The sequence below is a fragment of the Petromyzon marinus genome, chromosome 35 (assembly GCF_048934315.1).
Source record: "Petromyzon marinus isolate PM22_M1 ecotype Great Lakes invasive population chromosome 35, UKy_Petmar_22M1.pri1.0, whole genome shotgun sequence".
NCBI lineage: Eukaryota > Metazoa > Chordata > Hyperoartia > Petromyzontiformes > Petromyzontidae > Petromyzon > Petromyzon marinus.
Window position 1 is genome coordinate 10,962,876 of NC_133701.1, and position 136,987 is coordinate 11,099,862.

Sequence of the window (136,987 nt, forward strand, 5' to 3'; positions counted from 1 at the left end):
ATGAGCTGTACGGCTCTGTTTCAGGAGGGACCTGGCGATCATGAAAAAAAATAGCTCTACGAAGTGGCTTTATAGCAGCCACAAATGTGGAGGGGGGAAAAACCCGGAGGACCCGGAGAAAAATCCACGCGACCACGGAGAGAGAGAGACACGCAAACTCGAAATATACAGCAGCAGCATTCGCCAGGGTCGGGATGGAACCCACGACCTCCTGCATACTAGGCGAGGGAGTTAACATCTCCTAGCCATCGTGATGATGATGATAAGGAGAAACACGCAAACTCGAAATATACAGCAGCAGCAGTCGCCAGGGTCGGGATGGAACCCACGACCTCCTGCATACTAGGCGAGGGAGTTAACATCGCCTAGCCACCGTGGCACCGTTATTTACTTATCATCCCGAGTGTAGGCACCTTCGGCTTCTTAATTAGTGAGGTGCTGATGAAGAAAGACAAACTAGACAAGATGTCAAAGTGTTGTCAATGTTTCTTTCTTGATAATCCCGTAGTTTGCGGTCATTACACTCAGGATGGTCCTCCCAATGATACGGACGTCAATAACAGTGACTGTATTTAACAACTTCGGAAGCAACAACAATGCCTGTCAGTAACCATAACCATCTCTGTCTCTCTTGCTCCTGCATGTCAGACAATGTCTCCTTCACGTATCAGTCTCGCCAGATAAAAAAAAATATGTAAAAAATTGTTACACAACCCATCAGCTGCACGGCCTTCTGGGAGTGCATGCTTTGAGCAACATCGATTCAACCAGTCCCAGAGTACCAACCAGTCCCACTGTACCAACCAGTCCCAGAGTACCAACCAGTCCCACTGTACCAACCAGTCCCACTGTACCAACCAGTCCCACAGTACCAACCAGTCCCACAGTACCAACCAGTCCCACTGTACCAACCAGTCCCACTGTACCAACCAGTCCCAGAGTACCAACCAGTCCCACTGTACCAACCAGCCCCACTGTACCAACCAGTCCCACAGAACCAACCAGTCCCACTGTACCAACCAGTCCCACTGTACCAACCAGTCCCAGAGTACCAACCAGTCCCAGAGTACCAACCAGTCCCACTGTACCAACCAGTCCCAGAGTACCAACCAGCCCCATTGAACCAACCAGTCCCACTGTACCAACCAGTCCCACTGTACCAACCAGTCCCACTGTACCAACCAGTCCCAGAGTACCAACCAGTCCCACTGTACCAACCAGCCCCACTGTACCAACCAGTCCCACAGAACCAACCAGTCCCACTGTACCAACCAGTCCCACTGTACCAACCAGTCCCAGAGTACCAACCAGTCCCAGAGTACCAACCAGTCCCACTGTACCAACCAGTCCCAGAGTACCAACCAGCCCCATTGAACCAACCAGTCCCACTGTACCAACCAGTCCCACTGTACCAACCAGTCCCACTGTACCAACCAGTCCCACTGTACCAACCAGTCCCACTGTACCAACCAGTCCCACAGTACCAACCAGTCCCACTGTACCAACCAGTCCCACTGTACCAACCAGCCCCACTGTACCAACCAGTCCCACTGTACCAACCAGCCCCACTGTACCAACCAGTCCCACTGTACCAACCAGTCCCACAGAACCAACCAGTCCCACTGTACCAACCAGTCCCACTGTACCAACCAGTCCCACTGTACCAACCAGTCCCACTGTACCAACCAGTCCCAGAGTACCAACCAGTCCTACTGTACCAACCAGTCCCACTGTACCAACCAGTCCCAGAGTACCAACCAGTCCCACTGTACCAACCAGTCCCACTGTACCAACCAGTCCCAGAGTACCAACCAGTCCCACTGTACCAACCAGTCCCACTGTACCAACCAGTCCCAGAGTACCAACCAGTCCCACTGTACCAACCAGTCCCAGAGTACCAACCAGTCCCACTGTACCAACCAGTCCCACTGTACCAACCAGTCCCAGAGTACCAACCAGTCCCACTGTACCAACCAGTCCCACTGTACCAACCAGTCCCAGAGTACCAACCAGCCCCACTGAACCAACCAGTCCCACTGTACCAACCAGTCCCACTGTACCAACCAGTCCCACTGTACCAACCAGTCCCACTGTACCAACCAGTCCCAGAGTACCAACCAGTCCCACTGTACCAACCAGCCCCACTGTACCAACCAGTCCCACTGTACCAACCAGTCCCACAGTACCAACCAGTCCCAGAGTACCAACTAGTCCCACTGTACCAACCAGCCCCACAGAACCAACCAGATGGTGGTGGTGTTGATGATGGTGGTGTTGATGATGGTGGTGTTGATGATGGTGGTGGTGTTGATGATGGTGGTGTTGATGATCGTGGTGGTGTTGATGGTGGTGGTGATGGTGTTGATGATGGTGGTGTTGATGATGGTGGTGGTGTTCATGATGGTGGTGTTGATGATGGTGGTGTTGATCATGGTGGTGATGATGGTGTTGATGATGGTGGTGTTGATGATGGTGGTGTTGATGATGGTGGTGTTGATGATGGTGGTGTTGATGATGGTGGTGGTGATGATGATGGTGGTGTTGATGATGGTGGTGTTGATGATGGTGGTGTTGATGATGGTGGTGTTGATGATGGTGGTGGTGTTCATGATGGTGGTGTTGATGATGGTGGTGTTGATCATGGTGATGATGATGATGGTGGTGGTGTTGATGATGGTGGTGTTGATGATGGTGGTGATGATGGTGGTGGTGTTGATGATGGTGGTGTTGATGGTGGTGTTGATGATGGTGGTGTTGATGATGGTGGTGTTGATGATGGTGGTGTTGATGATGGTGGTGGTGTTGATGATTGTGGTGTTGATAATCGTGGTGATGATGGTGGTGGTGTTGATGATGGTGGTGTTGATGATGGTGGTGTTGATGATGGTGGTGTTGATGATGATGGTGTTGATGATGGTAGTGTTGATGATGGTGGTGATGATGATGGTGGTGTTGATGATGGTGGTGATGATGATGGTGGTGTTGATGATGGTGGTGTTGATGATGGTGGTGTTGATGATGGTGGTGGTGTTCATGATGGTGGTGTTGATGATGGTGGTGTTGATCATGGTGCTGCTGATGATGATGGTGGTGTTGATGATGGTGGTGGTGATGGTGATGTTGATGGTGGTGTTGATGATGGTGGTCTTGATGATGATGATGGTGGTGGTGATAATCGTGGTGTTGATGGTGTAGCCGTGTTTGTTTCCACTTTCCACCGTCTTGTGCCAATTTTCTCAAGTAGTGCGACCTCTTTCTGGCAACGAACTTCTGATGTCATCAAGCCATTCTCTCTTAGCTCTTCCTCTCTCTCCAGCTCCCTCCATTTTCCGAACAACACACTTTTAATTTCCCTGTTGTTGCCCATCCTACATATGTGCCACTTCCTTTCTCATCGCTGCCTGCACCACCAGCTGTTCTTCTATGTGCAGCCTTTTTGATTACTCGTGCATTGGGCGTCACTCTTTGGGGCCAGCTTAGGCGGGATGAAAGTGTACGCACGGCGTGAAATAGGAACGCTGAATAGGGCGGAGCGGCGCTCAGCGAGGGCAGAAGAGCCGAGGTTGGTGCATTCGAGATTTCGAGCGGGCGACCGATTCCACCCCCAACCCCAAACACGTTTAAACAGATCGGCCGCGGCTCCACCGGTCCAGAAGGCACCGTTCTGTCGTCGCGTGCCCTCTGGTCTCGGTGCGGTGCAAACAAACACAGCTTAAAGCCCCGACTCGTTAAGAAAAGTGCCGCAGAAAAATAGTTGGGGTCAGCGGCGGGTCATTCGCATCGACGCGCGCACCACACCACACACTCACTCACTCACACCACACTCACTCACACCACACTCACACCACACACACCACACACACACTCTCACTCACACCACTCACTCACTCACACCACACTCACTCACTCACACCACACACACACCACACACACCACACTCACTCACTCACTCACACCACACCACACACACCACACTCACTCACTCACACCACACTCACTCACACCACACTCACTCACACCACACCACACACTCACTCACACCACACTCACACCACACTCACTCACTCACTCACACCACACTCACTCACACCACACTCACACCACACTCACCACACTCACTCACTCACACCACACTCACTCACACCACACTCACTCACACCACACTCACACCACACACACCACACTCACTCACTCACTCACACCACACTCACACCACTCACACCACTCACACCACACTCACACCACACTCACTCACACCACACTCACTCACTCACACCACACTCACTCACACCACACTCACTCACACCACACTCACTCACACCACACTCACTCACACCACACTCACTCACACCACACTCACCACACTCACTCACTCACTCACACCACACTCACTCACACCACACTCACTCACACCACACTCACTCACACCACACTCACTCACACCACTCACACCACACTCACACCACACTCACTCACACCACACTCACTCACTCACACCACACTCACTCACACCACACTCACTCACACCACACTCACACCACACTCACCACACTCACTCACACCACACTCACTCACACCACACTCACTCACTCACTCACACCACACTCACTCACACCACACTCACTCACTCACTCACTCACACCACACTCACTCACACCACACTCACTCACACCACACTCACTCACTCACACCACACTCACTCACACCACACTCACACCACACTCACTCACACCACACTCACTCACACCACACTCACCACACTCACTCACTCACTCACACCACACTCACTCACACCACACTCACTCACACCACACTCACTCACACCACACTCACTCACACCACACTCACTCACACCACTCACCCCACACTCACACCACACTCACTCACACCACACTCACTCACTCACACCACACTCACTCACACCACACTCACTCACACCACACTCACACCACACTCACCACACTCACTCACACCACACTCACTCACACCACACTCACTCACTCACTCACACCACACTCACTCACACCACACTCACTCACACCACACTCACACCACACACACCACACTCACTCACTCACTCACACCACACTCACTCACACCACACTCACACCACACACACCACACACACACTCTCACTCACACCACTCACTCACTCACACCACACTCACTCACTCACACCACACTCACACCACACTCACACCACACTCACCACACTCACTCACTCACTCACACCACACTCACTCACACCACACTCACTCACACCACACTCACTCACACCACACTCACTCACACCACTCACCCCACACTCACACCACACTCACTCACACCACACTCACTCACTCACACCACACTCACTCACACCACACTCACTCACACCACACTCACACCACACTCACCACACTCACTCACACCACACTCACTCACACCACACTCACTCACTCACTCACACCACACTCACTCACACCACACTCACTCACACCACACTCACACCACACACACCACACTCACTCACTCACTCACACCACACTCACTCACACCACACTCACACCACACACACCACACACACACTCTCACTCACACCACTCACTCACTCACACCACACTCACTCACTCACACCACACTCACACCACACTCACACCACACTCACCACACTCACTCACTCACTCACACCACACTCACTCACACCACACACACTCACACCACACTCACTCACACCACACTCACACCACACACACCACACTCACTCACTCACTCACACCACACTCACTCACACCACACTCACTCACACCACACTCACACCACACACACCACACTCACTCACACCACACTCACACCACACTCACACCACACACACCACACTCACTCACTCACACCACACTCACTCACACCACACTCACACCACACACACCACACACACACTCTCACTCACACCACTCACTCACTCACACCACACTCACTCACTCACACCACACACACACCACACACACCACACTCACTCACTCACACCACACCACACACACCACACTCACTCACTCACACCACACTCACTCACACCACACTCACTCACACCACACCACACACTCACTCACACCACACTCACACCACACTCACTCACTCACTCACACCACACTCACTCACACCACACTCACACCACACTCACACCACACTCACACCACACACACCACACTCACACCACACTCACTCACACCACACTCACTCACACCACACTCACACCACACTCACACCACACACACCACACTCACTCACTCACTCACACCACACTCACTCACACCACACTCACTCACACCACACTCACACCACACACACCACACTCACACCACACACACCACACTCACTCACTCACTCACACCACACTCACTCACACCACACTCACTCACACCACACTCACACCACACTCACTCACACCACACACACACCACACACACCACACACACCACACACACCACACCACACACTCACTCACTCACACCACACTCACTCACCCCACACTCACTCACTCACTCACACCACACTCACTCACACCACACTCACTCACACCACACTCACACCACACTCACTCACACCACACTCACTCACTCACACCACACTCACTCACACCACACACCACACTCACTCACTCACACCACACTCACTCACACCACACTCACACCACACACACCACACACACTCACACCACACTCACTCACTCACACCACTCACTCACTCACACCACTCACTCACACCACACTCACTCACACCACACTCACTCCCTCATACCACACTCACTCACTCACACCACACTCACTCACACCACACTCACACCACACACACTCACTCACACCACACTCACACTCACTCACGACACGCACTCACTCACGGCGCCTGTGTATTGTCCCAGTGCCGAGGACAGAGTTTTTGGATCATCCCCTGCGAGATGAAGGCCTCATCAAAGGCCAAGTTGCTCGCTGCAGGGTGCAGGGTTGGCCGTGCCTCGCCGCCGTTGTTGATCGGCACCGGCGTTGAGCAAGCGTAACGCAGAGAGCGAGAGAGTGAGCTGCACGACCTGTTGAGATTGTCACTTCAGGCTGATGTCACAGCAGCCGTGGCTGGGAATCGAACTCGGGGCGGGAGGAGGCAGGGTTCAGAGTGCAGCGATCTTACGCCGATGTCACGCAGGATGGGTGACCAACTCATCCACTCGCTGCTTGACAGGGGGTAAGAGGGCGGGCGAGTGGAATGTGCACTGTTGTTGATAGCACTGTGTAACACATTTTTATTTATTTTTGTTCCTGGATCGTAAGTGTTATTTCCTAATTGCATATGCCTCAAAAGTACAAAGAATGGCTATTACTCCCTACAAGCTTTGCTTTTGCGACCAGGAGAGTGATATTTGTAAAATTTCCAGAACATTCCAGATAAATTCAGTACTGAGTAAACTTGGAGTAACTTCTAGAACATTCCAGTAATATAAATAGTAGTATAAATACAGGAGCCTTAAGCCCACCAGTCCAGTGTAGTCCCAGCTGCCTAAGTGGATACATATCTGCATTTTTCTGAGATGGCATCAAGAGGCTGCAAGCATCGGGTATACGCGTTTGGCTATGTCTGTGGCCAATTTATAAAGACAAGAGCAAATAAGTACTCTGTGGAAGCATCTGCTAAGCTGTGTGAGGCCTACAAGGCATATTCTGGCATACCTGTCAGGGATCAAGACAAACCCTGGGCACCTCATTTCACCTGGGGGCAATGCAAAAAAACTCTGGAAGGTAAGATAGACAATTGTTGCTCGGAATTTTATGTTATAAAATTTGTTCCAATTAAAAAAAACTGTAAAAAGTTTTTTTTATTAAAAAATGTTTTGCAATTTTAATGAAGTTCGCTATCCCAAGAATTTGGCGGTAACCCATTAACCCCTCAAGGTGGACCCTTCCAAACGTCGGACTGGCCAGAATGCACCTATCACGTATCCGGACCTTCCTTCATCCATCGCCCCGGTGCCACACTGCCATGAGCTCCCCGTACCCACTCCTCCGGAGAGAGAGCGGCCGTCTCTAGAAGAGAGAGCAAGTCAGAGAGCGAGGAAGACGTTGTAGATCCAGATGACAATTTCAGAGGTGGAGCTGAGGAGAGAAACCCATACTACCCCAACCAAAAACGACCTCAACGACTGATCAGAGATCTTGGTCTCACCAAGTCAAATGCCGAGTTTTTGACGTCTCGGCTCAAGCAGTGGAACTTGTTGGATGAAAGCGTGCAAGTCGCAAATCAGAGGAAGCGTCACCAACCGTTTTGCAGCTTCTTCACCCGTCAAGACGGGCTCTGATTCTGCCACAATGTGACCAGTCTGTTTGAATCGCCTGCAACCAGAATGCGTGGCGCCTCTTCATTGACAGCTCATCCAGGAGTCTCAAAGCCGTGCTGCTCCATAATGATAACAAGTACCCGTCTCTTCCCCTGGCTCACTCGGTGCACCTCAAAAAGGATTAAAACAGCATCAAGACCTTGCTGGACGCCTTGAAGTATGATGAATATGGCTGGGAGGTAATCGGAGACTTAAAAATGGTGGCATTCCTGATGGGTCTCCAAGGCGGTTTTGCCAAGTTTCCCTGCTATCTTTGCCTTTGGGACAGCAGGGACACCAAGACGCACTACCACAGGCGGGACTGGCCACAGCGGACCGAGTTCTCTGTGGGGAGGAACAACGTCAAGTGGGAGCCACTGGTGGACCCCCGGAAGGCGATGCCATCACTGCACATCAAATTGGGCCTCATGAAACAATGTCAGAGCTGTAGATAAGGAGTCGGCAGCCTTCAAGTACCTTGAAGACTTCTTCTCTAAGCTGTCTGAGGCAAAGGTCAACGCCGGTGTCTTCGTCGGACCACAGATAAAGAAGATCCTGAAGTGCAATGAATTCCCCAAGAAGCTCACTAATAAGGAGAAAGCGGCTTGGAACAGCTTTGTCGCAGTGGTTCGTAGCTTCCTGGGCAATCACAAGGTCGAAAACGATGTGGAGCTGGTTGAGACTCTGGTGAAGGACTACAGCAGAATGGGCTGTAGGATGTCCCTCAAAGTCCATATCCTTGATGCTCATCTTGATAAATTCAAGGAGAACATGGGAGCGTACTCGGAGGAGGAAGGCGAGCGCTTCCACCAGGATATACTGGACGTTGAACGCCGCTACCAAGGACAGTATAACGAGAACATGATGGGAGACTACATTTGGGGGCTGTTTCGTGAAAGTGATTTACAGTATCATTGTAAATCTCGAAAAACTACTCACTTCTAAATCTTTTGCAGTAATTTTTGTATTACTTTAGTATAAATATACGTTAATTTTGATTCATGTTTTTTTTTCTGACTTTATGTGAACTAAAAGACACAAATTCGCCCGTTTTCTCATTGAAAAAATGTACATTTCAAAATATCACTGTCCTGGTCACAAAAGCAAAGTTTGTGGAGAATAATTGCCATTTTCTATATTTTTTAGGCATACGCAATTGCGAAATAACACTTACGACCCAGGAACAAAAATTGCGTTACATAGTGTAATGCCTCGCGTGCAAATATATATGTAGAGGCTGGCCCAAATGCCATGACACGTAGGGCCAGTTCACCGATTTTAACAAATGTTAAAACCGACTTCCATTCACGTTAACGCACGATGCACACATACTCTCTTGAAACGAATCTTGGACTTTTATGTTTAATATTACAGGTTTAGTCTTTGAATATTCGTCAATTATGCTTTGCCTCAACTCATTCAGTGTTCTTGGTCGAGTTTCGTAAATAATGGATCCGAGGCGATCCCCCACGGGAAGAAGGGAAATAGACATTAATACAGCGATGATAATAGATTAAATATTAACTTAGATAATAAACAAAAAATGCTTTAATGCCAGTGTTGAAATAAGGGAAATAACCCTATGTGTTCTGACTTTTGGGCCAACATGCATATACACACACACACAAACCTGAAATGACTTTAAATCACAGTTCCAAACATTCACTGGAGCAATTACCCCACCAGCATCGACTTTTATTCCACAAATCAACGGACGACAGAGTTACACCAGTGCCAGATCGATACCCGGACCCGACAAAACAATTGGATTGCACGTGAACAGAACACGCACGCCAGAAAAAAAGCATTCGCAAAACACAGCCCCGCACCGAAGAGTTCACAGGATATTCAAGGGGGTGGTAAAACTGCAAAGTGATCCGAAATTTGATTTTTTTTTCATCAACAGATGTGCGACATGAACCCCAAAATTAAAGGAATGCAAGTTTAGGAATTGCAGGTCCAACCATTATCTTTAAAAGGGGGGAAAAAAACCACACGCCTGCCCCTACACGTCTTCATTACGCCGTGACAAAATTGAATAGTCGGCGATCTGGGTGGACTGCACGCAGGCCGATTACAACTTCACTAAATGAACAACAAAAATAGTTTTTATTCGCCGACGGGGGACGATCGGACGTTTGGGCCATCTGATCGCTGTCGATTTTCAACGAGCTCTGGGCAAAAGCGTAGCGGCAAGTTCGTGGTCTTGAGCCAGTGGTGGAAATTCCATATTCCAATGACGAGATCCTCCGTAAGCCATCCAATTTGTATTTATCCCAACAAGTGGTAGAGGATCACAAAAGTGGTGCTAACATTACTGACATCGGAAGAAGATGCTGATGAAGATAGGATGGATGGATCTAAGATGCTGATGGGATGCGAAGGGTGGAAGATAATGGTGATAATGCTGACGAGGTAAAAATTAAATGGAAAATGATCCTGATGGTAAATGTGTAAACTCTCACCATGATTTGAAGCCGTAAGTCATTCATGCACTTTAAGAGGCTTTTGAAATATTTGGCCAATGGAAAGGCGCCGTGGGGGTTCCAGAATTCAACCAAGAATCCTAAGGTCACAAGTTCAAATCCTCATCGAGCATTGATAACAACCCATCATCCATCCAGGGATCCATAAAACAAAGTACTGCTCTGTGGAAAGCCAATAGTGGGCATCCCATGGTTGAGACTGAACCCCAACATTGTGATGTGGGATTTCCACCAGTGGCTGGAGGCTACCGATGAAGATGAGCATCAGCACCACCCCCCCCCCCCCTGCTCCCGCCAAGTACTTGCTGGAGAGAACAGAGGCGCAAAATGTTTTGACTTAGTACCGTAAAAAAAAGATTCCACCATCTTAGGCAATGCTAAGGCATCTTCATGAACATTTATTACTCAACACCGCTGCAATCCACATTGTTTGTGTTGTGTGCATATCCGTGGCCTCCCCCGCCAAAGCATGCGGGCAACCAATGGCTTACGGTGGTAGTCTGTGACTCGGTGAAAGTCAAAACCACTGTCATTCTGGTCTCAATTACTTACACAAGTGCGCCAGGCGAATTGACGAAAACACAATTTATTTTCGTTTCAGCGATTGACTTTTTTCTTGTCTTACTTCACAATTAAGTCAGCAAAAGCGGTATAGACATATTTTGACCAAATAAACATGGCCTGTGTGCTAAAAAAACAAACAAAAAACACTTGGAAAATGGTAACTTGGGTCGGCTGACTTGTCGTGTGGAGCATAGCAGCTCGATTCAGTGCAATGGACTTGACGTTGTGGTGACCAGTCGCTCGAGATGTAGAATTGTATCATGAGAGAACATGAATCACAGTGGAACGAGGGACAATTCAGTTGCCTTGGAAAAGAAAAACGACCGACACCTTCCCCACGTGCGGACCCTTCCAGCGACCTACAAACACACGGAAGAGAAGTATAAAGTTAAATTGACTGAATATGATGAATGTCCAATGCATTTGTATGTTTTTAATGTTTTTCTTAAAACATCTGACTGTTGAAATGAGCTGGCAGACAGGCGTGGGGGGGTGGGGGGTGGGGGGCAAGTGCACCCGCTGCCAGTCTCTGGAAATTCACCATTCCTCTGGCGGGGGGCCAGAGCAAGGAGGGAACGCTGAGAGGAACGCCCGCTGTCGAGAAGGAGCCGAGCGACCAGCTCGTGCATAGGTGCTGACTGAATTACCAACAACAAATAACCACGAGAGGCAGCTTGTGGGGGCCTTCATCCAGCAGTGAATCCATCACAGTCGATGATATAACGATGATGTTTGCAAGGGGGGGGGGGGATGCCATTCTTTTCAATACGACAAAACCTCAGTTCAGATCCTCACAAGTTGGTACCTATTTTACGAACCGCAGAGGGATGATGTTGAAATTCTTTCACACCGTGCGCAGCCAACCCTGCGGATCGGACGTGCGGTGGGGGGGGGGGGGGTGCGGGTGCGTCAACCCCCCCTCCCCCCCCCCTCACACCACCCCCCTCCCACCAAGAGGTGGAGTTTGAACGCGCGACTCTTTCCAACTGCGAGTGGAACGCTCTGACCGCCACGCCGCCCCCCCCCCCCAAGCAGGAACGTGAGCGCAGCACAACGGAGACGCGGCATAAATAGCACCAAGCCTTGGCAGCAATTGCCTCAGTCACTGGGTGAGGTGGCATGACCCTCACGCCCTACCCCCAACCCCGGCAGCCCAGGTTGCCTCGGCAGGGCACTGGGAAATTCGCGAGTATTTTCGCCAACTCGGAATCATTAGCGTAATTGTTTCTGCGTTCCATTCCGTCGCCGCGGGAGACGCGACCCGTTGTTGTTGCTGTTGTTGTTGTTGCCGTTCCGTCATAAAACTTGCACGCGGACCAGAAGGTCACGGAAGCCTCCCGCACCTCGGCGGCCGAGGGGCGGAGGGAACGAGGGCGAAACGACGTTTCGACGCGTTCGTTGGTAAACGTCAAGACCCTCGGTGCCGCCATCTCAGCACGAACTCCCTTCTAATGGGAGCCGCCGCAGAAATTCTCTCTCGCTAAGGGGACGACATCCAGCGTTTACGATCGGGGGGGGGGGGGGAAGCGCAGGAGCAATGGAGGTCTCTCTCGCCGGCAGTAGTTGTTGTCGTTGCTGTCGTTACGGTGGTTGGAGGAGATTGAGTAATTTTCTCAACGTGAAGGTCGTGGGTTCTAAAACTAAACGAATTCAACAGATTTTTTAATTTTTTACCAGGTAAGGCCCACTTGAGCTACGTAGCTCTTTTTTTCAGAAGCGACCTGGCTATCACAAATCATAGCTCAACGAAGTGGAGTGCAGTAACACGTGGAATTTTTTAGTGGCCAAATACTCTAAACGCATGTTGATTCTAAACGTGGAGGGAAAAACCGGATGACCCGGATGAAGATTCCACAGGACCAGGGGGAGAGAGACACGCAAACTCCAAATAGACAGGCGTTGGGATCGAACCAACGGCCTTCCTCCCCGCCCCCGTGCGGTGGGGTTCAACATACATGACGTACACGCATAACGCCAGCGGTGAAGATGTGAACCTCTCCTGGGCTCAAACCGCAAAAGTTGGACTCGGCTAAACACGGGTGGCTGATGCAGCGAGTGATCGCCGCCTGCGGTCTGTGACTCATAACTGGTTTTTTTGTTTCGGGTCGGATCGCCCGCTCGAGTAAAACGTGTGTCGTAAAAAAACCCTCCTGCTCCCCTCTCGTAGCCAATGAATTCAGATGTCACGCAAAACAAACGTGACAATTTGTTTACCGCCTTGGCGGTACCGCCCGGTTTTGTTGGGGGGGGCGGGGGGGGGCGATCCGCACACATTTAACGATTGCTCACGGACGTTTTTGCTGGTCGTTACACAAACCGGCATCGTCAGGCAGTTGCCAAAAATCTGAAAATATCCTCCGGTCTTGGGCCTGAAGTTGGCGGTGCGATGACCCCAATCTACACTGGCGGCAATCTCGCCCAAAACATTGTAATCTTGGCCATGAAAAACCTGTGAGCGGCACTGCACAACTCTCGTGAAGATGATCCAACAAAAAACTAAACCTTGGTGCTCGGTCGTGTTTCTTTTCAGCACCTACCCAATGAAAACAAAAAAGAACTGGCCAAATTGACCGTGGGGATTTGAGCGAACTTGAACAACACAAGCCAGACCGAGAAGCACCATTTACAACTATGATGGTTACCACGGGGGAGGGGAGGGGGAAGGAGGGGCGAGGGGAGGGGGGCTCTTGAACACCTCAAGAGAAGCATCACAGCTCCGTGTGCTTGTCGGCCCACTTGTCTCCCGTCATCTCCTGGCACAGGGCTGGCGTCTGCACCTCCATCAGGTACTCGCAGCGCGACGGCTCCGACGTGGACACCACCACCGTGTCCTTTCCACAAGACAGCTTCACCTGGGAGGCACAGGAATGAACGATGGGGCAAGCGGTTAGCACGCCACGCAACAAGACCGGTGACCACCTCTCCTCCACCACCCCTCCACCACCACCCCCCCCCCCCCCAGCACGATTCGCCTGCTCACGGCCAACATCGGCGCCGGTCCTCGGCCTCCCGTAGGCCGACACGGCACCTGGTGCGGGTGTGTAAACATCAGTGTCGGGGAGACAAAGGCGGCTTTGAGTGACGACGCTCGGGGCCTTTGTAGGGTGCTCGCTTGCAGCACTTGACCCCGCCGCGGGGGGGGGGGGGGGGTGAGCAGTAGATGTTACATCGTGGCCACTAGTCCCCACACACCGTCACCATCATCATCATCATCGCAGCGAGACGCGTGCAGCTGTTTGTTAATCCGCTACTGGACGGAGGCTTCCCGATGCTGCGTCGGCGATGGAATGTAACGGGATACTTCACCACGCTGGCTGGCGTAGGCTGACAAAGGTGAGACGGCACAGACGAGCGACGCACACGGGAGTAGAGTACAGCAGCGGCATTTTCAGCATATCACTTTTTGAGAAGTGACCTGGCCACAAATGATAACTCAATTATGTGGCTTACCACTTGGAAATGTATAGCAGCTAAATACTCTAATTGCGTGTTTTTAAATGTGGAGTAAAAAAATTGGAAGACTCCGAGACAAATCCACGCGACCACGGGGAGAGAGGCATGCAAACTCCAAATATACAACAGCCGTCGGGGTGAAATCGAACCCATGACCTCTTGCATACCAGGCGAGGGCGTTAACATCTCACCAAACATACAACCAATGACACCTGTCATGCATGGTCGTTCGTGCATCCAAACAATATCCAGGCTCAACGCGGCTCGGCTTTCGGGATCGGTGCGCATTTTGGTCATGCGATTCGGTCACATTAAACGTTAGCACCCAATTATTGTCAATGATCATTGTCAAAAAGTTTTTACAATGAACACAATTATCGTCGGACTTCGCTATCATTGACATCATCAATAATCTTCAACATCATCATCGTCGTTGTCTCAATCAACCTCGTCACCATTCATCATTATCAATGTGCATAATCATGTCATCGTCATCATGAATTAACATGAATAGTCAGCATATTCATCTTTGTTATCATCATCATAAATTGTGTCGTCCTGATCACGTTAGGTCATCGTCATTATAAACTTCATTATCATAACTTATTCAATCGGCATTTTAATTACATTGCAGTTATCAAAATATTGACGTTCATAATCAACTTCGTCAATGTTATTTTCCGAATCATTACACTGCTCATCACTATCAACATCATCGCCAATGAAACATGTGACTCGCAACACAAACAAACGTCACGTTAACGAGTCGCGTCTGCCGCCGGAGAGCTGGGCGGCGCTCAAAAAACGTCGTGACATCACAACTCGCGCGACAACTATTCCTTAAGCTGTGTTCCTAAAAACCCTCGTCACACGTGGCACCACATCGCGGGAAAGGGGGGGGGGTAGAGTCAGTTGCGCAAAAAGGGGCAGAGAGGGCAAGATGAGCGGGAGAGGACAGAAGGAGGAGTGCCCGGCAGAAACGGGAGGGGAAGAAGTGACAGAGGGCCAGATAATAGTGGCGAGTACTTGAACCGGTCCTTTACGATAGTGGGCAGGCCTGGGTAAATCTGTGTGGCCAGGAATCCGAGCAATTCCCAGTCTGATATTCCATCTGGATTTCAACACAATGCAACGTCTTTTTTTTTTTGGCCACGTAGTTCGAGAAGCTTTGCATCGCTGTGCCAGAGCAATGTAATGTTGAACTTCAGTCACACCGTACATAGCCAATCGTGCTATTCGGAGGTGCGGGGGAAGGACAACTAAACAAAAAAACACCTTTAAAGAAATGCATTTTAACTCATGTTGGGGATGAGAGGGTGATGATGGTGAGAGGAGAGGGAAGAGAGGGAGAAGAGAGACCGAAAGAGCGAGCAGAAGTTAGCTGCATGCAGGAGCAGCGTCTTGTTTTCACAGGGGGCAGGGGAGAGGAGAGGGATTTAGAGTGGAGGTGACAACACGTGAATCCCAGGAGGCTTGATCTGGATTATATACTTAATTGTATCGTTTCATATTTAGATTTCATACGTACACGAGTATATGGACATGAGCAGTCACCATGCTGTACAGTTGCTTCAAAGTGCAAGTATAACATATCGTGCGTTGTATTGTGTGCGTGTGGTGACATCGAATGGGTTACTATGGCGCGTAGTGCTGGTTACTGGTAGTGAGCGGGATCATGGGTGTAATAGCCTGGTCTACCAGCAGGGAAAGTGGAGTGTGCCCTGGAGGGCATTTGAGGATAGGCGGCCGATCTGCCAGTAGGGCACGTGATAGGCACGAATGTAGGGGAAAGGTGACAGAGGGGACACGTGGGGCAGAGCCCAGAACCTTCTGCTAGGTTCCAGAAGGGGGCGTGGCCGAGGGCGGAGCCAGGCCACGCTGGGGAGGATAAAAGGGGGGCCCCGACACTGGGTTGGGGCTGCTGTGGTTTGGGAATGGAGCCGTCATCTACGAGGTCTTCACCTCCTCGTCGGTGTTGGGTCAGGCAGTGTGCCGGTTGTCCTGACCCGTATATAGTTATCCCCTATACTGTGGAAAGTGTAGAATAAACGTGTACGCCTCCTACTATTAGTGTCTCTGAAGTCACTCACTACACATGTATGCATGCGTGACGCTTTGTCATGGAATATTCGAGCGATTTGAACATCTTAAGCAGCCCCACGCGGCAACGCACCGCACGCGTCCGCACGTAATGAGTCGGCTGGCCGGGTCACTCTTGGAAATAAGAGCGACAGAGCTCAATGGTCTCGGTGGGGTGGCGGGGAGGGGGGGGGAGGAAAAACTTCCGACTTATTCTGATGAAGGCCCCTTGCGGATTCTTCAGGAGCTCGAGGCTCACAGTGACAGATTAGAGCAACTTTAGGGCTCTTTAGGTACAAATGCAAACTCCCAAAACTCATGTACGAGTAAGAGTGTTATAGCTGCGGGGAAAAAAACATTTTTATATCCGCTCAATACCAATGGCATATTATCTACCGAACGTCCTCAGACTTGTGAGGCTTTCATTGGCAAATAACTGTTTGACATCATTAAATATCAGAAGGAGGCAACACACATCATAAAAGTCACAGATATATGTACAGTAGTCCCTCGTTTAACGTTTTTAATCCGTTCCACGAAAACGACCATCGGCCGAAATAAATGTAAATCGAAGAGAGAGCCGTTTCCACCGCCTAAACAGAAAACAAAACGTTAACAAAGCCAGTCGAGGTCAAAACGCTCATAAATGGGCCATGCTGATTGGCTCAGGGCATGGTTGAGCTCCAATTACGAGCGCTCGGATTGGTCGAAATTGGCGCCCCGCGTGCATAATGTACCAAAATGTACCGTTGATCAAATTTTTTACGTTAGTCGAAAACATGGGGTCCCCCCCTATGGGAGGTGAAACGTTAACCGAAAAACCCGTTAACCGATGTCACCATTAACCGAGGGACTACTGTAAACGCAGACACCACACTCACTTTCCACACATGCACACACACAAAAGTGTTGCTTGAACTTGTGCATGTATGTGAACTTGTAGATGCTAGAATGTCCGGCGGCACGTTCTACTCGCTGACAGTTGAGACAAGCGTCACGCTTCATGGCCTGCCAAGACAACCGTTAGACGTTTGGCGAAATTGGGTTTTGAAGGGAAAGAAAATAAGCAAGCCGAAAGAATAAATAAAAAAATAAAGCCCAGCGCAGCCACACACACGCGGACGGACGTGAGCAAGCACCTGGGGACTGCCAATATTATAATCCTCAGTAGGTTGGCTTTAAGTTTGGCTCTTCCAGTCCTGGGCAATTCCACTGAACCTTCAAGAACCTTGGGCATTATCCACAAAATGTTTTCCTACTCAGACCGCCTCAGTGGACTGTGCCACTAAGGATAGGTCAAAACGACGGCGCTTAATGATTCTGCCAGATTTCACCCTCGTTAGTTATTATGATGATGACGACGACGATGGTGAGGATAACACTTCACGCTCAACGGGACTCGGTGATGATGAAAGATATCTTCCCTTTCAGGTCAGATAGCAGCCCAGCAGGATAAATTGAACACTCTGCTGATGAGGCACATGGTCTATCCACTGCTGGATGAAGGCCTCCCCAAGCCATCACCATCTCTCAGGGTCTTGCGATGCAGGAACCCATTTAACTTGTGAACTGCTTTAACACCTGCTGATAGAAAACAATGGTTTGGGAGAATTTTGGGACTGAAAATCCTTTTAGAGGCGATTGTGTTTAATATCTTGAAATTATAACAGATTCTGGTCAATATATTTTATTTATTCGTTTTTATTAACATGAGTCCATCTGGACAGTGAAATAAGTCGCGCATGCGTTTTGATTCGTATTGTTTGTATGTGCGGTCTCAGCATAGCCGATTCACCTTCGTAAATGGTTGTAACAATTTGTGTTCAAGACTTTGCTTTGCGAGAGCCACGATTGGTCCATCAGTCAAAACGGCACTGACAAAACAAAACTTGATATCCATTTGTCTCCCCTACAATCTGATTGACTGATGGCATGTACGTGGTGGTCGACAGTAGAAATCCAGCTCGTGAGGTTAGTCGGCTCTCCAAATGGACCATTATTCAGTTCCCCGTGATATTCACCAACGGTTTATCGAGCTGAGATAAGGGGCTAATGGGGCTAATCCTTCACACCAATTCTCTCTCCCTTCTGGAACGGAGGAGTGAATGAAGCCGCCAGCCTGCGATAGCGCCATTTCAATTTCGAGTGTAAACATTTAGGAGACGCTCTCCGAGTGTTGATCCACCGGTTGGTCCCGCTTCCCCGATGATGTTCCAACCCTGCTGTGCATGCACGTGTGTTGAACTTCTTTCGGACCTCACGCCGCCGACCGGGCTCATCGGAGGCGGCCCGTGACAGGTTTGCTCGTTTTCACACTGCGAATTGGAGCGGTTATACCTCTCTTTAGGTCTGACGTCCGAATGATCACCCCCTATCCGCGTGAGAAAATGAACTGCTTCAAACAAATTGAGTATGTTAATTTATTTCAGCTATCTGCACAGATTTCCTCCAACTCGCCTTTATCAATAAACGGCAATAAATAAGACTAATACAATAGTCGCGTAGGGTGACGTCTTTCACCATCATGATCGTCCTCGCCATCATCACCATCTTCAGAAATCCATTACCATTAGCCCTTTCCCATTCCGATGATGTATGTGCACGTCATCCGTTTGTCTTCCGATTCCGTTCCGATGATGTATAAGTGTATGTCATCGGAACGGAATCGATTCTGCATGAAATCGGAACTAAAAGGCTAAGAGCGTATGGCACCGTATGGCGCCAGCTATCGTAGCGTGTCCTTGTGCCACGACGGTTCTCTGCGGTGAGCGCAATGTCTTCGAAAACAGCGGCGCTACGCCCCTCTAAATAAAACTACCGCCGAGCCGCTTGCTCGTTCCGAGATTCACCGGTCAACGGGACACCCCGCCCTGCAACTTGCAGAAGTCTCGGAATGGGAAACGGCTAAATGCACCAATCGACTGACGTGACAGCGTCGTGGGGATCTTTGAGAGTCAGGTTTCAGAGATGACTCTGAAGTCGGTGGTAGGAGTAGAAATATCATCTCTAAGCAAGTCAACTCTAGATCTCAAGACTTCTTACAGTTAAATGCAATATGCCGAGCCATGTGCCATCCGTAAACTGGCAGAAATGGTCGCACTTTAATGTGTTTTTTTGTGTTATTGTTGTCTATTCCATTCGCGAGTAGGAGCAAGATTAGATTTGGGGTACGACAGGTCCCGATTGGTTGAACAAAATTGCTGTGTTCAAATCCGAGAGACTTGCTAAAGGATCAATATTGCATTAGAGGTGGCTCATAAAGAAATAGTTGCATCTCGACTGATATAAGCCAAAGGGATTCATATTTAACGTATTTATATTGGGGAGGAGTGGTCTCCAGATGAATTCAGACAAACACAATGAGTAAGCATGGCCGAATGCCAAATACTTTTTTTTTACTTTTGCATAAAAAGCATGTTTATATATAGTCACGGAAACAAAACTCGCAACGTAAATAGCGTAAAACAAATGGGTTTAAACAATTAAGTAAACCGATCAAATTAAAAAAAGTAGAAACACATCAGTGCTCAGACTTTGAATGGAGGAAAGCTGAGTAGTTGGTTGTAGGGAAAAGGGGCGACAGGTAATATCAGTGCTAGAGCTCATTGCTAGAGCTCATTTCTAGAGCTCATTGCTGGAGCTCCGTAGTGGAGCTCGTTGTAGAGCCCAGTGTCGGAGGGGTCCATGCAGGAGCTCAGTGGTAGAGCTCATTGGTAGAGCTCATTGCTAGAGCTCATTGCTGGAGCTCCGTAGTGGAGCTCGTCGTATTACCCAGTGCCGGAGGGGTCCATGCAGGAGCTCAGTGCTAGAGCTCATTGCTGGAGCTCATTGCTAGAGCTCATTGCTAGAGCTCATTGCTAGAGCTCATTGCTGGAGCTCCGTAGTGGAGCTCGTTGTAGAGCCCAGTGCCGGAGCGGTCCATGCAGGAGCTCAGTGGTAGAGCTCATTGCTAGAGCTCAGTGGTGGAGCAGCCCATGCGGGAGCTCAGTACTGGAGGGGTCCATGCTGGAGCTCATTGCTCGGACTCAGTGGTGCAACTGAGTACTGGAGGGGTTCATGCTGGAGCTAAACGTTGGAGCTAATTGCTACCAGGGTCCATGCTGGGGCCCAGTGCGAGCGCTCAGGGCTGGAGCTCAGTGTTGGAGCTCTGTGCTAGATCTCGGGCCTGACATGCGATTGTTATTTATCAGAGTCTTTATTCAGACTATTGGAATGCGATGAGATATGCAGTTCTTAGTCACAGATGTCCAAGCAGGGCCAGGTCAGCAAATCCAGCAGGGCCAGGTCAGCAAAGTCTCAGTGTGAGACTGCGTCTCTGCGTCAATTATGTGTGCCTCTACGCGAGTCCATGTGTCCCTGTTTGACGCTTTGTGTCCCTGCGCTATTCCATGGGTTTTGAAGCCTACTCGCCATCAGGCGTCATTCTTTCCAGACTGCGCCTACCACAGAGGGAGGTTGGACAGCGGGCACATGGGCAGGGCAAGATCGGGGGGTAACCACGCTCGAGTGTGGGCAGCAAGGGAACTAGGAGGTAGGCCCCAAAGCGTGCATGTAGATTGAACTTCTGTCGCGCCATACATAGCCAACCGTGCTAAATCGGCGCTTGCATGGCGCCCTACAGCTCTGAGTCTCCGCAAAGACGGCCCCGCACAGCGAATTGAAGCCTCCCTCCGAAGGCCGCCTCTCGTTCCCTGACGGGACGCTAGGTTCCTGGCCTCGGGAACGTGTGACGTACGCCACGCACGCGAGCCCGCCCGCCCGCCCGCCCGCCCGCCCGCACACCCGCGGGCAGACTGCGCCCAGACCCGGGCAGGCCGGCCAAGGCCAGCGGAGTGTCGGACCTCCGGCCGACCCTGGCAACCGCTGGATTAACCGGAGCGCCTGCGGATCTCCGCCGCCGAAGTGTCACGCACGGGCTTCCACCGACCGGACCGGTGGTGTGGCTACACGGAAAAGCGGAGAGCTGGGGCAGCTACCACAGTGAGGGACAGAGATGCCACGGGAAGCCCCCTACACTTTTCAATCCGGCCTTCCTATCGATACAAAAACCTCTTGGGAGGGGGGGGGGGGGGGGCATGCAGACTGGGGTCGCCCTCCTTGGCGAGAGTTTTCCGCGATCGTCCCCGCAGCGTGCCACGCCGGAGGGCACGAAGGCACTGAGTGGCGGTGCAAGGGGCTTTAGGGGTGGGGGGGTTAGGGAGTCTGAAGGGGGTTGTGCGAGCCTACGAAAGCCACAGCTCCTCCCGCCACGCGCACCATCAAATAAGTAAACTTAAAGACACGACTAAAAATGAGAAATCACGCCGTCTCCACGGGAACACCTCGTTCGGGTTTGCGGGGGGTCACGCCGCCTGGCGGCAGGGTTCATCCCCAAACCGCCGAGCAATGGGGACGGCGGCTATTGAGAGAAAACGAGGGCATTTTTGGTTATTCACCGCGCGTTATTGTTCGGCATATTCAGGTCATTCTATTTCTACGGACCCGCCCGCCACCGGGGGTCACGTTCGCCGAGACACGCGTCAAAACGAAGCACGCCGACTCGTCTCGCCGAGCGCAGGAAGGCAGGAAAGGCCTCTCTAGCTGCCACTCTCCCGCTAAATGCAAGGGCAGCTCCCTGCAGGGCTGCCTCTGTCGTTCCCCATCTCCCTCCGTCTGTCTGTTTTATGTCCTTGCATCTCCCGCTCTCCCTCCCGGCTCCCTCCCTTCCCACTCCCTCCTCTCCATCTCTTCAACCGTTCACCTTCGTTCACTTTTCTGTCGTCCATCTCAACGATTGCCTCTCTCGCCTTCGAGCGTCTCCGTTAATTAATTGGGTCCCTTAATTTTTATTTGAATTACCCGTCCATAACTCGCGCTATCAATCACTGGGTTTTCAATTACAAGTGGGAGATAGTACGCCACTTTATGTGAATGCAAAAAATGTATTCTTGCTCTCTCATGTGCTCTGTCCTAACCGCATTTGCTCAAAATAAGAGGATTAAAAATGTCTTCGTTTTAAGTGGCTAAAAAAAAAAAAAAATCGCATTTATTTTATTTGTTCAATTTATTTAGCAAAACGTATTATCTTAAGTTAATGGCGCTTATTTCAGCAATCGTGTGCACACACGTAACATGTTACATGTGTATAAATATTCGGCAGTGGTGTCGCAGTGCTGAGAGTTCGGCGCCATGAACCCAGTGATCTGGGTTTGAGTCCCGGCCATGGATTAGCTTCATTGGTGGTGCTGGGACCGCCATCTCACCAACCGATAGTCACCAGGGTGGTGAAGTATGATTAAGCAAACACCAACCAGCGGACATGGTGTATGGGGGAGGGACCCTCATTCTGCAATGGATTAAAACAATGGCTAGAAAAGATACTCTTGTATAACAGTATTTCTCACTTTTCCTATGTGTAATCAATGTGAGTAATCAGGTAAGTTCTGCACTTTGTCTACTGCTGCTGTTAATGTTTTGCTGCTGCTCGTTATTGTTTTGCACTCTTTCATAGTTTGTTATTTTATCGTCTATTTAATCCCAATTAAATTATAATCATGTCACAGTCAAGAAAGGGGGGGGGGGCGGGGGGGAAACACACCATTTTCGGAACTGTCGCATGGAGCGGCGTTACAAAGGCAATATAGTCTTCTCAACCGTATTGGTAAAAGGCAAATGAACTGAACTGAACCCTTCCTCTCTGCGCTATCGTTCTGTAGCCGTGAAAAGTGTGTCTCATCCATCACGAACATTATCTGTGCACCCGCATCAACAGCAGATATTTGTGGAAAAGGGAATGATGGATAAAAGCTCATCCCACCGCGCCACCATTATTTAGGGACCCTCTGGAACGTGTCGTTAGCGGAGGCACATCCTTTGTCTTTTCCGCGCTGCAATTGATAGTACGTGGGCAATAGTAGAGAAACCTTTCCAAAACTCATGGCTACGCCACCCAACTTGGAAAAACGAACAAATTACTTGGTGGGGCTGCTACTACACATTGGCAGTGGTGCACAAGCAAAAAAAAATTACGACAGAATCTCAACACATTTGTCAATAACACTGCGTGTGGTCTTGAAAGGAAAAATAAATAGGTGACGTTTGCAAAATATACAGAGGCCAATAGAGAGACAGAGTGGATAAGAGTTGGAGCCTGCACTTATTTATATTATGGGGCCTGATGAAAATGACATTTTTACAAATATTTTCTGATCACCGGTTCTTAAATTGATGAGTAGTTGCCTATTAGAAAGCTCTTGGGTCACAAACAACCCCTTCAAAAAACCAAAAATATTATTAAACAAACGAATCGATACTACCAAGTACAATTATAAAATGTTACTGGCACATTGCATTGTGGGAAGGATTGTTGTTGTTGAGCACAAGATACAATCCTTTTAGCAATGCAAACTCTGAAGGCCACTCATTCAATTTCCCAGTTGGCCATCATTTGAGTATTTATATTTGTGACAGGGATGATGATCCCAGTTAGCCAGTTGCCCGGTGATTGTACACGGGAGATCCGCGGTCCCGTGAGAGCAGAGAAACAACATGAACAAAAAACAAACACATTGAAGAGGACGAGTATAGGGTCCTTAAGGAATCCTGTACAATTAACAAAGGCAGTTTCATTTCTGTATAACTGCATTTTGTGTTTAGTGTTGTTGTCCTTCCCCCCGCACCTCCGATAAGCATGGTTGGCTACGTACGGTGCATAAAAGTTGAACATATATACAAACATTGAATGTATGGTGCCACCGAGGCGACATGTTAACTACTTCGCCTGATATACAGGAGCTCGTGGGTTCGATCTCGACCATGACGCCTGTATTTTGAAGTTTGCATGTTCTTCCCTCGCCTGATATACAGGAGTTCATGGATTCGATCTCGACCATGACGCCTGTATATTTGGAGTTTGCATGTTCTTCCCTCGTCTGATATACAGGAGCTCGTGGGTTCGATCTCGACCATGACGCCTGTATTTTGAAGTTTGCATGTTCTTCCCTCGCCTGATATACAGGAGTTCATGGATTCGATCTCGACCATGACGCCTGTATATTTGGAGTTTGCATGTTCTTCCCTCGTCTGATATACAGGCGTTCGTGGATTTGATCTCGACCATGACGCCTGTATTTTGGAGTGTTCTCTCTTCCCGTGCTCGTGTGGATTTGTCTCTGGGTCCTCCGTTTTTTCCCCTCCACATTTAGAAACACGCGTTCAAGAGTATTTGGCTGCTATAAATTTCCACGTGACAAGCCACTACGCCGAGCTATTATCATTTGTGGCCAGGTCGCCTCTGAGAGCAAAACAGCTCGGTGGGCCTTACCTCGTAAACTTAAAACAAAAAAATGTAAAGTTCGTAGCAGTTGCCATTGAGGGCGGGGGGGGGGGCGAGGGGTGTGGGGGGGACAGCACGGGAACACTCCGCCACTAACCTTGGTGGAGCGGTTGGGCCCCTGCCAGCACGACATGCCATGCTCATACTTCATTGAGCCGTACTTATTCCCGTCGCTCTCCACCCACGAGCCCCACGTCCTGCGAACGGCGAGGAAGAGTCGGGGGGAGGGGGTCGGGTGGTGGGCGGGGAGTGGGGAAAGAGGAGGAACAACAAACCTCGTCAAAACAGAGCCGCAAGGCGCGGATGTACAATCTACAGGCAGGGTGTATCGATGAATATTTCCTGGTTTGCTGGTAGACTCAGGATGAGGCGCACGCTGTTGGTGCACACGACAGTGGCCAGAGGTGAATACTGGTTGCGGCGTGCCGGTTGTGGAAATTAACTTCTCGGGCTGCCGATCCAGCCACACTCGGCTGGAATTGAACCCCATCGGGAGCACAAATCGCTGTGTTAGTTCTTAAAATGTGTCCATGGTCAAACGAATAGCAGGGAGATTGTAAACTTTGTTCAGTGGCCAGGGAGCCACAGAAATTCCACATTCCAGTCCGGTGGGATGATGAATTTGAGTCGATCCACCGTTCTTGGATAATCGCCGGCTGAATTAAGGCCTTCCGCATGCCGTTGTCAGTCATGGTGGTTGTTTGACCATACTTCACCACACTGGTCAGTACACATTGGTGAAGGTGGTGGGGGAGTGTGTTCGGGACCGGTTCAGACATTACTTGACATTGCTATTAGCCAATGGCCGGAAATCAAACTCAGGTCGCTGGGTTCATAGCGAAGCGCGCTAACCACTGCACCACTGCTCTCGCTCACAATGTAAACAGTGAAATCAAATTTCATGGTTTGAATCGTACCCACACCAACGCTATTCCATTAGCGTAACTATTAACATTACTCAATGCCTCTATCTGGCTTGGATTGGCCAGAGGCAATGTAAAATTCCACAGATGCACGTCACACATTTATATATACATACATGTAAAAGCCCTGCCAAGTATTTCCGCAGTTCTTACTCCATTGTTTTAATTGCATGGGTACTGCCATTGACAATGTAGTGACAGCAGCCAATCATCTGCCGACCTCATTTTGACCTCTCACCGAACACATGGACGGATTGCATGGACGGATGGACAAACCCATCAGCAACTTATAAATCAGAGGAAGAATTCTCGAAAACGCCGCTGACAGCATTTCAAGATGTTTCAAAAGCATAAATAAAACATAACCCAAAGAAATCTGCCAGTAAACAACTATGTGCACAGCCACGCAAATATACAAGACACATTGTGACACTTAAAGCCAATATAAACATTGAGCAATAAACACGTTTTGGGTTGGCCGTGTCTATTTTAGGGAATTCAATATTGGGGGGGGGGGGTAAAATATTTATATGTTTTATCTTTTAAAATGACACCCTCACTGTAGCATAAAAAATAAATCCAGAAACGTCATCGGTTGCACAATAATACAATGCTTCAGATGGTACGGTTTATTTTGCACGTTCGTTATACGGAGAGACCGGCTCCCACCATCGTTCCGTGGCACTTCAACCGCAGCTTTAGGTAGCCAATGGACAAGAGAGCTGCTCCATTGGATATAGTACAGAGAGACACTTTCAACTGTGATTTGTTTTGTGTGTGCGCCTGTGTTAGGGGTGCATATAGTATGTCGTGAAATGAAATTATGTTGCACAAGCTCAACCATCCATTGCAAACAATGAATCTCAAGAGACACTCGCCCTGTTAAATAAAGGGAATCTCATTATAACCGTTAAACGAAGTGCAAACATGGCAATCAAAACACACATCTCACTTTAGCTTCAGAGACAAATGACATTAAGTGGTGATAACCTATTTGGGGTGAGGAGCCCACATGCGCCCGGCCACCATTGTCTTCCCAATGTTGTTGACCAATGACATCACAGTACACCAGGATGTTCATTTCAGGCCGAGTCGACATCGAGGGAACATTCGGGCCCAGGCTCTGATGCCAATTGCCACTGGTGAAGAGTCCTATGACCAGCAATGTAACAAAGATATGTTGGGACATGTTGGTCAGTGTTATGCTAACCACGGTGCCACTGCTGCCCAACACTCCCCTTAACAAACAGGCACATTTGCCCGCCTGTGAAAAGGGAATTATCTCAGGTGCTCAGCAGAAATTTTTGAGACGTAGGTTTGACTCCAGGAAGCTACCCGTCATGAAACCGCGTTCTTAAGAAGAGCGAATCCAGAACAGCAGGGGGACTGCACAAAGAGCCAACACATCAAGTTTGGCGTTTTAATTTTACTTGGCTAAATTTGACCGCCATGCAATGACCATGCTTGCGTAGCGGGGGTGGTTGGGAATGCGCTGCCCCCTAGTGCGGACAAGAGCACGATTTCAAAAGCTGCCCTGACACCCGTCCTTGTCGACCGTGGGGTGATGCACGGGCTCTGCGAGAGACCCCGGGTGCATGCTTCGTGTCGTGCACGATGCGGATGGCCGCAGTCTCGATAAAATAACAATGCATAATCGTGTGCGTGCGGCACACACAGACAAAAGAAAAAAAAACACACAAAAGATCCCTGTTTAGCCGCACAAGACGGTGCTGTTAGCGAGCAACTATAAAGGCTGACAGGGCCCCAAGCACCACGGTCCTTGGCTGCCTTCGTCTCCCCAGTGCCAACGCTTACCCACCGCGCCGGACACTCATCGAAGGCTGGGTCAGCCTACCTATATATATACATTCAATGCTAACTGATGTCATCCCATCGAAATTGAACCCGGTTTATCAGAACTAGAACAAATATGGATAAGGATTGTAACACATTGCTCGCACCACTGCTTCCTGACTAGTGGATTACCAACCTGTCTCGGGCCATCTTTAGGTGAGCTCAGCCTTACCGAGGACCTAGGGCAGTGTGCAAACATCAGCACTGGAGGGACAGAGACGGCCAGGGATGGTGCCGGTCACACTTAGCCCGCTAAATGCTGTGCTGGCCTTAATAGGCGCTCACAAACAGCACTTGCTTGTACGGTACATGTCTAGGGTTCATTAGGAGACATTAGTGCGCACACACAAGCACAAGTGCACAGGCACAAAACAAGAAAACAAAGATCCCTGTGTAGCTTTCAACAGACTTCTCGGGCAAGTGCTGTTCGCGAGCACCTATGAAGGCCGGCATGACGCACGAGGGAGTGGGCGGCCGGCACCACGCCCGGCCGTCTTCGTCTACCCCTAGTGGCGATGTTTAGACGTGGCACCAGGTACTCATTTGAGGCCGAGTCGACCTGGGGAAGCCCCATGACCCGTTAAGATAACTGTCACTTGGCGTTGGCCCTGAGTGGGAATCGAACTCCAGCTGTCGGATTGGTAGCGCAGCGCTAAAACCACTGCACCACGACTCCGCACGAGCACGCACGCTCGCTCTCAAACACACACAGGTAAAAGCATTCTACCTTGGCCACCGGCGAAACGCGGCAAAATTAAACCTTGATGCGGGTATGTCACGCAATCGCACGAGCATTCTGCCCCACAACACTCTTGACGCACGCACACAAACACACGCGCGCACACACACACACACACGAGCAACACACACACACACGTGCCTAAACAAGAACGCATTTTAATCAGTGCATATTATCTGTTATAAACAAGAACGCATTTTAATCAGTGCATATTATCTGTTATGATACATGGATGAGTAAGCATGGACGCTTGACGAAACAAAATTAAACAAATGCTGAAAATTGTGAAAACAAACACAGAGTGGCAGCAATTTTGGACTTCCATTGAGAGATGGAGAGAGGAAATACGTGGATCAAGAAACGCATGCAAGTTAGAGTCCCTCGTGTTGTCTTCCATGGCTTTTTACAATTATGCTATTGCCGTCACGCCACGAGATTAAAAAAAAAGTCAATTTTGGAAAACCTCACCGTGAGAAGTGCATGTCCCAATGTTGGAGATTGGGCCATGAAAGTAAATATAAAAGAAACGCATCTGAGAATCCTTCAAGTCATCGTTTTATGTAAAGACTACGGAGTGGAATTTGCACATGCGCCGCTAATTGGTTAAGCAACAGGGCCTGTATTTTCAAATCGTAGCCCTGGCCTTTAACCAAATTAAGTGCAAAACAAAAAAGGAGTATTACGTGTTCTTTGTGCTATCATTGGTGATCCCGCTGAGACCACCAACTCGTCACACTTGAAGAAGCCCTTTTAATCACAATTCAGTCAGTATACACAAGTCTGAAAGGCTGAGTCTCTATGCGAGTCTGTGGTCTTATGCGTGAGTCTGTGGGTTTCTATGTAAGTCTGGATATGTATGAGAGTCTATGCATCATAATGTGAGTCTGTGGTTCTCTATGTGAGTCTGTGGGTCTCTATGGGAGTCTGTGGGTCTCTATGCGAGTCTGTGGGTCTCTATGTGAGTCTGTGGGTCTCTATGTGAGTCTGTGGGTCTCTATGCGAGTCTGTGGGTCTCTATGCGAGTCTGTGGGTCTCTATGCGAGTCTGTGGGTCTATATGCGAGTCTGTGGGTCTCTATGTGAGTCTGTGGGTCACTATGTGAGTCTGTGGGTCTCTATGTGAGTCTGTGTGTCTCTATGGGAGTCTGTGGGTCTCTATGGGAGTATGTGGGTCTCTGTGTGAGTCTGTGGGTCTCTATGCGAGTCTGTGGGTCTCTATGCGAGTGTGTGGGTCTCTATGGGAGTCTGTGGGTCTCTATGTGAGTCTGTGGGTCTCTATGTGAGTCTGTGGGTCTCTATGTGAGTCTGTGGGTCTCTATGTGAGTCTGTGGGTCTCTATGTGAGTCTGTGGATCTCTATGTGAGTCTGTGGGTCTCTATGTGAGTCTGTGGGTCTCTATGGGAGTCTGTGGTTCTCTATGTGAGTCTGTGGGTCTCTGTGTGAGTCTGTGGGTCTCTATGCGAGTCTGTGGGTCTCTATGCAAGTGTGTGGGTCTCTATGGGAGTCTGTGGGTCTCTATGGGAGTCTGTGGGTCTCTATGTGAGTCTGTGGATCTCTATGTGAGTCTGTGGGTCTCTATGTGAGCCTGTGGGTCTCTATGTGAGTCTGTGGGTCTCTATGGGAGTCTGTGGTTCTCTATGTGAGTTTGTGGTTCTACAAATGAACTTTATGGCGGGACCCCAGGGTCCCATAGGCCCCCGGCTATTGCATAAACTGCGTTGCGACGTCATTTTGTGTCTGTTGAAGGCGAATGATATGGCAATCTATTCCTCTCGACGAGCTGTACACGATGCGCTAATCAAAGTTTCATAGTTTTGTTTATGACTACGGCATTCGTCCTCGCTGTGCGTGGACGACACGACAACAGAACGATCCGCGCCAGGTGGGTCGCGGTTTTTATGTGCGCGGTGGGACGGAGTCGCCAAAAATAAATAAATAAATCGCGATATATATTTTTTTTTTACTCCCGTTTATTCGCGGACCGCAGGGTCCTGAATAAAGTTCATTTATCTGTGGTTCTATATGTGAGTATTTGGGTCTCTGGGGGAGTGTTTGGGTCTCTGGGGGAGTATTTGGGTCTCTGGGGAAGTATTTGGGTCTCTGGGGGAGTATTTGGGTCTCTGGGGGAGTATTTGGGTCTCTAGGGGAGTATTTGGGTCTCTAGGGGAGTGTTTGGGTCTCTAGGAGAGTATTTGGGTCTCTAGGGGAGTGTTTGGGTCTCTAGGGGAGTATTTGGGTCTCTAGGGGAGTATTTGGGTCACTAGGGGAGTGTTTGGGTCTCTAGGGGAGTGTTTGGGTCTCTAGGGGAGTGTTTGGGTCTTTAGGGGAGTGTTTGGGTCTCTAGGAGAGTATTTGGGTCTCTAGGGGAGTATTTGGGTCTCTAGGGGAGTGGTTGGGTCTCTAGGGGAGTGGTTGGGTCTCTAGGGGAGTGGTTGGGTCTCTAGGGGAGTGTTTGGGTTTCTAGGGGAGTATTTGGGTCTCTAGGGGAGTATTTGGGTCTCTAGGGGAGTATTTGGGTCTCTAGGGGAGTGGTTGGGTCTCTAGGGGAGTGGTTGGGTCTCTAGGGGAGTGTTTGGGTTTCTAGGGGAGTATTTGGGTCTCTAGGGGAGTGTTTGGGTCTCTAGGGGAGTGTTTGGGTCTCTAGGGGAGTGGTTGGGTCTCTAGGGGAGTGGTTGGGTCTCTAGGGGAGTGTTTGGGTTTCTAGGGGAGTATTTGGGTCTCTAGGGGAGTGTTTGGGTCTCTAGGTGAGTATTTGTGTTTCTAGGGGAGTGTTTGGGTCTCTAGGGGAGTGTTTGGGTCTCTAGGGGAGTATTTGGGTCTCTAGGGGAGTATTTGGGTCTCTAGGGGAGTGTTTGGGTCTCTAGGGGAGTGTTTGGGTCTCTAGGGGAGTATTTGGGTCTCTAGGGGAGTATTTGGGTCTCTAGGGGAGTGTTTGGGTCTCTAGGGGAGTGTTTGGGTTTCTATGGGAGTATTTGGGTCTCTAGGGGAGTGTTTGGGTTTCTAGGGGAGTATTTGGGTCTCTAGGGGAATGTTTGGGTCTCTAGGGGAGTGTTTGGGTCTCTAGGGGAGTATTTGGGTCTCTAGGGGAGTATTTGGGTCTCTAGGGGAGTGTTTGGGTCTCTAGGGGAGTGTTTGGGTCTCTAGGGGAGTATTTTAGTCTCTAGGGGAGTGTTTGGGTCTCTAGGGGAGTGTTTGGGTCTCTAGGGAAGTGTTTAGATCTCTAGGGGAGTGTTTGGGTCTCTAGGGGAGTGTTTGGGTCTCTAGGGGAGTGTTTGGGTCTCTAGGGGAGTGTTTGGGTCTCTAGGAGAGTGTTTGGGTCTCTAGGGGAGTGTTTGGGTCTCTAGGGGAGTGTTTGGGTCTCTAGGGGAGTGTTTGGGTCTCTAGGGGAGTATTTGGGTTTCTAGGGGAGTGTTTGGGTTTCTAGGGGAGTATTTGGGTTTCTAGGGGAGTGTTTGGGTCTCTAGGGGAGTATTTGGGTCTCTAGGGGTGTGTTTGGGTCTCTAGGGGAGTGTTTGGGTCTCTAGGGGAGTATTTGGGTCTCTAGGGGAGTGTTTGGGTCTCTAGGGGAGTGGTTGGGTCTCTAGGGGAGTGGTTGGGTCTCTAGGGGAGTGTTTGGGTTTCTAAGGGAGTATTTGGGTCTCTAGGGGAGTGTTTGGGTCTCTAGGTGAGTATTTGGGTTTCTAGGGGAGTGTTTGGGTCTCTAGGGGAGTGTTTGGGTCTCTAGGGGAGTATTTGGGTCTCTAGGGGAGTATTTGGGTCTCTACGGGAGTATTTGGGTCTCTAGGGAAGTGTTTGGGTTTCTAGGAGAGTATTTGGGTCTATAGGGGAGTGTTTGGGTCTCTAGTGGAGTGTTTGGGTCTCTAGGGGAGTGTTTGGGTCTCTAGGGGAGTGTTTGGGTCTCTAGGGGAGTGTTTGGGTCTTTAGGGGAGTGTTTGGGTTTCTATGGGAGTATTTTGGTCTCTAGGGGAGTGTTTGGGTTTCTAGGGGAGTATTTGGGTCTCTAGGGGAGTGTTTGGGTCTCTAGGGGAGTATTTGGGTCTCTAGGGGAGTATTTGGGTCTCTAGGGGGGTGTTTGGGTCTCTAGGGGAGTGTTTGGGTCTCTAGGGGAGTATTTTGGTCTCTAGGGGAGTGTTTGGGTCTCTAGGGGAGTGTTTGGGTCTCTAGGGAAGTGTTTGGGTCTCTAGGGGAGTGTTTGGGTCTCTAGGGGAGTGTTTGGGTCTCTAGGGGAGTATTTGGGTCTCTAGGGGAGTGTTTGGGTCTCTAGGAGAGTGTTTGGGTCTCTAGGGGAGTGTGTTGGGTCTCTAGGGGAGTGTTTGGGTCTCTAGGGGAGTATTTGGGTTTCTAGGGGAGTGTTTGGGTTTCTAGGGGAGTATTTGGGTTTCTAGGGGAGTATTTGGGTCTCTAGGGGTGTGTTTGGGTCTCTAGGGGAGTGTTTGGGTCTCTAGGGGAGTATTTGGGTCTCTAGGGGAGTGTTTGGGTCTCTAGGGGAGTGTTTGGGTCTCTAGGGGAGTGTTTGGGTCTCTAGGGGAGTGTTTGGGTCTCTAGGGGAGTGTTTGGGTCTCTAGGGGAGTGTTTGGGTCTCTAGGGGAGTGTTTGGGTCTCTAGGGGAGTGTTTGGGTCTCTAGGGGAGTATTTGGGTCTAGGGGAGTGTTTGGGTCTCTAGGGGAGTTTTTGGGTCTCTAGGGGAGTGTTTGGGTCTCTAGGGGAGTGTTTGGGTCTCTAGGGGAGTGTTTGGGTCTCTAGGGGAGTATTTGGGTCTCTAGGGGAGTATTTGGGTCTAGGGGAGTGTGTGGGTCTCTAGGGGAGTGTTTGGATGTCTAGGGGAGTATTTTGGTCTCTAGGGGAGTGTTTGGGTCTCTAGGGGAGTGTTTGGGTGTCTAGGGGAGTGGTTGGGTCTCAAGGGGAGTATTTGGGTCTCTAGGGGAGTATTTGGGTCTCTAGGGGAGTGTTTGGGTCTCTAGGGGAGTGGTTGGGTCTCTAGGGGAGTATTTGGGTCTCTAGGGGAGTGTTTGGGTCTCTAGGGGAGTATTTGGGTCTCTAGGGGAGTGTTTGGGTCTCTAGGGGAGTGGTTGGGTCTCTAGGGGAGTGGTTGGGTCTCTAGGGGAGTGTTTGGGTTTCTAAGGGAGTATTTGGGTCTCTAGGGGAGTGTTTGGGTCTCTAGGTGAGTATTTGGGTTTCTAGGGGAGTGTTTGGGTCTCTAGGGGAGTGTTTGGGTCTCTAGGGGAGTATTTGGGTCTCTAGGGGAGTATTTGGGTCTCTAGGGAAGTGTTTGGGTTTCTAGGAGAGTATTTGGGTCTATAGGGGAGTGTTTGGGTCTCTAGTGGAGTGTTTGGGTCTCTAGGGGAGTGTTTGGGTCTCTAGGGGAGTGTTTGGGTCTCTAGGGGAGTGTTTGGGTTTCTATGGGAGTATTTGGGTCTCTAGGGGAGTGTTTGGGTTTCTAGGGGAGTATTTGGGTCTCTAGTGGAGTGTTTGGGTCTCTAGGGGAGTATTTGGGTCTCTAGGGGAGTATTTGGGTCTCTAGGGGGGTGTTTGGGTCTCTAGGGGAGTGTTTGGGTCTCTAGGGGAGTATTTTGGTCTCTAGGGGAGTGTTTGGGTCTCTAGGGGAGTGTTTGGGTCTCTAGGGAAGTGTTTGGGTCTCTAGGGGAGTGTTTGGGTCTCTAGGGGAGTATTTGGGTCTCTAGGGGAGTGTTTGGGTCTCTAGGAGAGTGTTTGGGTCTCTAGGGGAGTGTGTTGGGTCTCTAGGGGAGTGTTTGGGTCTCTAGGGGAGTATTTGGGTTTCTAGGGGAGTGTTTGGGTTTCTAGGGGAGTATTTGGGTTTCTAGGGGAGTATTTTGGTCTCTAGGGGTGTGTTTGGGTCTCTAGGGGAGTGTTTGGGTCTCTAGGGGAGTATTTGGGTCTCTAGGGGAGTGTTTGGGTCTCTAGGGGAGTGTTTGGGTCTCTAGGGGAGTGTTTGGGTCTCTGGGGGAGTGTTTGGGTTTCTAGGGGAGTGTTTGGGTCTCTAGGGGAGTGTTTGGGTCTCTAGGGGAGTGTTTGGGTCTCTAGGGGAGTGTTTGGGTCTCTAGGGGAGTATTTGGGTCTAGGGGAGTGTTTGGGTCTCTAGGGGAGTTTTTGGGTCTCTAGGGGAGTGTTTGGGTCTCTAGGGGAGTGTTTGGGTCTCTAGGGGAGTGTTTGGGTCTCTAGGGGAGTATTTGGGTCTCTAGGGGAGTATTTGGGTCTAGGGGAGTGTGTGGGTCTCTAGGGGAGTGTTTGGATCTCTAGGGGAGTATTTTGGTCTCTAGGGGAGTGTTTGGGTCTCTAGGGGAGTGTTTGGGTGTCTAGGGGAGTGGTTGGGTCTCAAGGGGAGTATTTGGGTCTCTAGGGGAGTATTTGGGTCTCTAGGGGAGTGTTTGGGTCTCTAGGGGAGTGGTTGGGTCTCTAGGGGAGTATTTGGGTGTAGGGGAGTGTTTGGGTCTCTAGGGGAGTGTTTCGGTCTCTAGGGGAGTGTTTGGGTCTCTAGGGGAGTGTTTGGGTCTCTAGGGGAGTGATTGGGTCTCTAGGGGAGTATTTGGGTCTCTAGGGGAGTATTTGGGTCTCTAGGGGAGTGTTTGGGTCTCTAGGGGAGTGTTTGGGTCTCTAGGGGAGTATTTGGGTCTAGGGGAGTGTTTGGGTCTCTAGGGGAGTGTTTGGGTCTCTAGGGGAGTGTTTGGGTCTCTAGTGGAGTGTTTGAGTCTCTAGGGGAGTGTTTGGGTCTCTAGGGGAGTGTTTGGGTCTCTAGGGGAGTATTTGGGTATCTAGGGGAGTGTTTGGGTCTCTAGGGGAGTGTTTGGGTCTCTAGGGGAGTGTTTGGGTCTCTAGGGGAGTGTTTGGGTCTCTAGGGGAGTATCTGGGTCTCTAGGGGAGTATCTGGGTCTCTAGGGGAGTGTTTGGGTCTCTAGCGGAGTGTTTGGGTCTCTAGGGGAGTGTTTGGGTCTCTAGGGGAGTGTTTGGGTCTCTAGGGTCGTATTTGGGTCTCTAGGGGAGTGTTTGGGTCTCTAGGGGAGTATTTGGGTCTCTAGGGGAGTGTTTGGGTCTCTAGGGGAGTGTTTGGGTCTCTAGGGGAGTGTTTGGGTCCCTAGGGGAGTGTTTGGGTCTCTAGGGGAGTATTTGGGTCTCTAGGGGAGTATTTGGGTCGCTAGGGTAGTGTTTGGGTCTCTAGGGGAGTATTTGGGTCTAGGGGAGTGTTTGGGTCTCTAGGGGAGTGTTTGGGTCTCTAGGGGAGTGTTTGGGTCTCTAGTGGAGTGTTTGAGTCTCTAGGGGAATGTTTGGGTCTCTAGGGGAGTGTTTGGGTCTCTAGGGGAGTGTTTGGGTCTCTAGGGGAGTATCTGGGTCTCTAGGGGAGTATCTGGGTCTCTAGGGGAGTGTTTGGGTCTCTAGGGGAGTGTTTGGGTCTCTAGGGGAGTGTTTGGGTCTCTAGGGGAGTGTTTGGGTCTCTAGGGGAGTATCTGGGTCTCTAGGGGAGTGTTTGGGTCTCTAGCGGAGTGTTTGGGTCTCTAGGGGAGTGTTTGGGTCTCTAGGGGAGTGTTTGGGTCTCTAGGGGAGTGTTTGGGTCTCTAGGGTCGTATTTGGGTCTCTAGGGGAGTGTTTGGGTCTCTAGGGGAGTATTTGGGTCTCTAGGGGAGTGTTTGGGTCTCTAGGGGAGTGTTTGGGTCTCTAGGGGAGTATCTGGGTCTCTAGGGGAGTGTTTGGGTCTCTAGGGGAGTGTTTGGGTCTCTAGGGGAGTATTTGGGTCTCTAGGAGAGTGTTTGGGTCTCTAGGGGAGTGTTTGGGTCTCTAGGGGAGTATTTGGGTCTCTAGGGGAGTGTTTGGCTCTCTAGGGGAGTATTTGGCTCTCTAGGGGAGTGTTTGGGTCTCTAGGGGAGTGTTTGGGTCTCTAGGGGAGTATTTGGGTCTCTAGGGGGGTATTTGGGTTTCTAGGGGAGTGTTTGGGTCTCTAGGGGAGTGTTTGGGTCTCTAGGGGAGTGTTTGGGTCTCTAGGGGAGTGTTTGGGTCTCTAGGGGAGTGTTTGGGTCTCTAGGGGAGTGTTTGGGTCTCTAGGGGAGTGTTTGGCTCTCTAGGGGAGTATTTGGGTCTCTAGGGGAGTGTTTGGGTCTCTAGGGGAGTATTTGGGTCTCTAGGGGAGTATTTGGGTCTCTAGGGGAGTATTTGGGTCTCTAGGGGAGTATTTGGGTCTCTAGGGGAGTGTTTGGGTCTCTAGGGGAGTATTTGGGTCTCTAGGGAAGTATTTGGGTCTCTAGGGGAGTCTGTGATTCTATATATAAATCGTTGGTGACCAGGTTGAGAGGACACCTGGTTTCATCACAGATACAAGCAACCAAAGTTTCAACATTTTAAATCTTGATTTGAAGCTTTTGTGACTGCAGGAATCCATCCCTCTTTGGTCCTTTCAGCAGTTTTTTTCTTGCTGTGGTTGTCCCACCTGATGACGATTGCTTGTGTTGCGATAGAAACGTCGTGATCTATTATTTTTCTACCTACGTGACTTTACCGAAAGGACCAAAGAGTATTTCAACCTTTTCTCTAACTGCGCTGACGTAGCACTCTGACACAGCCATTAATGATCTTCTAGAGTCACCAAACAACCTCAAGCCATTTTTTAAATGTATTTTACGCAGCTCACCTGTTTCATTCTAAATCACAAATTCCACTAAAAAAATTCGTACTTACACTTTAATATTCATGATTATTCAGATGGCAATAAAAATGTTGGCTACACCATGCAACTTCACCAGCAATTAAGAGCCCATGATTCATTCCATTATGCAACTTACTGGCATACAGAAAAACAAAACACAGTCTTTCTGACTGATAGGGGGGTTGGGAGGGGAGGGAGTCCAATGTAATTTTCAGATTCTCCCACACAGAGGCACAGCTATGGAGTAGCGAGTGCGCGCAAGCAGTGCAACTGCACCAGGGCTAACGGGGCTGGAGCAGCCCAGGCGCCGGACGACGCCAGAGGGTGTGGATTTTGAATAGAGGGGGCCCCCCCCCATTTTAGTCCTTGCACCGGAGCTCATGCCGATCAAGCTGCGCCACTGCTCCAGGTACCACGAGGTTCGGTTGTATCATCTGTAACATCGTGAGGCTTCGCTTCCAGATGGCTTACAGCTATGATCTTTATCTCAAGTAAAACCTAAGCACATCTTCTGAGACCTACTGAAATTACAAATCTAGTACTTTTGTATTGAAAAAAAAAAACACGAATTGCAAGTGAGCCAATCATGTCCCAGGGGTTCAACAAACGAGGGTCTCAGGCAGAGTTGTGAGAATAGCGAAATGTCGTGCAACCGGCCTCGCAGAACGGCACAGTGGCAGAACGACGTGACGCGTGGAACGAGCGTCAATAATGACGATGCGACGTCACTGGACACAATCTACGTCTCTGAATCAGCTCAAGCATCACGTAAATCACGTGACTTCTGCGAGGCCACCCCCACTCTCGAATCCCTCCCCTCCCTTAGCCCCCTGTGAAAACAGACTCCACTTCCGTGTCGAGTCTCTTCCTCCGTCTCCTCAACTTTCCTAAGCATTTGGACCAATTTTTACATTTCTTTTCCATGCCTTTCCCCTTACTTCCCATACGTCCTCTTCTCTCATCTGTTTTCTGTTCCTTTTATTCCATGCATCACATCCTTCCCGTGGTGGTGTGCCATGGATGAAACGCTGATGGTGTTTTACGTACATTCACGCTATTGCATAACACGTTTTTTTTATTACTTAGGAATCCTAGTTTTCATCGGCAGCCCCCTAGAATTCGACAAGCAAAAAATAAGAGAACTGTTCTCTGCAGCCCTACTCAGCTGCCTTGTTTTATTTAATGCCCATCATTGACCAGGAGGGAGACCATTAACATTCGCCGAGTAAAATAAACGACAAAAGGCCTATCTATGTACTCTTATCTGTACGCTTACCTTCAGTAAGGAGATTGCTGAGTGTCTTTCGATGACAAACTGACAAGAGTGGTTTCCTTCGCCGCTTTGCACAACACACCGACTCACTGGCCTCTGATGGCAGACTGGTATCTGATACAGTCTTAGATAAAAGATCCTTAGACCAGGCTCCGAAAGAGACTTTAGAACAAAGATTGAAATAGCATCCTCTGATGGGGGTTTGCGGAAAATCAGTGCAGAGCAGTTTCGAATGCAAGTTCAGACAGACTGGTCTCTGACGTAGCTTTTAAACAACTGACAAGAATGCGCTTTATTTAACCCTTTGGGCAAAAGACTGCCTTGACCAGCCTCTGATGGGATCTTTAGGATGCAAACACAGGCCAGTCTGATGGGGTCTTTAGGCAGCAGTGACAGACCGAGCCCCTAATGTGCTTCATAGACCCATATCCTCTGAGCAACATTACCTTTAAATGCTATTGTAAAATACATTCCGATGTGCCTAATGAAGGGAGTGTCACTCACCCAAGGCTGGTGTCGCTGCCTCCATTCTTGGGCTTCTGTGTGACTCGGTCAAACGGGCACAGCTTGTAGACATATCTGGAAACACAAGGAGGAATTGCAGCACAAACAAAACACGCAGAGGGCACTTTCCCCGCGTGCACAAATATATATGTAAAAATATCTTGTTATGTATGAAAAATCCTGCATAGAGCACTTTGCACATGCAGCTGTTTTGGGATTAACACCCCAAGGTCTTGCTCTATGGCGGGCTGTTAAACTGAAAAATGTTTAAAAAACAAACAGCGTAAAATATACACATATATAGTGCATTTTTTTGTGGCAATGCCAAAGCTTTTCGCTCAGTCAACAAAACCAATGATATACGGGGGAACAAGAGGAACGTACGAACCAGGGAACAAAAACAAAACATTTGTTAAAAATACAAATGGTCTTCGGTAGGACACATTGTCACGTACGGGAACGCGACGACAGCTAAAATGAAGAGCGTGCCCTGCGGGACGACAACCGTGGAGACGGAGCGATGGGATCGATTCGAGTGCGGCAATGAGATGGACCGCAGCATCGCAGGACCACGATGGGATGGATGACGATGGCACAAAGGGGGGGGGGGGGGGGCCCTTCACAACTAGCGGTGGATAGATTATGGCCATTGCTCAGCCCTCCACGACGGGCGGCAATGAACGGTGGTTGGGGACAGCTGCTCCCAAGGACGACGGCAACGGTCGACTTCCCCCACGTGCGGTACACGTAGGCATTGGCGAGCACCGCGTCCAGGGGGTGACGAAGGGCCGAGTGAGAATCGCTTCCGACCCCCCGCCAGCTGCCGACGCCACTGTCGCCGCCCCGTCTTCAACTCGAACCCGCGACCTTTGGACCCGCGGGAGGTCAAGCGCTCGAAGCAGATTTCCGAGAGGCCGGATATTGAAATGAATAGCCATAACGCAACCGTTGGATCGGTATCGCTATTCATTAAAGTGGGACAATAAATGGTCTCGCAGCCTTCGGCCAAGATATTCACCAACAGAGTGTGATACAGCCAATTTCAACACATCACCGCCCACGAATCGCCAGCCAATACTAACGCAAAGATACAGATCTTTATTTAACCAGGTAAGAGCCTATTAAGATGAAAATCTCCTTTGCAAGAGAGACCTGATATTTGTATTGATGTTGCACTGCTGTCATCAGGTGCTTTGGAGGATGGCTCCGTGGATCACATGCAGAGATAGCTGAATGCACGTGGGATTCTAAACTGGGAAGGCAGCACAACAAGTGGGTTGCTTAATTGACCACACAGATGTGGAGCCCTATACTCCCTCCTATGTGTGAATTTCCCCAGGCACTACAGTTTATTTCCACGTGCCAAACACTTGTTCGAGAACTGGTCGAGTATTCTAATACGATTATAAACGTACAGCCATATTATGTTCATATCCACTGCTGGATGAGTGCCTCCCCAAACCGTGGTGGGTTGTTGCTACCCATTTGACCAGACTGCAGCACGTTGGTCAGCGCAGGCTGATGAAGGTGGGGAGGATACAAGTGGAGGAACAGTACAACAATATAATGTTCTGCACTGCCCACAACAGCGACATTGCCTATAACACATTGCAATGCAGGTGGCCACGCACCCAAGCACCACACAGGCTCAACTCCACGCTGCTTATGAGATCCGATGAAATCGGGTGCATTCCGGGTGATATGATCATAGGCTCCTAATGCACGACCCTGCCAAGAATGAGTCTCGACACTCTGTAAGGATTTCATGGTTGAATAAATGAAATTATTATTATTATATTAGATGGGTAGAGATTGACTTCTTTTAAAAATAACAGCACTCATTGGGACTGCAAATTCAGACTTCAAGGTCAAGTCGAAATGTGTCCGTGCACAAAACAAGCGGCGGCAGGCAAGCCCCGAGCCGGTGCTGGAAATTCCACATTCTCGCGGCAGGAGCCAAGCCGCGCATGACAAACAAAAAAGCACCAACGCCACCCCGTTGTGGCACGGCACCCACAGCGGCGAATGCTCCGTGGGCGATGTTCAATGGACTCCGCACGTCTCGCGAGCGGATCCGCCCACCGCCCTCGCAGAAAGCGCAAATTCACGGGAAAAAATCACCCGACGTGCGGCAGCAGGGCCGCCGGGCCATCGACCGCGCAACCAAGTCGAAGCAATCCATCGCACGTGGAAGGAAAAAAAAAAACGGGAGCCGTTTCCCGGCTACAAAAATAAATATATATTGGCATTCACTTACTGGTCGCCAATTCATCCAGCCGTACGCAAAGAGGCCCGCCACAAGTCAACAGTCCTCGCATCCTCAACGATACAATAATATCAACAGCTGCAGGCACCGATTACGGCCCTGACGTTTGCTCACATCTCACTTATTCAGAGCGCGCGGCGGCGTTCAATTCCGCCACTGGCGGCAATTCGTTAAGCGCATCATTAACACAGGCCCCGGCCGCTCGTCGCTGCAAAGTGGTCTCTTATCGTGGGGCTCCTCCTCCCGGTCTCTCCTTCGCCAAGGGCAAATAAGAATTAAACATTTAGCAGGGGATGGATGGTATGCTGGGGATGGGATGAAGGAGGGGGGTGGTGAAGGTGGTGAGTGGGTTGGGTGGGTTGGGTGCACGGCGGGCGTGAGAAATGGGGAGGAGACACCCTGACATGATGGATATTACGCAGGCATCGCTCCGTCGCCCCCATTAGTCAGCAAGCGCGGCGCTCGCCTTGCCGGCCGCGCGCCGATCCGTCTCCCGCGAGTCCCGCCGATTAAACTGTTTCGAGTCGTCCAATCGTTCCATTCCGGTGCGGGGGGGGGGGGGACAAGGGGGTGAGGGCGTGGCAGGGGGGCGGCAGGGGGGCGGCAGGATTTCCACCTCACCCCCGCAACCGCTGGAATCGAGAATCCAGCGACAGCGGCTGACAGTGCTGCGCCGACGCAAATTAGCGCTCGCTCGCCGCGTCCACCATGAAATGAGCCCCGACGAGGGTGGCCGGTGGCAATGTGAAGGTGGGTGGAGGGCACTGCGTGTTTGGTTAGTGATGTGCTCAGGAGGATAGAGAGACGCACTGCTTTGGCGAGGGAGGGTTTTTTTTGGCACGATAGACATCGGGTCGGCCCTTTTTTGTGATCGCCAAAACTATTCCCGTCGTCAATTCGTAAGCGAGTTAAGCCCTCTGCCGGAGCGCGGGTTGATTGTCGCGTGAGGAACATGAAGAAGGGTTACACACTGCTCTTCGAGCGGCCCGAAAGGGATCGCTCGTCTCATGACACGACACCGAAAGCACGATTTAGGGAAAATATTGCGCAAGCAAAAAAAATTGTGACGAAATCTACGTACGCAATTTTCTTTTCATGGCGAGTTTGTAACCCCCAAAAACCTGTGAAAGGAAAACCGCTCACGCGTCGACCGCGTGTGTGCCGCGTGTGTGCCGCGTGTGTGCCGCGTGTGTGCCGCGTGTGTGCCGCGTGTGTGCCGCGTGTGTGCCGCGTGTGACGAATACTCAACAAGGGAAGGCAAAGGAGGAAGAAGTTCAGTTCAACATGGAAAGTGTTTTCCAGCTCAAGTGCAGATCGGCCGGCCCGGTGGACGTTCCACATTTCTACGCTCGGGACAAAAGCACATCCGTAAAAGGGCCACTGGGAACTTGTCACAAACCGCCACTTTTATCAAGCGCATGGTGAGGGGGGGGGGGGGAAGCGGGACCTGAGTTTGACTCGTCAGTCACATTTCAGACTCGTGTCCTTGTGATTGCTCGTCGAGGGCTCCACACACCGTGCTGCCAGCGGACCGGACAAAAGCCGAACGTCGCGCTTGTTCATTCCGCCGGGTTCACAGCACAGTGTGCGCAAAGTACATTTTTTAAATGTACCCATTTTTTTTCTCTCTCCATTCTGTATTCAACGACCACCACCTTTGCAGTTGACAGCATGTCTCTTTCCGCTTCATTCCCTTGCACTGCTCCGCTTAAAAAAATGTCCTTCCCCATTGTCTCGTTTTCCAAGATCTAGTAACTAAAACAATTTGAACTATTTTTATTTTATTTTACCAGCTATGTAGCTCTTTTTCAAAAGTGACCTGGCCACGAATTATGGCCGAACCGAGTGGCTTATCACGTGGAAATGTATCGCAGCCAAACACTCTAAACGCGTGACGTTGATTCTAAATGTGGAGGGAAAAACCGGAGGACCCGGAAAAAAATCCATGCGATCACGGGGAGAGAGAAACGCAAACTCCAAATATAGAGCAGGCGTTAGGGTCGGGATCGAACCCACGGCCTCCTGCATCAGGCGAGGTAGTTAACATCTTGCCACAGTGGCGCCCCAACAACCTTCCTCAAATGAAGAAACGTGTTATATCTTTTCTACTACAACTCTACTGGTGCTGTTTGTCGCTGGCCGATGGCGTTTTAGGGGCCATTGCGGCACCTGCTCAGCTGCCGTGATTTAGAGGAAGAGGCTCTCTGTTTCCCGCAAACCTGCAGCACATGGGGAGGTGTGGAAAATCCCAACGCGATGCCAACGTCCTGCCCACCCTCCGTAGTGCCCCACCCCCTCCAACCCCCCCCCAGCCATGCTCCTGCTGGCTGAGCAGATGCGACGATTGCTCGCCAGCCAGCACCACTCGGCTCTGGCGTCACGGGAAGGCGCGGTCGTGTTTCAGACGGGAGACGTTGCGTGCTAAGAATCCGAGTTCTAGCCCCCCACCCCCACCGCCCCCTCCTCCCCCCTAAACGGTGATTAAACTGGGAACGTAGACATGCCAAATTTGACGGTCCCAGGCTGGTCCCCATGGATTACGTAATAATATATTTTTTTTAACGTAATTTGCCATGGACTGTCTGTGAAGGATCACATGTCTACAAATCCCTTGTCCAACATCCACTGGCTGACGAAGAGAGCTCCTCAAGCTGTCACCATCTCGACGACGCACTTGGGACACGAGCCGATTTAAAACGCTCCGTGGCTTCAGCTGACGTCCTATCGGGCACATTGCCTCCAAACGGTCGTCACTCCATCATGAATCTTAACCAGAGGCTATCACAACACCGAGGACCGCCATCGCACAGGGTACCCATCGGTGTCCGACACGCTCACAGCCAGAATAATTTACGAGGCGTCAACTACCTCGCCCCACATACAGGAGGTCGTGGGTTCGATCCCGACCCTGACACCTGTATATTTGGAGTTGGCGTGTCTCTCTCTCTCCCCGTGGTCGCGTGGAGTCCTCCGGTTTTTCCCTCAACTTCTAGAATCAACAGGCGTTTAGAGTATTTGGCTGCTATACATTGCCACGTGAGCCACTTCGTTGAGCTGTCATTTGTGGTCAGGTCGCATTTGAAAAAGAGCTACGTAGCTCAGTGGGCCTTACCTGGTAAAAATTTAAATAGTTTACTTTTAGTTTAGACTTCAGCACTTGGGACACAATGCCCAGCCGGACGCCTCGGTACATCGTGCCGGGGCCCTGCCGCGCGTGATCACCGACGGGCAGTTTCGCTACGGGATTCCAAACGACCCCGGAGCCAGGCAAGGGCCAACGTGCACCATGTGCACGATGGAGGCCGATCTTCACCACCACCGCCTCGGCCTGCGCTCAGCATGCCGGCGAGCGCAGCGTAGGGGCGTCTCGTGGGGACCGCTACGCAGAGAGGGGCTCGCGCGCCGTGACAATTGATGATGATGATGATAGGCTATTATCCCTTCAATTGATGTATCCTGCCCAAGCCCACTTGCTTTGCTTAACAGGTAGAATTATATTTTGATTTAAAGCTTTCGTGACTGCAGGGATTCATATTCTTGGTTCTTTCGGTAAAGTCACGTAGAAGGGAAACAATGAAATAATAAAAATATAAAATAAAATTTGAAAAATGTATTGCTGTGGCTTTCACACCTGATGATGATCGCTTGTGTTGCAGTCGAAACGTCGTGAGAATTTTATTGTTTTATATTTTTATTTTATTGTTTCCCTTCTACGTGACTTAACCGAAAGAACCAAGAATAGGTAGAATTAACAAGGCCAAGGGCTAACACTGTTTTTAACATTTGATCTACATAACGACACGTTGCTGATATTAACTATGTTTCCCTATTTGTATTTTTAAATTATATCTTAAAGCTATTTTATATTCGATATTCATTTAATTTTATATACTTCAGCCCCTTAGTGTTAGACTTTTAACCCTTATTATAGTAAGACTTGTTTAAAACTTATTTAAGATTTTAGATTCCTATATGTTGAATGTATGCACCATCCTGCCAAAGTAAATTCCGTGTCGGTGTGAACTTACATGGCGAATAAAACCCTTTCTGATTCTGATTCTGATTAACCTGCATGGTCTGCCATCCCATGTGCTCCTTTTTCTGTCTCTCAAAAGTATTCCCAAGCATGCAAACCTTTCAGGTGTTTTTATTCCCATTTTCATTGTTAATGTCCATGCATCTGATCCAAATGTCATAGCAGGTAGCACACTATCGACTGCCTGCTATGACCAGAACTTGATGTCTCACTCGATATCTTCCGGAACAACCATCGGCTAGATGGCTTGGCATAGGCACTACCACTACAAGCTATGCCTATAAATACCATACCCGAAATACCTATAATTCTAACAACATATTTAATTACATTTGGATGCAATGAGGACGAAATAAGGCGAGACGGATGCGTGTATGCTGAACTTCTTTTGTACTGTACGTAACCAACCGTGCTAATCGGAGGCGAGGGGGAAGGACAACAAACTAAACACAAAAAAGCAGTTCGAGATACATGAGTTTTCACTTGAGATTAAAAAATGCCTAGCTCCAGTGGCTATCATAATATCGGAAGGAAGAGCATTCCAGACGGCCGAAGAAGCGTATCTGAAAGCGCGCGATGCGGTGACCGTCAGGATGCGGCATGCCTAAATATCATTCCCGCAACAGCGTTTCCGGACTGTTCCGGCTGACTATCATCCAAGACGAGAGGAAGAAGACTGCGGCTACGTCGTTCAGTGTCGCGGAAGGATGCTGGCAAGCAACGGCGCGAAAAGGCGTGGAGAAACGCGAATATACTCACTCGGTGGTGGTCATGTCGAAGCACTTGCCGTACATGTACGCAAACTCGCCATTCGGCCCGAGGTCCAAACCCAGTTCCTTCTCCAGGCTCCTGCAAAGAGACGGGCAGCAACGCGCATCAGGCCACGGGCCGAAGCGTCAAAGCGCCACACACAACACCGCGGGAACGTGTCCCCCAGAACCTCCAAGCAGCACGATTGGCTACGTACGGTGCGAAAGAGATTCAACATACATAACAAATAGGTGGATGACCGCAGACCAACAGAGTAATTATGTTTTATGTACAGCCCAATGGACAATCTCCTGCTAGATTAAGGCCACCCCCCCTAACTCAGCGGTCCACAACCTTTTTGGCACCAGCGACCGGTTTCGTGGAAGACAATTTTTTCACGGACAGGGGGGGGGGGGAGTGGGGTTCATCATTGGGTCTTTCCCCCTTTTCAAAGAAGCTTTGTTTTTAACTCATTGTGGCTACTAGGGTTGTCAGCTTGTGGGCTTACCAACACCACGTGACTGAGACTGAGTGTGCAGTGCGGGAAAGAGGCGCGGACGGAAGTGGTAAATAATAAAATAATGGGGGCGGGCCACGCGCTGACTCACCGCTCTCACCTCCTGCTGCTGTGCGGCCCGGTTCCTAACAGGTCACGGACCGGTACCGGTCCGCGGCCCGGGGGTCGGGGACCCCTGGCCTAACTAACCCCTTCCGCCCACACATCGAGTCGGTCACAAAGGTTAGTTTTGACCATACTTTACCACGTCAGCCAGTGCACGTTGATGAAGTGAACGCCCATGTCTGGTTCAGTCATCACGTTGTCCGTAAGCCGGGAATCACACTCAGGTTAATTTTGCAGTGCGCTCGCCGCTACAACGCCGCTCCACCCCAACTCACTTTACATTTACAGCCAAACAGGCCATCTCAGTGCGTGATTTTGAGTTAAGATTAGTGACAATTCAACATCCACGAGGAGAGGGCCTATTCTTTCGATAGGACCACCGCCATTTGCTTCGATAGGACCACCCAGCAGAATGATGGGCTGAGTTGATTTCCAACCAAGCTTTAAGCCCGTACACTTCTGAAGGCAAGTCCGGGTGGTATAGCCACAGCGCTCCTGTACCTCAGGCAGCCACTGCACATCTTCTCGCCACTCACTTGACCAAATCCAGCCAGGCGGTGCTACAGTCAACAGTGTTCAACTTCACAGACCATAGGTTTCGAGTTCAAACTTTGTTTGGGGATTGACTGAGCCCATTCTAGTCTCTGAGAAGTGAACATGGCCCATCGTTTGAGGAGGATGGCCAGTGCCACCACTGGAATGTGGGATTTCCACTGCTGGCTAAAGGCTGCGAAACGAGAATGAGCTCAACCCGCACATTCACTCGAGCAGAGGCACACTTCGACTTGAGTGCATTTGTCCATACAAAACTCACGCAGACACATTCCCGGGCCGTCAGCCCGATTTAAAATGTAAGCCAGTTAACACGGCCTCTACACGTGGCACAATCTAAATGTTCATCTTTTGTTTATTTTTCCACTTCACAGCGGCACATTGGCCGGCGAGCGTCCCCCTATCATCTGCCTGCCTGCCCGCTCGCCCACCCGCCCACCGGGCATGCCAGCTCCGACAGCAACACCTCAACTTTGACGCACTGCGATATGGGAATCACTGCTAGGGCATCCAGAAGGCACGGGCACATAATGGCAATTGCACGGAAACCCCCACGCCATTCAGGGGGCAGACGTTCGTCTCACTCCCGGCTGATGTGGCTGCAGCCGTTGCCGCTGCTAAAAGTGGACAGGACGAACGCGGACTTACCACCGGGGGAGAGAAATCGCCCGGGCGATGCCAAACACACTCCGCGGTGTCAGCGGAGTACTGGTGGGGGATGTGGCTGCTGTGTGCGGTTCAGGAGCGTTGGGGTGTATTCGATAAAGACATTGCGTTTTATATTAATGTTTTGGATGGGTGCTGTTCATTACTGTGTCAGATTGCGTGCCCCGTTTTTATTCGAATTGAGAAACTCTTAAGGGCATGCACAACACGTTTGCCAAGCAAAATCACATTTGTTGGAGGGACACAACTGAAAGGCAGGGCAGAAAATGTCTACCGACGGAATTCCGAAAGTTGAATGGAGATGAAAATCATGAACTAAATAGATGAACAGAAGCAGAATGAACTCTTATTAAGAAAAGCAGCAGACAAATGTGCCTGCAGAAGAAAGTTTCCAATCAGAGCAGATTACTAAATATGCACACTGACAAAGAAAATGGAAAAAAAGTCTGCACAGTGAGCAGAGGAACATGGGCCTGATGCACGCTTTGTGTTTCACTGTTAGAGAGGAAAGAGGAGCACATGGATCAGAAACATCACATTGCTAGTTGAGGTAAGCAAGTGGGCTTGTGCCGGACACCGGCAGAAGGGACTGGTGATGGAACGGCAGCCAAAGGAGAGAACGCAAAGATAGAGCGATGCGATCAGCTGACATGCAGGAGCGAGATGGATTCTAAACGCAGGATCTTGAGGGATGGCAAAGGCACACGGATGCCTTCAATCCAGAAGTGGACAGATGATGGCCGATGATGACAATGAGGAAGAGTGCAATAATATGAGGGCTGCCGTGGCATACGACGGGACAGCGGTGGACAGCAACACTCACGGCGACCTGCCTCCGTCTCACCAGTGCCGAGGTTCACATACCACACCAGCTACCCCTTTTTTGACCGAGTTCACTGAAGCAGAGGCCCAGGACAGGGTCAAATACCCTGGATCACGATACCGAGTGTTAGGAATTGAAATTGTCGGGCAATGAAACGGCTAATGTGTTGGTTGAACGGTGCACACTTTGCCCATAAATTGGAGTAATGTGCCTGAAAGGTCAAAGCAAATGCTTCCACAATTGGTAAACTCATAAAAGCAAGCCCCAATTACTCACACAAAGACATCCCAAATGCTGCCTTGCAGACCATACAGGCGGTGCTGTTAGCGAGCACCTTCCAAGGTCAGCACTGCCCATGAAGAGGCGGTGTGGATAGCTCCACGCCCTGGCCGCCTTTGTCTTCCTAGTGATAATATGCAGACAGCGTACCAGGTGCGGCTGAGTCAACATAGGCGAGACCGAGGAAGGGCGAGTTCAGACACCACGTGTCAATAACGTGGCGCATGGCTGGGAATCGAACCCAGGTGGGCGGGACTGTTGCACCGCGCGGCAAACGCCGCACCGACACTCGCAGGCTAATCCAGTCACAAACGCACACGTGGAAAAACGATCCCCCTCGAGCCAAAGACTGCTGGGACAAGTGGCGTGAGTGAGGAACCAATTAAGGCTGCCACAGTGCTCGTGTTTACACAACGCACCAGGTACTCATTTAAGGATAAGCCAACCTAAGGGAGGGGGGCCTGGGGCCAGTTCAGATGATCTCTACTAATGTTGGCCGTGACCAGGAATTGAACTAAGGTTTGCCGGGTTCATAACACATCGGGCTAACCACTACGCAACCACTCCACAAATGAGAGCACGCACACACAAACACACAGAGGACACTCCCTGGAGAGTCACAGCGATTGTACCTTTGTGACCTCTACCCTCCACTGACACCCCCGTGTTTTGGGACACTCCAATTCTGTTTTCCCCCCGAATCGATATACACGTGTGCACACATGCATGTGACATTTTTACTGCAAGGTTCTGAGACGCCAACACAAATGCCGACACACGGGATTTTTGGGAGGTCGCTTTGACAATACTGGGTTTGTACCCTGACAAAGCCGTGGGCCACATGACCCTGAAACAGCTCTTTTTCAGAAGCGACCTGGCGACAAATGACAGCTCAACGAAGTGGCTCATCACGTGGTAATGTATAGCAACCAAATACTGTAAAACGCACGTTTCTAAATGTGGAGGGAAAACCCCGGAGGCCCCGGAGATAACTCCACGAGACCACGGGGAGACAGAGACGCAAGCAAACTCCAAATATGCAGGTGTCAGGGTCGGGATCGAACCCATGACCTCTTGTATACCAGGCGGGGGAGTTGACATCTTCTCTCTAAATAGAGGAACACAGGCGTGGAGCTATCAGAAGGCCAGGAGGGGATATCGGTGCCAGGTGATGCCTCCTCGCACGTGTGGGTTTTCTCTGGGCACTCTGGTGGCAGCCTACAAGCCAAACATTCATCAAGAGTGCTGGCCAAACATCTCAGGGTAGGATCCTCCTCCAGTGAGTTTTGAGACTCAATGAGGCCCTTCCTATTGACACATTGCTGGCATTATAAAGTATCTCAAGGAATTAGAGTGGCACAACGAGGAACGTCCAGATTAAACACCTCGGTCGAGACCCAAACATCATCGCACCTCCTGGCTTTGGCATTCCTCCTTCTCCTCCTTCTCCCAGACCAACAGCAATCTGACAAGCACATCTCTCCTTTATCAACAGACAATTAAAGACACAAGCCACAGAAGTGTGACTATGTGGCCATGCAACCCAACCCATGGACCATGTAGGAAACCCACTGTATTTCGATTTAAAGCTTTCGTGACTGCAAGGATTCATTTTCTTTGGTTCTTTCGGTAAAGTCACGTAGAATGAGAAAAAAATAATAAATTGATAAAATTAAATAACACAATAATATTCTCACGACGTTTCGGCCACAACATAAGCGGCCTTCATCAGGTGAAGGGGACGAGACTGTCTGGAGGACAGCGCTGGAGTGAGAAAGCCACGCTGAGATCACGACCTTTAAGCTGTGTGAGAAGAAACAAAGCGCCTTGACAAAGGAATTAGCATATAATTTAGCATTGAAATGGCTGAGTGATTAGCTTGTGACTAGCATATAATTTAGCATTGAAATGGCTGAGTGATTAGCTTGTGACTGTTCAAGGGGTGCCTTTGCGGATGTGTATGCTTTAACTTTAACATAGCCTTTTCTGTGACCAGTCACAAGCCAATCACTCAGCCATTTCAATGCTAAATTATATGCTAATTCCTTTGTCAAGGCGCTTTGTTTCTTCTCACACAGCTTAAAGGTCGTGATCTCAGTGTGGCTTTCTCACTCCAGCGCTGTCCTCCAGACAGTCTCGTCCCCTTCACCTGATGAAGGCCGCTTGTGTTGTGGCCGAAACGTCGTGAGAATATTATTGTGTTATTTAATTTTATCAATTTATTATTTTATTCTCATTCTACGTGACTTTACCGAAAGAACCAAAGAAGGAGAAAACTGCAAAACTACACCAACTCTCTCTCTCTCTCATGAAGCCCTCTCGTCGTGGCCACCAGCAGACCTCGACATTGGCATCGAGCCCCTGATCACATTGCCACTGCCTCCACCACGCGCAAGAGTAGGTTGAGCAGAATGAGTAAGAATGGCAAACAGAGTGCTGCCGCTCCCCCCTCTAACTCACCTGATGTCGTCTTCCACTTCTCGGAGTGACTTCTCTGCTATCCGTAGGTCTTCCCGTGCCCTGTCCGCAGCTGTAAATACATGGAAGAATGTGCACGCACAGACACAGACACAAAGCCTATGTAAGAACATGCATGCATGTATAATACAGAGATAGCGGGATACAAAGGACATCAATACCAATAGATCATCACAGCCAATGCAGCCACCTGTCAGCCCCCAGCACTGGTATATACACAAATTTAAGGCTCTGCTGACCTAAGAGAGGCCCAGAAACCATGCAGATATCACTCGCCACCAATGTTAGCCATGGTGGGGGACTCAAAGTGCACTCTTTACTCCACCACCACTCAACCTACAAAGACAAAGACCCCGTATAGCAATTAACAAACTGTTGGGGCAAGTGCTGTTACTGAGCACCGATGAAGGCCGGTAAGGCTCATGAGGGAGTGGGTGGTCAGCACCACGCTCCGCCACCCTTGCCTCCCTAATGGTGTTCTTTACACGTTGCACCAGGGACTCATTTAAGGCCAGGCCGACTTAGGGGAGGCCCCACGACCGGTTCAGATATTCGTCACCGATATTGACCGCAAGCGTGAATCCAACTCGGGTCGCTGGGTTCTTACCGCAGTCTCTCTCTAGTGGATGGCAAGTCTGTGCAAATCGCACGTCCAAGCTTAAGTCTGTAAGCCATGCGATAGCTTCACGAGTAGCGCGACTAATACTGCTCAGTCCGCCGGACAGCGGGCGTAGGATGCAGTTGTTCGCAATGTGGTCCATTGTCTGGTCCGGGTGGCCGCAGTCACACTGCGGGTTTGCCTTTAATCCTCCACTTGCGGAGGTGGTGTGCGCAGCGACCTACCGCTGTTCTGAAACGGTTGATGGAGCACCGTAGTTTCCTTGGCAGATCAACGCCGTGCATAGCAATCGTGGGATCGTCGATGAGGCTTTCATTTGGAACGTTCACAGAACTCCGCAAATGCTCGCCAGCGGTCTTCAATTGACGCGATACCCGGATTGGTTTTCCGGGCTTTAAAACGAGTTCTTGCAGGGTCAAGCAGGTCTTGTTGTAACGGTAAATGTACACTGCCTGCGATTTTGTCCAATAGGCTTGCTGTCGCTGCATCCCGGCAGATGTTTACTGGCGTAATGTTGGCCTTACCGCAGTGCACTACCCACAATGCAACCGCTGCCCAAAAACCACACACACGCAAACACTAAAAACCTGATTTCTGGCTCTCTGCCCGCTACAGCATCCGAGTTATCGCCGTAGCCTGCATCTGTTGTTTTTTTCGCGCCCTACTCCCTGCTGCAATAATGAGCTGCTGCAAGTGTGTGGTCACTTTTGTAATGGTGGCTTCAAGGGTACGTGGATTTGAATTCGCAAACGCACCGGGTGGACGATCTACAGCACGGACCAAAAGGCCAGTAGCTGGTATGGAAGCAAATGCATTTTTTTATTCCTTCACCAAGTTTTAAAGAAGAATTGAGTTTGGCTCGCGGCTTTGCGAACACAAGGGCAGAACCTGGAGGCTGGGAATCAACTGTGTAAGAGAGCTGCAAGCTGTAGCGGAAGGAAGCGATGGTGTGGTGTTGGGGTATTAACTGCACCAGCTGTGACGATCTCTGGATCACGATCAGTAAAATTCAGCTCGGCCAAATGTACATTTTAGAACATCAATTTCATCATCATCACCACCACAACTAACGATCAAGAATATTAATTTTAATTACGGTGGTATTGCATACTGCTCATCTACTAATGGCTAAGTAATGCTGCGGTTAAGAACATGACCCGCAAAAATTGGAAAGTTTCAGCCCATCATCCCTTCCGCGTCAATAAAAAAAGAGAGCACCACTTTCTCGCAAGTCAAAAGTGGTCCGTCCTCCTATCTTGAAGAGACCGGCTACAGCCTCTGGGGACCGTGGAATTTCCACCACTGACTCAACATCTACAACGGAGATGAGTGCCTCATCACCGTTCGTCCGAGCTGCGACTCAACGATCGTGGTTGTTATTTACACCATATGGTAATACTGACACTGCACCAGGTACTCATTTAAGGCACCGGGGCTGCACGACGAGCGAGGGGGCAAGCGACAAGTTCAGAAGCCACGTGCTGCCAACGTCTGACACGCTCGCTGATCGCAACCCCGTAATCAGCAGATGCGCGGCGCAGTGTCAGCATTAACTACTATGCCACCACGCGCACAATACCCACGCGGGATGCGGACACATGAATAATGCATGCGTAATCCTGGAAAGAAAAAAAGCAAGCAGGCCCGACACACACACACACACATGCAGGGAGAGAGAGCACCTGTCACAAAATGGCTCCGTGCGGTGCGGAAAATACAAAATGGTGGGCGTGCGTCTGCCATTCCCAAGGGGAAGCGAATGTGAGCGAGCGTGTACGAGCGAGCGAGCGTGTACGAGCGAGCGAGCGTGCGTGCGAGCGAGCGCACAAGCCCCGCAGCCCGGCTGAACGGCGTCAGAGCATGGAGGTGGCGGCGGCAGCGTTAGAGGCGGTGGCGGGCAGGCGGCTGCCCCTGCCATCGCGTGGCCTCAATAATTAATAGCGTGGCTTTCTTGCTGGCACGATCGAGATGGGCGTCTATATTCGTAAAGACACAGATACATACGTAGAATGAGATTTGTTTATCATAGAATTAAAGTACACTTTTCACGCTAACACGGGATCATATTACATTTTTTAAAATTATTTGATAGGAGCTAAGAGATTCAGTGAGATTTTTCTGGGTAAAGGACTAGTGGCATTTGTGTATTTCCACACAATTGGAGCGCGTGTGCTCATGGCAAAAGGTGGGGAGCGGTAGTTCAGCGGTTAGCACGCGAGTTCTTGCGGCTGGGGTTCAATTTCTGCCCACGGTCAACACCGGTGACGATTACGTGAACTGGTCCTGGGCTCCCCCTGAGTCGACTCAGCCTCAAATGAGAACCTGGTGCGGTGTGTACACATTGCAGTGTTAACCGTGTGTTAATATATATGCACCCTAGTCAACGTGTGTGTGTGTACAAGTATGTATATGGACACGTGTACATCTCTGTTCGCATAACATGAATGCATGTTTTTGTGTGCATGAATTCAAGTCACCACACATGTACACATGCGTATCCATGCACACACGTGTGCATGTACTTGGATACAGATCAAGAACGTCTGCATACACACATGCCTGTCCGTATGTGTATAATCGTTGCGACCATGACCATACATCCGTTGTGCGAATATATGTACACGCATGCATAGATGTGCACATGTTCTGGTCCATACATGAAAAGACAAAGTTCCCCCACATAGACATTAACAGACTGTTGAAGTGCTATTAGCGAGCACCAATCAAGGCCAGCAGCACGCCTGGCCGCCTTTGTCTTCCCAATGGCAATATTTACTCCTCGCACCACGTACTAATTTAAGGCTGAGTTGGCCTCGCGGAAGCTCGAAATCGGTGCAAGATAAAGGTCACTTGGTGTTGACCATTGGCCGGGAGCAGAAATCGAACTCGGGTTGACGGGTTCGTAGCGCAGCACGCCAACCGCGACACCAGACGCTTGTGTGCCGAGCGTGCGCGTCCGTGGGCTTAGCGCGCGAGTGCGTGCGCGTCAGCTGTTCTCCCAACAGCAGCATTACTCATCTCCACGATGTCGTGCGGGGAAAAAAAAACACACACACACAAAAAAGAGTGGAGGCGTCTCCAGAGACGCTGGGACAATGTAGGGGGTGAGATGGGGGTCGGGGACCATTGAGTGTGATGGTTGTGGGGGGCTGGGGAGAGACACGAGTCGTAAGCACTATGGGGGGGCGGGAGATGGGGGGAGGTGAAGTTGTAAAGCACCAAAAAATCCACATATCCCAGCTGCACCAGGAGGAGGAGTGCTGCAGACAATAGCTAATTTCGCATAAACGTTAAGGACGATAAGTTTTCACACCATTGGTGCTCGTAACGTCAAACAGCGAGCGTGGCCAATGGACATAATTGGTGCTTGCCATGTAAATGGGGAATGTTCACCACTGGTTGCGGGTCACCAGTGGAAGATGTGCTTGCTCACGGAAAAACTGAGCGCTTAAACACTTTGACGTTTTCGTGGAGTTTCCGGAACCCGCTACATTTTATCCCAGCAAGGCTCTATGTTGGAAGGTGCTGGTGGCGAGCGCCGATGAAAGCAAAGTGTGGCAGCCACGACGGCGGACGAAGTGGTGATCACCATACTTGCCAGGCGACCTTCATCCCTATGCTGCTAATGTTAAAGACACCACCACGAAGTACATCTTATAATAATAATAGGGTTTCTCTCCTTCTTTTTTCTGGCAACAAAACTGAAACCTTTTTACAAGGATTCATGTCTGCATTCACCACAATACCTGCAGTCAAAATGCAAACAAAAAACATACAATGATAGTATATGCATTGTCCTTGAAACTGATTGGTCCACACCAGAGTTGTACGCCTTCTGGCGTCATCTGGTCGAGCACCAATTTGGTCAAGGCTCAAAAGAAAGCCGTCCCGTGGAGAGATCCTGATCAGAATTTCGCAACAATTAACCAAAATTGTATGACTACAACTCCTGATGCTCAGGATATACTGTCCATGTAATAAAAGTGAATTGATTAGTAGCACTCCTCAATATCAAGATAAGAACTTTATCAGGTTATTAATTTAGTATAGGTAAGGAAGACTTAAAAGAGAGTGGGTAGAGTGGTGGTGCAGTGGTTATCGCATGGTGCTACAAAATCAGGCAACCCGGGTTCGACTCCTGGTCACCGCTAACATTGGCAGCGATTGGTATCCCAAAGGGTCCCGGGGTCCACGTTCACCAATTTGCAACCGCCATGCGCGGTCAAGCCGAAATATCTCCCATGACCCCAGAGACCATGGAAACTATGGGTAGGCCTTTATCCAGCAGTGGATTAACATATGGTTGTAAATGATAAACGGCATATAAAAGTAGCAGCAGTACAATGTAAACAGGTGCGTTGTACATTCTGATAATTGCTCAATACTTGGGAGGGATTTATGGACCAGAGTGAGACATTTTAAACGCACAGCGAAAGTCGATAGGGAGACAGCGTCGTTTGGAAACGGGAAAGTAGAGCAGAAGTAGGGGAATTGTGGGGGAAGTTTACTATTTAAACAATTTTTATTTTACCAGGTAAGGTCCGCTGAGCTATATAACTCTTTTTCAGAAGAGACCTGGCCACAAATGATAGCTCAACAAAGTGACTGATCACGTGGAAATGTAACGCACGTTGATTCTAAATGTGAAAGAAAAACAACCGGAGGACCTGGAGAAAAATCCACGCAACCACAGGAAGAGAGAACATGCAAACTACAAATAATAAAGCAGGTATCACCAAGGTTGAGATCGAACCCACGTCCTCATGCATACCAGGTGAGGGAGTTAACATCTCGCTACTACGGTGCCCCTATTCATATGGCCGGGGCCTGTAAATCAATGGAACGACCACGGCTTTAACTGCAATCTTGTCAGGGGGTTACGTTTTGTCGAAGTTTTGCGGTACATGCAAGGAAGACGGGGCAACGACGGACGGTGTGTGTTTGTGAATTATATCACGGGGTGTTTAAAGTCCACTCCGGAGCAGACGGAGCGCTCTGCTAATTCCCAGTAGAAATTACCAAAGAAATTACCGTGCAAACTGGCTTAATGGCTGGTGTGCAATCTACCACGCTTCTCAGCCGGCTCATCTTCTATACATATTGCATGTGCACACACACAAGACAAACGTACGCGTGCAGTCGGACACGTGTTACATACATGCGCGTGCGTGCATGCGCGCACGTGCAGTGGTGTCAATTGCATGGTGAGACCACAACATGGGTCAGCTGGTAGACCATCATCATCCAAATCAACCTGGCATGGGACAGTCAACAACTGCATGCCACGCTGTGTGTATGTCGTACTTGTCCCCGCCACGAGAAGGAGGAACTTCTACTGGGACCGCTTACAGAAATGAAAAGCACTCAATTAAGGATGCGGAGCGGGGGGAACTGCCACGTTTAATTGCGTTCGGTAGATTATACGCAATGACAATCGTATATTATCCAACGCAATTACAATCGCACACACGCACGCAGCGAATGTGCGCGCAGCGCTAAATTTAAGCTGCGTCCGTCTCGGATCGGCAATCCAGAAAATATTTCCGCGCCCCGGCGCACCACGCCCAGTCTACACCCGCCCCCTCTCGCTGTGGCTGCTGGCCTCGTGCCTAGTTCCCGTCTACCGGCGACCCCCCCGAAGCTGTTAAGTGAGGATTCTAGGGCCTGCGTTCACGTGTATATTTTTAGACAGCCGTGATAACCAACGTGGACGGGCGAGCAGTCTCGCCGCACACGGACACCGGGCGAGGGTAATTTAAGTCGCCCAATTAGACGAGCGTCACCACAAGTTAAATTATTAAGTAAAAAAAAAAGGGTTATTGGAAAACCCGTGGCGAAGAGAAAGAAGTAATAAATGCCGAATGAAGACCTCTCCATGAATTCCAGTCATGGAAGCTGTTTGGCAATGCTTCACGACACTGGTCACAGTGTGGGTTGGTGTATAGTTTTATGTACACACACATATTACTACTATTTTTTTTTACCAGGTAAGGCCCACTGAGCTATACAATAGCTCTTTTTCGGAAGCGAGCTGGCGACAAATGAAAGCTCAAGTGGCTTATCATGTGGAAATTTACAGCAGCCAAATATTTTAAATGCGTGTCGATTCTAAATGTGGAGGGAAAAACCGGAGGACTCGGGGGGGGGTGGGGGGGGGGAAATCCACACGACCACCGGGAAAGAGACACGTCAACTCCAAATATACAGGAGTCAGGGTCGGGATCGATCCCATGAGCTCCTGTATTCCAGGCGACGGAGTTAAAATCTCGCCACCGTGGTGCCCCCTATATCGATATATATAATGGAAAAATTAATTGCTGGCTCTCACCACCACCGGCCGAAAGGTCTGTAACTAAAGGTGCAGCCCTGAAATTACTTGATCACGCCACTGCGGGCAGAAGTCTCCAATGGAAAGAACGGAGCTCCAGAGAGCTCCATTTAGAGGGTATTTTGGCTCCTCTTTCAAATAAGCCAGACGTCTTCGAAGAGGTGGGAGTGCCCACACTTTACTTTAGCACACACGTGTTCCTGCCGATTGACTTAACCGTGGCAAACCCATGAACACTGCTGGGTGGACAGGCAGAGAGGACAACGCACAAAACACGTCCCATCAACTATCACGCCTCGAGATGGAATCAAACAGGCGACCTCTGGACTGTACGTCCAGCGTGCAAACCATTAAACCACGGGATATAACATATATACAGATATACACTGGAACATATTTTTATTTAGAGGACATTCGTTAAACTAATTGCCTTTCCAGCCACACTCTGGCAGCGCCTTGCCGCACAGCACACACATTGTTACGGAGCCAGCACCCCCCGCTGAACGCACGGTCGCTAGCGGTCTCGGCTGAGAAACAGCCGGGCACCGTGGGGGTGGGACAGACTTTTCCAGCGAGTGGCCCCAGTCCACGGGGAGACCCCCACGGAGACCACCGATGGGATCACGGGGGGCCGTGGAAGAGTTCTCAACGAAGACAAAAGGTTGGAGGGCGCGCTTCCCCATTCGTGCTCCTACCGCGTGGCGCGGGAGAAGCGGACGGGAAAGGACACGCGGCGTACCGAGTGGAAAAACGCATCCGTGGAGAGAGACGGGGAGGGAGAGGGGAGATGTGGGGGGGGGGGGGGGGGGAAGTAGACGGGGAGGGGGAGCGGGATTGATGGGGGGGAACGGAGAAAGAGGGAGGCGTGGGGGCGTGCAGAGAAATTGTACGCAAGGTTACAGCGACAAGGTGAAATGCAGACATTGGAAAAATGCTGTATTTTTTTTCCTCTCCGTGTTGCAAAGTGTGGCGTTTTTCTTTTCAGCACCAAGGGGTTGGACAGCTCCAGTGGACAGAGAACAGCGGCAATGTGAATTAAACACGTTATTATTTTTTAAGATCCACCGGCTAAAACCCAGCGATGGAGGAGATTGCAACCGACGTGCTTGACGAATCGGCTCGCGATGAGGGTGCTGGGGGTGGGTGGGCGGCGAGCCAGTCCAGCAGTGACATCCACTCGCAACCCGGCGCCATTTGTTATGCTCGCTCGCTGGCTCGCTCGCACGCTCCGGCAGCCACGCGGTCGAACGGACGGATGACCGGGCGGACACAGGAACCCACTTGCTGTGCCGCCCCCTGCCACAATACTTGTGTTGCCCCCACCCATCCCTTCCCTCCCGTCCGCCCCCCCCCCCCCTCACCCCCCTTCGTCCTCCCACCACACTCTCGCATCCCCTGCTGTCCGGCAGCCGGGCCGCGATATCACGAGGAGACCAAGGTCACGCACACGAGCGCGGGCGGATTACGCAACAAAGCGGCGCGCCGCTCACGCCGCTACGCGGCGGGTGACTGGTAAACACCGGTGGGTTTTTGAGTCACACGCCCACCCACACGCGCGCGCACAAAACACGATTTAGTGTGCGTACGCACGTATCGTTTAATGGAAAGGCAAGATATTATTGGTGGCGCGTGGCCTGAAAGCCGGTAGGGTTGAGAAGCGCCGTTGGGTTGGTTGGTTGCCGCAGATGTGCTTTGTCGTGGGCAGGAGACTGCCGACCTGCCGGTCCGCCGCACAAACAGTCGGTGGCAGTGCAGCAAGTGGACTGTGCGCCGACCCTGCACACATTGTTTTTTCTTCTTCGTGTAAAGTTGTCCGCTCGTATGCGTAGGTTTTTCTCGGTGCCACTCCAACCGCACGCGGAAAAAACGATTCGGCAACCGTCCCAACATTCGGCATCACGCGGCGCGTTGTAACATCAGCTCGGCCGGAGATGCCTAAACTTTCATCGATAATTAGAAGCTCCTCTCCCCCGCTCGCAGCAGCGTGGGGGTCGGGGCAGTCCTGCGAGTCGAGCTCTCCTTCTAACCCTACGGCGCCAACCTGTCGGACGCGATCACTTCGCCAACACGCAGACTTCTCAAACCCCCGCAACGGGTAGCGCTGGAGAAGTGGGGCTGAAATGCCACGCCGCTGACGAGGCACCGAATCCAGCAACGGACTGACACCAACACTGCACACGTGTGTACTTATCATGACAATAATGCGAATTAAAAAAATATACATTATTTATATACCGTGCAAATAAAATATTCATTAGAAGAAGAATAATAATAATAATAATGAAATGCGCGACGAAATCTAGGTGCGACTGTATAGCAGATGGCATAGCGGCCCAAACGCGATGGGGTTTCTTCTCATTGGTATTATATTTATTATTATTATTTCAGCTCAGGTCTCAGGAGGGAATATTGCCACGAAGGTCATTGAAATCATTGGCTAGACGGTGGCGGCGCTACACAGACCAGACAAGTGGCGCCGTCATTACAGGAGGACGTCTTGGGGGGGGGGGGGGGGTTAAAGGGAGGGGGCGGGGGGGAGACGCCCGGGCTGATGTGGAGCCCACGTGGGACTAAACGGAAAAAAATGTTGAGATGAACACAGCAATCCACCCGCGGCTCTCCCTCCGCCTCCAAGTTCCGTCTCTGGCATTGCCACGAATCAAGCGGCAGCAGCGGCAGCGTCCCCGCTAAACCACCCAGCGCGCACGCTCCCTTAAAATCCACGCGACAGGTAGCAACGAGTCGCGAGGGAAAGTGGCGTGGCGCTCGCGACGGTACGAGCGCACAACAACAGCAGCAGCAGCAATTTCAAAAGCACACTCCCTCTGCTTTCAGTTAGACTCTCAACTCCCACCTAATTGGATTCCTCCCCCCCCCCCCCCCCCTTACAGATTTCTCTCTGTTCCTGGCCCAAACAGAAAAGGCGGCACACGAGTGTGTGTGTGTAGTGACAAAGACGAGGCAGCGGCGTAGCGCTGCGAACCCTGGCGAGCGGATATCGATTCCCGCCCACGGCCAATGACAGTGACCGTGAATGTGTGGGCCTCCACTAGGTCGACTTCGCCTTGAGTGAGTACACCTGGCGCGTTGTGTAAAGGACATCGCGCCACCGGGGAGAGACAAAGGCTACCCGGGTGTGGTGCTGGCGCTTGCCCTAACAGACTGTTTAGGCTACACGGCAGATATTTGTCTTGTTGCGTATGTGTGCGCATGTGTATACTCGTGTAGGTGTTTAGGGATGTGTGTGACAAAGGTGGTTGGGCATGTTGTCAGCACACAACCTGCCGGTGCTCACTAAAGCACCCGCCTCTCCGGGCTGTGAAGCTACATGGGGAACCTTCGTCTTTGTGTCTGTGCGTGTCTGCGTGCGGTTGCGCAGGGGGGGCCGGTAGTGTGTTGTGGTCGGCGCGCTGCGCGACGAACCAGACCACCCCAGTTCGATTCCCGCTCACGGCCAACACATGTGACAATTATCTGAACCAATACTGGGCCTCCCCTAAGTCAACTCAGCTTCAAAATGAGTACCCGGTGCGATGTGTATTCATCGCCAGCTGGAGAAACAAAGGCGGCCGGGCTTGGTGCTGGCCACCCATCACCTCGAGTGCCGTGCCGGCCTTCGCAGGTGCTACTCGCTAACAGCACTTGCCCCCAACAGTCTGTTAAAAGCTACACGAGGGAGGGAGGGGGGGGGGATATTTTACATTTTTTTAATGCATGCGCATGCTCCATGCGCCACACGACCCGGGCTTAGACCGTCCCACATTTGAAAGCTGCACACGCGCCGGTTGACGTAGGAGGCGTGCGTGTGTGCGACGTCTGCGCCCACCGCCTCATCGGCAGTGTGAACAGGCAGCCGCCGCTGCACACGCACGCGCGTTACCTAATGCGTCTGCAACAAAACAAGTGGGCTACTTTAATGGCGAAATAAAGCGCCTCGATTTGGATTCTCCCGAGAGACGGTGCGCAAAAGCCCCCCACCCACCCCGCCCCCGCTTGTTCCCGCCACATGTCCAAGAATGTCAGAATCAGAATGATTTCTTTATACTGGAGGAATCCGATGAGCTATAAAGCTCTTTTTCACAGATGTCCAGTAGGGGCGTTACAACAACAAACAATATAAAAACATAACAGCAGTGCAAAGTACAAGGAAGGTCAACAAATCACCCCCCCCCCCCCACACTGTGCTGTGGTTTTCACACCTGATGATGATTGCTTGTGTTGCAGTCGAAACGTCGTGAGAATTTTATTGTTTTAAATTTTTTATTATTTTATTGTTTCCCTTCTACGTGACTTTTCCGAAAGAACCAAGAATATGCATCCCCATCTCACCAGGCGAAGCCCACTGAGGTAATAACTTTTTTTTTAAGCGACCTGGCCACAAACGACAGCTCAACAAAGTGGCCTCATCACTTGGACATTTATAGCCAGGAGGAGGTAGTGGGCCAGATAGCTCGGTTGGGTTTATAATACCCAGCGTCGAGAGGAATGACCGATCGCCACTTGAGCTGCTGAGTTAAATTCCAGGCAGCACACCCCCTGTGATTTACCACAACTTCTCGACGAGTGTCACAACTCAAGGGCAGATTCTTTCAGCCCGGTCACCAATTGTGCCTTGAAGGACAACTCAATAATGAGCAGTCCCTCATTGTCCTCCGCTGACCCCATCGTCTGGAAGAACTCCGTTCCTCCAGCCATCCATGCGGGTCACCTCCCTCCACCAACATACATACACAGTTCATTTTGACTTAAAACGTTCGTGACTGCAGGAATTAATATTCTTTGGTTCTTTCGGTAAAGTTAAGTAGATAGAAAAATAATAATTAAAAAGTGCATAAAAACGAAAAAACATTAATGTAGATTGTAGCCTGGTTCTTAATCGGAGTGTACTGGAAGTCTATAATGTAGACTGTAGTAATGGTTCTTAATCGGAGTGTACTGGCAGTCTATAATATAGACTGTAGCCTGGTTATAAAGCTTGGTGAGCGTATTGGCATTCTATAATGTGGACTGTAGCAATGGTTATTAAACTTAATAACCAGGCTACAGTCTACATTATAGACTGCCAGTACACTCACTCCGATTAAGAACCAGGCTACAGTCTACATTAATGTTTTATTTGCTTTATTATTTTTTATAAAATTTATTCAATTTATTTTTATTTACATTTTTCTATCTACATGACTTTGGCAAAAATATTCGAAGGCATCGGATGGCTGACGTGGGGCAATATTATTCTTTGCAAGGCATAGTGGCCCACTGATTTATACTTTTGTGGAATCTCTGAATAGCACGGTTGGCGACGTACGGTGCGAAATAAGTTCAACAAACATCGACTGGAGCAGCTCTCAAATAATGCAGGGCAGCAGTATCTACGCACGACTGTAATCCAGCACTGTCGAGGCAGCGAGGGTTGGCGGATGGCACAAAGATCACGAATCTCCCTTCCCCGTGGGTGTTGAGGCGTCATACCATGCGCTTGCCAGAAAAAGGCGGGACAAGTAAAGTGTCGACGAATATCATCTGATCGTCTCTGTACGGGATAGTGTTTCCCCCACGCACATCTGGGTTCTCTTTGGGTGCTCCAGGTTTCTTGCCACATGTACAAATTCTCATGAATTGCCGGATAACATCTCCATATATAAAGGACCGCAAAGCTTGGGCAATTGTTGGTACCTGGCTCACTGCCTGGCACCCTTCCTGCTTTTCTGAGGTTCCTCAGCGATTGTGAGATGCAGTTTGCATCAACAACGACACGATCTAATACATCTAAATAAATCGTTATTAAAATGTGATGCTCCTGTAACTAAGAGTGTTCTAGAAGGCATATTTTTCAGCTGGTGACATAGCTCCACAGTGATCGCGAGATGCAACCTGCACAATAACCTAAAAACAATTACAAGAAAATAGAAATATCTTGAAATTATTAAAAAAAAAATCGCCCTTGTTTGTGCTAAATCCAAACACAAACAATTGGGGCTGCGTCAAAAAGTTTAAACGTTTTTTAATAAAAACAACACCTCTCAGTGCTAGAAATGTTCTGTCACTGTTTCACACCTCAAACAAAAAGCACAAAATAATAACTGAAATACGGAGGTGCATGGATGCGACACCACCGCATCGCTTGGTACACAATGGCTCGCTGCTCGTTCACCGACACTCCCGTTCACCCGCTCACATCGCTCACCCACACCCACCAAGCCTGGCCCCACTGCGTACGTATCGGCAATTGCTCTCCACTGCTGGGTCAATATATGAGCACCCACTTTAGCCATTTGACGCGGCGCGTGAGTACCACGCTTCTGACCTCCGCCTCCCCCTGCCCCTCCGTAACCTTGTCGCACCAACACAGATGGCGGCCGGCCCAACGTGTAATCGCACGCTTCTCGCCGGCACCGTTGTACATCACGCCAAAAATATGGCTTTACGCCGTCTCCCCCAGCCGCCAGCACCACCACCACTACCCTAAAAAAAAATCACTCAAATTTAAGCTCTGCTCATGACCTCTTGGCTGACCCCCAAGTGGCCCCACTTTGGCGAACGCCGGAAAAAAGGACCCTTGCCCAGATGCTGGGAGTTGATTGCGATTCAGACAAATCAACGTAGCAGCCGACAGGAAAATGGGGGGGGGGGGGGGGGTGGAGGAAACCGTGAAGCGCCGCAGCTACAGACATAATCGGCAGACGGTAATTAAAGTTGTTGATTGCGTTTGCTGCCAGTGTTAAATTCCGCCAGCTGTTTCGTGCCAATTAGTTACGCTCTTTATATTTTCCGAACCATTATGCACAAAGAGGCGACCGGAAAAGTACATGTGTGCGTATTAATGTACGTGCGTATATTTTTCTAATTTCTCGGGGGCCAAAACACAATGACGCGCATACGGAACGGGGTTCAGCCAATGGCGAAGCTCCGACGGAAACGAATTGTCGATGTTTACGCTATTAGTCTGTAAACGACGCACACTGCCTTGAGCGTCATGCAGCGTTGGGGCTGTGCGTAAGATAACCGCATGGAGGGAACCGGGTGAATATTGAGAAGTTGTAAATGTTGTGGGCTTACTCTCCAGCACGCCGGTGAGGCAGTCAATCAATGAAAAGAATAGGGATGGGGGGGGGAAATCCAGAAAGTGGGGCAGCAGAGGAGAAGGAGCGACCTCCCACTGAGCGGAGGTTTGCGGTAGGCCTTAGTGAATGGAACGGGGTGCACGGGGAGAAGGGGAGAGTGAAAGGAGTGGGGAGAGGTAGGGGACAGGCAGTGGCGTATACTTCTGCAAGTCAGTCCATAATTCGATAGGGAGAATGGGGTTGGATAAGAGATCTGGGGGGTTAGAGAACAACCATGGCCAGGGATTGAACCCATATATATGGAATTGTAGAGTTTAACATATATGCTGTGGGTTTACTCTCTAACACACCGGTGTCCTGAAATAGTGACAAACCTTACTAATTGGCTGTGTCGGGCGGAGGTGGGTTTAACAACACATTTCATATGAACGCGCTCTAACCCAAAAAAAAAACTCTATTACGGATAATATTGTGGTCGCGAAAGCCTCCTACGTTTTAAACTAATGTAATCTCGATGGCAGGAGCTGAATTACAGGCAGGTGGTAGAGGCCAAGCCATTATTGGTTAATCCAAATTCGAGCTTCGAGGAATGGAGGTGTTGATGAAAATACGTGTGGTTAATCAACTTCAAGGATTATGTCAAAAGCTCACCGCACTTCCCTAAGAAGGCGCAATCGTAATCAACAGATAACCGCGCCTTCATTACGTTCTTGGTGACTTTTCCCAATCGTCAAACCGACTTCCTGCTCGTGGCAATTACGCGTCCCGTAACGTGAAGAGAGAGAGAGAGAGAGTGCATTTAAATTACATTATCAATTTAACAAAACAATCGTGAGTCACTGTGTTTGTGTTCGGATGTTTCTCTGGCTTGTCGAGGGCAATTTCCTGATCAACACGTTCGATTCCCCGGCCCCAGCTGACATCTACGAGGTGGGGCGAGCGATTATCTGAACTGGTCCTGCAACCTCCAATTTCTCCTCCACGTGCATCAATCGGCTTGTCGAGGTGCGGTCAAATTTTAACCCCCATGGCCGGCACAGTGCGGGGGGGGGGGGGGGAAACATTCATCCAGCAATGGATTGACAAACAATTCTTACGTTACTATTGTTGCTATCATTATTATTATTATTTACAGGTTCGCGATAGCAGACTCTGGCGAAACTCGATATCACGAGATCTTTAATGTCCGCTCTGCAGAACGTGACGCCGCTCTCTCCTTGGGAGAGTCAAAGCAGCTCCTTAACCCGACGAGCAAGAGGCGCTCATCTCCAGCGGTGGCGCACAGCTAGCGGCTGAACGTCTACATTTATACACGAGGTCTACACGAGTCTCTCCATGTCATATTTAGTGAGATGTTAACTACCTCGCCTGGTATACACAGGAGGTCGTGGGTTCAATCACAACCATGTTCTCCTCGTGGCCGCGTGGATTTTTCTCTGGGTCCTCCGCCTTTTTGCTCCACATTTAGAAACATGCGTTTAGAGCATTTGGCTGCTATACATTTCCATGTGATGATAAGCCACTTCGTGGTGGCCAAGTCACTTCTGAAAAAGAGCTATATCGTTGTGTGGGCCTTACTTGCTTGCTAAATTAAAAAAAAGTTATTTCTTTACTACCACTGTTGCCTTCTTGCCAGGAGAAGACGGTACAACGAGTGGACGAATCTCCGTTTCCATCTGTATTGGGATAGGGTGTTGCCCACCCTCGCACACGACGCGAGTTTTCTCCGGGTGCTCTGCTCGCCTCCCACGTGTAGCCATGCATTAATTGGCCGAGAACACCTTAATATATAGAGGACCACAGAGCTTGGATGGATTGTTAGCGCCGGCTCAACGCGTGGCTGCTGCTGTTGCCTTCCTTCTGGAAGTGGTTCCTCCCCGCGCCGCCTTCCAGTCGTTCTCTCGCTACGAGGCCGAGCGGCGGCGCGTTCCAAGTTGAAATTAATAATAATATTATTACTACAAAGTGCTATTTATTTTGACTGAACCTGGGGAGGGATGATGGGCAAAGTTGGCCTTGACCCAAGGAATTAACGAGCAGCCTTCTGCTTGTGAGACAACTGCTCGAAGCACAGTGCTGGTAACCCCGGGCAGGGTTTGCTCGATAATGTAAATTCCAAAGATTTAAAACCGGGAAGCTTTGATGCCCGATCACCCCACTTGACCATTCCACTCACATGGGCTCGGGGGTGAAGGACAAACCATTCAAGTAAGAAATCATCCTTTATATATATAAAAAAACTGGTTCCGATATCTGGCTGTGTACAGAAGCCTCTGGTTAACCAGGCTAGGGCCTATTAGCAACAGACTGTAACCTAGTGAATCAACCTCCACACCCTGGAGTAAATGTGATGATGCGATTCAAGAGCCGATTCCTTTTCCATCGGGTTTAAGGGCCTCATACTCCTTGGTTTTTTCGGTAAAGTCACGTAGGTAAAATAAAATAAATGAAAACAACTAAATTAAATCACGTGATTAAAAAAACCAAAGAGTATGAATCCTTGCAGTCACGAAAGCTTCAAATCTAGAATTTTAGGGCCTCGTTTGCGACGTCCCTCCTGCACAGTAGTCTTGCCTGCATCGTCTTCTCGATCGCTCCCATTGGCCGAAAGGTAACATCAGCATGCCATACGCACACCACCTCTATAAACCGTAGATCATTATCAATTCTCCCAGATTTTTCCAAATAAATTTTAACCTATTGATCGATGCAACGGTACCCTGCCTCTTTCTATGTATATTGACAAAAAAATACCGTGAATTGTACCATTTTCACGCAACGACATCTAAAAGGTTTCAAAATTGTGGAAAAAAATATCAACTGAAAAGACGGGTAGCGACATATCAACGAGAAGCAGTAAGAACAGCATAGAAGACAATGGATGGGGAGGCAGTCAATCAATGAGAACAATCGAGAGGGAGGAAATCCAGAGAGCGGGGCAGCAGAGGAGAAGGAGCGGCCTCACGCTCAGCGGAGGCTTGCGGTAGGCCTTAGTGAATGGAACGGGGTGCACGGGGAGAAGGGGAAAGTGAAAAGAGTGGGGAGAGGTAGGCGACAGGCAGTGGCGATTACGTACTCGAGTGAGTCCATCATTGGATAGGAGGAATGGGGTTGGGGGTTAGAGAACGACCATGACCAGGAATTGAACGAGTGTAGATAGAATTGTCAAGCAATGCTCCCACCACATCACCACCGCTCCACCATAACATGAACGCACACGCGCGCGCATACACACACACGTTTAATAATAAACAGTCTGAGCATGATCCAAACATGATCGAGATAATACTCGAGGCTTAAGCAGTCTAACAAGATTCTGGTCACAAAGGGATGGAGGGAAACAAGTGTAGTGTTTTTTTTATATATATATAAAAACACTCTCACACAATACGCGCACACACACGGAAAACAAGCGTGGACAGAATAAAAGATGCGGCGTTACGCCTGCCGCCTTTGCTAGAGGCGACAAGAGAAAATAAAGAGACTCGCCGGCCATCGGGTGAGCGAGTGACGTGGGTGAGAGGTGGGGGGGGGGTGAGAGGGAAGGGCGACGACGGTGTGCGAGGAGTGGTCAGGGCGGCGAGTGCGGAGCGCTGCCGCCGAGATAAACGGCGGGCCGGACTGCTGCGAGATTCTCCTTTTGATTGGCTTCATCAATTGGGCAGCAGCTGTGTATGGCAACCCCCAAGGGGGAAGGGGTGGTGGTGGAGCAGGAGGGCGAGGGGGGGCAGGAAGAGGGGCAGTGCAAGGGTGGGGGGGGGGAAGGCTGCAGGCCTACAGCCAGTCGCCATGCATAATGTATGAACGCGGTGCCGCACAGCAAGACTCACAAATGCTGCCCCCCACCCCCATTACAATCACCATCAACGCAACTATCCCCGCCCCCTACCCCCCCCCCCACACTTCCAACACTCCCATCCCTCCCTTAATCTGCAAGCGCCAGACAAGAGCGATGCGGGCTTGGGACAGACCGGTTGCGCCACCCCAAAACGCGCGTCACGGCTGCCACCGTCGCCACCGTCGCCACCACACAGGGCGGAGAACGCTATCGCCGTGCCAGCGTCGTTCAAGGGAGAGGAGCACGGCGGCTTGGGGTCACAGCTGCGCTGCCGCGAGCGGCGACTCGTGAGAGCGACTCGCTCCGAAAACCGTCGACCGGCACCGCAGGCATTTCCGTCGCGACCGCAATCGCCGCCCCGCACCGAGAACGCGGCCAGCTGCGGCACAACAAACAAGTTCAATCGGCGCAATTGTTGCCACGTTTGTAATCGCCGCCGCCGCCGCCGCCGCCGATCATCGCCACGACCGCTGCCGTCGGCTCGGCTGTCACCATCATCACGGCGAGCGCTCACGCCAACAACACGGAGAAAACAATCGCCACCGACAACACTTAAAATTGGCATCTTAACGGTTATGATTACAATCAATAATGCCAACAGCGCCGCTATCATTACCATCGCCACCCATCATCGCTTTCAAGATAACCACCATCATCTCCACCATTACCTCTACATTCACCATTATTATCATCAACATGACGAAAAAATACCACCACGAACACCAACCACACAAATTCCAACATTAAAACAACCCTCCAACACGAGCATAAACATCGGCATCAACCTTACCACAGAACCAATCGGCACAACCGTCGCCAACGCAACCAAATTCAATCCGCAATACCAACATCAATATCAGCACCCATCACCACCGATCCCCAAAAGTCTTGGAAGCCTCAACGGTATACATTTGTCTTTGTGTGTGTGTGGGAGCGGTAGTGTAGCAGGTAGCGCGCTGCGCTACGAAACCGGCGACCCGAGTTCGATTCCCGCTCACGGCTAACATCAATGATGATTATCTGAAATGGTCCTGGGCCTCCGCTAGGTCGACTCCACCTCAAACGAGTGCCTGGTTCGGTATGTACAAACATCAGCACCAGACAGACATCATCACCGGACGTGGTGCTGGCCACCCATCCCTTCGTGTGCCGTGCCGGCCTTCAAAGATGCTCGCTAACAGCAACTGCCCCAAAAGTCTGTAGGGCTACACGGAGGGGTCGTTGACTTTGCATTCAACCAATGATTCAAAATCCTTTCATTAAGAGGCCAGGTTGAGTGCTCACTGAGAAAACATGTCGCTTTTAAACGTGAGACGCGAGAAACCTGCAGGTATAAAATCATAAACAAAAAATCTAGCGGGATATGTACGGCACAACACACACACACACGCACACACGCACGCACGAGGCGGCAGACATTTACGCAACAAAGCAAGCGCTCACAAATTGCGTGCTGTGCACAATGGAGCCAAAAATAACAACCAATTAACATCGGCACAAACATAAATTAAGAGGCGTTATCGTAATATAATGAAGTGTAATGTACAAACAAGCAAAGGAGCTCGAGCATTTTATAAATAATGCCGCTATAATTGCTCGAGCCGAGTGCACAGGTTATCCCCCCCCCCTCCCCCGCACCCCCTGCTCAATCGTGAGGTGCCACCCGCAGTGACCATCCGTTGGCATTTCAGAGCAAGCGGCCGCAAGGCGGCAATTCCTCATTCCCACGGCGGGCGCACGGTCGATCGATTTTAAGGAGCTATCGTTGTACACGCACAGCCCCCTTGATGAGGGTCTCCCTGCACCATCTGGATCATGGGGCGTTATTTGGCCCGACTTCACGGCGCCGGTAAGTGGTTGCTGGGAGCGCAGATGTACGGCACGACAATGAGATTTGCTGCACTGCCCTCTGCCGTCCACCAAGCAGCTCTGCAGCCTACAACACCTGCATGGCAGTCGCCCGACCAAGCACCAGCAGGTCCCCACTCTGCTCAGCTCCCAAAATGTGACAAGACGGGGCATGTTCTCCAGGTCATTTGGTCAGAGGCATCATCGTAATCACACGTGGCAAACGACGCAAGCGGAATGCACCGCTGTTCGTAATGTGCAAATGCCGCATGACCGTGGTCAAGGGCCGGTTGCTATACGGGACGAGCGTAACGGTAAAACGAACGCGGGCGCTTTTTAAAAACGTGCCAACGTGGACATGCGTGTGCGTGCGCATACACACGCATACACACGCATACACACGCATACACACGCATACACACGCACACACACGCACACACACGCATACACACGCACACGCGCGCACGCACGCACATGCGTGCGTGCGCGTGCGTGTGTCTCTGTGTGAGAAGACAGATTGAGAACAATAAGCTATCACGGAGAACACAGTGGCGATGTGGTTGGGATGGCGGGAGGGAGAATTGTCGGAGCACGAGAGATGGAAGGGCGGCGGAGGAGGAGGAGGAGGCGTAGGCTGTGGAGAGCGGGGGAGAGGGTGGGGATGAGGATGGGTTCAATGGAGGGGGGGGGGGTGTTGGGAAGGGTGGGTGGGAGGAGGGGGGTTGAGAAGCCCACTGGAGAATAAAGGCGACCGCTGGCGAGGAACAAAAAGACGGCGAACGGTTCGAGTTGGAGTCGATTTCGCAACAAAAAGCAAAAAATCAAAGCGTGAGCTCGCGGGCGGGGGGGGGGGAGAAATAAAACCCAGCTAAGAGCAAGCGGTGGCCGGGCGGCACGGGGTACTCCGTGCGCCCCCCCCCCCCCCACTCTCTCGCCAGAGACACCAAGCAGCCTGCACCACGGACCACCTGGGTTTGAGTTCGGGTAACCACAAGTAGGGGTGGGCCTGAATGTCTCAGCCCGATCACCAATCACCGAGACGCCAAGGTTGTATGGGTCACGCATTGTGTGGTGGCCCGGGAGGGCCATGGTGGGGTGGGCGTTGAGGGGTGGGTGGGTGGGGGCAGTATCGCGCCAGAACAACAAGCGCCGAGCCGGCACCGCCGAGGTCCTTTGTTAGAATCCGGCCACCTGCGATGAAACCGGGTGCTCACTTGCACCACGTAGGTGGTGGTCAGTCGCAACCGCCAATGAATGACCGCACACACAAAAAGTCCAGAGCATATTACATTTCGTGCATCTCTTAATTCGCATAATTCCAGGAGCTGAGAATGTTTGTTTGATTGACATGCGATGAACATGCTTTGCAGGCTCTTCTCGTCCGGATAAGGAATCCTAATCAAGGGATTTGAGAAGCAGTTGTGTAATTCAGCTTCCAGGGCCTGTCACCTCTCTCACACACGCACACACACAAACGGTTCGCTGCTCACTGCCGATCGTTGCCCGGACGGAAGCGTCTTTCGTCCCGTGACGTGCCGACGGCAACGCAACTGCAATGTAATTGTGAGAATTGTGAGAATTGTGAGGCGTGCGAGGCTTGCGAGGCTTGCGAGGCTTGTGAGGAGTAAAAGAAGAAGAGTTAACGACGTGGCCTGGGCAAGCGGGACGCACGCGGGGCACTTTTCGCGAGCTCCCGCCGCAGCGACGTCCGTAGCAGGGCGCCCGGCGAGAAAGCGACGGCAAGGAAAAGCGCTCCGGCGATGCCCGTCGCCGTCAAGGCCGCACGTCGCCGCAGGGTTAGTTCAACCTTTCCCGTTCTGAGACGTCCGCAAGATGCAGGGCAGGGCGGGGCGGGGGGGGGTCCCGTTCACCGCCCAATCGCAGGACACGCGAGCGGCTCGGCGTTGACTTGATATCGAGAGGCGTGGCGCCGTCGTTTTTAAAGACGTTGACCTCATCGCAGAGAGCCGTAGCGACACGACCGCAACTCGACTGGCGCCAAACTGTGCCACACGCCCTCCCCGCATGGCCTTGTTGGAACCTCGGAACTTCTTCCGACCTGAAGGTGCACCGATAAGGGCATTTTATTTGTTCTTACGTCCCGATGATGACGTACGTGTACAGAACGGGAAATAGTACGTCATCATCGGAACGGGAAAGGGTTAAGAGCGCGAAACCTCTCGATCGGTCATTGACATCCCCGTTGGGCTGTCGGCTCATTCCATCTTCCCTTCGGGGGGTGGGGTTGAGTAAAATGAAAGACGGACCACGTTGTCGGAAGACAACAGCGAGTGAGCATCAGGTGCCAAGAGGCTAGCTCCCGCCATGGGAATGTGGAAAACCAGACCCCGTTGCTCCTTTCGTTAGGGGGAGATAACTGACTGTCTAGAGCAGGCGATAGTTTTTTACATCTGTACCAAGTTCTGGGTGCTGGCCCTTAAGCAAATGAGGTGGTGAGGGTTTAAGAATCACAGAGTTGGAACCATCGTGTGCATGTACAGGGGAGAGACAAAGACGGTCGGGCGTGGTGCTAGCCAGATCATCCTGCACCGTGCCGGCCTTCATAGACGCTCACCAACAGCCTCAACAGCCTGCATGGCTATGAATGTGGTCTGTGAATAAGACGACCACCTCAAATGCAGCCAAATTTTACTTGCAGGAGGCAACATGGCAAGGTCGAATGCTGGCTAAACCGTGAATTTCTCAGTGCGGTCCCCTCGTAGTCTGCCAATATTCTCTGGGTATTGTGGTTTGCGCGTTACCTGGCGCTCAAAAAAAAACATCTAATATCCAGCACACGGAGCGGCCAAACATGACGAGCAGGATTTCTTGTGTGAACATAAAGACCATCAGTATTTTGGGACCATCATCATGATCACCATGGGGTCAAAGGGTCAAAGAGGCACATCTGCCACGCAGCTGTTCGCGTTAGCCATACGGGAAGGCTTGGCGACACGTCCTCTGCTTTGTCATCGCGTGGACGGTAATGCTTAGGCGCACGCATTACTGAGCAGCACATATGTAATAATGCCGAGGTAACAGAATTACAGGGACAATCTGGAAAGACTATACGGCGCTGATGTTATAATCATTGATCGGGAAGCCGGGCCGTAATTCCTTTACTATTTGATTTCCCCGCACGCTCGTGGGTCTGGCTGGGTTGCGAAGAGGACAGCAGCACGGATGTGTGTCGCCACCCGAGGGCAACTTCCGCGGGTTCGATTCCGGTTCCGCGGAAGTTGTGACGAGTGGGGCGCGTGCACAGCATACACAAGGGGCAGTGGGGGGGGGGGGGGTTGACGTTTAGTAAAGCAACTAGAAAAGAAGAATTTTGTATTTGAGTCCAGGTGCAGGCACGATGTTAGGAAATTTCATGGGGAGAATACGGAAAGTGATTTGCAAGTTTGGAATAGAACGGGCATTGTCGACAAGCACTCGGCAGACTTGATGAGAACGAGAAATTAACGATGGGTGTAGTAGCGTAACGAGCGTGGGGGCAGGGGATGCCTTGCTCCCCCCCCCCCCCCCAGTGGCCAAAGCTACGAGTTGGGTCCTCCTTGACAATCACCATGAGACATGTTTTCAACAACAGTGTAAAAGAACAAAAACTACTCATTTAAAACGGAGCGCCCCTACAGCGTAAAATGTTCAAGACCCCCAGCGTAACGATGTGATTGGGCAAGAGGATCCGCAATATAAAAAGCCTAGGTTCGACCGTGCAAGACAAATCAAATATTAGGGCCCTACCTGCCCGATTGCCGCAGCCCCTGAGCTGATAATGTCGTTACTACGTCACTGGATGGGTGGGACACGCGTGCAGGATAGAGGAAGGGCAGGTTCCCAAGACGGGCATTGCGAGTGACACCCAGAGGTCAGCCGCCCAAAGTAGTAAACATAAATTCGGAAAGGTGATTGGCTGTGGATCAGACTGTAAATGAGGGCTCCAGTGAAGGACATTTCCACCGGGTGACGAACAAGGAGAAGGCCTGAACCCAGATGCTAGTGCTCTGACGACACTAAAAACGAAACTTTGGTGACGAGGCAGCGATGGGGCTTGTCCGGCCAGCGTTTGGCGCTCCCGTAGTTGGGGGGCGCTGGTAAAAAAATGCTAGCGTGTAACAACAGACTCTCAGCCACGCCGACAGATCGCCCTCTAGTGATCTCACTGGGATACGACGCAGTTTGACGCGTTAACGTTAGTCACGTTTTACACCTAAGTGGCAGAGCCTCCGATTGAACCATAAACTATTAAACTATTTGTAATTGAAACTCTTTGGTTCTTTCGGTAAAGTCACGTAGGTATAAAATAAAAATAAATCACGACGTTTCGGGCGCAACACAAGCGTCCGTCATCAGGTGGGGAAGTTATTTAACCAAGGAAAGCCCACTGCATTATGCAGCTCTTTCTCAGAAGGGACCCGGCCACAAATGATAGCTCAATGAAGTGGCTTATCACGTGGAAGTTTATAACAGCCACAATATTTCATTAGACCTCCTTTGCCAGTACCAAAATATAATAAAAGAAAGCCGTCCCTTGGTGTGGACCAATCAGTTTCAAGGACAATGCAAATATTATCAAAGTATGTTTTTCGTTTGCATTTTGACTGCAGGTATTGTGGTGAATGCAGACATGAATCCTTGTAAAAAGGTTCCAGTTTTGTTGCCAGAAAAAAAGGGAAAACCCCTATTATTAGCCACAATACTCTTAGGGCACGTTGATTCTAAATGTGGAGGAAAAAACCAGAGGACCCAGAGAAAAATCCACACCACCACTTGGAGAGCATGGAAACTCCAAATATACAGGCGGTGTCAGGGTCGCAATAGAATCCCACGACGTCCTGCATACCAGGTGAGGTCGTTAACATCTCACCACTGTGGGACTGGACATCGGCACAAAATGCACGCAACCGCATCGCCCCACGCTCACAGTTCGCTGGCATGCTGTTACTGCATCAAACCACAGCTGCACGTCGAGGCATCCGTGCAGCCTCAACACTAACGCACTGCTGATGTACCACTGACCCCCCGCAGCCTCTACACCTCACCCAGAGCCACGCTGGAAGCACCCCCCCCCCCCACTTTGCGGTTCACGGTGAGAGTCACGCTCTACAGTGAGAGAAAAAAGCATTGGATCCCCTGCTGATTTTGTACGTTTGCCCACTGACGAAGAAATGATCAGTCTATAATTTTAATGGTAGGTTTATTTGAACAGTGAGAGCCAGAATAACAACAAAAAACTCCAGAAAAACGCATGTCAAAAATGTTATAAATTGATTTGCATTTTAATGAGGGAAATAAGTATTTGACCCCCTCTCAATCAGAAAGATTTCTGGCTCCCAGGTGTCTTTTATACAGGTAACGAGCTGAGATTAGGAGCACACTCTTAAAAGGAGTACTCCTAATCTCAGCTTGTTACCTGTATAAAAGACACCTGTCCACAGAAGCAATCAATCAATCAGATTTCAAACTCTCCACCATGGCCAAGACCAAAGAGCTCTCCAAGGATGTCAGGGACAAGACTGTAGACCTACACAAGACCATTCCCAAGAAGCTTGGTAAGAAGGTGACAACAGTTGGTGCGATTATTCGCAAATGGAAGAAACACAAAAGAACTGTCAATCTCCCTCAGCCTGGGGCTCCATGCAAGATCTCACCTCGTGGAGTTGCAATGATCATGAGAACGTCACCTCGTGGAGTTGCAATGATCATGAGAATGGTGAGGAATCGGCCCAGAACTACGCAGGAGGATCTTGTCAATGATCTCAAGGCAGCTGGGATCATAGTCACCAAGAAAACAATTGGTAACACACTACGCCGTGAAGGACTGAAATCCTGCAGTGCCCGCAAGGTCCCCCTGCTCAAGAAAGCACATATACATTCTCGTCTGAAGTTTACCAATGAACATCTGAATGATTCAGGGGACAACTGGGTGAAAGTGTTGTGGTCAGATGAGACCAAAATGGAGCTCTTTGGCATCAACTCAACTCGCCGTGTTTGGAGGAGGAGGAATGCTGCCTATGACCCCAAGAACACCATCCCCCCCGTCAAACATGGAGGTGGAAACATTATGCTTTGGGGGTGTTGTTCTGCTAAGGGGACATGGCAACTTCACTGCATCAAAGGGACGATGGACGGGGCCATGTACCGTTAAATCTTGGGTGAGAACCTCCTTCCCTCAGCCAGGGCATTAAAAATGGGTCGTGGATGGGTATTCCAGCATGACAATGACCCAAAACACACGGCCAAGGCAACAAAGGAGTGGCTCAAGAAGAAGCACATTAAGGTCCTGGAGTGGCCTAGCCAGTCTCCAGACCTTAATCCCATAGAAAATCTGTGGAGGGAGCTGAAAGTTCGAGTTGCCAAACGTCAGCCTCGAAACCTTAATGACTTGGAGAAGATCTGCAAAGAGGAGTGGGACAAAATCCCTCCTGAGATGTGTGCAAACCTGGTGGCCAACTACAAGAAACGTCTGACCTCTGTGATTGCCAACAAGGGTTTTGCCACCAAGTACTAAGTCATGTTTTGCAGAGGGGTCAAATACTTATTTCCATCATTAAAATGCAAATCAATTTATAACATTTTGACATGCGTTTTTCTGGATTTTGTTGTTATTCTGTCTCTCACTGTTCAAATAAACCTACCATTAAAATTATAGACTGATCATTTCGTTAGTGGGCAAACGTACAAAATCAGCAGGGGATCAAATACTTTTTTCCCTCACTGTACGTCTGTGGAGCCCAGCATGCAAAGGTGACTTCGAAAAACTGCGGAGAGCCAATATGAACGTTCTTGAGTGCGTGGAAGACTAGTGCAAAGAACCTGCCGTACGTCAGACGAAGAAGATGAAGGTGTCGTCATGCCATGCCAAGAAGAATAAGAATCCGTTCGGAAATCTCACAGTTGGTGCAACCAATCCGCCTTAAAAGATCGGCCCGAGGAATGCGCTTCTTCAAGTCAACCACCACACCGCTAAGTTTGCAGGGTTGCGACACCGAGAGCGGAACCTTGGAGACGAAGCGCCGATGGGGCTGTCCGACCGCGTTTGGCGCACCGGTGGTCAGGGGCGGGGACGCTGGTCAAAAAATGTTTGCGTGTAACACCCGACTCTCAGCCACGCGGACAGGCCACACAGCGTGCTGTTTCCCACACAACCTCTGAAAGTGGGGGGGGGGGGGCGTGGGGGGTGGGAGCTGTGCAGAGGCAACGGTGGCTTCCCTTTCGTCTCTGCGGCCACGCGCCACCCCCACCGGCGGGCTCGGGAAAGCAACGCCGCACCACCGGTGAACACGGTTGGCTACATATGGTGCGAAAGAGGTTCAACATACGTGCAGACATTGATATTTAGCGGCGCGTGAGACACATCCGGGACGATGCGCGACAGCGGAAGACGGGGCCCACCAGCAGAGTGGGGGAAAAAATCCGATGTGCCTCGGGAGGAAGAGAGCGCGACATATCACGGAGCGATGTGTTTGGTAGCTTCCTCCGCCCCTCGCGTTCGTTTTGTTTACTTTTCTTTCGCGAGTTCTTTGACGGAGACAATTCGGTGCGACCGGAGCTGCTTGAAAGGGTTTTTTTTCCGTCATGAGAGTTTTGAGATTCATCATTTCCGACGGGGAAAAGCGGTCGTGCTAAGCTTCGAGCATTGCATTGCGCTACGATCATGGCTATCCGAGTTATATTTCGAGCCACGAGTTATACGAGTGTTTGAGTGATATCTGAACCGCTCCTGGGTCATACCCGTCATCAGGCCACACTGTCCAGTTCGCTGGCCTCTGGTTAAACAACTTGTTATCCGACAGGGCATGGGGAGGCCTTTTTATCCAACAATGGATTAAACAAGGGATGACAATTACTGCTGTTCCATTCAGAAAATATGGGAGCACACCAAAGATACGGTATTTTAAGGGTAATCTGCTAATGGTGGTCCTAATTAAGGGAAAAACACGTGTTTATTATTTTAGTTGTATCATACAGCCAGGTGACAATTTAGTTAGGAGTGCAAGACTCACAAACAGGGAGTTGCAAGTTCAAGTCCTAGTCACACCAAACCGGCGACTAGGATTCAGGCTTTTATCACTCCGGGGTGGGTAAAATAGATACCACTTAGCAGGAAGTCAGCAGCGTTCTTCCTATGGAGATATTGGTCTCCTGTCAAGGGATTCCCACCGCTGTCTTGGGGGGGGGACACCAACAGAGAGGAGCATATCCCTGATCAAATGAGCAATCATCAGGGTCAAATATCCAGCTACCCAGGCCGTGAATCTCTATTCATGACTGACTGGTTGAATAAACTCCACAACATCTTAAGAAGACGCATTAAGGAAGGGACGATGCAGCGTGGCAGCAGCTACCAATACCCGCCATTCGCCACCAAGTGACGGTGGTGTCACCACGGTGCCTGTGCCAGGGCCAGGTGCACTTTGAGGGCACGTGAAAGTGTGGAAGGCTTGCTGACAAGAAGTGACAGGACAAACTCAGGTGCCACGGGTTGACTGACTGAGATGACTGGCAAATACACCAGCTGTCCCCCCTACTGCGCTAACAGCTAGCGCCAGCGCACTGTGTTACACACCAAGGACCCTCCCCCCCCCCCCCCCCCCCCCGAGTTCGATTTCTGGCCATGGCGAACTTCAGTGGCGAGCATTATCTATACACCGCCAAGACGCTTCACGGGGACAAAAAACCCGGTACTTTTTATGCACGTCACAGAAAGCGAGATTTCAGTTATTAATAACGCGTTTGTAACCTTCGCCGATGAAAGATTTAGCAATAGCATAATCATACATCAGTTGTAAAACACAATTTCTGTTTAATCTGTAAGTCTGTAAGAGAAGTAGATTACATTCTCTACTCTGCCTCGCTCACCCCCCACGACAAAACTTCCCTGCCGTATATAAAGTAGCGCCATAAACCAACCACACCACACAAAACACACATGTGCGTGAAGAACCCCTATGTCAATCCACTGCTGGATGATGGTGTCGAAGGGTTTAAAGGGGCTACACATACAGCAGTGACGTTACAATTGCTATGACGGCCCTTCCGAAGTTGACTTTTGCAGCAAGTGTGCTGTTAACCCTTTCCCATCCCGATGGCGTAGGCTCACGTCAACATTTTTACAACATAACTTTTTCGGTACCGAGGCTCCCACGAGGCCGTGCAGGAGGACGTGGGGAACAGTTTGGGGCCAATTATAGAGTGCGGTCGTGTCGCTACGGTTTGCTGAACTGAATACAATGTCTTTATAAAAAAAACGGCCCTATGCCTCTCCAAATAAAAGTAACGCTGAACCGCTTGTGCGTTCCGAGATTCAGCGGTGAAAAGGTTAAGAGGTACACGAATTCCACAATAAATTGCTACGGTTTTAGAGGTGGACTATTAATCGAGGGTAGACATTGGGTTAAAACTGGCACTTGGGGGTCTATGTGTTCTACTTGTCAACATAACAGAGGTTTAGGTCACATGGCCTAGTGACTCCACCCCCTGCCATGTGATCTGGCTGGGCGTAACCCCTCCCCCTTTTTAGCAACGTTGCTGCCGCGCGAGATAAGCCGCATTAATTACACAGGGAACAATGCATATTAATGTAACTGATTAAACATAACACATTTAGTAGTTGTGACAATACCCGAGCTTGAAATGCGTGTTGGGCATCCTAGGCCAAAGCCTAGGCACGTTTTCGGCAAAGTAAGAGACGCTTGTTTTCATATTCCTTTAAAACACATCTTCAACGTCTGATTAATTATTCAACGTGTTATTTTGCACGTAGGCTTCACGGCCGATATGATTATTTATTATTTTATTTCGGGTTAAATCGTGTAGGTGTAATGTCGAGTATCGTAGTTTAAAAAAATATGACGTTATACTGGCACGATTTAACCCAGGGGCTGGTAACCAGAATAACCACAAGAGCCATTTTTTTTAGAATTCGGAAAAATTATTTCAAGAGCTACAATGCATATGAAAACGAAACGATTCTTACCAAGGTTGACGACCGGTGATCTAATTGAAAATAAACTAATTACGAATCGCTTTATTTTGCCTTGAACAATCGGACCCGCTAGTTTTCGCGAGGAGCTTATTTTTGCGAAACGTGGAATTCGTCCGAAAGCGTTGCAATAGTCCCTGCGACACCCACGGACGCCGAATATAACCGATCAGCGTCCTCTCTCTCTACGGGACGAGAAATCTCAATCTCACCGCCGCACGCGGCAGGAAGGGAAGGCCGCCTCGCGAGGTTTCGAACGGCGCGGTTTTTCCCCCGTCATTTTCACGAAGGTGCACCTCTTGCTTGACGTAACAAACGCCGCGAGCAAAACGTGAAACACGGCAACCAGCAACGCTAACCCCGCGGCGCTCTCTAAGGTTAAGGCGCTAACGCCGCGCCAGCGTCGTGGGAGACAGGACGGAGAGTGGAGGCAACACGCACACGCGCGTGTACATATGCTCGGTGTGAATTATACATCGCCGTACAATAAAACAATACGGCGGCATCTGGTGACCCGCCGCTTTTTAACTCGATGGCGTTGTTTGCGGGGCGGCGATGTTGTGCACAAGCGTTTCGTACGTTTAATTATACAGAGGAGGGCCAGGCCCGCAAAATGACATCCCAAGACTTGGTTTCCGCATCCGCCATGAATATTTGTTGGGTGTCTTGTGTTTGTTATTATAAACACATCCACATAAATAATGGACATATTTAATAGGCTGGGATGGTAATGAGTCGTCGGATATGATCTCACTGGGTCAGAAAGCATTACGGGGATGGTTAGAAATGTCTTACCGGCGCCGACTTAAGCTTTCCCCGAAGCGCCATTTATACTTGGCCGATGTCTCAGTGCTGTGATGGAGAATTATTAAATATTAATCAGCCCCTAATTACAGAGTCCTCATGATCTTTAGAAGTTACGCGATGCGATAGAGGGGTGGGCGGGTTGGCGGGCAGCTGAGGGGGCCGGTATCGTGGTGTCAATGAGTCATCAAAGCAGAGAAGCTAGGTTCAAATCCGCGTCTCCAACAGTCTGCGATTTGAGCAGCTTCTCAAGTGCAGCTGGGTGAAACGGTGGTTAGTGCCCCCTGCACTATGAACTCGGGTGACCCGAGGCCAAGGGCGCCCCGCTGTGGCGAGATGTTAACTCCTTCGCCTGGTGTGCCGGAGTGCGTGGGTTCGATTCCAACCCTGACACTCGTATATTTTTTGGAGTGTGCATGCTTTCTCTCCCCGTGGTCGCGTGGATTTTTCTCCGGGCTTTTTCCTCCACATTTGTAAACATGCGAAATAGACACGACATGCGCGGACGCCTTCATCCAGCAGTGGATTTGTCACTTAAAATTACCACACCTCAAACATTTGAAGGGCACTCCCAGCGGCAGCGGTGCCTACGCGTCACATGGCGACTCAGCACCAGCTCTGCAGGTGGGAATTAGTCTTGCTAACTGGGCATTAAGTCTGCCAGTCGATTATACCTGCGTGGAATCCCCAATTAAGTAATTTGGGGGTAATTTTATGAACTGGGCAAACTTGCACCGTGATGCCAGCGCACAACGGCCTACTTGGTTCGAACGATGCCCCGGGATCTTTAACATCCTCCGTGTAGCAAGTGGAGCGTGTTTGTTGTTTACACACCCACAGCATTAACCAGGGTGACCCGGAGTCGAACCGCGGGTCTCTGCAACAGGCAGTGTGTGAAAGCGCCTCTGCCAAAAGTAGTGAGTTAATGGCCTAAACCTGATCACCTACGGTGCAAAAAGGCTATATCACTCTAAATTTGGTCTTTGACATGTGGCCTATTCCAGCTGAGAGTATAAAAAGGAAATTAGCCGAGTGACACTGGATGTACCTTACTGGGAATAAAAAAAGGGTGTCTCCATAAATTTTGAAAAAAATAATCCTATTGAAGTGACTTCAGAAATAGTTATGCGATATATATATATTCCAGGCTTGTTCTCTGACACGGGAGTTGTACACTGACTACTGCGAATGTCTGCATGATCGTGTATTCATTTCGTGAAATGCCGTTGAACTTGAGTAAAAGATTTAATGAAATTCAAGGCAGTTTCATATTTCTAATTTTTTAGAGTTGTAATGGAACATGATTACTCTTTTACATTCTTCAAATTACTATAACATGGCGTCCATAAAGTCATCATCCAGTTTTATAGAATTATAACTAAACAGCAGTTTCAGCCAAGTAGATGAATTGATAAACAAAGAAAACAAATCCCCTGTATGGCCTTAACAGACTGTTGGGTCCAGTGCTGCTAGCGAGTAGCACCTATGAAGGCCGGCATAGCACACGCGGAAGGGGTGAGAAGCCAACACCCACACTCGGCCACCTTTGTCTCCCAAGTACTGATGTCTGCACACCATACCAGGTACTCATTTAAGACCAAGTCGATCTAGAAGAATCCCAGGACCTGTGCAAGGAATTCACCACCGTTATTGGTTGCGAGCGATAATTAAACTCGGATCGCCGGGTTTACATCGCAGCGCACTAACCACTACACTGTCGCTTCCCCATTACCGCACTAAACATCCACGCATCCACCCGTGGTTTCGGCGACGCAAACACAGCATCGCGATTTCAGAGTCTCAGGCATAGGGTTGCGACTCTCTAATAGAGTGTTTCAGATAATATCCGTAAATCCAATTTCTCGAATTGCCTGAACTCGTTCCATGTGATCGGGGTATATATCAAGGTATTTTTTAGGCATGTCCGCGTGAACTGCGCTATTAGGAACACTGAGTTCCAACAAAGCTCTTCCATTCCATTGTCGTGAACGATGCATCATCATGCCTGTCAAGCCATTATCAGTGCCTACCTTAGTACAGACCAATTCAGACCTTATTGGTCACCCCCGTGCCCTTATACATATCAACGTTCATCCTACAAAGTCCCATCCCAGGGGAGAAACACAAACAAAAAGACCATTTTATTTTCTGCCCTTATTAAAACGGCTGTACGCCGTATGGACCGGAAAACTCAATTTCCCTGTAAGAGAATACGGGGTAAACCGTACGGGTTGACAGCGATGCATCATGCAAACCTTTGACACGGCCCAACGGTTTCTCTCGAAGCGGACGGCTCACCGACGCACGATTTTTCAGCACCAATGGGCCCCGAATCTTCAATGTTGCGACGCCGGTGTGAGACGCTGCGCGGTCCCCGCTGGTGGGTTTTTTCTCTCATTCATGCAGAAAACGCTTTCAAACCACTGCGCGTTCGAAGCAGGAGGGGGGGGCCAACGTCAATCAATCAGCACTCAAGCTCCCGACTGCGAAGACGGTCCAGGGCACAATGGTGCCCGAGCCCGTGCAGTGTCCTGACCAGCGCTACGCCACGCTCCGTCCATTCTCTCTATTGTAGTGCCTTAAACACGGCCTTCAGAGTGATGAAGTCTCCTTCCATCTGGAGCCATCATTCAACCGGTGGGGGATCCAAGTGGGGGGTGGTGGGGGGCGGGGGGCGATGGGGGGGGGGGTGTCTGCTGATAGCCCCCCCCTCCCCGTAGAGAAAATACATTGAATGCTTTGTATTATTAATGTAGTGTAGGGCGCAATCCACCAGGATCTGAATGACGTCCCTCACCGCCTTCTGAACCCGCGCGCTTAACCTTCAACAACGAAACTTCAGCCCTGATGATGATGAGGCTTGGAAGGCCGAATGGAGTTCACAAGAGGTCACAGACAAAACACCGGGACCCCACGCAGGAGACCCGCGGCTCGACTGTCCGCGGAGCTTCTTGGCCATAACCCCTGGCACCGCATCCGCACAGGAACCACGGCAGCAGCGGTTACGGATACTTGGAAGCGCAATCGGGAAATTAAAACCTCTCCCGTGTGCGACAGCTGTGGTCGCCATCAAGGACAGAAGCACGGCACGCAAAACGACTCAACGCCTCGATTCACAAACACGGAAGAGGAGGCATCACCACAGCAGCGGCGATGCGCTCCGCTCCTCCTGACGCAGTCATCCGTCTCAACCACCCCTATATGTAAAATTATAGTTGTTGCTCAACGTCAACATCAGCCATGCGAAGAAGATGGAGTGTCGGGCCCTAATTAAAATGCTTGAAATATTGGCATTGTCCTCCTCCTTGGGAAGTTTCTAGATCCGCCTCTGTCATTCACAAACATCTCATTCAGAAACATCCCTCCTTCCCAAGATATCGCACTGAAGCAAAGCACATGCGTTCATTCGTGCACAGCATCTTGTGATCACGCTTGGAAGCTTCATAAAGACGAATTGCACTGCATCGCCGAAGAGCCCACATTAGAGAAGAAGCCGAGACTACATGGCGTAGCAGAAACCCAGCGATGATGAGAAACGTTTTAGAAAATTAACTTACAAGCTCCATTCCGAAGTGCACCCACGCAGACGCAGCCATTACGTTAAGATCTACCACAGGCTGCCTGTGGTTAAAAAAAAAAAAAGACATGTTACCTAAAAAACGGGTTATCCACCGCAAAAAAATTACACACTTCAAATGAACAGACAGAAGAGTGGACGGAGGAAAAAAAAAAAACATGAGAAGAGAAAAAAAACACAACAGGCAAAAAAATTGATCGCTGTACAGTGTGCGGCATGCGTACTTGACGTGACCAGCAGGGGTCAAGGTGAACGGCTCACATTAAAGTCGGAGGACTCCACATGGCTGTGGGCCGACGTTATTTATAAGCGGAGGGGTGGGGTAGAACGGTAAAAATGTCGCCCCCTTTTCACTGATATAATCACCATCGCCGCAAATGCGTTAATTGCCAAGGTAAGGAAAGGTTAAGGCAGACCTTTATGCTATTATGCAATGATTCACAAGGGGAAAAAAAAAACATCTTTCATCTTCTAGTCTAGAAGATATAAATGCTGCATGGGGTCAGCTGCTAGCATTTTTATCTAAAATGTAGGCTTTTACGACCGATATTATGATTCATAATTAGTGTATTTTGGGTTAAATCGTGTGGGTATGAAGTCAATGATTTTAATTATGACCCTCCACTATCCAACACAGCCAATGAAATCGAGCTGTCCCGACCAATTCGGTTTTTCAGCAAAACTAGCAGGATGTTGAAAAGCAATCAAATTGTTGACAATTTTAGTTGGCATGCAGCATCATCAGACGTTAGCAACAGCTAAGCGAGAGCAGCTTTTCAACGTTTTGGGTATTGCTGAAAGACCAAATCAATCGGCGTGCCTGCCCACGTGACAACTCCGATTAGCACGGTTGATGACCTAACTCAAAATAAACTAATTATGCCCGCATTTTTGTCTTTACTTGCTTCTATCGTGTGCCTCTTCTCTAGTCACATCCACTGTAATCACAAAGAGGCCCACAGACTTGCTCAGAGAAACACAGACTCACACACACTAACAAGATTAATACACGTACATAGAGAACCAGATAATTACATGGAGGCCCAGAGATAAGATGTATATAGAGACCCAATGACTTACATCATCTTTGAATTCACAAGTCTCATGATTGCACGGGTTCAGCAAATTACACGGAGGCCCAGAGACATACAAGAAGACCCAGCCAGAAGACCTATTGACTGCACGAGGCTAGCTGCTCAGATTTGCTCCCTACATGCGCTTCTATTCTGCACCTCGTCTCTAATCACATTCACCAGCCTCACATCGAGATCCATAGAATTACTTAGAGACACATAGGCTCGCATACACTTACACGATCCATACATTGACATAGAGATCCATTGACTTGCTCAGAGACCCATACACTCGCATGATCCATAAACGTACATAGAGAGCCAGATATTTCACATGGAAACCCACAGATGTACAGAGATGCCCCAATGACTAGAATCTTCTTCTACGCCAGAAGCCCTGTTACTGCATGGGGATGGCTGCTCATATTTTCTCCCTCCATGCGCTTCTATTCCCTAGCCACGTCCACTGTCCTCGTTACACCCCATCCTCCCCCACGGTCTCCTTCTCCTCCTGCTGCTGTACACCGGTGGCATCTGCGTAGCCCAGCAAATGGTATCACCTTGGTCTCTACTCAAAACGTGCCAAAAGCCACGTTAAGTCTCGCCTCCCCTTACCTTCGAGAAAATTAGTAACCCCCGTTGAGGCTCTAACTTATTAATTCCTCCTCCTTGCTTTCAATTTGGCGCCGAGGTGGTGAGATGTTAACTCCCTCGCCGGGTATGCAGGGGGTCGTAGGTTTGATCCCAACCCTGACGCCTGCTGCTGTATATTTGCAGTGTGCGTGTCTCTCTCTCTCTCTCCCCGTGGTCGTGTGGATTTTTCTCCGTGTCCTCCGGCTTTTCCCTCCACATTTAGAATCAACATCACGCGTTTATAGAGTATTTTGGCTGCTATACATGTCCACGTGATAAGCCACTTGGTTGAGCTATCATTTGTGGTCAGGTCGCATTTGAAAAAGAGCTACGTAGCTCAGTGGGACTTACCTGGTGAAATTAAAATAGTTTAGTTTACATTTCCATAAATCCACCTTTTTATTCTAATCTGTCCTTTCAAACACTTGTATTGGTAGATGGCCCACTGATGTGCGACAGTCCTCTTACCGTCATCTCAACAGGTGATGGACTCCTGTCAAAGTGACGGCTTTCCCCAATCGACATGCAGATGCTTATAGCAAGCAACGTTGCTTTATCCATAATCGCTCCCTGTTATGTACGTGGGGTATCTATCGGCCAGTTTGCCAAATGTAATGTGACACTCAAGTAATCAAGCACTTTTTTTTTGTCTGTGTTTTACTTGTTGCCCTTCCGCCGCACCTCCGATAAGCGGCTATGTATGGTGCGAAAGAAGTTCATCGCACACGCATTCAATGTGGAGACTGAATCGCGCAAATAAATCGTTGTGTGCGAGACACTCCCCCTGCAGGTGTACCAGGTGCCTCGTGTCACGTCAGTACAGCAAGTAACCTATCAGCCCATGTGTAGAGATTTGCACGCAAAAAAAATCATAAGAGCATGTGCAGTACCCTTCAGGTACTGCACTTCCTTCCACGTTGCAGCTACGAGAAGAAGCGGATAAACAGGAACCTCCCGAATACGTCCTCAAGACACAACTGAGGCTTTCGAGAAAAAAAAAAATCAGTAATTACTCATTGCCCACAATACCTGCTCGCCCTTGCTTTATATTCTACCAGCTGACCTGAGCTCTTCCTCTTCGGCTCCACGAGACGTGGTAGCGCACGGAAAGGGGCTGGCACAACCCAATAGGAGGCGAACGGGCTGGGCCACATGTCCCAGGATGTCGGACCAAGCAGCCGAAATTTAATCAATAATAAAAATATGACTCGCAGCGACAATCTGACCACGGTGCACTTCTGAGGCTACACTCTCAACTGGTGCATCCGAAGTCCTCGCATTTGCGGGCAATCTCTGTAAAGGGCTTCCCCCTGCTGTCCAAAGCGAGCATCAGCACATCGCGCATTAGCAAACACCCACCCACTGTGTACCGAGTGGTGGGTGGCTGAAGGTCAGACGAGTGTTACTTGCGTCATCCCCATTAGAATGGCTGCAAGCTTGTACAAAGAGCATAATGTCAATCCACTATGAGATAAAGGTCTTCCCAAGCCACGTAAGTCACGGAGCATTCTCGATCATACTTCACCACACTGGTCAGCGTTAGTTGCTGATGGGGGGAAGCCCAGGACCGAATAGGATATCACACACCACTGATGTTAGCCATGGACCGCAAACAAACCCGGGTAACCTGGGTTCACAGCGCTGTACACCAACCCCTGCACTCAAGGTTCAACCAGAAATAAACTAAATAGCTTCACACATAGAACACAGTCTTGCAACTGAACGCACCGACACAACTTCCACAACCTCTACCAAATACTATTACTTGTACCAGGTGGAGCAGGCCACATGTTCTACCTGGATAGCTCTTGCCTATAATCACCTGGGGCAAGCCAGCAGTATTTGTTTAACGGGTCACACACTGCTGGAAAGACTAAAGTGACCGACCTAAACCTTATTACATTTCAACCTTATTATCACCTTAGCATTCAAACTTCCAACAATTCCCTTGCCTGCCAAAACTATTCCCGACCAAGTCAATGATCCGCCGTTCACTCGATCCAGAAGTCCAACACCACTTCCCCTGAAAGGAGGAGTGTGCTCCAGCGCATGGCACCACGTGAAAAAAAAAACCCGTCATCTAACAACAATGACCGCGGGCCAAGAGAAGCCCCACTCTCCCCCCCTGTCCCCCACCCGTACCGTCAATGAGTGCCTGTGTGTCCGGATCGAACGCAGGCATCCTGTCTTCATCGTCCAGCGTGTCCTGCTTGTCTCCCTGGGCGTCTCGCTCCTGTGGGGTGTGAGAAGGGGCAGCACGGTCAGGAGGAGAGAGTCTGCGTCCACAGCACCCACCGTTTACTTGTGTTCATGAACAGAAGGCCATGAAGCATAGTCAGCGAAGGACCGCTGTGCCAAACGTGTGTGACCTCTTGCGAAAGCATTTTCATGAACTTCTCTTGATGCCATACCGGTGTCTCGAGTGATTGGTTTGATCCACGTATCATGGGGGCGACCGTGATACGTAGATCTACGCCTTTGTTCCTCTTCAACAGATACAAAATGCATAAGCCCAGATATTTTTTAACAGGGCGTAATGGTGGCGAGATGTTATCTCCCTCGCCTGGTATGCAGGAGGTCGTGGGTTCGATCCCAGCTCTGACACCTGTATATTTGGAGTGGGCACGCTCTCCCCCGTGGTCGTGTGGATTTTTCTCCAGGTCGTCCGGTTTTTCCATCCACATTTTATAATCAACACATGCGGTTAGAGTATTTGGCTGCAATAAATTCCACTTGATGAGCCCACTTCATTGAGCTATCATGTTGTGGCCCGGTCGCTTCTGAAAAAGAGGTAATAGCTCGGTGGGCTTTACCGGGTAAATAAAAATAGTTTAATGAGTAAACCTCCCCCACAATTCCCACACTTCTGCTCTACTTTCCCATTTCCAAACGATGCTGTCTCCCTGTCGACTTTAGCTGTCTGTTTAAATTTCTCACTCTAGTCTATAAATCCCCCCAAGGTCTTGCCCCGCCCTATCTCACTTATCTCAAATCTTACTCAGTCCCATCCCGTCCTCTACACGCCCAGTGGTCTCTACTGTCCCTCTCTATGCCTCCCTCGCCTTGTGCCCAGTCTCGCTCTCTCGTTCCCCTCCACTGGAAACAACTCCCACTGCACCGCATCAAACAATCATCTCCACGATAGCCTGCAGCTTCCCCTCCTTCCTTAAAACAACCACCATCTCTTCTACTGAGCTCATCCTGCCACTGCTACTCCCTGCCATCACCCCCCAGCTACGACCAGGCCTACCCCAACCCCTATCACTAGCCCTATCACTCCCACTATCACTAGCCCCATCACTATCACTACCCCTATAAACATAACTACCCCAACCCCTATCACTACCCCTATAACTCCCACTATCACTACCACTATCACTACCCCTATAAACATAACTACCCCAACCCCTATCACTACCCCTATCACTAACTTTAAACCCTATCACTAACCCGAACAAATACCCCAACCCCCTATCACTACCCCTATCACTACCCCTATCACTAACCCCAACCCACAACGCCTGGGTGTCCCGTGACCACGTTCCCTCCCGCCAGCGAGCCTTTCCACACTTCACGCAACAGCCTCAAGGTAGTGCACCCAGTCTGGCACAAGCGCCGACGCGGTGACGTCACTGCACCACACCCGGCGACGGACACTGCGGACACTGCTGCTGCTGCTGTTGTTGTTGTTGCGAGCGGTCAACTCGCCTTGAGGTCGTCCTCCACGTGGTGCGCGTCGTCCTCGTCGGTCTCGTCGCCGACCTCATCGTCCACATCGTCGTCCACATCGTCGTCCACGTCGTCCTCCACGTCCTCCCTGGGTTCGTCGTCCACCTCGTCGTAGCGGAGGTCCGGGAAGGGCTCGGCACCTTCCTCGGGCGCCGCGGGGGGCGGCGGAGGCGGCGACTCGCCCACGTCGCCCTGAGGTCAAGCGAGATCGCGGGACGGACAGCGTCAATCTTCCACACGCAGACACTGATGAATTGGCCGATAACACCTTAATATATAGAGGACTGCAGATCATGGAGAATCATTTTGTGCCAACTCACTGCCTGGCGGCTGACTTTCCCGCTTGTTCTTCGCGCCCCCAAGTCGTTCTCTCTCTTCCAGAGCGATCGAATACCGGCGTATCTCACTTCGCGAGCATTCTTTCCCGGAGAATTCACCATCACGAAAAATTCGAATTTAGACCAAATGTGGTCACAAAACGAGCAAATGCTTGCGTAACGAGCGGAGGCCGATCTATCAAACACGTTCCGTGGTGGCAGGGGGTGCACTGCAGCATGCGCCTGTTTACTAGCTGGGAGGCCTCGTGGTGGCACTAATGGGGGGACGGGATAGGTAGGGTGGAGGGGAGGGGTGGAGGCGCTAATTAAATGCAGAAGCCGAGGACAGGTTACTGCAAGCACTGTGGTTATTCACGTGTGGGAAGTGTTACATTTGATGTTTTATTACTCTATTTTAAAATTCTAAGCTGTATTCCTCACGTGGAAAAAAAAGAAATGTTGTTCAAGAGAGGAACATTTTTGGGGCTGGAAGGCAAACTCGGCTTTTAACGTGGGGGTCAATGGGAAAACGACGCTAGATTTAAAGCTTTCGTGACTGCAAGGATCCATACTCTTTGGTTCTATTCGGTAAAGTCACGTAGGTATTATTTACCTACGTGACTTTACCGAATAGAACCAAAGAGTATGGGAAAACGACGATCGTTTGACGAGTTCTCGCTCAACGAGACAGGTTTGGCGGAACGCATCTCGCTCGTTAAGCGAGACACGGCCTGCACTATAATTTTAATCCTGCACCAACACATATCATCCGTGTCCCAAGGCTTTAATACCTGCCAGGGAGAAATCTCCGTCTCGTTCCTCCAACACCGCTTCGCTCAAAGCAAACGTCCTCTTATCGTCTCCAAGAGATGGATTTTTTTTTGTATGTGTAAAGATGTAACAAGAAAAACCTAAACAGCTCTAATTTTGCAGTTACCTACCAAGGTTGTGCTGAACGAGCGGAGGCCACGGCACACTCTGTACAAAAACTCGTACGGGACTCAATGAACAAAACTATGAAATACTATACACATTCACCACAAGAGGGTGGCTTAGGACATGTCATTCACTCGCCATGTGCAACTCAGAAAATGTATTCATACTGCAGGAATCCAATGAGCTATAAAGCTCTTTTTTCACAGATGTCCAGTAGGGGGCAAATCATATCGTCACAACAAATACACAAAAAATGATACGAGTGCTAAGTATAAGAGATGTAAGCAAATCGCTTAAAAAAATGTATACTAAAACTAATTTTTTTTTAATCTTTATTCTTTGGTGCTTTCGGTAAAGTCACGTAGGTGAAAAAATAAAAACAAATTTTTTTTTTTAGTGCTTTATTTATTAACTTTTTCCACCTACGTGACTTTACCGAAAGAACCAAAGAATATGGATCCTTGCAGTCACGAAAACTTAAAATCTATTTTTATCTTACCAGATAAAGCCCACTGAGCTATTAGCTTCATTATCAAAAGCGACGTGGCCACAAGCGTGCGGTCACGGTTGGAATGAATTGCCCGTGATGCTGGGGGGAGATCCGGAGATGAATGGGACCGATCAGCGCGAATGCGTCTTCCTTTCTCAAGCGAGCGGTACGGGCCGGTTGGCGGCGCTCATTTCCAGCGGCAAAAATGTCAGGCTCAAAAACCATCCTTCACTCCTCTCCGCACTAAGACGGACTGCCGCTCCATGGACAGCGGTCACATTCAGATGCTTATATATATCCAGAATTGTAATTGAATGTCATGCTTCACTTCCAAGATTGGTTATCTATTACAAGCGATGACAGCAGAACCAGGGTTTAGTCACATGCTGCTACTGCATTGATTGGAACCCAGAATCTCAACGGGGCCAGCTCGCAGCCACCCGGCCGCCGAAACGAGGCGTTTGATTCTCAGGGCTGGAATTTATCCAAATTAAGTCCCAGAAGGTCGGAGGAAGACAGCAAATTGAGCCCATAAGCAATTTGATAAAGCTGACGCAACTGGGACTATCTAATGCAAAGTCCTTGAGTAACATCATGAACAGGGCTAAATAGAAGACCATGATCGCAGACATCTTTGAGAAGGGATATGGCAGAGAGAGGGAGAGAGGTGTGAAAATAAGTTTTAACGTAAGAGGTTTTTTGAGTTAGATCACGTAAATATAAATGTGTCACTAAAGCCGCCACCACCCGACACAGCCAATGTGTAAAGTGTATCACGTAAGCAAGCAAAAGCCAATTGGTTACTCGTTCAGCACACCTGTCTGTTGGAGAGTTGAACGACACATTCATTTTCATGCGATCTAACCCAAAAAAGACCTTTATCACGGATAATATTAGTCGCGAAAGCCTACGTGCTAAACTAAATTTTATGTGCTGGTCACCTGTTTGAGACCATAAACCTACGAGAGTGGTTCAGAGGTCAGAGTGCTAACCTATGAGCCACCCAGACACTCCGCAACGAAAAAAATGCCTTTAAATATTGTAGATGGGAAGCGGGACACAGGCAAATGGGGGCCCAGGTCGAGCGAGTCGATCCTTCACCTCCAGTCTCAGCTTCTCCTTGATGCCCTCCCACACAGACTCCTCAAATCCTTGCAGGTCCACCGTCTCAGCTCCTCCCAGAAAAGTCTGCAAGCCAGTCAATTAATTACAATTCATAATAATAACATGATGATGTTTAAACACGTATAGATAATATTTTTTAACAATTCAGTAACCTATTTTGAGCGCTATTTCAGAAAAAATGCATCATGAATGGGACCTGACACTTGTATTCAAGTGCCATGTTTTCACTGATTTTGCCACTAGATGGCAGATGTATCATGTGATCAAAGAGTGATACCCTCGCACAACTGCACATTAGTAATGAATGATTGCATGTCTGTTGAACTTCTTTCGCACCGTCCGTAGCCAACCATGCTGATGAAGTGACATGTTTCAAAAAAATTATTTGTCCTCTGAGAGTTAAAGACACGTGCAATCTACCGAAATACGAAGCTGAGATACAGCGGCATTTGTACAAATCTGGGCGATGTTGACAAATGGGTGGGGAACTGCTTGCAACGAGGTTAAGTTCATGTTTGTAATCTAAAGCTGCAGCTCTGTCGATCCATTGCTGGATGAAAACCCCTCCATGCCTGTTCTTAAATAAAGGACTGACTAATGAGACGATGGCATCCATATGCGCAAAGTCTTAAACTAAACTATTTATTTTACCAGGAACGGCCCACTGCACTAGATAGCTCTTTTTCAGAAGTAACGAATGATAGCTCAACTAAGTGGCTTATATCATGTGGAAATTCATAGCAGCCAAATACGCTAAACGTATATTTATAAATGTGGAGGGAAAAACTGGAGGACCCGGCGAAAAAATCCACACAACCACGGGGTGAACATGCAAACTCCAAATATACAGGTGTCAGGGTTGGGACTGAACCCACAACCTCCTGCACACCAGGCAAGGGAGTTGACATCTCGCCACCGTGGCACCCAAGATGTAGCCGTGACTCAGGTCTGCCAACAGAGATGAATGTCACCCCTGAAGTGCGTTGTCTCAACGGGCTCTTGCTCCGCAGGACAATAACAAATTTTTTCTCACAACTGAAATAATCCGAAGTGAAAAAAGAAGCCCCTTTTATTTGACACTGTAATGTTTGTGCTGGGCTAATTGAACTTTCTACACTCGAGAAGCTTGCTTAATATCTCGTTCTTATCTGCCATTCATTACGTGGCAGCGAAACCATGAGCCTGGACTCGCTCCTTCCACTCTCTTTCTCTGGTCATGGTCACTGTTGCCTCGACAGCCTTAAATCACAACTGGCTGAAATCTGAATTCAATTTAAACAGGAGTGCTGGCTAACACTACATTAAACACATTATTTGGCGGTGCTGCGGCAGCAATGGCAGTGCACAAACAGAATTATCAACAACAAAAAACTCAATCTTTAAAAACACTGTCTTAAAATGAAAATATATATTATATTGTGCTGTGAAGGGCCATTGCCCAAAATGACCTCGTATATATATATTTTTTTATTTTAAGGCAGTGTAATTGACGAATGTGTTGAGTGTTTTGTGTGTATGGTATTAGTCCCCCGCCCACCAATATGCCCAGTAACCTAACCCCCCTCTCAATCTCGAAAAAAAAATATCGGCTCTGGCCTTGCGCACGGTGCGCAGAACGCACAGCGGATGCCTCTCTGTCGATCATCGAGCAACACTTGACAGCGCTCAGCAAGACTGCTACAACCCAGCACATTGAGGTGACGGTTCGGGAAGGGACCTCATCATCCAGCAGTGGATCGGTCAAGGAATTCGACGACGACGACGACGACGACGATGATGGCTCAGCGAAAGAAACGGCGGGTGGGGCGAGGCAGCGCAAGCCAAACACGTGCGCCGCACGCGTCTGCCATCAAAAGAGCGGCGACCCCTTCCGCTGCCCCTGCGACCGCGCGTCTTGTCAAGGCCGCACAATGGTCACAAACCTCGGTCTGGGGGTCACGGCACTTTGAGCACGTGCACAAGCCGTGCGGGCGCACGCCCAGGCGCTCCGCAAGGCACGTCAGTAAGCCGGTCGGGCGACGTAGATATAAATAGTGTGGTGGGTAATAAAGGAACGACATTGTGTCTGAATTTGAAAAGGCACTTCAGATACCTCTGCCTGAGACGACCGACACCGCCACTGGAGATGAACCGGTGGCCCTTTTTTTATTATTATTATTATTATTTTCTTTACGGGAACAACATACGTTCGTTCGGGGCCGGGTTGCTCACGCCGGTGAACGTGCAAAGATGACGACGGTAGCGTCACGCCCGCGCGACGCTGAAAGGCGAGCACAGAAGTCAGGGATTTTCTCTTTTTTGTTTTTTTTTAAAGTAGAGCCAAAATCCGAATCGTGTTCCAGTCGAGGGGCGGTGCTGCAAACGACGTCACAGCTCGCACATGTACGAGTTTAAAGATAACCCATATTTAGCTTCATTGCAACACTTTACCGTATAATGCTACTAGTTTTTATTTTTGTATCGTCTCCCCATGGATGAATGGATTGCAAAATAAATAAAAAAAAAATCACTCAACTGAATCCGACTCTCTTAAAAAAGTCTACTTTCTAGACAGTGAGATCTTGTGGGTTATCGAGTTTTTTTTTTACCAGGGCATCCCTCAACTGTGCTATCAGCATTGTCAGGAGACTAACCAGGTGTCCATACGGACCCCTCACTGTTGTTGCAACAGAACATCACTTCGTGCCAAACGGGTCCTGGCAAAAAGTCACTGCAACTGGCTTCTTTATCCACACGAGGTGTGTGGTCTTACATCATGCAAATGGTGCTCATCACATTGCGATGAAGCTCAAATAGTTCATAAGGTTTTTTATTTATTGCACATGCATAATGTATATACACAATGTACATTATGTTAACTGTGAATAACCCAACTAGTAATAAATATCCATTGTAATTTATATGACTACATTAACCCCCCCCCCCCCCCCCCCACCTCTGGTCCTCACATCTGATTGGCTCACAGTAACAACATCACATTTACCCCTCCTCTATTTAAGACCAGAACAGTAGGAGAGGATTTCTCCATAATTCTGGCTGTCACCTGATGAGGCTGGTTATAACTGGTGGCGAAACGTCGTAGTCGAATTGTAAATGTTGTGGGTTTACTCTCCAACGCACCGGTGTGCTGTACTAGTAACTAATTGTCGTGTTTTGTTTACGTCGCAAATCTTACTAATTGGCTGTGTCGTGTGGTGGAGGGTTTAACGACACATTTATATATTTACGCGATCTGACCCATGAAAGCCTCTATTATGGCCCCTTTAGTCAACCGACTTAAGGAAGTCGGCCGCCGATAAAGATGAGATCACGATTGTGTTAGCTCCCTCAACCGAAGCATACCTGCACCTCAACCTCTGTGACCTCCCCGTCTTCATCTGCATCCAGCTCTTTGTGGGCCTGTAACTCCTGCACGGACACGCTGGAACACACGGACCACACCCGCAACAAATGCACCCGCCATTCGCCACCGAGAGACCGTGGCGTCAACGCAGAAAGAATTTAAAGGGGAAAGCAGGAATCAGATTATACATGTTGTATTGACTCTTCACCCCTTTCCCGTTCCGATGACGAGCGTGTACGTCATCAATTTTTCTTCACGTCATCAACTTTTCGTCCGATTCCATTCAAAACTTAAAGCGAAACTGAAAGAAAATGTAAAATAAAATAACTTTGTCGGTACCGAGGCTCCCACAAGGCCATGCGAGAGGGAGTGTGGCACATTTTGGTGCCAGCTATCATTGAGTGCAGTCGTGTCACTATGGTTCTCTGCGGCGAGTACAATGTCTTTAAAAACAATGGCACTACGGCTCTCTAAATAAAATGAACGCTGAGCTGCCTGTGCCTTCCGAGATTCAGAGGTGAACGGGACCCACTCTGCTACTTACGGACGTCTCGGAACGGGTAAAGAAGGCCGCGCGAGCTTGGGCAGAACACATCACGGCATGGGATGATGGCCGATGGACGAGACCACAGATGGATTGGCGGTCAAAGAGAGGGCACAACGCCCACGGTGACGACTACCGTTGATAAGTAGTAATCGCACTGGCCCACGTGCAGAACCAATATGAATTAAGGCATTGCAAGAGCCGTGAAGGATGGCAACACACACGAGGATATTTATGATCTTCGTGCAGCCGATGTTCATGCAGAGCAACAACTATACGTTGAGGTGGCGAAGCCAGATAATTACGTCATGAGTAGCAGAGTGTATTGCTGTGCAGTTGCCTCCTTCGTATTTGTGAATCGGGCATTGAGTCGTCATGTTCCAAGGTCTGTTCTAGGTGATCAGTCACAGCACAACGGATTTTCCATTTGCGCATCAAGTATCTGGATCCGCTGCATGATGTGTACAAGGGGATGTGTAGCGGTTAACGCGCTGCGCTACAAACCCAGTGACCCGAGTTCAATTCCAACTCACGGCCAACACCAGTGACGATTATCTGAACCAGTCCTGGGCCTCCCCTAGGTCGACTCAGCCTTAAATGAGTACCTGGTACGGTGTAGTAAAAACATCGCCACTGGGGGAACAAAGGCGGTCAGGTGTTGTGCTGGCCATCCACCCCGTCGTGTACCAGGGCTGCAACGTTGCCAGGAGATGGCCGTATATTACACGGGTCGCGAACGCATCTGTGAGGAATGGTGCCTTTCATCCCTGGGCCAATAACCGGGCCAAGATGTCGGAGATGAGAGGGTGATGATGAGAGGGGAGGCAACAGAGGAAGGAGCAATCGGAAGTGAGCTGCACGGAGTAGCGTCTGTTTTCACAGAGGGGGGGGAGAGGGGAGGGATTCAGCGTGGGGGTGACCACACAGAATCAACGTTATTTTAAGAAATGTTAAAAGCTCATTAATTGCATGCAAACGAGGTCCATAATGACATTTCACCAGATAATTTGTCTTATCGGCTCCCAGCGTAGCTTATGTACCCCCCTACCATTTAAAATAACGTCCCGGATAAAAACATCCCCATTTCAAAACCCTAACGGATAGGACTGTGCCATTGGGGAGGGGTGTGTGTGTGTGCGGGGGTGTGGAGGTGGGTGGGGGGTGGTGGCTGTTGAACCTCAATGGCCTTCCCACTATATTGCACAAACTGGTGAGTGGCGAGGGTCAGGTGAGTTTTCGAGCGGTGAGCGGTGTAACGCGAGTGGCCAATGACGACGGTGGGTTGCGAGTGTCATATCGCCTCCGTCCGTAGGACAGACTGCCCACGGGTAGCACACCATGCGAAATTAACTTGCAGCTGAAGAAAAAAAAAACTACGACAAAAGCACAGCACTTGTTGAAACTCAAAACAAAACGCAATGGTACTCACAACCCATCCGAGTTTTCGTCAAGTTTGGAGAACGCTGCTCCTGCCTTCTCCTTCTCCACCTCCTTGCGTCGCGCTTCCTTCAACTCTGCAAACAAAACGCACAACAAAGATCCCCCATACAGCCTTAACAGACTGTACACTATCGCTCCCCACAACACACACGTGCATGCACACGCAACATTCAAATAAACTCGATCGCAGCTGCAAACCGCAAGTATCGATTCGATGACAAAAAAAAAAAACAGCCGGGTAAAAGCGATCGCCAAAGTTAGCATAGCAGACGAGAATAAGGTCCACGAAAAAAAACTATCAATGAAAATCAGAAAATCATGATAGCATACATAAAAATCTGTGATTTATTCTTTAAATGTTGTCCACAATCACCAACACCCTAGCCACAATCATTGCCGTCATCACTCTTCTCACTGCGACCATCATCGTAGGCGTCAGTCGTCACCGCCACCACCATCATCATCATCATCACGGTTGTCGTCAAAGTCATCAGTGCTGGGTGTAAACGCTAAATGTTGTGAGTCTGAACACTGCCTTCAAAGCAAACGCGGTTGGTTAAAACATATCAATCACGCGACACAAAGGGGCACGCGCGGTCCATGTTTACTTGCGCACGTGCGCGTTTATAAGCGTACACGCATGGAACCACCGCAGCCAAGGTACAACAAAATAAAGAAACAAAGATCCCCTGCATAGCCTTAAACAGAATGTTGGGGCAAGTGACGTTGCGCGAGCACCTATGTAGCCCAACACGGCGCACGAGGGGATGGGTGGCCAGCACCCAGTGCTGCTGATGTTTACACACAGCACCAGGTACTCATTTGAGGCCGAGTTGACGCAGGGGAGGCCCAAGGACAGGTTAAGACATGCGTCACCGATGCTGGCCTACGAGCGCGAATCGCTAACCGCTGCGCCACCGTTCCGCACCCCTCCAGCCCTCCGCACGCACGCGCGAGCACAATGGGCGATCGTCGGGCCATCCGCGAGGTGGCCGTGTGGCCGACGGCTCGGTTGGGTGCGCGGGTTAAACGAGCGTCACTGAGTGACGGGGCCCCCGGCTTGTCTCGCTTTTCTTCACCTTTACCCTGGAACCGTCCCAGCCCCGGGGGCCAGCTGACGGCCCTCGCACAGGAATCACAGTTTATTTAGGCGTTATTGGCGGCGTAATGACCGCCGGTCAGGCAAAGAACACAAACAAATTGCGGCGGGATCGCGTTTCGATGCGGCCCTTGCGGCAAATAAATCTATTTTTCTTCGAGTCCGTTTATTTTCTTGTTATTCTTTTTAAAAATATACATTTCTTTTTTTTCCATCGCGGCCGCGGCCCCCTGCTGCGCTTCGGTTCACGAGCGGAGCACGTGTCGTTCGAGTGCCACAAAAGAGCGGGAAGGCAGCAGCCTTCGGAGTGATTTAGAACCTCCGCCTGGTACCGCGGCGAGAGAAAAATCAGCAACACCCTTTGCCTTTTGAGTACGCCTCTGAATTTAGATCTTTATTTCGCGCTATCAGCAATCGCAATTAACATTTATGGACAAGCCATCGGTTTTCAGAACGTATAGAAACGTCCAATAATTAAAGTGAAAGTCCAGCGCTGTGTCCGTTTGGCGTCGGAACGCGCCGTGCGGTTCGAACGCTTGCATGCACACTTTTTGTTGGGAGAAAGGGTGAAACCTATTCTTAATGTTTCATCATTTTGAGGGCTGGCAAAAAGGTCCCATGGATAAGTAATAACCTGGTTTAGTTTGTTACCTTCCCACGATGCCTGATGTCTCTCCTTGGCTTCCTTTTCCGGCGACTCCACGGTTTCCTTCTGCTGCTGCAAGGCGTGCACTTTGTCCTCCCAAGCCTGCTTCGCGTCCTTCAGGGACTCCAACTTCTTCTGCACTCCACAAGCAGCGCACGCAGATGTATGTGCGAGATAGGAGAGAGCGGTGACACAGCGGTTAGCACACACCTGGGCGAGTCGAGTTCGGACGCTGCCATTTAAACCAAGACAGGCGGGAGCAGCAGCAGCAGCAGCGATTAGCGGACTGGGCTATGAACGCAGCCACCCGCGTTTGATTCACGGCCACAGCAAACATCAGTGACGCCTTTGCAGACCCCGACATTGGCGACACATTGTCATGTGCAGGGATGGAAAGAATAGCTAACACATCATCAGCCAATTATCTCACACAATTTACTACAGTTAACATAACTGGCAAGTGACGTAAGAGGACCATTCCTAAGCCCGACCCTCTTCACGATCCAAACAGATGAGTGTTGTAAAATAATGATCAAACAGCCACCATGTCAGGAGGCATTTATCTACATGTACGTTGAATTTATTTCGCACCGTACGTGGCCAACCGCGCTAATCGGAGTGAAGGACAAAGAGCTGTAATTCTTTATTGTTATGAAACTGAAATGGTCAAGACCCATTGAGCCAATGGACTCTTTATCAATGGTGACCCCGCCAAACCTGCCAATACAGCAGCAAGCACATTACATGGCAAGGGAGGCATGCCTCATCTCGAGCAAGAAAGGCCTGGGGAAAATAGTTGGCACATGGGTACAAGGTAACAATTATTTGTTTACGGAGCTAGGTATAATCCATGACATGAAATTAGATCTTGATGGTGCAAATGGAACGTGAAGTGCATATGCAATGATTCATAAATGGTTTATTTTGAGTTAGCTCATTTAAAGTGCATATTTATTTATTTATATAAAACCCTCCACCAACCAACAGGGTCAATCTAATCAAGTTGTCATGTGGGCAACTATGCCAAAGACTCTGACTTTTCGGCAAACCGGCGGAAAAATGTTGAAAAGGGAGATTTTGACAATTTTGCATGACGCTTCGCTGGAGCTTACAACCGGCATCATCATCATCTGTTAACAAAAACTCAGCGTGGGAGTGGAATGATACTAAATATGCAATAAAATAGGAAATACATTGATCTCCCTTATAGCCTTAACAGGCTGTTGGAGAAAGTGCTGTTAGTGAGCGCCTTTAAAGGCTGGCACGGCACACGGAGTAGCGGATGGCCATCACCACACCTGTCTCCCTCGTGGCGATGTTTAGGCATCCTTCAGGCGAAAGCCAGATTGTAATTTATACGCATTGATTAACCCCCCCCCCCACCCCCTGGCCTTCGCACGAGGGCTCACAAGTGACGACATCACATTTATCCCTCTATTTAAGGAACGAAACAGGAGGATTTCTCCACAAATCTGGCTGTCGCCTGATGAAGCTGGTTGTAATTACGGGCAAAACGTCGCACTCACATTGTAAATGTTGTGGATTTGCTCTCCAACACACCGGTGTGCTGTACTAGTAACGAATTGGCCACGTTCTGCTTACGTGACAAACCTGGCTGTGTCGGGTGGTGGCGGGTCTAACGACACATTCATATTTACACGATCCAACCCAAAAAAAAAACCTAAATTATGGATATTGGTCGCGAGGTCTTACGTGTTAAACTGATGTTTAGACACTGCAGCAGGTACTCGTATTAGGGCGAGTCAACCTCGGGGTAGACCAGGGCCAGTTGAAATAATCGTCACTGATAATTGTGGCCACGAGCGTAAATCCAACTCGGGGTTGTCCAGTTCGTAGCGCAGTGCACTAACCACTGTGCCACCGTGACCCACGAGCGGTGGTTGTGCGCGCACACACACAAACAAGACAAAGATCCCCCGTATAGCTGTAACAGACTGTTGGGGCAAGTGCTGTTAGCAAGCAACTATGAAGGCCGGCACAGCACGCGAGGGGGTGGGTGGCCAGCACCACGCACACAGTCACTAACATGCACTTGAACACACGTGCGCACACACAACAACTAGCAAGACAGGTGTGAACTCCGAATGCCCCAATGACTGCTTGGAAAGCACCTCTGACCTTGTGCTAGGACGGAGAAAAGGTGACTCGCTTGCATATCCCGCTCTGTATTTAGTTTTTAATAAACGTTTTGTTCGTTCTCTCCCTTGAGCATAGCAGCGGCGCTTAAAACAAAGAGTGGGCAATCGGTCATCGAGCCTACAAATCAATCAGTCAGTGGCTTTGTGCAAAAACAGGTGAGAGTCAATCAGGATACAAAGTCACGGTGGCAACGAGGAGGGGAGGGGGCGGTGGGGGGAAAGAGGGTGGCGGAGTTTGGGGGGTTAGCGATGGGGTCGAAGGCGCTTATGTCTTTGCAATTGTGTGCGCATTTTTAGTTTACTTTTTGGACATTTGTTTTTACGTGTTTTGTCAAGTGACCTCTGCAACGCTGGTGGCACTGAATAGAACAAAGACGAGTGTTGGGAGGAGGTGACAACAGGGGGGGTGGCACGAGGGGGGGGCGGGGGGGTTGTGGCAGAGGGGGGTTTCAAGTCTCATCGTACAGAAGCGCCGCTCGACCAAAACTGGTGGCTCAAGATAAACTCGATTTGAATGTTTAAAAAAAATAACTCGCACAGGAAAACAACACACTTTAATTTAAAACTGTGTTAGTTTAGCCCGGATGGGGAAACGTGGTTTTGTTGAGTGATACAGCAGAGCGTACAAGTTAAGAATGGCCAACCAATGTAATTATTCTTTCTGAGGATTTTTTTTCCCCCGCAAAGCTAAAAATTCCGCGGGCTCATCGCTACCCTTAAGTGTGTTGTGCTAGGCCGAGGCTGTAATTTAGAAGGGCTGCGTGCAATGTAACCTGTTCGGTCTTAGCGGCATTGTACTACTGTCGTGCGGTACTGTGACGAAGAGAAAAATCTGCTGAACACTCTACAAACCAAGCGGTCGGCACTGCAGTGTCAACTAAGCATCGAATTACTTGGGGGGGAGAAAGTGGCCTGCGTGGCTCGGGGTGGGCTCATGATGGCCGTGTCAGGCCACTGAAGGAGCACTGCTGAAAAACTGGAATGGAATCTGGGCTTCATCCAAGGATTAAATCACCCTCCCAGAGTTCGATGGATTATCACGATTCCGGGAAGCGATTTGATTCATAAGTCGATTCCGTCCATTAACAAACCCCAAACATCCGATCATCACCATCAACCATGATCCATCCACTGCTTGATGAAGGCATCTCTCAGTCTCATTGTTCAACAATGCATCTGCAAGGATGAATTGGAATAATACGTCGCAACCATCTCACCCTACTACAGAAACTTTAAAAGCCTTGAAACTTGGCGAGCCTTCATGGACAAACAAGCACAGTAATACAATAAAGCTCCTGAACGTGAGCTCACTGCTCCAACTCCGTGGCAGACGTATCCTCACTCGCGTTCCCTCCTTTGACTGCCACTCCATTGTTAATCTCAACCACCGTCCATCACCCCTTCTAGCGACCGGTCCCATCCGAGCCCAATTATATTCCTTAACAGTCAAAATTATGTCTGTAACTTGTGTTTTCTCTGTTAAGCGGTCCTCTGTCAGTGTAATGCCAAGCAAGCACCTCTCTAAGATTATTTACGCACTATTCAGATGTTGTTCCATTTCCTTAGCGTAGATGTCCATGTTTCCCAATCCGCATCTTTCCCCCCCAATTTGATCCCAATCGTGCAATCAGATCTCACGTCAAGAGATGACAAATCCATTTGAAAGCTCTCACAGACCATACTCTTTGGTTCTTTCGGTAAAGTCACGTAGGTATAAAATAAATCACGACTTAAAGCTTTCGTGACTGCAAGGATTCATCTTCTTTGGTTCTTTCGGTAAAGTCACGTAGAATGAGAATAAAATAATAAATTGATAAAATAAAATAACACAATAAAATTATCACGACGTTTCGGCCACAACACAAGCGCTGTCCTCCAGACAGTCTCGTCCCTTCACCTGATGAAGGCCGCTTGTGTTGTGGCCGAAACGTCGTGAGAATATTGTGTTATTTTATTTTATCAATTTATTATTTTATTCTCATTCTACGTGACTTTACCGAAAGAACCAAAGAAGATAAATCACGACGTTTCGGGCGCAACACAAGCGTCAATCATCAGGTGGGACGCTTGTGTTGCGCCCGAAATGTCGTGATTTATTTTATTTTATACCTATGTGACTTCACCGAAAGAACCAGAGAGTATGGATTCTTGCAGTCACGAAAGCTTCAAATCAAGATCTCACAGACCAGTGTAAGGATTTACGTTTGAGAATTGCCTACGGAAGCATATACTACAGAACTACCTCTGAACTCCTTTAAAGTGTGATCTGCGATCTACACAAATAGGGGGCCAGCACTTTCCCACTCATCCTGGCACAGAGAGGTATGTTCGTGGTGGGGCAGTCAAATAAATAATCTGAAATCTCAAAAGTTAGCAATTAAGTACGGTGATAACCGGGCTGAAATCGTGACCTCACTACACTTGCAAATCCAGTTTAATCACAAGCATGTCTGGATTTGGAAATAAATTATTCAGAGACAGGCAAAATATATTCCAATTGCAAATTACTGGAGTAATAAAACATATATACAAATTAACCTAGTAATTGTATAAACATCCCATGTAATTTAGGTATAAATTACCAATTACTTTGAGGTTTTCACATCTGTTACCAATTACCAACTATAAATATAATGAAATGGCATGCTTCAATTACGCATAATTTAGCGACTGCCCTTCTCCGCCCAGCGTCTCAGCAGTACCAGCTAACCGCTTTGACCTCTGAGCAAAATCTGACTGGCGAGCACAAATAAGTTTACCGTTATTATTTTACATCGAGCCATTTTTCCCCACGGCGGCTGGCCCTGCCTTAGCTCCCGACCAGTTCTGCCCTGGCGCGTGCCGTATGTCACAACACGGCACCACCACCGCCGCAGAAAGGGGCCCTCTCCCCCCCTTTGTTGGCAGAAAATGAAAATAAAATGAAAACCGAGAGACACTTGCATTCAAGCTATATCACCCGGGCCCTCTTGGCAGACGAACACCACAAAGGCCTTTGTAGCCGGTGCCTCGCCCCAGCCCACTCTGCTGGGGCCACTTCTCCTCTTTGGCTTAGATTTCTTTTTTTTTTTACAAGCTCCGCTTTTGTCTAATAATAGTAGTGATGACAATGAATTTAAATAGATGTGAAAACACGACTTTTTTTTTTTGCCACGGTTGTAGAGCACAGCTCCGAATGGCCAACTCGCCAAACAGCCAGCTCAGCGCGGTGTAAGTGAAGTTGTAACAGATTGGAGTTAACACGTTGCTTCAATTGAGCGAGGTATTTTTATTATTATAAGAGGTTTATAAAAAGAGATGGTCAGGGATTCCAAAGTTGGACACAGTGTGAGGAACGCAGCAGAAAGAAGGCTTTTGACATCAAGTGTGGAAAGAGGGCGAGTGGTTGAGTGGGTGAGGGAGTGAGAGGGTGAGTTGGTGGGTGAGTTTGAGAGTGGGCAAGTGAGCGAGTGTGCGACTTTGTGTGCGAGTGAGTTTGTATGTTGTGATCTGCAGTGTGGTGGTGGTTGAACACAACATGGATGAGACGAAACAGTCAGTGTGGTAGACAGAATCCTCAACATGGGTGGTGGATTCAATGAGTGACGTTCACTGGAGCGGCATCCATGTTCGTAACAAGGGAACAGTGGTAAGGAGGTGACTGGCCACCAGTGAATGAGTGATTGGAGTGAATATTAAAACGTATGACAAACGCATTCATGGGGGGGGGGGGGGGGGGGGGTTAAACTATGGGTAAAAAAATACATATTTCTAGAAGCAGAGCATTCATGGTTTTAGAATGCTTAACATGACAGAAAAAAAGTCAAAATCTACGCTAAATCTTACACTTGGTGGAGGCTGTATGTGTAATGTGACCTACAGTGCGCATATTCATACACTGGTAATTTGAAGTTCGGGCGAGCAGTGGTCTCAGTTTGTTTACCAATGACAGCACACAAAAACCATCTCGTTAAATTTCGAGCTGACACCATTGAGGGCCTAGGGTTCAAGTCTTGACTTTCAGGGCCCAAGTCTTGACTTTCAGGGCCCGTGAATAAACCGCATCTCAAGTCGATAGTCTCAGGCTGGTGACCAATGTCAGCACAAAATAAACCCATCATCATAAAACACATTATTTGATGATGCTGCGTTAGCAGTGGTGCACGAGAAATTAACACAAACTAAACGCATTCGTCAATAACACTGTGGCCTAAAAAGGAAAACATATAATGGGCACTGACTTGGACAAGGAATCTTCTTCATGGCATACAGCACACCATTATAATAAAGTTTTTTTTTTTACATCAATGTGGTTTTATTGCCATGCATAATGTGTTTGCATGGCACATTTTATGACTGCCATTATTATGCTCAAGACTATTTTCCTGGAGGGTCCTGCCAAGTTTTTAACAGTAGGGGGGCAATTCTGCGGCGTGTCATTACAATTGAGTAATTTGCAGTTACTTTTTCGGGATTGGGATGTTTCACCAAGATGGCGAGGAAACATGTCACATGAAGAGAGGAAAAAAACACATGTAATGACCATGGAGAGGCATCACGGCTGAGACTGAGAGGCAGGGCCTAGATCAGTGTTTCTTAATCTGGGGTGCACGCACCGCCTTGGGGTGCGAGATGCTCTTTCACGGGGGTTCGAGACATTGCAGATTTTTTTTTAAGCACATTTTTTAAAAAGTAATTATCGAAACACAAATTAAGCACGGGCACGTAAGTACAACTACTTTTTATTCTTAGTTTTTTCGGTAAAGTCACGTTGAAGAGAAACAACAAAATAACAAAATATATATCAGGTGATGATGACCGTTTGAGTTATGGTCGAAACGTCGTGAGAATTTTTTATTGTTTTATATATATTTTGTTATTTTGTTGTTTCTCTTCAACGTGACTTTACCGAAAAAACTAAGAATATGAATTACTGCAGTCACGAAAGCTTTAAATCAAAATTTACAACTACTTTGTTTAATCAAACCTCTATGTATTTATTAACATGATACATGTTTTGACGATTGAGAACCAAAGGGGTGTAAAGGCTGCAGTAAAGGTTAAGAACCACTGGCCTAGACAGAGAGGTGGCCCCAGGTGATGAACCATCGACATGAAGAACTGTGGAGAGGACGTGGAGACGATGGCCCAGGACAGGAGGGAATGGAGAAAGAGGCGTAGGGAGTAGGCATCAGTCTCCACACGAGTGGGATACTAACTCCAGTAAGAAAATGAGGACATTGACTCGAACAACAAAAAGTTGAATATTGGAAGAGAAATTAAATTTACGAGGAATAAATGCGTCTCATTGTAGCAGCTCTGCCAGGGAGGGTGCGGGCGACCCTTTATACTCAAATTTCGCTCGCGCTGGATCATCTTCATAAGAGCTACTGTGTCCCCTCCCCCTTTACTGATGGACGGACAGACAGACGGGTGGGCAAATATAAGCATTCAAGCTTTCAACCAGTGCTGAAAAGAGCGAAACAGAACTGTTCACTGGGGGGGGGGGGGGCGCAGGCACGCACTACCTCTCACGCACTACCTCTCACGCACTACCTCTCACGCACTACCTCTCACGCACTACCTCTCACGCACCACCTCTCACGCACCACCTCTCACGCACCACCTCTCACGCACCACCTCTCACGCACCACCTCTCACGCACCACCTCTCACGCACCACCTCTCACGCACCACCTCTCACGCACTACCTCTCACGCACTACCTCTCACGCACCACCTCTCACGCACCACCTCTCACGCACCACCTCTCACGCACCACCTCTCACGCACCACCTCTCACGCACCACCTCTCACGCACCACCTCTCACGCACCACCTCTCACGCACCACCTCTCACGCACCACCTCTCACGCACCACCTCTCACGCACCACCTCTCACGCACCACCTCTCACGCACCACCTCTCACGCACCACCTCTCACGCACCACCTCTCACGCACCACCTCTCACGCACCACCTCTCACGCACCACCTCTCACGCACCACCTCTCACGCACCACCTCTCACGCACCACCTCTCACGCACTACCTCTCACGCACTACCTCTCACGCACTACCTCTCACGCACTACCTCTCACGCACTACCTCTCACGCACTACCTCTCACGCACCTGCTTCTCCTCCTTGCCGCGTTTCGTCTCCTCCATGAGCTGCTGCTTGATGCGGAAGCCCTCGGCCGCCACCTCCGCCTGCCTGGCCATGTTCTCTCGGTCCTTCTGTCCCAGTTCCCTGGGTGGGCGAACAATTCAGGAGGGGGGGGGGGAGTGAGGAACCACTTGCATTACTGAGGGCCCGCATGGACTTTCAAAGAGCTTGGCGAGGCCACGCCGGTGAACACGCACGGCGGTCACTTCCATAGCTGCAGGAGGCAATGAGAGTGACTCAAGTGACTTACCGCGCTGAAATCAGAAACGTGGTCGAATTAGAGACACAATCGAAATATCCCCCTCTAGCACCCGAGTAGTGTGACTAAGATGCTGCTAGCAGCCCCTCCGATTAGCACGGTTGGCTACATACGGCGCGAATGAAGTTCAACGTGCACACGTGCAAGCGTAGAGTCCCATGTGACCGCGGGCCGTAGGTTCACCACCGATGTCATACATAACCTTGTCACCATCATTGATGTCAACGGAGAGGCCACGGGTAGTGGTGGAAAAGAAGGCAAAACCCTGCAAAACAGCACTTGACTTGGGACTCGTTGGTGCTGCGCTGACTGCACCTGGGGCTCTCAATTGCTTTCCTTGTTGTTGAACCCCAGTGGCTTTCATCCAGAACCGTGCCACAGTCTACCCTGTGGTGCTCTTGCACGCTTCTCTGGCCTGATCTCTGCCCCAGGCTGCTTTCCACTCAAACGTAGTGTTTTCTTGAAATGCTTTTGTATTTAAATTTTTGTCTTGTACACATGTACCCCAAGTTGTGTGTCCCTGGTCCGTCTGACACTAGTCTTAAGCGCCATTTATGGCTAAATAAGCCTTTACAAATCAAGCATTCAATTTTTGTATTCCCATGACATCATGCAGTTGCATTGTATTTCACTGTATTTGACATCACAATGATATCACTAGGGTGCCATAAAGACGTTCCCGACCATCACTGAACAAATTACTTAATGATGCCGTGTTAGCAGTGGTGCACAATAACAATTATAAACGAAACAAAACTAAAATTCGTCAATAAAAGCGGATCTTAAAAGAAAAATATATTTTAAAAAGGCGATGATTCAGTTAATGGCCCGTATGGAGCATGTGAAAAATAGGGTTGAGCCTGCATTGTGCTAAGACACGTGACCAACATGCATACCAGGTTGTCATTGGTGTCCACAGGGCTGTGCCACGTGGTGGGCAGTAGAGGGCTGTGCAGGAAACTACCAGGTAGTACTCTACTTCTAGGCTCCCAACTCTAGCTCCCCACCGAACCGCAGAGTGAAGCATGGTCATATGACCATCATGACGCGCACGGCGTGGGCAGGCGGAGAGATGCGTGCGTTACCTTAGTGGTATAAGTTCAATGTTTTGCGATAGGCATGAGTCTTCTGAGCCATCTAACTAAACAACCCAAATCCATGTAACCTTAAGTAGACAAAGCTTCCTTACTTGCACGTGTTCTCACAGACAGCACCACTGTTGTATTCATCGGTGGTGTCACAGCAATCTGCAAGGGTCCAGAAAAGACGCGAATATATACCCGTTGCAAAAATAACAATTATTGTTTACATGAGCTGTGTCAAACTTTAAAAAATACATCATGTAGCGTCATTATTACCCGCAATTCATTAACCACGGACTCCAAATCAGATCACACACAATTGTACTCAAAGGCTGCTTACATTCCACATTATGAATTCAGAAAGTCAAGTCTGGGATGGGTTCACCCTCCACACCAACCACTAAGGTCTCTCCTAGCAAAGCCCAAGTGAACTTCCTCTTCCTATCGCTAAGCCTCAACAGAGTCGGTCAACATAATGGGTCCACGAGGCCCGTGGCCAACACCCCGACCTCCTTGACCCAACAGTACTTGCTCATATTTCATGGGTAAACTAAAATGACCTTTATAGGAGTGGAGCGGTCGGGCGGTGGCGCAGTGGTAAGCGCACTGCGCTATGAACCCGATGCACCGGCATCTGCCAAGCGTAAAAGTTGCTGTAGGCTGCGGGGCAACGTTGTGTGCAGCAGAGGACAGAGTCGCACAATCAACTGTTGTACTGCACATGTATGCTCCTGTGTTTGTGCTACTCCTTCACCAACCCGGCACGGACCAAGCATGGGAAAAAATATCTCCATGACCCGTATGAAGCCAAGGGTCCCGTCGTCCACGAGTGGATTGGTAAAAGGGCTGTAAAATTCTACCATTACATAATATGCATTTATCATGAACACAGCCAAACCCTGGACGACATCTTCTGCCCGATTTGACCATTTACGGGCAACATCACGGACATTCGCAAAATCGCCGCTGCACTGGCTTAAGTCGACGCGAACACAAACCCGCTGCCAATCACCCAAAACCTACTCCGACTCCCACCACGCAAACGTAGAAGACTCCTAAATAACGGCACACTGCCAATTGAAGCGCCGATAAGACTTTCAGGGACCGAACACGTCGCAAAAGGTCTTCCTCCCGGCACTTGGCGCGGCGTCGTACCGCAAATGCCGTCGTTGACGCGCGAGGAGGGGATGTTCTGTGGACGATAGCCCGCGTTGGTGCAGTGGAAGTTTCCGTTGGGGCACGCCGACGTCCCTGTGGAGAGACAGAGAGAGAGAGACGGAGAGACAGAGACCGAGAAACGCAACAGCAGCACAGGGAGGGAGACAAATCCTTGTTTGTAAGCCTTTCTGAGCAACCACATGCACAGAGCGTACTTGAGGGGTGCCCTAGAAAAACTTGAAGACCCACCTATATATATTTTGATGCCTCTCCAACTAAAGTTGACAGTGCTCATGAATTAGTTCTGTCCATCCGTTCCTTCCATGTGTGGGATCGCTAGCTACTTTTCCCAAGCTGTTAGGTCGCATCTTCATTGAAGCCAGAGATGCAGAACCTAAGGCCCATGGGTCACACGCGCCCTTGTAACTGCGTTTAATCAGGCCCCCGGCGAGGTCAACACTTGTACACAGAGAGCACATTTGTATTAATCCATAACTGCTGCACTAATCAGGTACGGGGGGGGGGTGGAGATAATTTAGACCTGACAACAACAGTGTTTGGTGACTTCAGTGCACCCAGTTATCCTGCAGCCTCTCAAGTAATTTCTGAGCACACAGTGAGTCGGGAGTAACAGCGTGATCGAAGCTTCGTGGCAATTGACTAATACGTCGCCTGTCAAAAATAATTTGAAAGTTCCACTCAGCTCCTCTAAGTAAAAGGTCCCCCCCCCACCTTGCTTTAAGGAGCATCGCGAGCCGTGAAAATCACCTGGTTCATCGGAGCCATCCTTGCAGTCGCAGTAGTCATCGTTCACACGGTCGAAGGGCATGGTCTTGGAGCCATCAAGGCATGTGAAGTCCTTGGTTTCATCATAAAGCGGACGCTCTGGAAACGAGGGAGGAGGAGGGACAGTGACAAATAGTCAGTTTAACAACGTAGCCTTTCGCGACCAACATTATTCACAATAAAGTGGGAGAACGTGAACTCAAAGATGAACATCGGTGCCAGCGTGTCGCAATATCTTTCTACAATGTGGTTTGATACAAGCGGAGCAAAACTCTGGATGCCAAAAGTGTCCACCCTGCTCAGGTTTGCTTGGTCGTAATGCTCTTCAGCATTCGTAGCCCCGAGAACATGGTGGAAATTCCACATCGCTATGGCGGGGACCAGTCACTAAATCAGGACTAATGTTGACTTCTAACCAAAATGGTAGCGGTGACACAGTGATTCCAGGCAACGGCTAACATCAGTGGCGAGTGACATCTGAACCAGTCCTGGAACTCAACACCCTTCTTCACCCACCCGCACTGACCAGCGAGGTGAAGTATGGTCCAACAACCCTCACGACTGGCGCAGCATAGGGGAGGGCCTTCACCTCGCAGTGGTTTGACAAACAGCTCTACACTGTTATTTATTTTAACGTAACTACACTCAACGTAACCACACTCAAGAAATGATTCAGTGTAATGGGATGCCACACGACATAATTGTACAGGTCAATCCCACGGTGGCTGTGGACCTCTCCACGCCGTGTTGGTCGTGGGGGTTACGTGGCCATACTTCACCACGCCGGTCAGTGCGGGTTGTTGAAGGCAGGGAGCAGAGAAGTGGGAGCATAGCCGTACAGTACAACAATGGAAACTCCTTCTGCACTCCGTTCTGCTTGCCAGCACCAAACACGCGTAGCCGCAGCCTATAACACCTGCGTTGTGCATGGCGTTCGCCCAATCAAGCACCCGTCCAGGCTCAGCACCCGCTTAGCTTTCGAGATCTGTTGCAAAGAGTGAGATGCAGATCATCGCGGGTAATATCCGATAGGAGGGTCCCACTTAGCCCACGGCCACGCATTTAACTCACGTGAACCTCACTCAATGTAAATACAATAACATTATTTAAACTCCGGGCGCCGAATGTAACGTCACTGACGACGCCGGTTTCCCCATCCCCCCCCACCCACCCAATTAACTCTAAAAGCCTCAATTAACTTCACAAATTAAAGGTGGGTACCGGCCCCCACACACACCGGCCGCGGCTAAAATCAGTGGCGCCGACTGGCGCGGTGAAGCAACAAAAAACACCCCGAGGACTAACACAGCGTGGCGGTGGCCGTCATCCAGCAGTGGATAGAGCCAGTGGTGGTTGTGTTGTTGGTGGTGTTGGTGTTGCTGAGGCCTGCTCCACTCACTCGTCACGGATACACCTCGGGGTCGTCTCACTTCGGCCGCGGACGCCGCGAAAATAAAAGCGAGGATCAGCGCGACCCTCGGCATCTTTCTCTCAATTCCACGCGGGGCGACGTCGGCGGTTAAGCAATAAACGACGACGAACAAACAAACAAACGGCGCGGAAGGGATTTTACATTAAAAGAAACGAAGAGATTTCAAAGTAACCAAAATCCGAGTTGACAGCACTGCAACACGGACGTGCCAAGCGGCGAGCTCCTATTGGCTGATGACGCCGCCAACTCGAAGTTAACCGTGCGCTGATTGGTCCACGCCACCCCCACGTTATTTCCCCCTCCCCCATGTGGATTCCACGTGTTGTGAGTCGCGCCGGATTATAAGACGCGTCCCGATTATAAGACGCAACCTAGATTATAAGACGCTCCCGGATTATAAGACGCTCCCGGATTATAAGACGCTCCCGGATTATAAGACGCTCCCGGATTATAAGACGCTCCCGGATTATAAGACGCACTCGGATTGTAAGACGCACAAACTTGTGCCCAGTGTCAATGAAGTTATACACAACTGGTCTCTCTCACACACACAGAGAGACAGAAGTGGATAGCCTTAACAGTGTCGGGGCAAGTGTTGTTAGCGAGCACCTATGAAGGCCGGCTCGGCACACGAGGGGGTGGGTGGCTAGCACCACGCCCGGCCGCCTTTGTCTTCCTCGTGACAATCTTTACACAACGCAGCAGGTACTCATTTGAGGCTCAGTCGACCTAGGGGAGGCCCAGAACCGATTCAGATCATCGTCACTGGTGTTGGCCGTGAGTGTGAATCGAACTCGTAGTGCAGCGCGCTAACCGATACGCCACCGCTCCCCATACACAGAGACCTGCACAAGCAACTACTCGACTCTGAAATGCTGTACCATCATAATACAGGTTTTTTTGGGTTAGGTCGCGTAAATATGTGTCGTTAAACCCGCCACCACCCGACACAGTCAATTAGTAAAGGTTTGTCACGTAAACAGAACACGCCAAACGAATAAACCCCCCAAAAAAACCTGTTTTATGGATGATATTGGTCGCGAAAGCCAACGTGTTAAACTGACTATACCACCAGTTTAAAAGTTGAATCAACAATATCTCGACATTCGTCAGTCACACCGTGGGCCTTCCGTGGGCCGTGACGCGACCTGGCGGGAGACATCCACCGCTGCTGCTCGCTTTTGCAGAGGTGTCGCGGCTCGATTTTCCAGCGGCTGGCGACGTGCGGTGCGAAAGATGTTCACCGTCAGGGGTGGGGAAGGTCCGGCCCGCGGGCCGTGTGAGGACCGCGAAATCATTTGGTCTCTGGCCCTGCCAAGGCAACCACAGGCGGGAGTCGAAATTCAATAAATCTAGGGAGCAAACCTGGAAAAGCAGTCGCGAGTAGCAACATCGTCAATTCCAGCTAACGTCACGCACCTCGCCAAAGAGCCATCACATTAGGGGTGAGTTAATTAAATGTTTGACCAAATATAACAGGCTAATTTTTAAGTTGATAATTTTGTATGGCCCGCGAATGATGTTATAAATATCCAAATGGCCCTTGGCAGAAAAAAAAGGTTCCCCACCCCTGCCTTAGGTACACGATGCGCGACCGTCTGCTTTTGACCGTGGACGTTAAAGATCCCCCTGACGTCATTTGGTAAGAGTAGGCCAAATTTCGATTTAAAGCTTTCGTGACTGCAAGGATTCATCTTCTTTGGTTCTTTCGGTAAAGTCACGTAGAATGAGAATAAAATAATAAATTGATAAAATAAAATAACACAATGATATTCTCACGACGTTTCGGCCACAACACAAGCGGCCTTCATCAGGTGAAGGGACGAGACTGTCTGGTAGGACAGCGCTGGAGTGAAAAAAGCCACGTTCAGATCACGACCTTTAAGCTGTGTTAGAAGAAACAAAGCGCCTTGACAAAGGAATTAGCATATAATTTAGCATTGAAATGGCCGAGTGATTACCTTGTGACTGGTCACAGAAATGGCTATGTTAAAGTTAAAGCATACACATCCGCAGAGGCACCCCTTGACAAAGGAATTAGCATAGAATTTAGCATTGAAATAGCTAAGTTAAAGCATACACATCCGCAGAGGCACCCCTTGACAAAGGAATTAGCATAGAATTTAGCAATGAAATAGCTGAGTGATTAGCTTGTAACTGGTCACAGAAATAACTATGTTTAAAGTCTGAGCATACACATTCACCAAGGCACCTAGTACAAATCAAACAGGAGAATTTAGCATTGAAATAACTAGGCGAATTTAGCATTGAAATAACTGAGTGGTTAGCTAGTGACTGGTCACAGAAATGGCTATGTTGAAGTCAAGGTCTACACATCTGAGCTATTCACAGTAACTGGGTATACAATACAATGTATAATGAATACTATATAGTGAACCAATAAAAAACTAAAATCTAAATTACCTTAATGTTATCAATAAACTCTATATTCTCCAATCAGCTAAGCTACCAACAATAAGTCGTTATATATCACAATGCTATATGGCGAAAAAATGGGTGGATTCTTACCCTCAACTTTAGCAACACGGATAGCTACGGGCCCCGTTCAGACGGACGAGTTCATCCAAGGTCGGAACAGAGGAGGGGGAGAGAGACAGCTGTGAGGCGCTATTATACTCCATGTTGTAAACCATACCATTAACCGTGGTGTGAGAGGTATTAAGAGTCAATGCTGGTGAAAGAGCTGCGGTCTGAAGGTCATCGTAAAATACAATTAATTAAGAACGGAAATGGTTTGAAACATCTTTCCAATGGTTACTAAGCCAGAATCCATCTTCTTGGTTGAAATTGTCTCTGTGCTTGTATATGTGAATGGCCTCATGAACGAATCTCTCATGGTAGCCGGTTGGTTTGCAAAGAACCTCCGTCTTGGAGAAGTCAATGTCATGTGAGCCCACTGAATTATAACAGTGATCTGCCACGGCAGAGGAGTTCGTCCTACTGTGTTTCAAGTCTGCTTTATGTTCACGGATGCGGTCCGAGATATGTCGTTTGGTTTCTCCAATGTAGCTACTACTACAGAGGCACTTTAGTTTGTAAACGCCCAGGTACTGTATGTCTGGAACAGCATCTTTTCCAGATGGAATTAGATCACGGATTTTATGTATTGTGTTTGAATCGGACCTGGATCTTGTGTTTATTCAGGATTTTGGAGATCTTTTTTTAGTGACCCCTGCAATGTAGGGTAAGGTGATGGTTTTGAGTGGCTCCACAAGAGAATGCTTCTTCATGACTGGAGTGATGGCTTTGCGGATTGTGTAGTCGGAGTAACCATTAGCCCTGAGAGCCTGGTGTACGTGCTTGAGTTCACTGGTAATGTGTTCCTGGTCGGAAATGCATTGGGCTCTATGGTATAGAGTCTTGATGAGGGAGTTCTTCTGGGATGGATGGTGGTGGGAATCCGGTTTCAAGTAAGCATCTGTATGGGTGGCTTTCCTGTAGACAGAGTGGCTCATTGAACCATCATGTCTCCTTTTAATTAAGACATCCAAAAAAGGTAGTTTGCCATCTTTTTCGACCTCCATGGTAAATCTGATGGCTGGGTGTATGGAATTGATGTGGTCGCGGAATTGGTCTAGAGCAGGCTGGCCATGTGGCCAGATGACAAAGGTGTCATCCACGTACCTCTTCCATAAGGTCGGGCGTAGAGTGGCAGTCTGGATGGCGTCAGTTTCAATTTTTTCCATGAATACGTTGGCTACAACCGGAGATAGGGGGGAGCCCATTGGGGTGCCCTCAGTTTGTTTGTAGAAAGTTCCATGCCAGGTGAAGTATGTGTTGGTTAAGCAATGTCTCACCAAGATGGCAAACTACCCTTTTTGGATGTCTTAATTAAAAGGAGACATGATGGTCCAATGAGCCACTCTGTCTACAGGAAAGCCACCCATACAGATGCTTACTTGAAACCGGATTCCCACCACCATCCATCCCAGAAGAACTCCCTCATCAAGACTCTATACCATAGAGCCCAATGCATTTCCGACCAAGAACACATTACCAGTAAACTCAAGCACGTACACCAGGCTCTCAGGGCTAATGGTTACTCCGACTACACAATCCGCAAAGCCATCACTCCAGTCATGAAGAAGGATTCTCTTGTGGAGCCACTCAAAACCATCACCTTACCCTACATTGCAGGGGTCACTAAAAAAATATCTCTAAAATCCTGAATAAACACAAGATCCAGGTCCGATTCAACACAATACATAAAATCCGTGATCTAGTTCCATCTGTAAAAGATGCTGTTCCAGACATACAGTACCCGGGCGTTTACAAACTAAAGTGCCTCTGTGGTAGTAGCTACATTGGAGAAACCAAACGACATATCTCGGACCGCATCAGTGAACATAAAGCAGACTTGAAACACAGTAGGACGAACTCCTCTGCCGTGGCAGATCACTGTTATAATTCAGTGGGCTCACATGACATTGACTTCTCCAAGACGGAGGTTCTTTGCAAACCAACCGGCTACCATGAGAGATTCGTTCATGAGGCCATTCACATATACAAGCACAGAGACAATTTCAACCAAGAAGATGGATTCTGGCTTAGTAACCATTGGAAAGATGTTTTAAACCATTTCCGTTCTTAATTAATTGTATTTTACGATGACCTTCAGACCGCAGCTCTTTCACCAGCATTGACTCTTAATACCTCTCACACCACGGTTAATGGTATGGTTTACAACATGGAGTATAATAGCGCCTCGCAGCTGTCACTCTCCCCCTCCTCTGTTCCGACCTTGGATGAAATCGTCCGTCTGAACGGGGCCCGTAGCTATCCGTGTTGCTAAAGTTGAGGGTAAGAATCCACCCTTTTTTTCGCCATATAGCATTGTGATATATAATGACTTATTGTTGGTAGCTTAGCTGATTGGAGAATATAGAGTTTATTGATAACATTAAGGTAATTTATATTTTAGTTTTTTATTGGTTCACTATATAGTATTCATTATACATTGTATTGTATACCCAGTTACTGTGAATAGCTCAGATGTGTAGACCTTGACTTCAACATAGCCATTTCTGTGACCAGTCACTAGCTAATCACTCAGTTATTTCAATGCTAAATTCGCCTAGTTATTTCAATGCTAAATTCTCCTGTTTGATTTGTACTAGGTGCCTCGGTGAATGTGTATGCTCTGACTTTAAACATAGTTATTTCTGTGACCAGTTACAAGCTAATCACTCAGCTATTTCATTGCTAAATTCTATGCTAATTCCTTTGTCAAGGGGTGCCTCTGCGGATGTGTATGCTTTAACTTAGCTATTTCAATGCTAAATTCTATGCTAATTCCTTTGTCAAGGGGTGCCTCTGCGGATGTGTATGCTTTAACTTTAACATAGCCATTTCTGTGACCAGTCACAAGGTAATCACTCGGCCATTTCAATGCTAAATTATATGCTAATTCCTTTGTCAAGGCGCTTTGTTTCTTCTGACACAGCTTAAAGGTCGTGATCTGAACGTGGCTTTTTTCACTCCAGCGCTGTCCTACCAGACAGTCTCGTCCCTTCACCTGATGAAGGCCGCTTGTGTTGTGGCCGAAACGTCGTGAGAATATTATTGTGTTATTTTATTTTATCAATTTATTATTTTATTCTCATTCTACTTGACTTTACCGAAAGAACCAAAGAAGAAGAGTAGGCCATTTGTGTGCCAGCGTCAATGTCCACATCTACCACATTTGAAAATGAATGTTGTACTCATTCGGGGATTATACCTGGGGAATCATCGCCCCCCTCGACTGGCAGACGAAATGCCCCAGGTCTATGTCTTCGGCAAACGAGGCCATCGTGGTCGTTGAGAGTTCTCATCTGGTTCAAACAAATTAACGTCGACTTGGCGCATCTAAGTCACGCCCCGGTTTACGCCGGGGATGCGTTCCCGTAAGGTGTATTACAGCGAATATCGAAACGGTGTGAATCGAAGCGATTTACAGAAAGGGCGGACGATGCTGCCAGCGACGTCAGTGTGGGGGAAATTGAGGCTACACAAATCTGGTGGCGGTGTTAATAATAATAATAAAGTGACGACGTGCGTGCGAAACGGCGTAAAATGGGAGACGTAAATCGAGGCGTTACTGTGTCTCTATACAATCGTGTTCGGTGTACTCGTCTCTTTATGGTTCTCATTTAATTCGACGCATCTTCTGCTTGTTTATGATTCCTCCCCCCGCCTCCCCCATTTCTAATGCACTGCATATTACTAATTTATTACACGGTTGTTCCTATGCTGCATTATAAATGAGAACCTGGTGTGTAATCACCGATACTGGGGAGAAAAATGCGCCACGGTGGCGAGATGTTAACTACCTCCCTCGGTATGCAGGAGGTCGTGCGTTCGATCCCCCGCTGACGCCTGCTGCTGTATATTTTGAGTTTGCAATTTCTCCCAATGGTCGCGTGGATTTTTCTCCGGCTCCTCTGGTTTTTTTTTCCCTCCACATTTAGAAACATGCGTTTAGAGTACTTTGGATGCTGTAAATGTCCACGTGATAAGCCACTTGGTTGAGCTATTATCATGTGTGGCCAGGTCGTTTCTGAAAAAGAGCTACATAGCTCAGTGGGCCTTACCTGGTAAAATAAAAAATAGTTTAAGTTTTGTGTTTGTTTAAAGTCGGCCGGGCATGGTGCTGGTCATCCACCCCCTCGCGTGCCGTTCCGGCCTTCATTTGTCCTTTTGTATTAAATTATGTTGAGTGATGTAAATTGCAGTGCTATTTTAGAAGGGCCTCGCACGCATACATCAATACACACGCGCAAGGACAAAAACCACAACTGCCATTCACTACTAAGTGAAAGTGATGTAACCACACAGTATTTGTGCCAGGCTAGATTCACGTTAAGTTCAGATTAAATGCCAAAAGCATTTATACCACAGAACGGACCCTGGCAGATGCAACACCTGTGCCAACTTGCTGTATTTTATGCACCCAGAGCTCTGCTCGTTGTTGTGAGCGTCGCTCCTTCGCCCTCCGTTGTTGCTGAAGGATGGCTGCCTCCAACTGCCCAGGAGCGTCCTTCACGAGCTTCCTCCACAGAGCCACAGAGGCGATCTTGACACCGCTGGTACCAGTCATCGGCGAGTTCAGTAAGTTTCACATCCTCGCAATCAGCCCATCTCTGTTCTCTGCCCCTGCCGTGCACGTTTAAGGCGAACAGAAGCTGCTTGGCTATGCGGTGGCTGGGCATGTGGGCTACATGACCCTGCCGACGAAGCCTCACCTGCCAGAGGAGCACGCTGATGGGAATTGTCTGGTTCTTTCATGGATCTGTGAACTCCGCACACAAACCGGCCTGGTTGAACCCAGGATGGATCATAGGCTGGGCCACCCCAAACGCTTTCGAGCCGGCGCAGATGTTCCTCTATAGACGAGCCGACATTTCACAAGCAAAGAGAAGCGAGATCATAACTGTGTCCGTGAAGACAGACACTTAGACAAAGACAGAGATACCCCGTATAGCCGTCACATACTTTTGGGGCAAGTGCTGTTAGCGAGCACCTATGAAGTCTGGCATCGTACACGAGGAGGGTGGGTGGCCAGCACAGGGCCCGACCGCCTTCGTTTCCCCAGTGGCGATGTTTACATACCGCACCAGGTACTCATTTAACGCTGAGTCGACCTCGGGGAGGCCCACGACCTGTTCAGATTATCGTCACTGGTGTTGGCCGTGAGCGGGAATGAAACTTGGATCGCCGAGTTTGTATCGCACCACTCCACAGACGCACACAACAACAACAACGATCGCCATTCGCCACTTTGTGGCGGTGACGGCGCTTGTGCCAGGCTATGTGCACTTTAAGTCCACAAGACAAAGAGCCCCCTTAACAGACAGTTGGGACAAGTGATGTTTGCGAGCACCACCTATGAAGGCCAGCACGGCACACGAGGGGGTGGGTGGCCAGCACCACGCATCCACACAGACACACACACAATACTCTCATGCACATACACACATGACTCCAGACAGCTTCTTGGGAGCCGCCTTCATCAAGCGATTCATATCATGCCAAGTTCTCTTTACAGGTCATTTGAGGTCGGATTAATGTCTGTGTTGCTGTAAGGGTCAGCGGAGTGCATCGTTTAAAGCACTGCGCTACGAATCTAGCGAAACGAGTTCGATTCCCGCTCACGGCCAAAACCAGTGACGATTATCTGAACCGGTCCTCGACCTCCCCTAGGTTGACTCGGCCTCAAATGAGTATCTGGGACGATGTGTGCATATCGTCACTTGGGAGACAAAGGCGGCTGGGCGTGGTGCTGCCTAGCCACCCTTTCGTGTACCGTACCAGCTTTCATAGTTGCTTGTTGACAGCACTTGCCCCAACAGTCTGTTCAGGCGAAACGGTGATGTTTGTCTTCGTCAGATGAACGTGTGGGCATTCGAATAACAGATGCACGAGAGGGATTGCCAACGATCTCAGTTGATCAGAATTAAAATGTGCGCTGTTTCTTCACACTACAGTTATTTTAGCACGTTGGTATTCTCAAACCCGAGTACTTAAATTCTCACTCGATATTTCTCGGACCGCTGGGAATAGGCCTGGCTTAAAGTATGATTTTATCAGAATACGGCACGAACAACGAGAGTACAGTTAGGTACGCATAACCACAATTATAATAATCACAAGGTATCAAGGCGAGATGGATAGAGATTGCGCCAGAATAATTCCCTGAACTGCACACTGCTCACGCCTACATACAAAAATCTCTCTCTCTCCTGGCTCTGAATTCATTTTCGGATCCACCTTTGCCCAATATATCTCTTAACTCAATGGGCTCTCTCACCTGCTCGAGTAAAGGACGTCAATCAAGCAATATAAACACACCAGGAGCACACGCACACAATGCGGCCACGTGTCCTGACACTACAGAATACAGAAATGAAAGATGAACTTTATAAACATCGAGTAGCCATCGCGCGGCTAAAAAAAAAAAATGCAAAACATTTTTTTGTTCTAAAATAAAATAACAAGCCGACGGGCTCACCTTTGCGGGCCATTCAAACTCATCTTTGTCATCCTCCACCCCCCTGTCATCGACTCTTTACGAGAAAGGACATGAGTAGCGGAGCTCATCACAATGACTTCACGTGCCCCGATGTTCGTTGCAATGCCAGTGATTCACCTGCGGTGTGGGAGCGTGCGAGTTCAATTCCCGGTCACGGCTTACATGAGCAGCCGGTGACAACCGAACAGCTCCTCCGCTGTCCCGTCCTAGGTTTACGTGGTCTCAAGGCTGCCTTGATGCGTAAGCATCAGGAGACAAAGACGAGCGGATATCGTGTTGAGCAAACCATCGCTGATCTCGTGCGCCGTGCCCGACCTTCATAGGTGCTCGATAACAACAAGCACGTGCTCCCAACAGTCTGTTAAAGGCTACACGGGTGATCTTTGTTTCGTGTATGTGGGAGTGTGTGTGTGTGTGTGCCGTCCTGGGTGGGGAGCGGTAGTGTAGTGGTTAGCGCGCGCTGCGCTACGAACCTGGCGACCCGAGTTCGATTCCCGCTCACAGCCAAAATCAGTGACGATTATCTGAACCAGTCCTGGATCTCCCCTAGGTCGACTCAGCCTCAAATGAGTAGCTGGTGCGGTGTGTAAGCATTGCCACTGGGGAGACAAAAGCGGCCGGGCGTGGTGCTGGCTACCCACCCGCTCGTACACTGGCCTTAATAGGTGCTCGCTAACAGCACTTGCCCCAACAGTCAATTAATGCTATGCGGGGGGCGGGGGTCTTTGTGTGTTTATGAGTCGACTTCGCTACTAGGGAGACAAAGGCGGTCGGGCGTCATGCTGGCCATGTACCTCATGTACCATTACCGGCTTTCGTAAGTGCTCGCTAACAGCACTTGCCCCAACAGTCTGTGAAGTCTATACGGGGATGTTTGTATTGTGTGTGTCAAGTTTTGTTCGTGCATGTATGGGTCCTATAGATAAATTACAGAACCCCCATCATACTCTAACGGTCGCGTGTAATGTGATATTTTCATAGCTACCGTGCAGCCTATAGGCTAAAACAACAGCGTCTTTGTGTATCTGTCTTTGTGTGTATGTTGGTGGGGAGAGGTGAGGAGCGGTGGAGCAGCGGTTAGCGCACTGCGCGACGAACCCGTCCTACCCGGGTTCGATTCCTGCTCACGACCAATACGTGACGAATATCTGAACCGGTTCTGGGCCTCCCCTAGGTCGACTCAGACTCAAATCAGTAACTGGTGCGGTGTGTAGTAAACCTCGCCACTGGGGAGACAAAGGTGCCCGACTGGTCGATGGTGGTGCTGGCCATCTTACTCAGAGGTCTGAAATTAATAGGTGCTCGCTAACAGAACTTCCTATTAGGTGACTGTCATTGTATTCTTTGCCTGTGAATCACTTGCCGCAAAAGTATGTTAAAGGCTACCGGGGGGAGCTTTGTCCTTCTATGTGTGTGCACACAACATTAGTTAATGACAGAAAAAATCAAACTAGATGTATAATGATCAATTTATAGGAAACTCAACAAATTCGTCCACAACGTTTCGGGCAATGACCCTTATTTACAGCACTTTACATCGATAATTACACTATGTAACACAATTTTTGTTCCTGGGTAGTAAGTGTTATTTTGTAATTGCTTATGCCTAAAAAGTATAGAAAATGGCTATCATTCCCCACAAACTTTGCTTTTGTGACCAGGACAGTGATATTTTGAAATGTACATATTTTCAATGAGAAAACGGGCAAATTTGTGTCTTTTCGTCCACATAAAGTCAGAAAAAACAACATAAATCAAAATTAGCATGTATTTATACTAAAGTAATACACAAATTACTACAAAAGATTTAGAAGTGAGATTTATGATAAAACTGTAAATCACTTCCACGAAACAGCCCCCAAATGTAGTCTCCCATCATGTTCTCGTTATACTGTCCTTGGTAGCGGCATTCAAAGTTCATTATATCCTGGTGGAAGCACTCGCCTTGCTCCTCAGAGTACGCTCCCATGTTCTTGAATTTATCAAGATGAGCATCAAGGATATGGACTTTGAGGGACATCCTACAGCCCATTGTGCCGTAGTTCTTCACCAGAGTATCAACCAGCTCCACATAGTTTTCGACCTTGTGATTGCCCAGGAAGCCACGAACCACTGCGACAAAGCTGTTCCAAGCCGCTTTCTCCTTACTAGCGAGCTTCTTGGGGAATTCATTGCACTTCAGGTTCTTCTTTATCTGTGGTCCGACAAAGATACGACGTTGACCCTTGCCTCAGACAGCTTAGGGAAGAAGTCTTGAAGGTACTTGAAGGCTGCCGACTCCTTATCTACAGCTCTGACAAATTTTTCACAAGGCCCAATTTGATGTGCAGTGGTGGCTTCAGCACCTTCCGGGGGTCCACCAGTGGCTCCCACTTGACATTGTTCCTCCCCACAGAGAACTCGGTCCGCTGTGGCCAGTCCCGCCTGTGGTAGTGCGCCTTGGTGTCCCTGCTGTCCCAAAGGCAAAGCTAGCAGGGAAACTTGGTAAAACCGCCTTGGAGACCCATCAGGAATGCCACCATTTTGAAGTCTCTAATGACCGTGCTCATCACAGGTGTTAAGATGTTAAACACCAAACCGAAACCTTTAACAAGGAATCATGTCTGCATTAACCACAATACTTGTGGTCAGGATGTGGTGGTCAGAGTACGTTTTTTGTTTGCATTCTGACCACAAGTATTGTGACAGTGTGGCACCAGGGCGATGAACGAAGGAAGGTGATAGCAGGTGCATGCTTGCCAGTCCGACGTTTGGAAGGGTCCACCATGCTGAAGTAGCAGCTGCTTGAGCGGCCAGTGGGTTCCCGCCAAATTCTTGGGGTAGCGAACTTCATGGCTCTCTTTTCCCCTCTGTACCATCCTCTAAAAATACATTTATTTCACCCATGACTAATGTGTAAGAGATTCTCGCAACATGTTTCATATATGATATTTTTGAATAACATTGAAAATTGTAAAACATTTTAAAATGTAAAACTTAATTATTATTTTTACAAATTTTATAACATAAAATTCCGAGCAACAATTGTCCATCTTACCTTTCAGAGTTTTTTTATGCATTGCCCCCAGGTGAAATCAGGTGCCCAGGGTTTGTCTTGATCGCCGACAGGCATGCCGGAATATGCCTTGTAGGCCTCACACATCTTAGCAGATGCTTCCACAGAGTAATTTTTTGCTCATGTCTTGATAAATTGGCCGCAGACATAGCAAAATGCGTCTACCCGATGCTTGCAGCCTCTTGATGCCATCTCAGAAAAATGCAGATATGTATCCACTTAGGCAGCTGGAACTAAACTGAACTGGTGGGCTTACGGCCTCTGTATTTATACTACTATTTATATTACTGGAAAGTTCTAGAATGTTCTAGAAGTTACTCCAAGTTTACTCAGCACTTAATCTATCTGGAATTACTACTATAATGAGCCAAGAATGTCTGTGTGTCCCGCGCATGACGTCACTACACGTTGACCAGCCCCCTCTTTAATAATCATAAACAGGTTACGTCCTCCACATGGACCCCACCCCCCCCCCCACTCATTAATAATCATGAGCGGGTGACGTCACTCCACATCGAACAGCCCCCCACATTAATAATCATGAAGAGGTGACGTCTTCCAAATTGACACTCCTCTCCAAGTAATATTAATTAGCGGGTGACGTCACTCCTCAGCGTCAACTGACAACCTTCACGACAAAGGCAGAACCCTCACGTCACGCGATCTCCGTAACGCTATTGAGACATAGAAGTAAAAAGGACGTCATGATGAACAAGGGATTATAACCTTTAAATGTAATAGGTCTGTGTCACCGCGTCCTTACAAATTGCACAGGCATTCATGCAATGAATATCACGTCGCGATCTGCTTGTCGCTTTGCAAGTTTCAGATTTACTGAAATACACCCGTCCTTGGACGGGCAAAAAGGCGCGTGAGGAAATGACACTTACAACCCAGGAATAAATAAAAGAAATTGTTACTCAGTGTTATATACGGTTTTTTTTCTTTCCAAAAGCCACAGAGTGTCATTGACGCAGTGTGTTGAGTTGTTAATTGCGCACCACTGACAAAGCAGCAACAGCAGCAGCGGATTCACCAAATATTGTACTGTACTATCTATCCCGCGTGTTCCAACTTCTTCCCGTCTCGCGCGTGCGCACCTCCACGCGCTGCTTTGCGCCCTCTTCCGTTTCTATTCAATGTCCTTATCCAAAATCCCAACCGGGAAATTCGCATTGCACTCAATAAATCTCATACTCCCCCCCCCCCCCACCTCCTAATAAATGGTGCAGTTTTGTCGTGACCGTACGATTCGAATGGTGTAGTGGGATTGAGTCTCGCGGGGTGCTGTAGTGGCCTCGTGCTTTATTCAATAAACGTTTTTTTTAATCTCAAACTTTCCCCGTCCGCTGGCAAGTGGTGCACAAGCACAAATTTATACTACATTAGACAAAAAAAACAAGTTTTGCTGTCTGGCTGGCTGGTAGGACGTCAGGTCCGGAGGGACGTACGAACAGACAGTCACGGCCAATGACGTACAGGTTCCATACTCTTTGGTTCTTTCGGTAAGTAAAGTCACGTAGGTAAAAAACATAAATACAAATAAAAATAAAATGAAAACAACTAAATTTTATTGTATTTTATTTATTTTTTACCTACGTTATTTTACCGAAAGAACCAGAGTATGGATCCTAGCAGTCACCAAAATTTCAAATCTGGAATTGACGTGCAGGTTGCTTGTAAGAGAACAACAACAACAACAACCCAACACACTCGTCAATAACACTGCATGCGTGTCCTTAAAAGTCGAAACAAATATAACAGGCGACGTTTCGGGCAACGGGCCATCTTCATAAGCACGTGACTATAATAACCTCGGCGAGTGGACAACATTTGGCGGCGTGTCTCCGCCACGGTTATTGGAACCGGTACCCACCCCCCCCCCTCGCGTCGCTAACCTTGAACACCGACTACGACAACACCGCCACCGCCGCCTCTACTGGGCGCTGTGTTTGTGGTGGAGCCGAGCTCGACAATGGCTCGCACCTAATTCAAGTGCGCGCACGCGCGTCGCTGTTTGCTCGCCCGCACGCCAGATGAAGGTCAGGCCGCCGTGGCCCCCCCCCCCCCCTCGGCCTCCCGCCTTGACGCACAAAGCGAGATAAATAACACGGATTGACAAATGGCTGCGAGAGGAAGAAGATCACACATACATACATATATCACATGCATATATGAGTTTAAATAAGGTCGAGTGTGTGCGCGCGCGCCGGAGTAATGTCTCCACTGGTAGCTGCAGGAGGCAGTTTGCCAGTTGTGTTCACTCGTTGTGCCGTGTGTTGGCGTGTGTCTGTGTGTGTAGGGCTGTGTGTGCGCGTGCTGTGCCGGCCTTCAGTGGTGCTTCTCGCCGACATGCCTTGTCCCGAGAGTCTGTTGGAGGCGACTTTACGGGGAGGATCTTCATCCTTGTGGGGAGCGGTGCTGCCCCAGGCGATCCACCCCCTCGTGTGCCGTTCCGGCCTTCTTTGGTGCTGTTCGCTAACAGTACTTGCCCCAACAGTCTGTTTGGGCTACACGGGGGATCTTTGCGTCTGTGGTCGAGCTGATGACCCTAATTTCGATCATCAGTGGCCAGTTATATCTGAAACGTGTCCTGGGCCACTCCTAGGTCGGCTCAGTCTGGACTGCATAATGAGTGGGGAGTGATGCTGTCAGCATGATCATTGCAGAGACAAAGGGCGACCACATCACCCCTCTGTGCTATGTGCTGGCCTTAATAGATGCTCGCTAACTGCACCACTTGTCCTGAAGTCTGTGTAGGCTACACGGAGGATCTCTATCTCTATTTAGAGGGAAGGTTACGCTCTCAAAGCCCTGTTGCGTCCGTGTCGATCCAGCTCATCATCCCTATGGGGTGAGAAAAAAAATTAGTAGCACTTTGTGAACACCGCTGGCTGAAGGCCGACAGCAAAGATGAACGCCGCTCCAAATGTAATTGAACGTTATCACACTATTTAGCATCGTCATCAATCTAGAAACATCACCGCCAGCAATACCATCAATGCCTCATCATCATTGTCATCATTGTTGATCCGTCATCATCACTCCTGCAATCTTTAAAATCACCACCATAATAAATATATTCATTGTCGTATTCATCATGACCACCGGCACTCCAACTATCAACCGTCTTCATAATAACCATCACATATTTCAACATCATCGCAAACAATTATCATCACTACCACATCTTCATAATTCTCAACGCAAACTTCATCACCATCGTCGTAATCATCGCGACCACCACTATCGTCGTCACCGTCGTCACCACCACCACATGTCCGCCGTTGAGGCCACCGGCTAGTGACCTTTGAACCGATCCCGAGTCAACCTCTCTCTCCACCAGCCCGCACTGACCAGCGTGGTGAAGTATGGTCAAATAACACCCACTGCTCATCCAGCAGTGGCTTAAACAAAAGGGCTGTGCACAATCTCGGGTCTTCCGAACGCTCAATTGTGTGCTATAAAAAAGAGGGCCATTGACCGAAACGTCGCCGACCATTATTCATTTATTTCAAAGCCCACGGTGTAATTGATGAATGTGTTGAGTTTGTGTTGTCGTTTAAGCGGAGTCAACGGTGACTTTGAGGTCTAAATCAACACGGACACAAGCGCGTTAGCAGCAGAGGGCGCTATGCATTCAATAAAAATGTCAAATCTCAATCCTCGCATTAACGAACCCGTTCACTTCAATCGATCACCATCATCATCATGACTGCTGGATGAAGGCCTCCTCCCTCTCCCCACGGTGCCACTGCTGCCCGAGAGCCGATCTTGTCGTTCGTTTAGTCTTTGAAGTGTTGTTAAGCCAGCTGGCCACGATTGGGAAGAAATACAAAACCTTGCACGATTTTCACCCAGGCGACTGGTGAGCGGCACAGACTGAGAGTTTCTAACCTGACATTAAAACTACACGATATCACATTCAAGAATCACAATTAGGAGACAAATAACATATACTATTAAGTAGAAAAAAAATTTGCTTAAAATCTCATTAATCACATCGCTCCATCTCCTCCATGTCTGATCCTACCCAAGCCCGTTCGCCCTCTTCCCGTAACGCTCCAATACAATATATTCCCCCGTAACGCTCCAATACAATATATCCCCCGTAACGCGTGTTTTCACAACGCGCATTGGATATAACGCTATTAATGTATAAGGGAACATATTTTTTTTATAACGGGGATACGAATTGTATAAGACACGATTGAGCGAACGGAACTACGTCGCGCGATTTGGTATAAGCGGTCGTACGGCTGCCTCGCCGTAGCATCACACAAGGCGGCGGGATGCTGCTGGATGCTTCTAGATGCTACCCACGCGCCTCAATCTTTGTTCAGCTTGCGTACACATCTCACGTGTTATCGCGGACTGTGCTTTACTCTTCATTATATATTATTTATTAAAACGCGATTTTTTTTTCCCCATAACGCGGTGTTCTTCAGGAACACAACTTCCGCGTTACAGGAGACCAGACCATATCCTCGGCGAAGTTCCAAGAGTGCCCCTTTCCTTTGCGCTTTTGCGCACTCATATAGGATCTCAATTGTTATTTGCTTTCATCATTGCCAATGCCTCAGTGCGGCTAACATGCATTGGTTGAACGATGTGCATTGATTGGTGCTTTCTGCAGGCGTACCTGACGATGGCGATTCGCCAGTGGGTACGTTGGTATGTTGACTTAATCGAGTTCATATGCTACAAAAATAACTCTTTCCTACTCACGTTTGAAATCTCGATTGAATAAATGTGGCCCCGATCCGCCTTTAACAATGCATGTAATGTTACTATTTTAGTTTTATTTAACCAGGTAAGGACCACTGAGCTTTCTAGCTATTTTTTCAGAAGTGACCTGGCCACAAATGACTTCCACAAGATGATAGCTCATCTTGAGGAAATATATAGTAGCAGCCAAATACTCTAAACGCATGTTTATACATTTGGAGGGAACCCGGAGCACCCGGAGAAAAATTCAGGTGACCACGGGGAGAAAATGCAAACTCCAAACTGCAGGTATTGTGGCTAATGCAGACATGAATCCTTGTAAAAAAGGTTTCAGTTTTGTTGCCAAAAAAAGGGGAAAACCCCTATTATTACATTTTGGTAGTGGCAAAGGAGGTCTAATGATGTAGATGCTCACCCCGAGCCCTCATTACTTTGATAGTGCATTGTCTTTGAGCTGTATGCCTTCCGGCGTCATCTGGTCGAGCACCAATTGGGTCGAGGCTCAAAAGAAAGCCGTCCCTTGGTGTGGACCAATCAGTTTCAAGGACAATGCATATATTATCATAGTATGTTTTTTTGTTTGCATTTTGTCTGCAGGTATTGTGGTTAATGCAGTAACATGAATCCTTGTAAAAAGATTTCAGTTTTGTTGCCAGAAAAAAAGGGGGAAAACCCTATTATTACAAGATGAGCCATCTTTTCGAATTTCAAGAGCCGCAATGCAGTGTGGGTAACGTCACGAAGCAATCCTTGTAAGAGCCGCGTGCGGATCCGGCGCCGCAGGTTACCGACCCCCTGACTCAGAGCCATGTGACCCCCGTGTGCTATGGCTGTTGCACGGGACATCTTCCAAGCCTTTCCCTCCTGGTCGCGTTCAGCGGTCACCCGGCAGGGATCGCCCACCATCGCACTACACGCTGTGCGAAAACTCAGCACGAACCCGGCGATCCGAGTTTGATGCCCGCTCACGGCCACCATAGCCAGTGACGATTATCTGAACTAGTCCTGGGCTTTCTCCCCGAGGTCGACTCAGGCTCAAATGAGCACCTGGTGCCGTGTGGAAACATCAGCACTGGGGAGGTAAAGGCATCCGTGCGTGGTGCTGACCACTAACAGTACTTGTACCGACAGTCTGTTCAGGTTATACGGGGTATATTTGTCTTTGTGGCTTCAACAGGAAAAATCTACACAATTGGCAACCCTTCTTCATAGCACATACTGGTGATTGTTTTCTGATTTGCAAACCTTTTTAATAATCATAGTTGGAGCGTATCCAGATTTCGCGCAAAACCATATGCAATGCACTCACTTGTGTGGCGTGCAGTCCGGGTTGAAACCGTCTGCTCGCTACATTTGAGAACCCAGTTTAACCACGGATTTGACAGACCCGCTTCCAAGATTCGAACTCAATGATTTCAGCTCGGTGCTCTGACCTCTGAACCGCCCGGTCACCTCCGAGTCCTCAATGCTTCATCAACGTCTTTTCTGCCCACACCATCGATGACCTTTCGCTCAGTGGGAGGTCACCAGTGGCGTAGTAACGACATTATTAGCTCAGGGCGTGCGGCAATCGGTCAGGTGAGGCCCAATATTTGATTTGTCTCGCACGGGCGCACCTCGGCTATCATATATCGCGCCTCCTCTTGCCTAATCACATCGTTACGCTCACGGTCTCGAACATATAGCGCTGTAGGGGCGCTCCATCTTCACATAATACCGCCACTCCAGCTCCGTAGTACCTCTTTGCAATATAATTGACGCGTATCTAATAAAATAAATATCCCAGAAACGGAGTTCTATGTCCAATGTTCTTTTACTAAAGTCACATGGTGGTTGTCAAGGAGGCCGCAAATCGTAGCTTTGGCCACCAGTGGAAGCCAAGTTACCCCATGCCCCCACGCTAGTGACGCTACTGGAGATCACTCATTGTCCTCTGCTGCCTTCATAGTCTAGATCTCTCCTAGTCGTCCGTGCGTGTCGACACCCTACCCATGCGAAAATTCCAGGTTTCAAGACCGTTCCCTTTCCTCCTCTGCCTTATAATTGGGTGCTTCTGCAGAATAAAATGTGCCCACTGTTTCTATACACCCGCACGGACGATGTACAATTGCAAACAAGTCTTGTGTTGTCGTATTGCCACGGGTGTCTACAAAACCAGTTCCCTTACCTCGCGAGCGTCTCGCGTTGCGCTATAAGCGTGGGCAACCCGATGTCGTTACATCATCACCATCAGCAGCAGCACCATCATCATCATCGCTCTGGCTCCACACCCAGGGTCGCCCAGAGGATGGCGGGGCGAGGGCGGGGGTAGAATTGAGCACCGAAGCCTCCCACCTCCCATTCGCACGGTTGGCCACGCACGGTGCGAAATGAGTTTAACACACAGACATACACAAAAGAGAGGGCCCCCCTCGACGGGCCTGCGTTTTTGTCGCTAATAATGACAGCATGATAGCAAAACGCGCCATTCCACGGGAAACACGCGGAGGGCGACGGTCAGGTGTAACGCAACGAGAATTCCGTCGCCCCCAATTCGTCACATCGCGGTCGCGTCACGCCACGTGAGCGGCGGGACTGGGCCTCGTACGCGTGCATCTGTGGGGTCCTCACCGCGTTGCCTGCCCGTGTCAGACGACACCGCGGCGGTGTTCGGTATTTAACGTCCCTTTCGCCCGCACGAGATCGCGATCGGGTGGAGTAATCACCCGCAATGCGGACGCTGGCGCGGTGGGAGGTGGCGTGCGGAGGAAGAGGAATGGGGGGGGGGGGGCTGGTGAATGTGATGATGGTAGTGGTGGTGATAATGGTGGTGGTGGTGGTTGTCATTGTGGTGGTGATAAAGGGCTGGGGCGGTGGCGCAGTGGTTAGCGCGCTACGCTACTGAACCCGGCGATTCAAGTTCAATTCCCGCGCTTACGGCCAATACCAGTGACGATTGTCTGAACCGGTACAGGGCTGCCCCTAGGTCGACTCAAATGAGTAGCTGGTGCGATGTGCAAATATTGTCTCGAGGGAGACAGAGGTGGCCCGGTGTTTGCGTTAGTAAGACTTCCCTTCCTGCTGGTGGTGATAGTTGTGCTGCAGGTGGTAGTGGTGGTTGTGGTGCAGGTTGTAGTGGTGGTGGTGCAGGTGGTAGTGGTGATGGTTGTGCTGCAGGTGGTAGTGGTGGTGGTTGTGGTGCAGGTGGTAGTGGTGGTGGTTGTGGTGCAGGTGGTAGTGGTGGTGGTTGTGGTGCAGGTGGTAGTGGTAATGGTTGTGCTGCAGGTGGTAGTGGTGGTGGTTGTGGTGCAGGTGGTAGTGGTGGTGGTTGTGCTGCTGCAGGTGGTAGTGGTGGTGGTCAGTGCCGAATTATCCTAGTAACAAAAGTAAGTGCCCCGCGCTAAATGCTTTGAAACTATCAATTCCGGTTCAGTGATTATGCACTTGCTTTATTACTGTAGTACTATACTGCCTTCGACTGTTATGAACGACTGGGTGTTTAAGGTTAGCTATCCTTTATGGACGACTGAGTGTTTAAGGTTAGCGACTTGGCGTATTATTGTGTCTTAATATTTACGTGTTCTTATACATTTACATACGCTACAGGCCCCGCACTAGCTTCATCCGGCACTGGTGGTGGCGACGGTGCTGCTGGTAGGTGGGGAATCGGACAAGCCGCTTGTATGGTGGGGGGGGGGGGCTGTGAGTACAAGAGGCGGGGCTGGGGGGCTAATGGCTGTGTGGGGCAGCATTTTCGCTTTAACCTCAGATGACCCCGCCTGCTCCGCTGGCCGGCTGAGCTCCAGTTTATCCGCGCGCGCGCCAGGGCCACCACGGCTCCCGCCTTCATTTTAACTCCTCCGACTGAACAAATAATGCACGGAGAAGACCGAGACGTCTCCCGTTTAGCCTTGCAGGCCATGGGGGAGGGGGCGAGTGCGGTTAGCGAGCCCCTATTAAGGGCAGCACACGCGAAAATGGATGCAGTTGTGGCTAGAACCACAACCGACCGCCTTTGTTTAAACTCCCGCACCACGTGCTCATAAAAGGCCGAGTTGACCTAACTGCTCGGGGGATTCCCATGGCCGGTTCTGATATCAACTCGCCACTGATATTTTATTGGCCGTGAGCGGGAATCGAGCCCGGGGTCGCCAGGTTCGTAGCGCAGCGCGCGCTCACCACTGCACTACCGCTCCCCACTACACACACACACTCCACGACACGCACGCACACAGGTAGGTCCGCGTGTTGCCTACACGGGGTGTTGTTACAAAGGCCGTTAGCGAGCACACCGGGCGCATGGGTTCTGCCCGCCGGGTAATGGCGAGCTCGTGTAAGTCTGCGCTTCGCAGGAGCTTATGCTCGAGTGACATTATACATATTGCAAGATTTATCTGCGGGAAATTGGAGATAACCTCCCAGCACACACCGCGCCAGAGATTACGACTTCTCGCCTCCGCTAATTCCCTTTTAATTGCGCGGAGCACACGCAAGTGGTGGAAGGGGATGGGGTGGGGGGGGGTGGGGATATTTATTTATTTATGTGAGGATAGTTTATTTTTCTTTAGAGTTTATTTGCTTCATATTGCACAGCGCCCCGCCCCGCCACCAACGTACACACCAACACAGCGCACGCCACGGCCACCAGACTGTGTGCGTGCGCGCGTGTCTGCGTCGCTGCACGTACGGTAACTTATTGTGTGTACGCGTGCGTCTGGTATTGTTCGTGTCCCACTCATTGGTGTGAGCTCCTCCGGCAGGCGAGACGCCGGTTCTACGTAGCCCGCACGCAGGCCGGGCAGCTTCTGTTTGTTCGGATAGAGGGGGGGGGGGATAAACGGGCGCGCGGTACGGGCTGGAGAATTGATGGAGCTGATGCGCTATAGGGGGATGTGGAGCTGAGTGGACTTGCCGATAGCTGGGTACCAGCGGTGTCAGGATCGGTAATTGGAGGCAGTCAGCGGAGAGCAGAGGAGCGACGCTCACAACAACGAGCGGAGCGGCTGGATTCTAAAATACAGCAATTTCGCACAGTCGGGGGCACAGGTGGTGCATCTGACAGTCATTTCTGTCAACCCATTGCACCTGGGTCTGTCCCGTGACCTGCTATTAGCGAGCCCTCGACACTTCGCGTGGCCTCCAGGTGCACGTAGCCTGGCACAAATGCCGTGGTGACGGCACCGCTACCGAGTGGCGATTGGCGGCTATGGCTGTTTCATGCATGCGCGTGCTTGTGTGCCTTGGTTCAGGCCCCGCTCACGGCCAACATCAGTTTTTGGGCTTTCCCCTAGGTCGACTCAGCCTTCAATGAGTAGCCGGTGCATCGACATCAGCGCTGGTGAGACACGCGGCCCAGCGTCGCTCTTCCCACACCACCCCCAGAATAAGGGGGCGACTGACGAGCTCCCTTGGTGGAGGGCAATCGACCTCTCCTTTGTTAATCTGTCATCGACTCTTCACGAGTAGCAGAGCTCATCACGTACGTGTGTGTGCTGAACTTCTTTCGCACCGTACGTAGCCAACCGCGCTAATCGGGGGTGCGGGGGGGGGGAAGGACAACAAATGGGACACAACGAGCTGCAGTTCGAAAGCAATCATCACAATGACCTCACAATGCGCTCATGTTTTTATGTCCATGCCAATGCACGTGATTCGCCCGCAGCGTGCGTGCATGTGAGTTCAATTCCCGATCACGGCTAACATCAGCAGCCAGTCAACATCCGAACAGGTGCTGCGATTGCCCCCCCCCCACTAGGTTTACTCGGCCTCAAATGAATACTGCGTAGCTCAGGGGTCGGCAACCAAAATAACAAGAAGAGGCAAATTTTTTTTTCGAGTTCGGTAAAACCAACTCAAAATGCCAAGGGTCGCAATGCATCACTGCGAGTACGAGACGTTGCTTCCTTAATAAAGAACGCGACGAAGCAGCTCCTTCACGAGCCGCACTTCGGATCCGGAAGCCCCAGGCTGCCTACCCCTGGGTCTATAGCTGCTTCGATGTTTACACATCAGCAGTGGGGAGACAAAGGCGGCCGGGGTGTTAGTGTTGAGTCAAACCATTGGTCGATCTCGTGCGCCGTGCCTCACAT

General features: G+C 49.5%; 1 protein-coding gene across 1 annotated transcript; it reads right to left on the reverse strand.

The window, feature by feature from the left end:
• Positions 1-11,394: 11,394 nt before the first annotated feature.
• On the reverse strand, positions 11,395-114,294 carry PRKCSH (PRKCSH beta subunit of glucosidase II). The gene is made up of 17 exons (XM_032966262.2): positions 114,073-114,294; positions 112,656-112,772; positions 111,885-111,980; positions 110,837-110,894; positions 109,355-109,472; positions 101,095-101,224; positions 99,334-99,418; positions 97,360-97,438; positions 93,994-94,080; positions 91,129-91,341; positions 89,563-89,653; positions 51,634-51,703; positions 46,241-46,330; positions 39,180-39,254; positions 25,335-25,434; positions 14,087-14,243; positions 11,395-11,750 (listed from the first exon to the last, which is right to left on the reverse strand). The coding sequence occupies exons 1-16, from the start codon at positions 114,155-114,157 to the stop codon at positions 14,100-14,102; spliced, it is 1,638 nt and encodes a 545-aa protein (XP_032822153.1). The 5' UTR covers positions 114,158-114,294; the 3' UTR covers positions 11,395-11,750; positions 14,087-14,099.
• Between the last annotated feature and the right edge of the window lie 22,693 nt (positions 114,295-136,987).

Coding starts and splice junctions, on each gene's coding strand:
- PRKCSH (XM_032966262.2), bottom strand. CDS start 114,157: ATGCCGAGGGTCGCGCTGATCCTCGCTTTTATTTTCGCGGCGTCCGCG. Junction 109,473..110,836: donor GTCTGTGAGAACACGTGCAA/GTAAGGAAGCTT, acceptor TCGCCCACCCAG/GGAACTGGGACAGAAGGACC. Junction 101,225..109,354: donor GCGGCAAGGAGGAGAAGCAG/GTGCGTGAGAGG, acceptor TGTGGAGTGCAG/AAGAAGTTGGAGTCCCTGAA.